This window comes from Dendrobates tinctorius, unplaced genomic scaffold (genome assembly GCF_039654945.1).
Source record: "Dendrobates tinctorius isolate UK_male_01 unplaced genomic scaffold, ASM3965494v1 ptg000322l, whole genome shotgun sequence".
NCBI lineage: Eukaryota > Metazoa > Chordata > Amphibia > Anura > Dendrobatidae > Dendrobates > Dendrobates tinctorius.
Window position 1 is genome coordinate 4,517,501 of NW_027361989.1, and position 118,008 is coordinate 4,635,508.

At 44.7% G+C, this 118,008-nt stretch overlaps 2 protein-coding genes and 1 pseudogene across 3 annotated transcripts; 2 read left to right on the forward strand and 1 right to left on the reverse strand.

The window, feature by feature from the left end:
- Window positions 1–8,962: 8,962 nt before the first annotated feature.
- LOC141074078 (gastrula zinc finger protein XlCGF66.1-like) lies at window positions 8,963–43,620 on the forward strand. The gene is made up of 5 exons (XM_073561595.1): window positions 8,963–9,096; window positions 42,729–42,878; window positions 43,008–43,187; window positions 43,270–43,393; window positions 43,478–43,620. The coding sequence occupies exons 2-5, from the start codon at window positions 42,801–42,803 to the stop codon at window positions 43,618–43,620; spliced, it is 525 nt and encodes a 174-aa protein (XP_073417696.1). The 5' UTR covers window positions 8,963–9,096; window positions 42,729–42,800.
- Window positions 43,621–44,806: 1,186 nt separating this feature from the next.
- Window positions 44,807–85,305, forward strand: LOC141074042 (uncharacterized). Of its 2 annotated transcripts, none has more exons than XM_073561561.1 (3): window positions 44,807–44,901; window positions 62,709–62,869; window positions 83,644–85,305. In XM_073561561.1, the coding sequence occupies exon 3, from the start codon at window positions 83,793–83,795 to the stop codon at window positions 85,164–85,166; it is 1,374 nt and encodes a 457-aa protein (XP_073417662.1). In that variant the 5' UTR covers window positions 44,807–44,901; window positions 62,709–62,869; window positions 83,644–83,792; the 3' UTR covers window positions 85,167–85,305. The 2 variants fall into 2 exon arrangements, with proteins under 2 accessions (XP_073417662.1, XP_073417663.1); XM_073561562.1 differs by having other exon boundaries at window positions 62,712–62,869.
- A 20,988-nt stretch (window positions 85,306–106,293) lies between these two features.
- LOC141074043 (uncharacterized) lies at window positions 106,294–108,383 on the reverse strand (annotated as a pseudogene).
- Window positions 108,384–118,008: the final 9,625 nt, after the last annotated feature.

Here is a 118,008-nt window from a genome sequence, read left to right on the forward strand (position 1 = left end):
TCACAATACCAGGATCCGGGGATCTTCTGAGGTCACGAGCTCTCTGATGCGATGTCGCTGCCTGTCTCACTGTCTTCCTCTTTGGACACTGCAGTGCGGTGGACAAGAAAGCATTAACTGGTTAACAGCAAGAAGTCTGGTGTCTATGTTCTAACAGAACTAGAAACTCTCCCCATCCCATGTCCAGCAGACATTGGAGGATCACTGGATGGATTTTACTATTCTATTACTTCCCAGTCTCTGAATAAGGCCTTATTCATACCTCCGTGTTTAACCCCTTTCTGCCATGTGACGTACTATCCCGTCCATGTGCCCTGGGACTTAATTCCCAGGGACGGGATAGTACGTCACAGCGATCAGCGGCGCCCACGTGGTGAGCGCCGCTGATCGCGGCCGGGTGTCAGCTGATTATCACAGCTGACACCCGGCACAATGTGTCAGGGGTGGTCACGGACCGCCCCCGACACGTTAAACCCCTTACACACTGCGATCAAACACGATCGCGGTGTATCGGGAGTTAAAAGGAAGCATCGGCAGGGAGGGGGCTCCCTCCGTGCTTCCCTGAGCCCCCCACAGCAGCGCAATATGCAGCGCTACTGCGGGGGGCTCCTTCCCTGCAGGTCCCCGAATCCAAGATGGCGACGGGGGGCTTTGGGGGCCTTCAGGGAGCTGGCTTCCTCAGTGCCTGCAAAGCGCAGACATGAGGAAGCCTTCTGCACTGCCTGTGACAGATTTTTTTTGGAAATAATAAAAAAAACAAACATTAAAAGTACAAAAGTTTGGTATCGCCGCGTCCATAACGACCTGCCCTATAAAACTGTCCCACTAGTTAACCCCTTTAGCGAACCCCTTAAAAAATAAAAATAAAAAACTAAGCAAAAAATAATGATTTATTATCATACCGCCAAACAAAAAGTGCAATAACGCGCGATCAAAAAGACGCATATAAATATCCATGGTACCGCTGAAAACGTCATCTTGTCCCGCAAAAAACGAGCCGCCACACAGCATCATCAGCGAAAAAATAAAGTTATAGCTCGCAGAATAAAGCGATGCAAAAATGATTATTTTTTATATAAAAGTTTTCATTGCATAAAAGCGCCAAAACATAAAAAATGACATAAATGAGGCATCGCTGTAACCGTACTGACCCGAAGAATAAAAGGGCTTTATCAATTTTACCGCAGGCGTAACGGTGTAAACACATGCCGAAAAGAAATTCATGAAACGCTGGTTTTTGTTCATTCTGCGTCACAAAAATCGGAATAAAAAGCGATCAAAAGATGTCACGTTCCCGAAAATGGTACCAATAAAAGCGTCAACTCGTCCCGCAAAAAATAAGACCTCACATGACTCGGTGGGTCAAAATACGGAAAAATTATAGCTCTCAATATGTGGTGATGCAAAAACTTTTTATAATAAAAAGCGTCTTTTAGCGTCTGACAGCCGCCAAACATAAAAACCGCCATAAATAGTAAATCAAACCCCCCGTTATCACCCCCTTAGTTAGGGAAAAATAATAAAATAAAAAAAATGTATGTATTTCCATTTTCCCATTAGGGTTAGAGCTAGGGTTAGGGTTAGGGCTGAGATTAGGGTTAGGGGTGTGTTGGGGTTAGGGTTGGAGTTATAATTGGGGGGTTTCCACTGTTTGGGCACATCAGGTGCTCTCAAAACACAACATGGCGTCTGATCTCAATTCCAGCCAATTCTGCGTTGAAAAAGTCAAACGGCGCTCCTTCCCTTCCAAGCTCTGCCATGCGCCCAAACAGTGTTTTACCCCCACATATAGGGTATCAGCCTACTCAGGACAAATTACAAAACAACTTTTGGGGTCCAATTTCTCCTGTTACCCTTAGGAAAATAAAAAATTGGGGGCAAAAATATCATTATAAACTTCTGTGAAGCACTTGGGGGTTCAAAGTGCTCACCACACATCTAGATAAGTTCCGTGGGGGGTCTAGTTTCCAAAATGGGGTCACTTGTGGGGAGTTTCAATAGTTTAGGTACATCAGGGGCTCTCCAAACGCACGACACCCGCAGACCAGTCCATCAAAGTCTGTATTCCAAAACGTCACTACTTCCCTCCTGAGCCCCGACGTGTGCCCATACAGTAGTTTACTCCCACATATAAGGTATCAGCGTACTCAGAACAAATTGGACAACAACTTTTGGGGTCCAATTTCTCCTGGTACCCTTGGGAAAATAAAAAAATGGTGACTAAATGATCAGGTTTGTGGAAAAATTACGATTTTTTTCATTTTCTCGCCCGGGCGTTATAAACTTCTGTGAAGCCCTTGGGGGTTCAAAGTGCTCACCACACATCTAGATAAGTTTCTTAGGGGGTCTAGTTTCCAAAATGGGGTCATTTGTGGGGGGGTTTCCACTGTTTAGGTACATTAGGGGCTCTCCAAATGCAACATGACCCCTGCAGAGCATTCCATCAAAGTCTGCATTCCAAAACGTCACTACTTCCCTTCCGAGCCCCGACGTGTGCCCATACAGTAGTTTTCTCCCATATATGGGGTATCAGCGCACTCAGGACAAATTGGACAACAACTTTTAGGGTCCAATTTCTCCTTGTACCCTTGGGAAAATAAAAAAAATGGGGACTAAAAGATCATGTTTGTGGAAAAAATACGATTTTTTTATTTTCACGCCCGGTCATTATAAACTTCTGTGAAGCACTGGGGGTTCAAAGTGCTCACCACACATCTAGATAAGTTCCTTAGGGGGTCTAGTTTCCAAAATGGGGTCATTTGTGGGGGGTTTCACCGTTTTGGTACATCAGGGGCTTTCCAAACGCGACATGGTGTCCGATCTCAATTTCAGCCAAAAACGTCAAATGGCGCTGCTTCCCTTCCGAGCTCTGCCATGCGCCCAAATAGTGGTTTACCCCCACATGTGGGGTATCAGCGTACTCAGGACAAATTGCACAATAACTTTTAGGGTCCTGTTACCCTTGGAAAAATAAAAATTGGGGGTGAAAAGATTATTTTTGTGGAAAAAATATGATTTTTTTATTGTACGGCTGTACGTTATAAACTTCTGTGAAGCCCTTGGGGGTTCAAAGTTCTCACCACACATCTAGATAAGTTCCTGGGGGGTCTAGTTTCCAAAATAGTGTCATTTGTGGGGGGGGTTTCCACTGTTTTGGTACATCAGGGGTTTTCCAATCGCGACATGGTGTCCGATCTCAATTCCAGCCAAAAAAGTCAAATGGCGCTGCTTACCTTCTGAGCTCTGCCATGCGCCAAAATAGTCATTTACACCCACATATGGGGTATCAGCGTACTCATGACAAATTGCACAATAACTTTTAGGGTCTTGTTACCCTTAGGAAAATAAAAATTGGGGGTGAAAAGATTATTTTTGTGGAAAAAATATGATTTTTTTATTGTTCCGCTGTACGTTATAAACTTCTGTGAAGCCCTTGTGGGTTCAAAGTTCTCACCACATATCTAGACAAGTTCCTTGGGGGGTCTAGTTTCCAAAATGGGTCACTTGTGGGGGGTTTCCACTGTTTAGGTAATTCAGGGTCTCTCCAAACGTGACATGGCATCCGATCTGAATTCCAGCCAATTTTGCATTGAAAAAGTCAAACGGCGCTCCTTCCCTTCTGAGCTCTGTCATGCGCCGAAACAGTGGTTCCCCCCACATATTAGGTATCAGCGTACTCAGGACAAACTGTACAATAACTTTTGTGTCCAATTTCTCCTGTTACCCTTGGTAAAATAAAAAAAATTGAATCTGAAGTATTTTTTTTGTGAAAAAAAGTTAAATGTTCATTTTTTTAAATATTCAAAAAATTCCTGTGATGCACCTGAAGGGTTAATAAACTACTTGAATGTGGTTTTGAGCACCTTAAGGGGTGCAGTTTTTAGAGTGGTGTCACTTTTGGGTATTTTCTATCACATAGACCCCTCAAAGTGGCTTCAAATGTGATGTGGTCCGTAAAAATAAAATGGTGTTGCAAAAATGAGAAATCGCTGGTCAACTTTTAACCCTTATAACTTCCTAAAAAAAAAAAGTTTTGGTTCCAAAATTGTGCTGATGTAAAGTAAACATGTGGGAAATGTTACTTATTAAGTTTTTTGTGTGCCGTACCTCTGTGATTTAAGGGCATAAAAATTCAAAGTTGGAAAATTGCGAAATTTTAAAAATTTTCGCCAAATTTCCGTTTTTTTCACAAATAACCGCAAGTTAATTGAATGAAATTTTACCACTAACATGAAGTACAATATGTCACGAGAAAACAATGTCAGAATCACCAGGATCCATTGAAGTGTTTCAGAGTTATTACCTCATAAAGTGACAGTGGTCAAAATTGTAAAAATTGGCCTGGTCATGAACGTGCAAACCACCCTTGGGGGTTAAGGGGTTAACTGACCCAATTTAGAAAATAGGCATAAATGGATCAAAGCTAAAGCAGAATTTGACATTTAGCTGGACAGACTAGAAAGAATAAGGGGGAACCAAAAAAAGTCTGAATTTTTAGATACGGTAATAAGGCTGGTTCATTATTGGCTCGCTTGGCAAAAGGTCGAACACCTATGATATTTATAGGTAGCTTGAATGATCACAAAGGTTCACCACAAACAGACCCAAAAATCATAAATGACATCTGGCATAAATACTATAACACATTGTATGAACAAGAACCAGTAGATGGAGAAGAGGGGAAGACATTCCTAGATAGACTATCCCTCCCAACAGTCTCAGAAGGTGAGAAAGATTCAACTCTACAATAAGAAAGGAAGAGATACTAGACACTATTAACTCCCTGAAAAATAGCGAGGCCCCCGGACCAGATGGGCTGCCAGGGGAGTTCTGCAAAACATTAGTAGAAGAGTTTTCTTCTCCACTGGTGGAAGTTTATAATCAAATCCTAAAAGAAAACGTATACCTGCCAATAGGAAATACGGCTAATATTAAAGCACACTACCATGTAAAAGTTTAGGGTCACTTAGAAATTTCCTTATTTTTGAAAGAAAAGCAGTTTTCTCTAATGAAGCTAACATTAAATGATTCAGAAATACACCCTATACATTGTTAATGTGGTAAATGACTATTCTCGCTGCAAACGTCTGGTTTGTAATGCAATATCTTCATAGGTGTATAGAGGCCCATTTCCAACAACCATCACTCCAGTGTTCTTATGGTACTTTGTGTTTGATAACTGTGTAAGAAGGCTAATGGATGGTTAGAATACCCTTGAAAACCCTTATGCAAGTATGTTAGCACAGCTGAAAACAGTTTGGCTGATTAGAGAAGATATAAACCTGACCTTCCTTTGAGCTACTTGAGAATCTGGAGCATTACATTTGTTGGTTCCATTAAACTCTCAAAATGGCCAGAAAAAAAAGAACTTTCATGTGAAACTTGACAGTCTATTCTCGTTCTTAGAAATTAATTCTATATAAGAAATTTCCAAGAAACTGAAGATTTCCTACAACGGTGTGTACTACTCCTAGAGCAAAAACAGGCTTTAACCATAGTAGAAAGAAAAGTAGGAGGCCCTACTGCACAACTGAGTAACAAGTACATTAAAGTCTGTAGTTTGAGAAATCGATGCCTCACAGGTCCTCAACTGGCAGCTTCAATAAATAGTACACGCAAAACGCCAGAGTCAACGTCTACAGTGAAGAGGCGACTCCGGGATGCTGGCCTTCAGGGCAGAGTGGCAAAGAAAAAGCCATATCTGAGACTGGCTAATAGAAAGAAAACATTAATATGGGCACAAGAACACAGACATTGGACAGAACAAGATTGGAAAAAAGTGTTATGGACAGGCAAATCCAAGTGTGAGGTGTTTGTATCACATAGAAGAACATTTGTGAGACGCAGAACAACTGAAAAGATGCTGGAAGTGTGCCTGACGCCATCTGTCAAGCATGGTGGAGGTAATGTGGTCTGGGGTTGCTTTGGTGCTGGTAAAGTGGGAGATTTGCACAAGGTAAAAGGGATTTTGAATAAGGAAGGCTATCACTCCATTTTGCAATGCCATACCCTGTGGACAGCGCTTGATTGTAGCCAATTTCATCCTACAACAGGACAATGACCCAAAGCACACCTCCAAATTATGCAAGAACTATTTAGGGAAGAAGCCGGCAGCTCGTATTCTGTCTGTAATGAAGTGGCCAGCGCAGTCACCAGATCGCAACCCCATTGAGCAGTTGTGGGAGCAGCTTGACCGTATGGTACACATGCCAAAGGTCTGCAATGCTGAAATTGCTGCAAAGGGGCATTCTTTGACGAAAGCAAAGTTTAAAGGAGAAAATTATTATTTCAAATAAAAATCTTTTTTTCGAACCTTGTCAATGTCTGGACGAGATTTTAACCCCTTACAGACCGCTGACGGGATAGTACATCAGCGGTCAGTATCCTCTGCTTTGATGTGGGCTCCGGCGGTGAGCCCACTTCAAAACCTCGACATGTCAGCTGTTATAAACAGGTGACATGTGCCGGCAATAGGCGCGGGCAGAATCAAGATCTGCCTGCGCCTATTAACTAGTTAAATCTCACTGTCAAACACTGACAGCGGGCATTAAACTAGTACTTCCGGCGTCCAGCCGGAAATGAGCGTATCACCAACCCCCGTCATGTGATCGGGGGTCAGCGACGCGTTGCCATGACAATCAGAGGTCTCATAGAGACCTCTATGGTTGTTGCCGTCAGATTGCTATGAGCACCAACCTGTGGTTGGCGCTCATAGCAATGCTGTGTTACTGCTACATATGGGTAATCTGCTCATCTCCCATATGTAGCAGAGCCGATCAAGTATGGCATGCTTCTACTCTCCCATGGAGGCTATTGAAGCATGCCAAAAATAAGTGTTTAAAAATGAAAGAAAATAAAAAACATAAAAATTAAAATCACCCCTCTTTCGCCCCAATCAAAATAAAACAAGAAAAAAAATCAAACCTATAGATATTAGGTATCACCGCATTCAGAATCGCCCGCTCTATCAATAAAAAAAGGATGAACCCGACTGCTAAACGGCGTAGTGAGAAAAAAAATCAAATGACAGAATTACGTTTTTTTTGGTCCCCGTGACATTGCATTAAAATGCAATAACGGGTGATCAAAAGAATGTATCTGCAAAAACGTGGTATCATTAAAACCATCAGCCCGGTACGCAAAAAATAAGCCCTCACCAAGCACAAGATCACGAAAAATGGAGACGTTACGGGGCTTGGAAAATTGTGCTTATTTTTTAGCAAATTTTGTATTTTTTTTCACCACTTAGATAAAAGAGAACCTAGACATGTTTGGTGTCTATGAACTCGTAATGACCCGGAGAATCATGATGGCAGGGCAGTTTTAGCATTTAGTGAACCGAGCAAAAAGGCCAAGCAAGAAACAAGTGTGGGATGGCACTTTTTTTGCAATTTCACCGCACTTGGAATTTTTTTCCCGGTTTTGAGTACAAGACATGGTAGAAGCAATGGTGTCGTTCAAAAGCACAACTCATCCCGCAAAAAATAACCCTCACACGCCCATACTGACGGAGAAATAAAAAAATTATGGCTCTGGAAATAAGGGGAGCGAAAAACGAAAAAAGCTCCGATCATTAAAGGGAATGTGTCACCCCATTTTAGCCCTATCAGCTGCGGCCACCGCCATCAGGGGCTTATCCACAGAATTCTGTAATGCATTCTGTAATGCTGTAGATAAGCCCCCGATGTAACCTGAAAGGTAAGAAAAACACGTGAGATTATACTCACCGGGGGGCGGTGGGTGTTGCAGTCCGGTCCAGGGCCTCCCATCTTCATACGATGACGTCCTCCTCCTATCCCTCGGCTCCTGCGCAGGCGTGCTTTATCTGCCCTGTAGAAGGCAGCACAGAGTACTGCGGTGCGCATGCGCGGGACCTCTGTGACCTTCCCGGCCCCTCGCACTGCAGTACTCTGCTCTGCCCTCAACAGGGCCAATAAAGTACGCCTGCACAGGAGCTGAGGGAGAAGTTAGGAGGAGGACATCATCGTATGAAGATGGGATGCGCCGGACGGGACGGACCGAACACCGGGGTGAGTATAATCTAACGTGTTTTTCTTATCTTTAGGTTACATCGGGGGCTTATCTACAGCATTACAGAATGCATTACAGAATGCTGGAGATAAGCCCCTGATGGCGGCGGCCCCAGCTTATAGCGCTAAAATGGGGTGACAGACTCCCTTTAAGGGGTTAAATTCATTTGGCAACTCAATAGATGAATAAAAGTCGGAGTTTTCATGAAAAACACAAAATTGTCTTGGTGACCCCCAAACGGAGCAGTCGTGTATTACACAAGCGACTCCCCTGAGGGTTAATAATCCTCCCTGCCCCCTAGAGGAGCCCCCCAGAGGTGGAGGGGGTAACATGGGGCCACTTGTGGGGTCTCTGCTGTTCTGGTGTCAGCGCTCTTCACACGTCACACGGCGTCCGCCGTCTATCCCAGCCACAATGGCGCCCCTTCCCTCCCGAGCCTGTGGGGTATCGGCACTCAGGAGACACAGCGCACTGTGCGGCCTCAGCGCTCCTGTCACCTGTAGGACAATGATACATTGGGGGGAAAGTCACATTTCTGTGAGGAAAACAGGAAAATTGTCATTTCTTCCTTCCACATTGCTGAAATTCCTGTCACACTGTCCGAATCCAGAGATTGTCCTGTCAGAAAGGAGAAGACAGGGAGCGAAAGGGTTAATAGGACTCACAGGAGGAACCAGCCCAGAAAGCAGAAGGTCCAGGAGTGTCTGCCACATATATGACTGCTCTGTGCACACAGGACCTGTGATGAGGTCACAGGAGGGGAGGAGTCAGGGGGTCACATGATCAGGGGCCTCACTGTCTGCCACATATATGGCTGCTCTGTGCACACAGGACCTGTGGTGACGTCATGGCCATGTGACCAGAAGGGGCGGCGCCTCCTCCTCCATAGAGCAGACGGGAGGAAGCTGTGGCCCCGCCCACACTGTCCAGCATTTCCCATAGGAGAGCAGTGTGGAGAGCGCGCAGCAGAGGAGCGGAGCTGTCAGCGAGGAAGAGCGCGACACAACACACCGAGAAGCGCGGAGGAGGGAGCGGCGACACCCCGCAGAGGACAGAAGGGAGACGGTGTGTGGAGAGAGAGTGGGGGGAGCAGAGGCTGAGCATGGGAGGGGAGCAGAGGCTGAGCATGGGGGAGGAGCAGAGGCTGAGCATGGGGGGGAGCAGAGGCTGAGCATGGGGGAGGAGCAGAGGCTGAGCATGGGAGGGGAGCAGAGGCTGAGCATGGGGGAGGAGCAGAGGCTGAGCATGGGAGGGAGCAGAGGCTGAGCATGGGAGGGGGCAGAGGCTGAGCATGGGGGGAGGAGCAGAGGCTGAGCATGGGGGGGGAGCAGAGGCTGAGCATGGGGGGGGAGCAGAGGCTGAGCATGGGGGGGGGAGCAGAGGCTGAGCATGGGGGGGGGAGCAGAGGCTGAGCATGGGGGAGGAGCAGAGGCTGAGCATGGGAGGGAGCAGAGGCTGAGCATGGGAGGGGCAGAGGCTGAGCATGGGGGGAGGAGCAGAGGCTGAGCATGGGGGGGGAGCAGAGGCTGAGCATGGGGGGGGGAGCAGAGGCTGAGCATGGGGGAGGAGCAGAGGCTGAGCATGGGGGAGGAGCAGAGGCTGAGCATGGGGGGGAGCAGAGGCTGAGCATGGGGGAGGAGCAGAGGCTGAGCATGGGGGAGGAGCAGAGGCTGAGCATGGGGGGGAGCAGAGGCTGAGCATGGGGGGGGAGCAGAGGCTGAGCATGGGGGGGGAGCAGAGGCTGAGCATGGGGGGGGAGCAGAGGCTGAGCATGGGGGGGGGAGCAGAGGCTGAGCATGGGGGGGGGAGCAGAGGCTGAGCATGGGGGGGGGAGCAGAGGCTGAGCATGGGGGGAGGAGCAGAGGCTGAGCATGGGGGGGGAGCAGAGGCTGAGCATGGGGGGGGAGCAGAGGCTGAGCATGGGGGGGGGAGCAGAGGCTGAGCATGGGGGAGGAGCAGAGGCTGAGCATGGGAGGGAGCAGAGGCTGAGCATGGGAGGGGGCAGAGGCTGAGCATGGGGGGAGGAGCAGAGGCTGAGCATAGGGGGGGAGCAGAGGCTGAGCATGGGGGGGGAGCAGAGGCTGAGCATGGGGGAGGAGCAGAGGCTGAGCATGGGGGAGGAGCAGAGGCTGAGCATGGGGGGGGAGCAGAGGCTGAGCATGGGGGGGAGCAGAGGCTGAGCATGGGGGGGGAGCAGAGGCTGAGCATGGAGGGGGGAGCAGAGGCTGAGCATGGGGGGGGGAGCAGAGGCTGAGCATGGGGGGGGAGCAGAGGCTGAGCATGGAGGGGGGCAGAGGCTGAGCATGGGGGGAGCAGAGGCTGAGCATGGGGGGGAGCAGAGGCTGAGCATGGAGGGGGGCAGAGGCTGAGCATGGGGGGGGAGCAGAGGCTGAGCATGGGGGGGAGCAGAGGCTGAGCATGGAGGGGGGCAGAGGCTGAGCATGGGGGGGGGAGCAGAGGCTGAGCATGGGGAGGAGCAGAGGCTGAGCATGGAGGGGGGCAGAGGCTGAGCATGGGGGGAGCAGAGGCTGAGCATGGGGGGGGAGCAGAGGCTGAGCATGGGGGGGAGCAGAGGCTGAGCATGGGGGGGGAGCAGAGGCTGAGCATGGGGGGGGGAGCAGAGGCTGAGCATGGGGGGGGAGCAGAGGCTGAGCATGTGGGGGGTAGCAGAGGCTGAGCATGTGGGGGGTAGCAGAGGCTGAGCATGGGGGGGGTAGCAGAGGCTGAGCATGGGGGGGGTAGCAGAGGCTGAGCATGGGGGGGTAGCAGAGGCTGAGCATGGGGGGGGGTAGCAGAGGCTGAGCATGGGGGGGGTAGCAGAGGCTGAGCATGGGGGGGTAGCAGAGGCTGAGCATGGGGGGGGTAGCAGAGGCTGAGCATGGGGGGGTAGCAGAGGCTGAGCATGGGGGGGGTAGCAGAGGCTGAGCATGGGGGGGGTAGCAGAGGCTGAGCATGGGGGGGGGGTAGCAGAGGCTGAGCATGGGGGGGGTAGCAGAGGCTGAGCATGGGGGGGGGGAGCAGAGGCTGAGCATGGGGAGGAGCAGAGGCTGAGCATGGGGAGGAGCAGAGGCTGGGCATGGGGGGAGCAGAGGCTGAGCATGGGGGGAGCAGAGGCTGGGCATGGGAGGGAGCAGAGGCTGAGCATGGGAGGGAGCAGAGGCTGAGCATGGGGGGAGCAGAGGCTGGTGCGTGGGGGGCGGAGCCGGAGCTGGAGTGTGGTGGACAGGAGATAAAACATAACCTTAGTATGTAGGGCTGTGGAGTCGGAGTCGGTGCTCATTTTGGTGGAGTCGGAGTTGGTATAAAATGGACCGATTCCGACTCCTAAAATATATAATAAATTGGGTACAGTAGTTCAATGCAGAATGTGCTGAATATTTTTTCATAGGAATTTGGGAAAGTTATGAAATGTCCTATAAATGGCTGTTCTATTCCTGATCTAAGGCTACATTCACACACAGCGTTTTTGCTGCGTTTTTTGAGGATACGTTTTTCAGTTGCAAAAGCCGATCAGCTTTTTAAAAACTGCATCACCTGAAAGGTTTTTGAGCTCATAGATAATGTTTTCAATATCAGAGCAGATTTCTAATCTGCTTTTATTTATATATCTGTCTATCCATATCATATCTGTACCAAAAAGAATGAAAGCCTGATAGCACACAGACTAACACTCCTTTTTTTTAGCACCAGTCAGGTCCACCTCATAGCTGCCCAAAAGGACGCCCAGGACAGGCATTGCTCGTCTTCAGTAACATCAACTGATAGTTGGAATAAATAGACTGCATTCACCACCACATCTTCTTAAGGTGCAGGCTTTATTTTCAAGTGTAGGGGTGTGCAGTATGAGGTTCTGCCCCCCCCAGGTTTGATCCTGGCTACGCCCATGATGTGGATGTAGCCTGAGGATCTAGGCTTTGTCTTAGCCGAGATAAGTCATAGTGTGTGTATGTGTGTGTGTGTGTGTGTGTGTATATATATATATATATATATATATATACACACACAGTACAGACCAAAGGTTTGGACACACCTCAATCAAAGCGTTTTCTTTATTTTCATGACTATGGTTTAATAAGTGAGATTTCTTGCCTTATAAATGGGGTTGGGACCATCAGTTGTGCATAAGTCTGGTGGATACACAGCTGATAGTCCTACTGAATAGACTGTTAGAATTTGTATTATGGCAAGAAAAAAGCAGCTGAGTAAAGAAAAACGAGTGGCCATCATTACTTTAAGAAATGAAGGTCAGTCAGTCCGAAAAATTGGGAAAACTTTGAAAGTGTCCCCACGTGCAGTGGCAAAAACCATCAAGTGCTACAAAGAAACTGGCTCACATGAGGACCGCCCCAGGAAAGGAACACCAAGAGTCACCTCTGCTGCGGAGGATAAGTTCATCCGAGTCACCAGCCTCAGAAATAAATCGCAGGTTAACAGCAGCTTAGATTAGAGACCAGGTCAATGCCACACAGAGTTCTAGCAGCAGACACATCTCTACAACAACTGTTAAGAGGAGACTTTGTGCAGCAGGCCTTCATGGTAAAATAGCTGCTAGGAAACCACTGCTAAGGACAGGCAACAAGCAAAAGAGACTTGTTTGGGCTAAAGAACTCAAGGAATGGACATTAGACCAGTGGAAATCTGTGCTTTGGTCTGATGAGTCCAAATTTGAGATCTTTGGTTCCAACCACCGTGTCTTTGTGCGACGCAGAAAAGGTGAACGGAAGGACTCTACATGCCTGGTTCCCACCGTGAAGCATGGATGAGGAGGTGTGATGGTGTGGGGGTGCTTTGCTGGTGACACTGTTGGGGATTTATTCAAAATTGAAGGCATACTGAACCAGCATGGCCACCACAGCATCTTGCAGTGGCATGCTATTCCATCCGGTTTGTGTTTAGCTGGACCATCATTTATTTTTCAACAGGACAATGACCTCAAACACACCTCCAGGCTGTGTAAGGGCTATTTGACCAAGAAGGAGAGTGATGGGGTGCTACGCCAGATGACCTGGCCTCCACAGTCACCAGACCTGAACCCAATCGAGATGGTTTGGGGTGAGCTGGACCGCAGAGTGAAGGCCAAAGGGCCAACAAGTGCTAAGCATCTCTGGGAACTCCTTCAAGACGGTTGGAAGACCATTTCCAGTGACTACCTCTAGAAGCTCATCAATAGAAAGCCAAGAGTGTGCAAAGCAGTAATCAAAGCAAAAGGTGGCTACTTTGAAGAACCTAGAATATAAGACACATTTTCAGTTGTTTCACACTTTTTTGTTAATTATATAATTCCACATGTGTTAATTCATAGCTTTGATGCCTTCAGAGTGAATCTACAATTTTCATAGTCATGAAAATAAAGCAAACTCTTTGAATGAGAAGGTGTGTCCAAACTTTGGTCTGTACAGCCATGGCTAAAAATTTTGAGAATGACACAAATATTAATTTTTACAAAGTCTACTGCTTCATTTTTTCTAATGGCAATTTGCATATACTCCAGAATGTTATAAAGAGTGATCAGCTTAACAGCAATTACTTGCAAAGTCAATATTTGCCTAGAAAATTAACTTTATCCCCCAAAACACATTTCAACATCATTGCAGCCCTGCCTTAAAAGGACCAGCTAACATCGTTTCAGTGATTGCTCCATTAACACAGGTGTGGGTGTTGATGAGGAAAGGGCTGGAGATCAATCTGTCATGATTAAGTAAGAATGACACCACTGGACACTTTAAAAGGAGGCTGGTGCTTGGCTTCATTGTTTCTCTTCTGTTAACCATGGTTATCTCTAAAGAAACACGTGCAGTCATCATTGCACTGCACAAAAATGGCCTAACAGGGAAGAGTATCGCAGCTAGAAAGATTGCACCTCAGTCAACAATCTATCGCATCATCAAGAACTTCAAGGAGAGAGGTTCCCTTGTTGCCAAAAAGGCTCCAGGGCGCCCAAGAAAGACCAGCAAGCGCCAGGACCGTCTCTTAAAAGTGTTTCAGCTGCGGATCGGGCTACCAGCAGTGCAGAGCTTGCTCAGGAATGGCAGCAGGCAGGTGTGAGTGCATCTGCACGCACTGTGAGGCGGAGACTCTTGGAGCAAGGCCTGGTCTCGAGGGCAGCAAAGAAGCCACTTCTCTCCAGAAAAAACATCATGGACAGACTGATATTCTGCAAGAGGTACAGGGAGTGGACTGCTGAGGACTGGGGTAAAGTCATTTTCTCTGATGAATCCCCTTTTCGATTGTTTGGGACATCTGGAAAATGGCTTATTCGGAGAAGACCAGGTGAGCGCTACCACCAGTCTTGTCTCATGCCAACTGTCAAGCATCCTGAAACCATTCATGTGTGGGGTTGCTTCTCGGCCAAGGGAATGGGCTCTCTCTCAGTCTTGCCTAAAAACACAGCCATGAATAAAGAATGGTACCAGAATGTCCTCCGAGAGCAACTTCTCCCAACCATCCAAGAGCAGTTTGGCGATCAACAATGCCTTCTTCAACATGATGGAGCACCTTGCCATAAAGCAAAGGTGATAACTAAATGGCTCAGGGAACAAAACATAGAGATTTTGGGACCATGGCCTGGAAACTCCCCTGATCTTAATCCCATTGAGAACTTGTGGTCAATCATCAAGAGACGGGTGGACAAACAAAAACCTTCAAATTCAGTCAAAATAAAAGCATTGATTTTGCAAGAATGGACTGCTATCAGTCAGGATTTGATCCAGAAGTTGATTGAGAGCATGAGAATTGCTGAGGTCCTGAAGAAGAAGGGTCAACACTGCAAATATTGACTTGCTGCATTAACTCATTCTAACTGTCAATATAACCTTTTGTTACTCATAATATGATTGCAATTATATTTCTGTATGTGATAAAAACATCTGACAAACACACATAAAAACCAGAGGGCAGCAGATCATGTGAAAATATAATATTTGTGTCATTCTCAAAACTTTTGGCCATGACTGTACTGTATACATGTAATCGATATTATACAGCGTATTACATATTTACAATTTATTACAGTTTTTTGTGTTCTAAAGTTGTATTCCTATAAATAGATATGTTCTATCTAAATATCTTGATTATTGGATCATAGAAATGATTAAATGTCTGATGTTCACATTGTACTACAATAAATTTTTCATTTAAATATAAGCAATATATGTCGGAGTCATGGAGTCGGAGCCGGTGTAAGGGAAATTGAGGAGTCGGAGTTGCAGGTTTGGCTTACCGACTCCACAGCCCTGGCTAGGTGTACGGAGCGGAGCCGTGTGTGTACGAGGTGTACGGAGCGGAAACCTGTATACACTATATACACCTGTATTCCCCCAGCTTCAGTCGCAGACTCCTGTGTACAATGTATACACATGTTTACCCCCAGCTTCGTTCGCAGACCCCTGTGTACGCTGTATACACCCGTATACCCCCAGCTTCAGTCACAGACCCCTGTGTACAATGTATACACATGTTTACCCCCAGCTTCGTTCGCAGACCCCTGTGTACGCTGTATACACCCGTATACCCCCAGCTTCGGTCACAGACCCCTCTGTGTACGCTGTATACACCCGTATACCCCCAGCTTCGGTCACAGACCCCTCTGTGTATTCTGTATACACCCGTATGCCCCCAGCTTCAGTCGCAGGCCCCTCAGTGTGCACTGTATGAACCAGTATACCCCCAGTCAGTCAGACACCTCGCTGTACGCTGTATACACCTGTAATCACACCAGCTTTGGTCACAGACCCCTGTGTGTAGGCTGTACACACTCGTATATCCCCAGCTTTGATCGCAGACTCCTGTGTAAGCTGTATACACCCGTATACCCCCCCAGCTTCGGTCGCAGCCCCCCGTGTATGCTGTTTACACCCATATACCCCCAGCTTCGGTAACAGCCCCCTGTGTACGCTGTATACCCCCAGTTTCGGTCACAGACTCCTCTGTGTACACTGTATACACCAGTACACCCCCAGCTTCGGTTACAGACACCTCTGTGTACTCTGTATACACCCGTATACCCCCAGCTTCAGTAACAACCCCCTGTGTACGCTGTATACACCTGTATACCCCCAGCTTTGGTCGCAGACCCCTCAGTGTGCACTGTATACACCCGTATACCCCCAGCTTCGGTAACAACCCCCTGTGTACACTGTATACACCTGTATACCCCCAGGTTTGGTTGCAGACCCCTCAGTGTACGCTGTATACACCCCCTATCTGTGCTGATGGGGAAACACGGACATGAGAGGAGCACCGTAGGTCAAATAGGGGACACGTGGCATCTGTGAAAAACATGATAAGTCATGTGAAGGGGCCGTACAGTCACATAATAGGAAACTGCAGAATTGCCATCTTTTTCTACATCCCACCTCGCAAACAGCAGAATAAAAGCAAGTCCTACATGTCCCCCAAACTACTCTGCTAAATTCCCTCTGGCTCCGTTGCCGATGGTTCAGGCTCCCTGATGGTTATTATTCACTTTGCAGCTATAATATAAGGTGAAGCCACAAGACCTCTGCAGCCCAGTGCTGAGACTGACGGAGACCCCCAGAGCCACCAGACACCTGCAGCCCAGTGCTGAGACTGACTGAAACCCCCAGAGCCACAAGACCACTACAGCCCAGTTCTGAGACTGACGGAGAACCCCGGAGCCACAAGACCACTGCAGCCCAGTGCTGAGACTGACGGAGACCCCTGGAGCCACAAGATGACTGCAGCCCAGTGCTGAGACTGACGGAGAACCCTGGAGCCACAAGACAACTGCAGCCCAGTGCTGAGACTGACGGAGAACCCCGGAGCCACAAGACCTCTGCAGCCCAGTGCTGAGACTGACGGAGACCCCCAGAGCCACCAGACACCTTCAGCCCAGTGCTGAGACTGACTGAAACCCCCAGAGCCACAAGACCACTGCAGCCCAGTGCTGAGACTGACTGAAACCCCCAGAGCCACAAGACCACTGCAGCCCAGTGCTGAGACTGACTGAAACCCCCAGAGCCACAAGACCACTGCAGCCCAGTGCTGAGACTGACGGAGAACCCCGGAGCCACAAGACCACTGCAGCCCAGTGCTGAGACTGACGGAGAACCCCAGAGCCACAAGACCACTGCAGCCCAGTGCTGAGACTGACAGAGACCTCCGGAGCCACAAGACCACTGCAGCCCAGTGCTGAGACTGATAGAGACCCCCAGAGCCACAAGACCACTGCAGCCCAGTGCTGAGACTGACGGAGACCCCTGGAGCCACAAGACCACTGCAGCCCAGTGCTGAGACAGGCAGAGACCTCCCGGAGCCACAAGACCCCTGCAGCTTAGTGCTGAGACTGGCAGAGAAGCCTGGAGTCAGAAGAACACTGCAGGCCAGTGCAAAGAGTGGCAGAGACCCCCAGAGCCACAAGACCCTTTGTCAGGGATTTTTTATGTTCCAATTAGAAATCGTCCAGACCTGAATAAGTAAGATGTTTCTTTATTGGACATGCCGGCACGGAGAGAGAGAATGACAGCCACACTAGGTGTGGGCCGTCCTCTGTCTAACTCAATACATATTCTTAAGAGTTTAAATAGGAAAAGAAGGCGTTGAAAACACTACATTTGCAAGAAAAATAGTACATGCAATTAGAATAAGCGTAGCTGTTAATCCTTATCTACGTTACCAGAGAAGTCATGCAAGATAAGGAAAACCAGCTAACGTTCACAAAAAGTAACACCCAAAGGTAACACCCATATGTTCACAATACGTAAGCTAAAAAGAGTTTCAAAGTCTAGGCAAAATAAATGGCTTATGCAATCATGTGTGCATATATACTGTGGATGCACGCATATATATATATACATACATACACATGCACATAAAAGAAAGAACTTTATTACAATTATTATAACATTCCCTTATCTTGTAATAAAATCATCTATCTGTACACATTGGGGACAGATTTCTTTTTGTCAGATTTCACAGAACATCTTCATATAATATAGATGGAGAGTAATATGTTCAGTATATTTATCATTAAGTCCCAACATTTTCATTCTTCCAAGGTCTCCATTCCTTGATACATAGGTTTTGTTATGGCAGAGTCAGTCTTTGAACAAGTCCTCTAATGCATAGAATAGCACAGCATCCACAAACAATCAGCAGTCCGGCCACGATGGTAAGAGATGTCAACACAGAAGTGAATAATCCGGACCATTTCCCAAACCATCCTTCAGTCCAGGAATATGTCGTCATATCCAGAGTTCTCTGCTAATTCATTAGGCAGTCAGTCCATCAAGAGCTTTGGAGATACTCCCATCAGGATCTGTATTAGGGATAAACGTGCAACAAAATCCTCCAAACATTTTATATACACCACCCTTTTCTGCTAAGAACTTGTCTAATGCCGTCCTATTCTACCAAGCCATGAGAGAAGTTGGTCCTAATTGCTCAGCTATCCCTTTAACTGCATCTCGGGTATAATTAGCAAATCTCTGCTGGTTATAGTATAAGTAGTTTATCCAATCTACATTTTTATTTATAATCACCCACCAAATTATGGATTCCCACCAGGCTGCTACCTGGATCCTAGCCTTGTACTCGTTGGTCACTCCCCTGGGAACTCCAATGTCATCTATGTAGATACTAGAATGGAAGGATCCTTGCAGAGTTTCACGCTTCTGTCTCTCCCACTATGTACCTTTGGCCATATCCCTGTTGACAACAGGTGGAACGAAATGATTAGCTGGACCACCACACAATCCCCTCGGGAACCATGTGGTAGTCTGGCTCTTATCCTTTATCACCGCATAACCACCATATATCCGCTCTCAGGGTAGTGTGGTCTGACCATATGGCTGAGTACTTGGCCCTGTGGGAGACAATGATCCATTCTCTACAAGAATCGCCTTGGAGCTCTCCGAAGTCGTGTCCATGCCCTGGAAGACTAAAACAAGTATAGTTACCAGGATTAGCAATCACCTGTGGTGGGACATCCGGTTTCTCTAGTGGAGGATATAAAAATGATAACATTTTACATTTTCCTTCCCTTTCTGAGCAGTTATAAGTTTTACCATACAACTTAAATTTTTTTTAAGGTTTTTGCAATATATTTAAGCCATTCTAACCATTCATTCTTCTCACAGCCTCTCTCTAGAGCTAGTTTATCTTCATAAGTTAGGTTAGACAATCTAACTATGAACCCTATGTACTCTGTTATGGTTCTCTCTGGCATACCTTCCTTGGGTCTATGTATGCTATTATTCTGAACTTCTATGTAGAAATGTCCTATTGGGTCTGTTCCTGACATATCAGCTCCTAAACCTTTGATCCCTCATCTTAGGGTTTTTAAAAGTTCTCAGTAGCTGATTACAATTATTCTTATTTGTGTAAGGGGACCTCCTCTTTCCTAATGGAGAATCAGGCTTTAAATCTATGTAGCCATAAGGCTTATACCTATAGTCTCGGGCTACAATTGTCCATGCTGCTTTACTCCAGTCACACATCCATTACCTCTGCTATTAGAGCTCATAACACAACCATACTTATCAGACTCTAGTTTCACAGCTTGTTCCCTGTCTCTACATCATATATACAACAGACAGAAATCCACTAACATGGTGGCCTCCTGCCCAATTTCAAAAGTAGGATTTAAAGTCTTAAATCTGAAACCATTCTACCACCCTGGACTTTCCTCTCCTGCTGGGTCTATTACCCTCCAATCTCCCATCACTATGGTCACAAAGAATATACCTGTGACTAACCCTGATGTACACATCCTAGATCTGACCGTCTTGTCCGGGTAAGGGGATGAATGGGAGACTTCACCAGTTTGAGACAAGCTTTCCCTTCTGGAAAACCTCCCTTTGTAGCTGGACTTTGACAAGCAAGTCAGATCCTACTCTGTCCCTACCTGTCTGACAAGTTTACAGTATGAGAGATGGATCCAGGAGCTGCGCTCAGCAATCTTGACCGCAGTAGTAGTCCACAGGACTTGGTAAGGACCTTCCCACTTAGGATGGTGCTGGTGTTTCTTCTTTATCACCTTCACAAGGACCCAGTCTGCAAGTTTCACAATCTCAGGTTTTGTTAGTGAGTTTCCTGGAAAAAAACTACGAGTAGAAACTTCTTTGTGAGTTAATATCTTAGCCATATATTCTGCTAATGTGCAATCACCTTCCTCATCTATCCTTTTAAAGGATTTTAGCTGAGGTGACAGAAAAGATCTCCCGTATATGACTTCAAAAGGCTGTCAGCACTACAGATGTCCGTGTGACATACATATTTAGTACAACCAATAGGAAACAGTACAACCAATCTTTCCTGCTTCCTGCATGGTCTTTGTCAACCTATTTTTCAAGATCCCACTGTGTCCTTCAACCAGTCCGGCTGAATGAGGATGACAGGCACAGCGGTTTCCCAACTCAATTGACAATGTTTTAGGTAATAATAACATTACTTAGTTTACTATATATTTTCTGGAACCCCAAATCTGGGTATGATTTCCTTTAGAAGGGCCTTCGGTACCATTAATGCATCAGGGTGGACAGCTTCAATCCACCTGCTGAAAGCATCCATAATAACAAGGCCGGACTTTTTCCCTCACACTTGTTCAATAAAATCCATACAAATGTGTTGGAATAAGTATTCAGGGTGAGGACATTGTCCTCTCTCTGGTCTCAGGTTCCCTTAGGAATTATTTTTGCACAAGTAATGCAGATTAAACAAAAAATGTAATAGTTAGTAAATCATAAATACGTAAGATATGACCTCTACCATCCCTCCTGTTGAGACATAGCTTATGCCATGGCTCAATACTGTGACATATCTTAGGAGGTCACTGGGCAGTTTATACATATAGGTCATCTTTAAAAATAACCCCTTTGGTTACCAATTTTTTTTTTCTTTTTTTAATGCCAATAGCATGTCATCCACATATAAGAGCATCTGGCTCCCTTCTGGTGACTCACATTGAGCTAGGTTAGCCGATTTTACCTGGAAAACAATAGTAGGTGGTTCACAGTACCCTTGTGGGATTCTGGTGAATGTATACCTGCTCCCCTTATATGTGAATACAAACCAAACCTGGCTCTCTGGATGTACCAGGATGCTGAAGAAGACATTACTGACATCACTGTAAAGACCTTATGTTCCGGCCTCCAGTCATTCAGCAGAGTATGGGGGTCTGGCACTGTGGGGGCTCTTGTTATCACAGCCTCGTTTACAGATGGGGGCGCCCTCCCTACTGGAAACAAGGTTGTGTTACAAGGTGAGCTGGACAGGATATAATCACCCTTATTATCAATCCCACATCTGCAGGTCCTGAGGACCACAAAGATTCTGGGTATGTGGTCAATTCTTCCTCTAATTCTAGGAAAGGATCAGCATTTCTCACTCGTTCCCCTGCCTCGCTGCAGGTGGACACTGGGTTTACAAATGGTGTCCCACTTTAGAACTTGTGAACATGCCTGCAGTCTGGTATTGTAAAATGAGCCATCACCCAAATCCTCCCATTGTTACTTTCCTTACACTCTCCAACAAAATCACCAAGGAATTCCATGGTCTACCTTCACATCTGGAGAGGGAAACATGTGGCTCGGTGCCTCTAAAAAGCAAAAACAACAATTTAATTTGTTCTGACAGTTTACAACTGACGGCACAGTTCCCTTTATAATTCCAGTATATGGTGTGCAAAGAACAATCTAGAGCATGAAAATTCTCATATTTTACATCAGGACCCCTAAAATACCTGTAGTACATGGAGCAGTGTCGTTCTTCAGGTGTGTGAACATCTACATTTGTGTACCTTTATTGCTTCCTTGATGAAGGACTCAGTAATAAAGGATGGTCCTGCAGTTATTAGATCTAGACTGTAATAGTATCTGAATTCTCCATACCCCTGGAGCACCATTGTCTCAGCCATGGATGTTACCTATAGTTGTGCAGCAGTAGGAAGTATTCCTGGGCTCAGGGCTTGCATCATATCCCTCCCACACAATTGATATAATTTGTGTAATTGCACTCTTACCTGTGCTGAGGGCCCGGTGTCTCCACAGGCGTAGACAATAGTTCTGTGTGTCTTACCATGCGCTCCTTTTACTATTATGCAGGCAGCAGACAGTCCAATAGTAGGTATCTCTTCTGGATGTTCTAAGGTTCTAGTGGCTCCTGAATCAACAAGAAAAGTGACCTCATGGCTTCCCACAAGGAGAGTTACTTCTGGAAATACAGTGTTTTAAATGTATTTCTACTTTAGCCAAATTAAATGTTTCCTCTCATTACACTTTTCCATTTCTTGTACCAAATGTTCACATTTTATGAAACTAAGTTTATCATAAAATACAACCCATCTGTCAGGGACACATTCAGGGTGTCCTAGTGGTCCTTTCTTATCTCAAAACCACAACCACATTCCACAACAATCCTCATGTTCATAGCTTATCTCCCCACCTCAGGACTGTGTGCTCTGGGTGGTGCCTTCTCCTAGTTTTTAAAGATTGAAAAGACAATGTCAGGGATATAGAATTTTTACTCTCTATTTGTTATAATATATAAGAGTTAGGCCTACATGTTACCAATAAGGACACATTGCACATTTGATCTGAAGACTGTTCTCTCTGGATACCTGATGAAAAAGGACCATATCCGGTTTCATTCCAGGGATACCTTCTTGGTACAATCTTAATAACTTTCCAGCCATCAGATGAAATGGTCAATAACAATCCTGCCTTATAATGAGGACAAGACCTTAAAATATATATATATCTATATGGGACAAAGTCCCATAAGGATGTTACATAAAATTCTTAAACACAAAAGACAAACAAGATGAGGACTATACACAATATAAACCCTGGAGCACAATGGATTTCTACCCACTTATAAGAAATCTGACAGATATCAGTGGAATTCATAAGTCAACAAGAAGATAATAAACCAATAGCAACAATACAATTACTGCTAGTAATATCCAGGATCTAAATAATCCTCACTGATTACACTATGTCCTAGGTATTTACCAGCTTGTACCTCTATATCGTGCCACCTCCATTCAAGGAAGGCCTGTAAGGGGCGAGTGTGACAACACAGTGTAACAAACATGAAAGTCCCCAAGGGCTATGGTCACTGATATGACAGATACATATACTCACAAGGACTTCTGAACAGTACAAACACGATTTTCAGTTAGGAACTGGACATACACACATACACAGAGACATAAAAGACAAGAGAGTAAAGTTCCCTCATACTCCTAGACCTGAGGTGCTGAGATAAAGTCCAATGACACGGCCTCTTTATATCCAGAGACATTCCCGTTCTTAATATCAGGTATTCAGAGCACCACCGGCGCAGACTCTCCTTTTCTTTTATGTTATTAAAAGAAAAACATATAACATAACAACATAGAATATTCTCTATGGGGATCAGGTGGCGTGTACCTAGGTGATGTATACCACTATAACAACCTATGATTTGTCTCCAGTCCACAGATGACTGTTAACCACACCTACTGGACTCCCTTATACAGTCAGGATTTTATATTCCAATCCTCATACATTCACTCAAGAGAACATTCAAGGAGTCTCATGTGTAACATAAAACATATAGTTATGGCGTTTTAGTTCTATAATTTTAAATGACAGACAAAACAGCACACTTAACAGAAAACAACATTCAACAAAGTACAGAAGACAAAACAATACCGAAAAAAATTCATCTTATACTGGGTTCTATTATAGGTTAATCCAGCGGATTCCTTAATCTGACGAGAATCTCCCTCGATTCTCCCATCTAGATCAATTTAACGTGCACACAGAGTTTTTTATTCCACAGTAGCCTCACACTGGACACTGGCTTTATACCCATTCTACAGAATATCTTACAAGAATTAACAAACCCCAATCACTATGGAGCTTCGCAACTTACAGGAGTTTTATAACCCCAATTGCATGTAAAAAACTTCCAACTTAGAGGAGCCTCTCACAAACCCCAATTGGAAAAGTCCACAATCACAGTCCCCATTCAATTCCTAGAATAACATTCATACTGGATTAACAAGGTTACCGAATATAATGAAAATTATTAAATGTTCTTACCTGTATTCAGATACAGACGATTCCCAGAGATCCTTAGACTATACGAAATCCGTCACTTCCCTTGTCCGGTATAACTGATAATGCCCCTGTTGACGCCTAATGTCAAGGTGGAGGACTTACTTAAGGAGTTCCAGACTCCCCCGTGCACGGTTTACAGTGCTCAACGGTGAGGGAAAGGTGTTGGATTTCCCGGCCAACGCACCAAATGCCAGTGGAGTTTTAGTCTTCCAATTAGAAATCGTCCAGACCTGAATAAGTAAGATCCTTTATTTGTCATGCCGGCATGGAGAAAGATTGACAACCACACCAGCTGTGGGCAGTCATCTGACTCCATACAGATTCTTAAGAGTCTAAATAGAAGAGCCGAAAAGGGGGTTCAAGACTACTACGTTTGCAAAAATAGTACTTACAATATGCTTAGCTGTTAGCTATCCTTATCTGCGTTACCAGAGAAGTAAAGGTATGACTTTTTATTTTGTACGTACGATAAGGATAGCAACCTAAGCATTACACCCATGTATTACATCAGCTGAAAAGAGTTACTAAGCATGGCATATATAGTTGTGGCCAAAAGTATTGACACCCCTGCAATTCTGTCAGATAATACTCAGTTTCTTCCTGAAAATGATTGCAAACACAAATTCTTTGGTATTATTATCTTCATTTAATTTGCCTTAAATGAAAAAACACAAAAAGAATTGTCCTAAAGCCAAATTGGATATAATTCCACACCAAACATAAAAAAGAGGGTGACAAAAGTATTGGCACTGTTCGAAAAATCATGTGATGCTTCTCTAATTTGTGTAATTAACAGCACCTGTAACTTACCTGTGGCACCTAACAGGCGTTGGCAATAACTAAATCACACTTGCAGCCAGTTGACATGGATTAAAGTTGACTCAACCTCTGTCCTGTGTCCTTGTGTGTACCACATTGAGCATGGAGAAAAGAAGGAAGACCAAAGAACTGTCTGAGGACTTGAGAAACCAAACTGTGAGGAAGCATGAGCAATCTCAAGGCTACAAGTCCATCTCCAAAGACCTGAATGTTCCTGTGTCTACCGTGCGCAGTGCCATCAAGAAGTTTAAAGCCCATGGCACTGTGGCTAACCTCCCTAGATGTGGACGGAAAAGAAAAATTGACAAGAGATTTCAACGCAAGATTGTACGGATGTTGGATAAAGAACCTCGACTAACATCCAAACAAGTTCAAGCTGCCCTGCAGTCCGAGGGTACAACAGTGTCAACCCGTACTATCCGTCAGCATCTGAATGAAAAGGGGCTGTATGGTAGGAGACCCAGGAAGACCCCACTTCTTACCCCGAGACATAAAAAGGCCAGGCTGGAGTTTGCCAAAACTTACCTGAAAAAGACTAAAACATTTTGGAAGAATGTTCTCTGGTCAGATGAGACAAAAGTAGAGTTTTTTGGGCAAAGGCATCAACATAGAGTTTACAGGAAAAAAAAGAGGCATTCAAAGAAAAAACCACGGTGCCTACAGTCAAACATGGCGGCGGTTCCCTGATGTTTTGGGGTTGCTTTATTGCCTCTGGCACTGGACTGCTTGACCGTGTGCATGACATTATGAAGTCTAAAGACTACCAACAAATTTTGCAGCATAATGTAGGGCCCAGTGTGAGAAAGCTGGGTCTCCCTCAGAGGTCATGGGTCTTCCAGCAGAACAATGACCCAAAACACACTTCAAAAAGCACTAGAAAATGGTTTGAGAGAAATCACTGGAGACTTCTAAGGTAGCCAGCAATGAGTCCAGACCTGAATCCCATAGCACACCTGTGGAGAGATCTAAAAATGGCAGTTTGGAGAAGGCACCCTTCTAATATCAGGGACCTGGAGCAGTTTGCCACAGAAGAATGGTCTAAAATTCCAGCAGAGCATTGTAAGAAACTCATTGATGGTTACCGGAAGCGTTTGGTCGCAGTTATTTTGTCTAAAGGTTGTGCAACCAAGTATTAGGCTGAGGGTGCCAATACTTTTGTCTGGCCCATTTTTGGAGTTTTGTGTGAAATGATCAATGTTTTGCTTTTTGCTTCATTCTCTTTTGTGTTTTTTCATTTAAGACAAATTAAATGAAGATAATAATACCAAAGAATTTGTGTTTGCAATCATTTTCAGGAAGAAACTGAGTATTATCTGACAGAATTGCAGGGGTGTCAATACTTTTGGCCACAACTGTACGGAGAGGAGCCAAGTGCCAAGAGCCCCGAGCAGCATTTTAAAACTCACACATGACGTTCCATCGGAAGTGATGTGCTGGAAGCTGACCGGAAATTAGATAATTTCATGAGGAAATTGTGATGGCACTAGGAATGCTTCAGATCCATCACCATGCCCTCCTCCAACAGCGCAGACAGCAGGATCACCTTGGAATCGGGGATGCCGGCCATGTAAGTGGATCATGATATGTCCTGCATCGGGAGGCTCAGGTGGGCACTACAATGGGAGCCAGGCTGCTATAGCATCTTTATAGAATTTTTCTTTATTTCTCTCTTTTTCTTTCTTTCTCTATTCTTTCTTTCTTATTCTCTGTTCTGTCTTTCCCTCATTTTCTTTCTCGCTCTCTGTTCTTTCTCTCTAATCTTTCTTTTTTCTTTCTCTCTCACTGTTCTTTCTTTCCCCTCTTTCTTTCTTTTTCTTTTCTCTTTCTTTCTCTGTTCTTTCTTTCTTTTCTTTGCTTCTTTCTTTCTCTCTGTTCTTTCTTCTTTCTCTCTGCTCTTTCTACCTCTCTTGCTCTCCTTTCTTTCTCTGTTTTCTTTTTTCTGTTTTCTCTCTTCCTTAGTGCCAGTCAGTGTGCTCATAATGCCAGCCACTGTGCCCTCAGTACCAGTCAGTGTGATCAGCAGTGCTAAATGGGTGCGGTTGGGCGTTGACATGGGTGTGACTAGTTGCGAAATGGATGTGGCCGGGGCGTCGCCTAAAATTTACAGTTTTTGTCCCTCTTTCCCTTCTTCAAAAGTTGGGAGGTATGATAGGGGCGGCTATGACCAGGGGGTCTGGTTGCCCAATGGATAGCGGTTCTGTCAGGAATTCTGTCACCGTGTGTACAAAATGGAACAGAGCTTTGGGAGGAGTACTGTACCTAAAAGCAATAAATAGGACTGAGCTTAAATACTGGGCACAGCTGTGACTACATGTTATATAGTTGTGTTACTCTCCTCTCACTTCTTGTAACCTACAAGTGTACAAAGATATTATATAGTCACCATGTGACTAGTGGGCCTGTGTAACTTCAAATGCCAGGGCTGAATTTTAGTCCCAGTCCAGCCCTGTTTAAGGATAATGGCACAATAAAAGTCAATATTACCGGCTGACAAACAAAAGTCTGTTTTCTTGACCAACCAGAAATCAACACTTAAATTTAAAGCCGACATACAGATAACATTCTATTATTCTTCGTTTGATAAAAAATAGTCGTCTGGTTAATTAAGATACAATGCTGTATGTCTTCACAATGCCAAAAGTAAAAAAAAGTTTTTAAAAATATTAAAAAAAATAAAGTTCAAATCACCCCTCTTTCAAAATAAAACAATAAAAAAATCAAACATACACATTTATTATAGCGGCGTTCAGAATCGCCCGATCTATCAATATAAAAAATAATTAACCCGATCTCTAAATATTGTAATGAGAAAAAATGTCAAAACGCCAGAATTACTACTTTTGACCACCGCAACATTTCATTAAAATGCAATAAAGGATGACAAAAAAATCGTATCTGCACCAAGATGGCATCCATTAAAAATGTCAGCTCGGCACACAAAAAATAAGCTTTCACCCAAAGTTATTTTTACTGATACAGAGGGTATGGGAAGATTTCAGACTCCTTTAAATTTTTCACTCTTTATTTCATTGCAGCCATTTGGTAAATTCAAATTCATACTATCTATTCCTGACACTGGAGTGGCTTATAAACTTACGAAGTATATAGTTTAAGGTCTGCGATCTGCCAATATGTGGCTAGTTTTCTGACTGTTTCGGATAACATGATACATGAATTTAGGGTTTTTTTTTCCTTTAGTCTCGTTTGAATATAGGTCAATATTAAATAGTCTCTTGATGAGTCGTCTTTGGTGAGGACGATGAAACCTGTAGAAATGAGAGGCTTGGAGAGTGAGCGTGTATACGTCACCTCACCCTATATACTGAACTGTGGGGTACATGTTTTTTCTATTAGTCACCTATTATCTAACCTTCAGGGGGTGAATTATGGGTATAGTTTTACACTTGGAATTAATAAGGTTTAGTTTTATCCTTTTGTCAGCAAACATGAGGAATGACAAGAGACAACCCATTTAAGAAGATTTAATTTTAGTGAAAACTATTCCAACATTAAGAACATAAAAAGGCTTCTCTCCTATGTGACATCTCTGATGTTTATTAACACTTGATTTCCAAGTATAATATTTCCCACATTAAGAAAATGAAAAAGGTTTCTCCTCTGTGTGACTGCTCTGATGACGATCAAGAAGCGCTTTCTGGTTAAAACATTTCCCACATTAACATGTAAAAGGCTTCTTCCCTGAGTGAGTTCTCTGGTGCCTAACACAATTTGATTTCTTGCTAAAACATTTCCCACATTCTGAACATGAAAAAGGCTTCTCCCCTGTGTGAGTTCTCTGGTGCTTAACGCAATCTGATTTATTGTTAAAACATTTCCCACATTCTAAACATGAAAAAGGCTTCTCCCCTGTGTGGATTCTCTGGTGCTTAACACAATCTGATTTATTGTTAAAACATATCCCACATTCTGAACAGGAAAAAGGCTTCTCCCCTGTGTGAGTTCTTTGGTGGATAACAAAATGTGATTTCTGTGCAAAACATTTCCCACATTCTGAACATGAAAAAGGCTTCTCCCCTGTGTGAGTTCTCTGGTGAGTAACAAAACGCGATTTCCATGTAAAATACTTCCCACATTCTGAACAGGAAAAAGGCTTCTCCTCTGTGTGAGTTCTCTGGTGGTTAACAAAATTTGATTTATGTGCAAAATTTTTCCCACATTCTGAACAGTAAAAAGGTTTCGCTCCTGTGTGAATTCTCTGGTGAGTAATAAAATTTGATTTCCATGTAAAACATTTCCCACATTCTGAACATGAAAATGACTTCTTTGCTTTAGGAGCAGTTTGTTTTTTAATGCCTCTTTTGTGACTTTGATTTTCCTTAGTAGTCGGTAATGAATCAGAAGATGGGACCTGTTTCATAGGATCAGATGACAGATCTTTGCTGTGAATGGATGATGATATATCTGGAGTAATGGCATTCACTTCAGTTGTATCTTGTAGGATCTTAAGATCATCAGATTTAAAAGTTGAAGATGTCAGCTGTCCCTCTGATCTCCTGGTACAGACATCTGCTAAGACCAAAAAAAAATTATTTTAATAAAATATCGTTGAGTTTTATATTTTTGAACATTTCTACTTAAACTGTCCATAAAAATGGCAAGCTATGTAAAAACTTTAATTATTTACCAAGACAATGATAGTTCACAGTCTAATAGAAAACCTTGTTGGATGAGCCAGTAGTGTGCGGTGTTCAACTGTCTGTTCATTCTGCCTCCCAAATATCGAATAAAAAGAAACCAATCAATGTTATGTAGGTGAAAATAATACCAATTCTCATCTCACAAAAACAAGTCCCCACTCAGGTCCATCACCTGTCAATGGAAAAACAGAGGTTCCCACACTATTAGTGGCTCAAAGGCTGTTGAAAAGCAACAAGGTTTCTATAAACCAATCCAGCAAAATCCGCTCTCACTTCGGAGTCTTGCAGTGTGCGCAAACAACATTTAAGATCACTGTATTTAGCAATATTATAGTGAGAAGAATCCACTTAATTTGCGGTGTCTCCTGGAGCACAATCTGGGCACTATGTGCTGGGTAATAAAATGGCAAATGTCTAATTATCACTCTCCAACATCCACTGAGTGTTAATTTCCGATAAGTGGCTGTGGAGCCAAAATGTTCACTCCTGCTAAGGATTATAACCCTCAGTGAATTAATTTATAAAATGGAATCACTTTATGGGATTTCGACTGTTCTGGTTTCCTGTCATTTAGTTATATTAGGGCTTCTGCATATGGTGTGTCCGGTTCCATGACAATTGTGTACAAGATAATTGTGTACGGACAATTGTGTACAGAAAATTGTGTACAGGCCAATTGTGTCCAAGGACAATTGTGTACAAGGACAATTGTGTACAAGGACAATTGTGTACAGGGCAATTGTGTCCAAGGACAATTGTGTACAGACAACCGAAAGTAAGCGTCAGTGTGAAAGTGGCCTGTACAAGTGGCCTGTACACAAATAATTGCCTTGTACACAATTGTCCGTACACAATTGCCTCTTGTACACGGTTCCATGACCTTGTACACAATTGCCCGTACACAATTGCCTTGTACACAATTGCCTTGTACACAATTGTCCGTACACAATTGCCTTGTACACAATTGCCCGTACACAATTGCCTTGTACACAATTGTCCGTACACAATTGCCCGTACACAATTGCCTTGTACACAATTGCCTGTACACAATTGCCTTGTACACAATTGCCTTGTACACAATCGCCTTGTACACAATTGCCTTGTACACAATCGCCTTGTACACAATTGCCTTGTACACAATTGTCATTGTACACAATTGGCCTGTACACAATTGTCTGTACACAATAGTCCGTACACAATTATCTTGTACACAATTGTCCTGTCACCTGTCCATAGATATATGGTTCACTTTGTCCATCCTTATAGATCCCAACACTAAAGTAATAAAATAAAACATTAAAAGAAAAATTAAAAAAGTGATATCACAAATCATAGGCGATGTTTACCCACAGAGCAGTATTCATAGGAATGGGGCATAACTGATGTTTTCATTGAGTCCAGATGGATGGACTGATCCAGTTGTCCATATCCATCTGGACTCAAGTTGGGCCATCTTCTTGGAAATCCCACCCCCACGGATCCCTGTCTCGACCATGTCGATACCCCTCACCCTAAGGAGGCTGCCATCGCAGCCATCGTATCTCCGAAAATGGCGTGGAATGGTCTTTAATGATGTTATATCCTCCGCGGTCGCTGCAGCCTCTATGCCCAAAACATGTTCCCGCACTCTAACCTTTAGCTGTCTAGTAGTCATACCCACGTAGATCATATTACATGGGCAGACAGCATAATATACTACATTTTTACTAGTACATGTGATATATTTTTTTATTTTAAACTCCCGGGATCCATTTTGGGTAACAAAAACTCGACTCGACAAGACTGGATCAGCCTTCAATATATGCAAGGATTTATCTAGAATCTTCCGCATACGCGGGAAGTGTGAATGATAATTGGTAACAAACCTCACTTTACCCGATTCTTTCCTGGATTTTGTACCATATAGGAGTGTGTCTCTTGACGAGTATCTGGCCCTATTAAATGCCTTTTTGATCATTCGGTTACTGAAACCTCGTTCAAGCAGCCTTTCCTTTAAATCTTCCGCCTGCCTGAAAAAGTCTCCATTGGTCGAGCACAATCTGCGTAATCGCAGGAATTGTCCGGTGGGAACCGACTGGACCATATGTCCCGGATGGGAAGATGATGCGTGGAGTAACATATTGGTAGCAGTTGGCTTACGGAAGATATCCGTTTGTATCTCACCCCTATGATCTTTCTTCAAGTCTATATCTAGGAAATCTATTGATACCGGATCATATTTATAGGTAATGTAGATATTTAAATCATTATTATTTAAGGATAGCATAAAGGACTCGAGGTCAACCCTAGACCCCTGCCAGATCAACAGTATGTCATCGATGTACCGCGTCCAAGAGAGGACGCGGCACATCGGCATCTGCTGATCTGGCAGGGAGAGGTCTCTCTCCCACAGCCCCAGGAACAGGTTAGCATAAGCAGGGGCAAAAGATGCCCCCATAGCTGTTCCCTGGAGCTGTAGGAAGAAAGACCCCTTAAAAACGAAAAAGTTATGCGTCAAAGTAAAACGCAATAACTCGATCACCAATTCTTTAATCTCCACAGGTAAATTGGACATACCAAGAAAAAATGTTGTAGCCCTAATGCCATCCTCATGCCTGATGCTGGTGTACAGGGATTCAACATCTCCTGTCACCAGCATCATGTCATCTTCCAAATGCAAGCCATCCACACGTCTCAACAGCTCACCCGTATCTTTAAGAAATGATGGCAACCCCTCCACTAGCGGTTGCAGTTTGGAGTCTATCCACCTATTTACATGCTCCAGGTAATTACCTCTACCCGATATAATGGGCCGGCCTGGGGGCGTCTGCGCGTCCTTGTGGACTTTAGGGAGTAAATAAAAAGTCGGGATAGTTGGCTCCACAACCATCAGGGCATCAGCCAACTCCTTAGTGATGCTTCCTGCTTCCCTTGCTTTATTAATAATAGTATGTAGTTGTAGGGAATAGGCGGACAAGGGGTTGAATGTGAGTTTTTTTATAGCAGATTTTATTATCTAACTGGCGAAAGGCTTCTTTTTCATATAACACCTTTGGCCAAACTACTACATTGCTCCCCTTGTCCGCCGGTTTAAAAACTACATCCCTTAAGTCTTGAAGGACACGCAGACGTCCCCGTTCTTCTTTTGTAAGGTTATCACCACGAATATATTTTGGAATTTCTAAAAATTCTTTACTTACAATTTGTACAAATAAGTCCACATTGGGACATGATGATATAAGGGGAAACCTCTTAGATTTGGGCCGTATCGAGGGTGGAACCTTACCTCCCTCTGGAACACTGTGTTCGGTGGCTAGATCCTCCAATGTCTGCAACGCTATTTGTTCTTCCTCTGTTGGAAATAAATTCGAGAGGTTGCCATCAAAAAAATGTTTTTTGTAAATCAATGAACGGGCAAACAGATGTAAATCCTTGATTGCCAAAAATGCATCAAAGGATGCAGATGGAGAAAATGAAAGGCCCTTCTCCAATAACTTCAAATCAATCACAGTAAATTTATGATCACTAAGGTTAATTACCTTGTTACCATATCTAGTAGATACGGGAGAGCGATCATGACGTCTGTATGGATGAAACGTGCGTTCTCTTTGATTAAGTCTCATCAATCCTGATCCAGTAGTCATAGATGACCCTGATCTTTCTGACATGTCACTTAGAGATGAGACTGACGTTTGAGATGGAGTATGACCTAATTGATGGCCATGTGATGGAAACTTCCTCCATAAATATACTGTATTATTTTCGTAATCTCAACGATCACGGTTAATTTTATTCAACTGTGTAGCCTGTATCTTCTTTACAACAGTTTCCAAAGTCTTATCCATATTACTATGAAAGGTTTTCAATTTTTCAACCGTACCAATAGATTTGAGTTCTTCTTCAAGATTTTGAATAGATCCATCTAATTGAGTAATAATTTTAGTATTATGCTCGCTTAAAAGTTGCATAAGGAGTCTTTCTTCCTACAGCTCCAGGGAACAGCTATGGGGGCATCTTTTGCCCCTGCTTATGCTAACCTGTTCCTGGGGCTGTGGGAGAGAGACCTCTCCCTGCCAGATCAGCAGATGCCGATGTGCCGCGTCCTCTCTTGGACGCGGTACATCGATGACATACTGTTGATCTGGCAGGGGTCTAGGGTTGACCTCGAGTCCTTTATGCTATCCTTAAATAATAATGATTTAAATATCTACATTACCTATAAATATGATCCGGTATCAATAGATTTCCTAGATATAGTCTTGAAGAAAGATCATAGGGGTGAGATACAAACGGATATCTTCCGTAAGCCAACTGCTACCAATATGTTACTCCACGCATCATCTTCCCATCCGGGACATATGGTCCAGTCGGTTCCCACCGGACAATTCCTGCGATTACGCAGGTTGTGCTCGACCAATGAAGACTTTTTCAGGCAGGCGGAAGATTTAAAGGAAAGGCTGCTTGAACGAGGTTTCAGTAACCGAATGATCAAAAAGGCATTTAATAGGGCCAGATACTCGTCAAGAGACACACTCCTATATGGTACAAAATCCAGGAAAGAATCGGGTAAAGTGAGGTTTGTTACCAATTATCATTCACACTTCCCGCGTATGCGGAAGATTCTAGATAAATCCTGGCATATATTGAAGGCTGATCCGGTCTTGTCGAGTCTCCTGCCGGATAGGGCTGCTGTCGCGGCCAGAAGATCAAGGAATTTGCGCGATAAGTTGGTGCAAAGCCACTATCTGGGTGAGCCAATGGTCACCTTCTTAGATCAAATGGCTGGTCGTTGTGGTAGTACTCCGTGTGGTCGCTGCGTCACTTGCCCAAACATTGATCGCACAGAAGTTTTTGTTACCCAAAATGGATCCCGGGAGTTTAAAATAAAAAAATATATCACATGTACTAGTAAAAATGTAGTATATTATGCTGTCTGCCCATGTAATATGATCTACGTGGGTATGACTACTAGACAGCTAAAGGTTAGAGTGCGGGAACATGTTTTGGGCATAGAGGCTGCAGCGACCGCGGAGGATATAACATCATTAAAGACCATTCCACGCCATTTTCGGAGATACCATGGCTGCGATGGCAGCCTCCTTAGGGTGAAGGGTATCGACATGGTCGAGACAGGGATCCGTGGGGGTGGGATTTCCAAGAAGTTGGCCCAACTTGAGTCCAGATGGATATGGACAATTGGATCAGTCCATCCATCTGGACTTAATGAAAACATCAGTTATGCCCCATTCCTATGAATACTGCTCTGTGGGTAAACATCGCCTATGATTTGTGATATCACTCTTTTAATTTTTCTTTTAATGTTTTATTTTATTACTTTAGTGTTGGGATCTATAAGGATGGAAAAAGTGAACCATATATCTATGGACATCATATATATTCTAGCCCCTTGTGGGTGAATAATTGTTGCCAAGAAATGAAGAAGTCAGCAAGGATCATGATGTTTATATTATATATATCCTTAGTCTAATAATGATATGCAAGGATTATTGTTGATGGTGTAATAATTGTTATATCTTATAGAAAAAATATATATGGTAGTGTCCTTATAGATGGTTGCTGATCCTGTGTATAATTGGTAGTATGTGTATATTACAATAAATGTGTTCTTTGTATGTTTTCCGTGTAGCTATGGGTCGGTGCCAGCGGCCCTGTACGCGCCTGTCCCCTTGTCACCGCTGCCCCTGTCCGCATGTGGCGTCTCTACATGGTGGGGTTGGCCCGCCCCGGCCACTCCCACTGTGTGACGCCGATGCTGACCGGTGTTGTGGTTGCCTCGGTGACAGAGCGCGTCACTTCCGGGCCGCGGACATGACTTCCGGTAACGCCGATTTCACGGCGTCCGGGTACACTATTTAAGGACGCCGGTGTACATACCGGCTAGGCCCCTTGAAAAAGGCGGGTCCGAAACGCGCGTCGGGGCGGACGCGCTACCCAGGCACCTGTGCACCTCCAGACCACCACTGCCGGTAATAATTAGTTTAGTAAGGACGTTAATCTACATATGTAGCGGCCATTGCTGGTAATGGCCATTATGGTGTGATGTGATTTTTTGTACATAGCGGCTGTTGCCGGTGATAATCACTATGGTATGTTTAGTGGCCACTTGCTGGCGGTATTGTAGATAACATTATGGGTGATTAGCCAGGATAAGTGGCTACATTTAGGTACCACACCATATAAGATCTATTATTATAAGTGATTACGTCCATTATATATAACGGTTAGCTTCTCGGCGGTGGAGGCATGATATAATAGTCATCTATAATATGAATTTTCTAAATTAGCTGTAGGATATGAGGACATAATATTGTAGTGTCCACTTTGAGATTGATGTACTATTTTTCAGCAAAACTGTCAATTTTTGATAGTCATATAATTGGAGGTGTATAGGTTACACCTTCAGGTGCTGGTTATGTGCGTCTTTTTAGATGTGTAATCACAATATACATATGTGTATGTTTACTTCCCCTTAATCCCCTAATTGGTGATATGTAATATTTTATCTATGGTTCTAAACAATAAAGTTTCTCTTTATATTAGTAAAAAAAGCCTTTTAATCATCGTTTTCTTTCGTTGGATATGCAGATCCTCTGGGGCTGGTGGTGTGTTGCAGCTTAGATGGTATAGCTCCCCACAGGTGAAGCTGTAGCCCCAGGGCAGTGTAGATGTGATGACACTTAGATGGTGTAGTGTCTGGCGCAGGGGATGTAGCAGTGCCAGGCAGGCGGACGCAGGAAGGAATGGAGGACACCAGGGAATGTAGTTCCAAAGCTTTTCTCACAGTCTGTAGTGCCTGCTTCCGTACCATGTCCTCCGGGTCAGAGACTCAATCAACCCCCCCCCCCGGGCAAGTTAGCACTCTCCTCTCTAGCACTCCGCCAACATGTACCTTCCTGAACGACTCCTCTATAGCGCCTTAAAGTGTGAAGATCTCCTAGTACCGTGTTACACTGGAGTTCTTCCTGACTGATGTTCCCAAGAACTCTACTTGTACGGCAGACAGCTGTAGCCTGCTTCGCGGACTCCCTTCTCCTGAGTCCCGGCTCTCTATACAGTCGCTGTTGTGCCCCAAGTCTTAGATGGGAGTAGTGCATTTACAGCCAGCTACTCCACCGGTGTCTGCTGCAGTACCATAAGTGTCCATACAACCTCGGGGTCCGGGCCCCAGCCTTGCGCTGAGAACCTGTAGGCAGGGTTCCTCTTCCAACCCACTTCTCTCTGTTCTCTATACTCCTTCGTTCTGTACTAATCTCTCTCTTATGGAAGCTTAGGGTTTAGTTCACGTCTTTCTCCTCCTTTCCTTTCCCGTGCCAGCTGGCTCAGGTCACTGAGGCAGCTGCAGCACTCCTTCCTCCATCCCTTCTTCCAGGGATCCTCACTCCTCTCAGAGTGACCTCCTACTCCGCCGACCTTCTGTCTGACTGACCTCGGACTGCTCTGTAATCCTACACTTTCCCACTCTTTTTATGTATCTTAACTCCACCCACCTCCCAGCACGTCCAGTGTTCCAAGCAGGGAACCACCAAAGGTGCTCTGCTACTCTCTAAGTACAAAGCCGCTTGTGGTTGTGCAGAACTACCTTGTTGTGTGGGGTGCAGGTGTTGGCGTATGGAAAGGAGTTCCCACCTTACCTGGGTGGTGGGGCACCACACATCATGAAGAGAGAGAGGAGGTGCAGTACCTCTGTGGCGACTGAGCCTCAGGGGCGCCACAACTATAAAGCCTGGGAATCATTATACAGCTGTACAGGGGACTAGTGAAGGCTTTTTAGCCCTTTCCTCAGACTGTAGCTCCTGGGAACAGGCCCTCACTCCTGTCCCTTCGCTATAAAGCCTGGGCCTCATTATACAGCTGTACAGGGGACTAGTGAAGGCTTTTTAGCCCTTTCCTCAGACTGTAGCTCCTGGGAACAGGCCCTCACTCCTGTCCCTTCACTATAAAGCCTGGGCCTCATTATACAGCTGTACAGGGGACTAGTGAAGGCTTTTTAGCCCTTTCCTCAGACTGTAGCTTCTGGGAACAGGCTCTCACTCCTATACCTTCATTATAAAGCCTGGGCCACATTATACAGCTGTACAGGCGTCTAGTGAAGGCTTTTTAGCCCTTTCCTCAGACTGTAGCTGCTGGGCACAGGCCCTCACTCCTGTCCCTTCACTATAAAGCTTGGGCCTCATTATACAGCTGTACAGGGGTCTAGAGAAGGCTTTTTAGCCCTTTCCTCAGACTGTAGGTCCTGGGATCAGGCCCTCACTCCTGTCCCTTCACTATAAAGGCTGGGCCTCATTATACAGCTGTACAGGGGTCTAGAGAAGGCTTTTTAGCCTTTTCCTCAGACTGTAGCTACTGGGCACAGGCCCTCACTCCTGTCCCTTCACTATAAAGCCTGGGCCTCATTATACAGCTGTACAGGGGTCTAGTGAAGACTTTTTAGCCCTTTCCTCAGATTGTAGCTCCTGGGATCAGGCCCTCACTCCTGTCCCTTCACTATAAAGCCTGGGCCTCATTATACAGCTTTACAGGGGACTAGTGAAGGCTTTTTAGCCCTTTCCTCAGACTGTAGCTCCTGGGCACAGGCCCTCACTCCTGTCCCTTCACTATAAAGCCTGGGCCTCATTATACAGCTTTACAGGGGACTAGTGAAGGCTTTTTAGCCCTTTACTCAGACTGTAGCTGCTGGGCACAGGCCCTCACTCCTGTCCCTTCACTATAAAGCTTGGGCCTCATTATACAGCTGTACAGGCGTCTAGAGAAGGCTTTTTAGCCCTTTCCTCAGACTGTAGGTCCTGGGATCAGGCCCTCACTCCTGTCTCTTCACTATAAAGCCTGGGCCTCATTATACTACTGTACAGGGGTCTAGTGAAGACTTTTTAGCCTTTTCCTCAGACTGTAGCTACTGGGCACAGGCCCTCACTCCTGTCCCTTCACTATAAAGCCTGGGCCTCATTATACAGCTGTACAGGGGTCTAGTGGAGACTTTTAGCCCTTTCCTCAGATTGTAGCTCCTGGGATCAGGCCCTCACTCCTGTCCCTTCACTATAAAGCCTGGGCCTCATTATACAGCTTTACAGGGGACTAGTGAAGGCTTTTTAGCCCTTTCCTCAGACTGTAGCTCCTGGGCACAGGCCCTCACTCCTGTCCCTTCACTATAAAGCCTGGGCCTCATTATACAGCTGTACAGGGGTCTAGTGAAGGCTCTTTAGCCCTTTCCTCAGACTGTAGCTCCTGGGCACAGGCCCTCACTCCTGTCCCTTCACTATAAAGCCTGGGCCTCATTATACAGCTGTACAGGGGTCTAGTGAAGGCTCTTTAGCCCTTTCCTCAGACTGTAGCTCCTGGGAGCAGGCCCTCACTCCTGTCCCTTCACTATAAAGCCTGGGCCTCATTATACAGCTGTACAGGGGTCTAGTGAAGGCTTTTTAGCCCTTTCCTCAGACTGTAGCTCCTGGTCACCATGTGATCTCACCATAACCCTAACATGCTAATTAAGGTGTGAAATCTTGGTCAAAATTATCTCAGTACACAAATCTCCAAGGGTGCCCAAAGTTTTGCATGCCCTTTCTCCTTTTTGCAATTATGAAATTGTAATAAATGTGTGTCTCTCTCTTTTATATATATATATATATATATATATATATATATATATGTATATATATTTTTTTTTTTTTTTATTATTATTATTTTAGCCTAACATACAAAGGCCATGTGTCATCTTAGAGGTTCGGCCTTTTAGAGATCATTTCATCTTCATCTTACTACTGCTCACAATAACAGTCATTTTGACCAGGGGTGCCCACACTTTTACATGCCGCTGTCAATGCTTCATCCCGCTGGTGCTCAATATTTAATAGGGTCTTACTATTAAACTTAATGAAAAGTTTGGTGAATTTCTTTGAGCTGTTATTACTAGAGATGAGTGAATATCGTCGGAGAAGTTGTTATTGGCTAATATCGCTTACAGAATAGCTGCATCGGGACCCTGGAGCGCTCCCGATAATCAGCTGCATGTGTCGCCCTCCATGCAGGTGCTGTGACTATCACACAGCGCGACACACGCAGCTGATTATCGGGAGCGCTCCAGCACACTGAGTCCTGCACACACTGAGGTCCCTGATCATGTGACCCCTGACTCCTCCCCTCCTGTGACCTCATCACAGGTCCTGTGCACAGAGCGGTCATATATGAGGTGGACAGTCCTGGATCTTCTGCTTTCTGGGCCGGTTCCTCCTGTGAGTCCTATTAACCCTTTCGCTCCCTCTATTCTTCTTTCTGACAGGACAATATCTGAATTCGGACAGTGTGACAGGAATATAAGCAATGTGGAAGGAAAAAATGACAATTTTACTTTTTTCCTCACAAAAATGTGTCTTTAGCCCCAAAATTGGCAGCATAACAAATCCTTATTTCCCCACTGTAGTTTGTAGACTCCATATACAGATCCCTTAAGGGCGAAAAGAGCTGAATTCCCCACTTAAGTTATTGCATTTTGGAAATTGCCCCCACTGGGAATTTATCTCCAGGTAAAGGCACAATTGTGTCTCCATGGGGGTTGTGCTCACAGCCCAACATCGTGTGTCCCTACAAAGAAATGCCACCCCACACCATTACTGACCACTGCCAAACCGGTCATGCTGAAGGATGTTGCAGGCAGCAGATCGCTCGCCACGGCGTCTCCAGACTCTGTCACGTCTGTCACATGTGCTCAGTGTGAACCTGCTTCCATCTGTGAAGAGCACAGGGCGCCAGTGGCGAATTTGCCAATCCTGGTGTTCTGTGACAAATGCCAAGCGTCCTGTACGGTGTTGGACTGTGAGCACAACCCCCATCTGTGGACGTCGGGCCCTCAGACCATCCTCATGGAGTCAGTTTGTAACTGTTTGTGCACATACATGCACATTTGTGGCCTGCTGAAGATCATTTTGCAGGTCTCTGGCAGTGCTCCTCCTGTTCCTCCTTGCATAAAGGTGGAGGTAGCGGTCCTTGCTGCTGGGTTGTTGCCCTCATACGGCCCCCTCCACATCTCCTGGTGTACCGGCCTGTCGCCTGGTAGCACCTCCAGCCTCTGGACACTACGCTGACTGACACAGCAAACTTGCTTGCCACAGCTCGCATTGATGTGCCATCCTGGATGAGCTGCACTACCTGAGCCACTTGTGTGGGTTGTAGAGTCCGTCTCATGTTACCACAAGTGTGAAAGCACAGCCAACATTCAAAAGTGACCAAAACATCAGCCAGATGCATTGGTACTGAGATGTGGTCTGTGGTCCCCACCTGCTGAACCACTCCTTTATTGAGGGTGTCTTGATAATTGCCAATAATTTCCATCTGTCCTCTATTCCATTTGCACAACAGCATGTGAAATTGATTGTCAATCAGTGTTGCTTCCTAAGTGGACAGTTTGATTTCACAGAAGTTTGATTTACTTGGAGTTATATTCTGTTGTTTAAGTGTTCCCTTTATTTTTTTGAACAGTGTATATAGATAGATAGATTTTTTTTTCTTTACATTGGAGGGTCCAATTCCAGCTATTGCTGTGGGATCTGTGATTTCTATCTACTCCACTGTGTACAGGATAATAGAGTATAATAAAGTAGTTATGGACGTGACGTAACTAACATTGTGCAGTGACTCTGCTTTCCATATAGTGATGGATATTTCTTGTTGCTGAAACTGTGATATTTTTCCCACTTTAAGCCTTTTTTAAACCCCTCTGATCAGTGCGATCACACAACATACAAGCCTCTGATGGCTCCGGTGATGCCCTGTACTACTGTAGTGCCGTGTATCATCACTGCCTGTCAGTGTAATACTAACGGCCCCACACACATGAGACCAGAAGTTGCTGAGCGGACATTTGTCAGACGGCGATCTCTCCCGACTCCCCCATACACACAAATATTCCAGCTTTCCTGTGGTCTGTATGAGAGAGTCGCCTCCAGACTCCTCTAGAGGAGGATTATCTACAGGAAGAACAAACGGATTATCCTCTGAAATTCAGGATGCCTTCTCTGCCCTGACATCATCTGTCGGGAGGCCCCCAAATACATTATATGGTCGGCCAAACCCCCCGAAATCAGTGCTTTCATGGAACTTTAGTCTAATGTGTATGGGGGCGTTATAAGGTAACTTATTGGATGCTGCCTCTGGCCCGGCCTAATAGACCTTCATACATTGCAGCCCAGACACCATTATTAGGCATGTAAGTATCGGAGTCACTAGGCTGCCCCATACTATCGAGTACTTGGAGGCGGGGGGCATTCAGCCGAACTCTGTCACACCTTCTTAGATGTCATGTTTGCTTTTCACAGCAGCAAGTGGTTAAGCTGTCAGGGTTTTTGTTGAAGCCTCATCTGTGCCGTCCCTGCGGTGTACATCTATGTTCTGGGGCACAAAAGAGTTAATTTGTAAAAAAAAAATGTTTCACTTGTTAAAATATAATAAAATGTGTCTTCTGCTTTTTTATGTTTTTCTTTTTATTTTTACAAGAATTGTTGGAGCCAATTTTCTTGAGAAACATTTTAATATCGGCTTTTTCTGGAGTTTTTCCTGTAATATAGGAAAGCCTAAGGCCAGAAATAATCCCCATAAATCACTGTACATGGAGACTTTGGGATCAGATCATTTCTGTCCGTTGTGTTTGTGGAAACAAAAAATCTTTTATAAAAGCCTCAAACTTCTGTGTGTGACTCAGAGCTGAGATCTAACGTGAGAGAAGATTCCAGTGCGGGGAAGACGGGAAACCTTCATATAGACGGCCGGTGGGGATGGAGGCAGTGACCGACTCTGGCCACATCTGTCTCTAGAGCCGCAGTAGAAGATGAAGATGTCGTCCTCATCATGAAGGAGTTATTTCTCATGTCGCGTGTAATGAATATCTCCTGCAGTATTGCTAATGCCGATTCCAGTGTCGGTAATGAGACGAGAATTAGCGTTATGGAAGATGAGTCTATGAGGAACGTGTTCAGCTGCCGACTCCGAGGAGGAAACTGCTTGTTGTCTGTGGCCTAAATATATAGGTTTTATTAGTAGATGTCAGGGAAGAAAACTAAACCCTGTAAGATAATAAATCTCCTCATATGTTTCCCTTATAATCTCCAGTAATTGTATTATTACACAGGATTCTTATGATGTTACATCGGATCATCTTCTTCTCATTCAGGTTTCTACAATATCGGATCCTCTCAGAGAAGATCTTCTACAAAAGAGAATTTTCCTGATTTACCCACCAAGGATGGATATGGAAAGAGACAAGATGGCGGAGAGGATGTTACACCTCACCCTAGAGATCCTCTTCCGTCTCACTGGAGTGGTGAGAGATTCTGATGACGTCACATTACATCATTCTTATCTATGGGAATAACAGATGGACAGAACTGGAGAGGTGAGGACTCTGGGAATGTCTGTAGTGAGATTTATTACTGTGTCTCTCCATAACCAGGATTACACAGTGGTGAAGAAGACCTCTAGTGATCGCTGTCAGGACCCTGTGTCTGAGGGATGGGGAAGACCCCTGAGCCCAATCACGGGGCCTCCACCTCACCCCCTTATCCATGAGGACATCAATGACCAGAAGATCCTGGAACTCATCTACAAGATGATTGAGCTGCTGACTGGAGAGGTGACACTGCTGGGAATGCTGGGACATTATACAGTAACACTATGAAGGGATCGGGGGATGACGGTATCATTGTATGTGTCAGGTTCCTATAAGGTGTCAGGATGTCGCTGTCTATTTCTCCATGGAGGAGTGGGAGTATTTAGAAGGACACAGAGATCTGTACAAGGACGTCATAATGGAGGTTCCCCAGCCCCTCACATCACCAGGTAATAGACAGGACTAAATACACACGGCCTATAATTATCTGTATGTAGAGAATGAATTCAGTCCCCTGTATGTGTTTCCTCCAGATTTATCCAGTAAGAGGACAACACCAGAGAGATGTCCCCGTCCTCTTCTTCCACAGGACTGTAACCAAGAAGATCCCAGTGCTCCTCAGGATCATCAGGTAGATGGAGAGAAGGTGTCAGGAGATCTCCCCTATGATGTGTAGACGGCTGTGAAGGTCTTGTGCTCAGTGTTGTTTTATCCACCAGTATTATATGTTTTATACTTGTGGGTCACCCTGCCAGGGCAGTGGGGTACTCGGTACCGGGCTGGTCTCTCAAAGGGGAATGTCACAGCAGCGGTGACCCGGTCCGTGTCCCTGGGCGCCCATGTAGAAGGGGTTAAGTGATGGAATAAAGTTTATGAGTGAATGATTCGTGATGCCACCTGTGGTGTTCGGCAATGAAGATGTTAAGCCGACGCTGCAGACAGTTCCTCTGGGACAGATGGTGTGGTGCAGCAATGATGTTGTGGCCCTCCACAGGTAGGGCAGTAATCCCAGGGCAGTGAGGATAGGTATTGAGGAAGAGGATGCAGTGTCTGGCACAGGGATGAAGCAGTGCTGACGGAGTTGCAGGAAGAAGGGAAGGACACAACAGGGTGCAGTTTCTTTACCTTTACTTTGCTTGGCAAATGCAGTCCAGGGTCCAGATTACAGATGGCACAGGAGCTGGCTAGCCTGGGAGCAACTTAGGAATCTCTCTATGCAGATGGGTTGTGTAGTCTCCTTCCTAGCACTTATTTTTAGGTACTTGCAGCACTGTGTTACACCGAAGTTCCACTTGCTTATTCTCTTTAGAACTCCCTCGTATGGCAGACAGCTGTAGCCTTCCTCTTCTGGCTTACATGTCGCTGTTGTGCCTCCGAGTCTTATGTGGGAATAGAGCATTTACAGCTTCCTATTCCTCCGGTTTCTGTTGCAGGACCATCAGTGTCTGTACAGCCTTGGAGACCGGGCTTCAGACCATGCGCTATAGCTGGGAATGAGCCTGAACTCTCTGCTCAATCCCCCAGCTCTTCTCCTCCATGTCCACACACGTTGCCCTCCTCACAAGAACTCCCTAATTTTCCTTCCTGGCCCCCAGAGAGTAGCTCCTCCCCCAGTTTTGGTTCAGAGCTCCCTCTGCTGGCCTGGAATGGAAACTGTGTTGTGTGTTGTGGTTAACTGCTAGAGAGATCCTTTATTGCTTCCAAGCATGACATCACACTCCCTAGGAGGAAGGCAATGCCACTGTGGCGACCATACTCCTGGGGGCGCCACATTTGTGTAATGAGAACGGTGGAGATGGCAGGATTAGAGCTGATCATAGATGGGACTTCTCCATCTGTCGGTGACTTTTACAATATTTGTTTCAGGGTGAAGATCTGACCCATATTAATACTACAGAGACATATGTGAGGGGTGATGAGTGGTGTAAAGAGAAGATTCCCACATATGACTACCCAGGTGAGTAGTAACCATTGAATGCAGAGAAGTCACAGATTCCTCTCAGTCACCGGCTGTGGCTGCTTTATCGGTGATGTAGTCCGGCCATATTACCATGATCACCATTTTGCCTCTAGACCACAACATTCTTCTCCACCCAAAACTGTTCAAATGACTTTGGGCATTGAAAGCCCTTTTCTATAGAACTTACAACCAATTACATTGTTTCTGATCCTAAGGAATTCAGATTACTGCACAATCTCTCCTGAAATGGGGAGCAATATTATTTTCTCTAATCTTCTGGTCAGGATTCATAGTAGCTCCAATGGTCCACCATAAATGAATGCAACTCTGGTTTACTGTTGTTTAATCTGTATTTGTAGTTTTCAGTTAATGAGATTCTCGTGCTCTGGGGCGGGGCTGTGGGCGGGGCTTTATGTGGTGCTCTGATTACATATTCATCTGTATTGGCTTATGACAGGTCCCTGATCCCTCACTGACCTGCCCCCCATTATTACATAATGCATATAATAGCGTTGATGTTATTGTTGATAATGCCTATAATATTGTGGGGGAAATCTACTGTTTGGGCACATGGCAGGGCTCGGAAGGGAAGGCAAAATGTGCTGGAATAATTAGCGGTGGCCATGTCACTTTTGGAGAGCCCCTCATGTGCCTAAACAGTGGAAACCCCCAACAAGTGACCCCATTTTGGAAACTAGACCCCCTTAGGGAACTTATCCAGATGTGTATTGAGCACCTTGAACCCACAGGTGCTTCACAGAAGTTTATAACGTAGAACCGTGGAAATAAAAAAAAGCAACACAGTGCGTTTTTGTGTGCTCGGCGCAGAGCCAAAAGGGCACAATCGCCAGCAAAATCATATCTGCACATGGACAGCGTACCCAACGCTAAATGTAGGGTACGCTAGTTGCATGCAGCATCATGCGCCCATAGGAGGAGCTGACCGGAGGAGGCGCGGCCAGGGGAGGAGCTTAGCGGCAGCCCTGCTCTGCGCCTCAGAACGCTAGTCTGAAAGTAGCCTAAGACGCACCCCAAATTTTCAAAAGGAAAATAGGGGAAAAAATGTGCCAAATGGGGGTCCGACTTACAGTCCGAATTCAGCTTACCTGGGGAATCAGTACAGGTGCAAGAGTGGTCACAGCGCTCTGTGCTGGGGCGGTGGCGCTCTTTGCTGCGTAGGGGGCACCTCTGCCATTTTGTCAAAGCTGGAGGCTCCTGAAGCTCCATTGCTGCTGTGCGGTGGCCTCCGGGAAAATAGCAGCTGTATGCGGTGGCCTCTGGAAAAATAGCAGCTGGGGGCGGTGCATGCTCAGTTTCAGATCTCGGCAACAAGATCTCGGGACAAGATCTGAATCTGAGCATGCGCCGCCTACAGTGGCCATTTTTCCGGAGACCATTGCATTACAGCAATGGAACTGCGGGGGTCTCCAGGCTTTGACAAGATGCCGGCAGAGCCCTCCATGCAGCATTTGCAAGTATATTCCTACTATAAGACGCACCCACATTTGCCCCAAAAAATTTTTGGGAAAAAGTGCGTCTTATTGTCTGAAAAATATGGTATATTTTTACCACTAAAATGTTGTTTTAACCCCAGATTTTACATTGGAAAATAGGTAGATAGGTAAATGGTCACTACACCCATAGATGAATTCACAGAAGGTGTAATTTCCAATTCCCAGAGGGGTGTCATTTCCAAAATGGGGTCACTTCAGGGGGATTCTGCTGTTGTGGGACTTTGGAGAGCCACTAAGTGCCAGAACAACAGAATCCCCCCCTGAAGTGACCCCTTTTTGGAAATGACACCCCTCTGGGAATTCATCTATGGATATAGTGACCATTTTCCCTACATGGATGATTTCCAGAAACTCATAGTAGAAGTTTCACAGCAAAAATGTCATTGTAGTGCCCAATATATTGTGCCCAGCTTGTGTCTCTGGAGACCTCCCCCCACCTACCCCCGGAAATTGTTAAGTCAGCTCTACTCAAATGTGTCTGTCACTAAATAAACCAAATGCTTGAATGTCAAAACAGTTCAAAAACGTGGTTCTGTGTGGAAGATTGTAAAGCAGTCATGGAGGCATAAGGCTGGCAATGATGGGCATTGTGGGTAATAATAGTGGGTGTTACAGAACCCCCCAGCACACCGAATAGGAGATGTATGCCCTTAAAGCAGCAACCAACTGGCTGTGACCCCCGGGGCAGAGGTAAACAAGACATCCCACTTCTGACCTCCCCCCACCTTTGTAAATCCCACGGCTATTGTAATGTACGTCTGGCGTCTTAATTGGAGCCTGTTATCTACTGGCACGACACACATTGGTTGTCCTGCCCTCTGTATGTATATATATTCTGAGACCGATGAGTAAAATGTTGTCACACTGGAAATACATGGAGTAGCAGTGATCTTTTATATGTTCCCATGTTACAAAGCCTTTTGAACCAGCGTCCTTCATTCAGAAGTGAGGAAAACCAGAGTGAACCTCCTGAGAAACGGGGTGATAATGTAAGAGGTATTACAGCACAGAAGACCCCGTTACACAGGTTGCAGCAGTGGGATGTGACAACCCGTCTATAGGAGTAAAGGACTGAATGGAAAACAACTACCAGAAGTTAAAGAGGAATACATTAAAAGACCTGGTGGAAGCTTGAGGATTAATCGCCAGCAACAAAACAAAAGCGGATTTGATAGCAGCCATCATGAAACACGACAGTGCAGCACCCCCCAATGTGAATGTGGAAGAGACTGAATTCCAGAGGGAGGTAAAGAGCAGACTGGCGTTCTATGGCCCAAACCCTGCAGTAGAGATCGTACGAGAGGTGATGGCTGTTGTGCGTATTGGTCTGAAGGAAAAGATGGCCGAGCGGACCAGGATAGAGCTTGCCAAAATGGAGATGGCAGAGCGGACCAAAGTAGAGCCAGCCAAGATAGAGCTAGCCAAGATGGAGATGGCAGAGCGGAGAGAGGAGAGTCAGCGAGCAGGAGAGCTCTAACCTCTGCCCAGGTACCGTCAGCAGTAAGCCACAAAAAAATCCAGTATAATGCCTTCCGACAGTTGGGGGAGGCAGAGGAAGACATTGATGCCTTTCTGCAGGACTTTGAGCAGCAGTGTGCCCCCATAGCCAGACACATTTCTTGGGCCACCCCAGCTGAGTTTAAAAGGGAGGTACTAGAGGATTCCTCATTACAGGGGTATCGTGGGAAGGCACAGGAAGGGGAACAGTTTGTATGGCATCAGGGACTCCTCTACCGGGTTACAGAGCAGCGCCACACAAGGACGAGCCTCACTATAAAACGACAGCTAGTAGTTCCCAAGAAGTATAGGCAGGAGCTACTGCGAATCTCTCATGACATACCCTTGGCCGGGCGCCTCGGCGTCAGTCGCACCAGGCATCGTCTGACACAAAACTTCTTTTGGCCGGGGGTAACCTATGATGTTCGTCAGTACTGCCAGACCTGTGACAGTTGCCAGCGCATTGGCAAGAGGGGAGATCACTGCAAGGCCAAACTACACTCCCTCCCCATTGTGGAGGAGCCATTTAGCTGAGTAGCGGTCGATCTGATAGGGCCGTTAGCCAAACCCAGTTCATCAGGGAAAAAGTATATATTGACAGTGGTAGGTTATGCCACATGGTATCCAGAGGCGGTTGCATTACCTAACATACTGGCAGAGACAGTGGCAGCTGCCATGCTCCAGGTTTTCTCACAGGTTGGATTTCCCCGGGAAGTTATCTACGACCAGGGTACCCAGTTACAGCAGAGGTGACCAACCAACTGTGGAAGCTGTGCGGCGTAAAGTCCATTAGAAGCGCCCCGTACCACCCGCAAACCAATGGGTTGTGTGAACGTTTTAACGGAACATTAAAACAACTCATTGGGACTTTTACCAGGACCTACAGAAACTGGGAGAAATTCTTGCCACACCTCCTGTTTGCCTATCGGGAGGTGCCCCAAGAATCCACAGGGTTCTCCCCGTTCGAACTGTTATACAGGAGGTGGGTAAGGGGACCCCTAGACTTAGTGCGAGAACACTGGGAAGGGGAGGGAACCATAGAAGGGATACCTATTGTGCCCTATGTGTTGGAATTCTGGGACCGCCTACAGGAGCTGACTCTGGCTGTACGTGGGAACATGCAGGCGGCCCAACGGCGCCAGCGCGTATGGTACGATTGGAGGGCCAGAGAATGCATCTTTGAGATAGGACAGAAGGTCCTGGTATTAGAACCATCTAGGCAGAACAAGTTCAAAGCTGCATGGCAGGGGCCCTACCAGGTAGTGGGGAAAATAGCCGACACCACCTACAATGTCGCCGATTGAGACGACCCCAGGGTTATCCGCATGTTCCACGTGAATATGTTGAAGCCCTACCGGGAGCGCCCTGAAGAGGTAGTGGCCATCTGTGCACCCGAGGCAGAGGATTTAGCAGGACTCCCCCTTGCCTGATGTCTTAGGGGAGAGGACTCGGTCTAAAACATGGGACCAAGTATACATGGGAGAAAACCTAGGGTCCCGGGAGAGACAGCAGGTGGAGACGTTGTTGAGGCAGCGACAGAAGATGTTTTCAGAGAGACTGGGGTACACCCGCCTGGCACAACACAAGGTTGAGACCCAGGATCAGACCCCACTGAGACAACCCCCCTTACGCGTCCCTGAGTCTGTACGAGAAGGGATGCAACGAGATACAAGAGATGTTGCATTTAGGGGTCATTGAAGAGTCAGTCCCTGGGCATCCGCCATAGTGTTAGTGCCCAAGAAGGATGGGACTACCCGGTTTTGTGTAGACTATCGCAAGCTAAATGAGAAAACGGTGACTGATGCGTATCCCATGCCGTGTGTGGATGAGTTGTTAGACCGGCTGGCGGGGCAAAGTGTTTGACCACCATCGATCTATGCAAAGGCTATTGGCAGATCCCCCTAAGTCCTGACGCTATTCCCAAGTCTGCATTTGTCACCCCGTTCGGCTTATTCTAGTTTCGAGTTATGCCATTCGGGATGAAGAATGCCACGCAACCTTCCAGAGGCTGGCTGACCGGCTTCTGGATGGTCTCCAGGACTATGCTTGTGCCTACCTGGATGACATCGCCATCTACAGAGTGACATGGGATGAGCATCTAAATCTCCTAGAGACAGTATTGGACAGGATCCACAAGGCTGGTATCACGTGGGTAAAGCAGAGGTTCAGTATTTAGGACATTGGGTGGGAAGTGGGAAACAGCGACCAGAACCAGCCAAGATTGAGGCCATAGCCAAATGGCCCACCCCACGCACTAAAACCTATGTCATGATGTTTCTAGGGACCGCCGGGTATTATAGGAAATTTGTCCCCAATTGCAGCAGCGTAGCCAAGCCCCTCACTGATCTGACCCATAAGAACCTCCCCCGCCAGGTAACCTGGACCCCCGAGTGTGAGGAAGCCTTCCGCCAGCTAAAGGACGCCCTCACAAATACCCCGGTATTGGCCACACCCGATCCAACTAAACGTTTCCTTGTTCACACAGACGCTTCTATGTTTGGATTGGGGGCAGTGCTGAGCCAAGTCAGGCCGGACGGTCAAGACCACCCGGTAGCTTACCTGAGTCGGAGACTGTTGCCCCGCGAAGTAAGCTATGCGGCCATCGAGAAGGAGTGCCTAACAGTAGTATGGGCACTCAAGAAGTTACAACCATATTTGTATGGACGACAGTTTTCCCTCCTAACGGACCCCTAGTGTGGCTTAATCGGGTCTCTGGAGACAACGCCAGATTTTTGCGGTGGAGTTTAGCCCTACAATCTCTAGACTTCACCATCCACTACAGACCCGGCAAACAAAATGGTAATGCCGATGGACTAAGTCGACAAACGGAACTTGTACCAACCCCATAGACTTTGGTCATCCCCAAGCCGATCCGTTAAGGATCAGACAGTGTATGCCGATCGCGTCGCTGAAAAGGGGGAGCCGCGTTACAGAACTCCCCAGCACACCGAATAGGAGATGCCATTTTTATGGACAGTTTAAGTAGAAATGTTCAAAAGCATAAAACTCAAGGATATTTTATTAAAAAAAAATTGTTTTTTTTATCTTAGCAGATGACTGTACCAGGAGATCAGAGGGACAGCTGACATCTTCAATTTTTAAATCTGATGATCTTGAGATCCTACAAGATACAACTGAAGTGATTGCTGTTACTCCAGATATATCATCATCCATTCACAGCAAAGATCTGTCATCTGATCCTATGAAACAGGTCCCATCTTCTGAATCATTACTGACTACTAAGGAAAATCGAAGTCACAAAAGAGGCATTGAAAAACAAACTGCTCCTAAAACAAAGAAGCGTTTTTCCTGTTCAGAATGTGGGAAATGTTTTGCACACAAATCACTGCTTGTTACTCACCATAGAACTCACACAGGGGAGAAGCCTTTTTCTTGTTCAGAATGTGGGAAATACTTTAAATGGAAATCACAATTGGTTAATCACCATAGAACTCACACAGGGGAGAAGCCTTTTTCCTGTTCAGAATGTGGGAAATGTTTTATCAATAAATCAGAATTGGTTAGGCACCAAAGAACTCACACAGGGGAGAAGCCTTTTTCCTGTTCAGAATGTGGGAAATGTTTTAGCCAGAAAGCGATTCTTGTTAGACATCAGAGCAGTCACACGGGGGAGAAGCCTTTTTCCTGTTCAGAATGTGGGAAATGTTTTATCAATAAATCAGAATTGGTTAGGCACCAAAGAACTCACACAGGGGAGAAGCCTTTTTCCTGTTCAGAATGTGGGAAATGTTTTATCAATAAATCAGAATTGGTTTGGCACCAAAAAACTCACACAGGGGAGAAGCCTTTTTCCTGTTCAGAATGTGGGAAATGTTTTAACAAGAAAGAGAATCTTATTAGTCACAAGAGAACTCACACAGGGGAAAAGCCTTTTTCCTGTTCAGAATGTGGGAAATGTTTTAACCGAAAATCACAATTGGTTAATCACCATGGAACTCACACAGGGGAGAAGCCTTTTTCCTGTTCAGAATGTGGGAAATGTTTTAACCAAAAATCACAATTGGTTAATCATCATAGAACTCACACGGGGGAGAAGCCTTTTTCCTGTTCAGAATGTGGGAAATGTTTTAACCGAAAATCACAATTGGTTAATCACCATGGAACTCACACAGGGGAGAAGCCTTTTTCATGTTCAGAATGTGGGAAATGTTTTAACCAAAAATCACAATTGGTTAATCATCATAGAACTCACACGGGGGAGAAGCCTTTTTCCTGTACAGAATGTGGGAAATGTTTTAACAAGAAAGAGCATCTTATTTGTCACCAGAGAACTCACACAGGGGAGAAGCCTTTTTCCTGTTCAGAATGTGGAAAATGTTTTAACAATAAATCAGATTGTGTTAAGCACCAGAGAATCCACACAGGGGAGAAGCCTTTTTCCTGTTCAGAATGTGGGAAATGGTTTAACAATAAATCAGATTGTGTTAAGCACCAGAGAATCCACACAGGAGAGAAGCCTTTTTCCTGTTCAGAATGTGGGAAATGTTTTAACCAGAAATCACAATTGGTTAATCACCATGGAGCTCACACAGGGGAAAGCCTTTTTCCTGTTCAGAATGTGGGAAATGTTTTAACCAAAAATCACAATTGGTTAATCATCATAGAACTCACACGGGGGAGAAGCCTTTTTCCTGTACAGAATGTGGGAAATGTTTTAACAAGAAAGAGCATCTTATTTGTCACCAGAGAACTCACACAGGGGAGAAGCCTTTTTCCTGTTCAGAATGTGGGAAATGTTTTAACAATAAATCAGATTGTGTTAAGCACCAGAGAATCCACACAGGAGAGAAGCCTTTTTCCTGTTCAGAATGTGGGAAATGTTTTAACCAGAAATCACAATTGGTTAACCATCATAGAACTCACACGGGGGAGAAGCCTTTTTCCTGTTCAGAATGTGGGAAATGTTTTAACAAGAAAGAGCATCTTATTAGTCACCATAGAACTCACACAGGAGAGAAGCCTTTTTCCTGTTCAGAATGTGGGAAATGTTTTAACCGGAAATCACAATTGGTTAATCACCAGAGAATTCACACAGGGGAGAAGCCTTTTTCCTGTTGAGAATGTGGGAAATATTTTGTCAACAAATCAGAATTAGTTAGGCACCAAAGAACTCGCATGGGGGAGAAACCTTTTCCATATTCAGAATGTGGGAAATATTTTAACCGGAAAGCGCTTCTTGTTAGACATCAGAGCAGTCATACAGAGGAGAAGCCTTTTTCCTTTTCTTAATGTGGGAAATATTTTACTTGGAAATCAACTGTTAATAAACATCAGAGGTGTCACTTAGGGGAGAAGCCTTTTTTATGTTCTTAGTGTTGGAATAGTTTTAGCGAAAATTGAATCTTCTTAAATGGGTTGTCTCTTGTTTGGTTGTCTAGTTTGGTATTGTAACTGCTGTTACTGTATATATTTGCGTATAAGCCGAGATTTTCAGCCCATTTTTTGGGGCTGAAAGTCCCCCTCTCGGCTTATACATGAGTCATATACGCCAGGGGGTCAGCGGAGAAGGGGGAGCGGGTGGTGTCAGATCATACTGACCCCCCTGGCGTGTCTCTGCAGCCCCCCCTGCTTGTCCCACGCTCTCAGGCGCCTTCCATCAGCGGTCACGTGGTACCGCTCATTAAAGTCATGAATATGCACATATTCATGACTTTAATGAGCGGTACCACGTGACCGCTGAAGGCAGTCATGGGAGAACGGGGCTGCAGAGACCGCGCCACAAGGGAGTAAGTATATGCTACATTCACCTGTCCCCGTTCCAACGCTGCTTGACGCTGTCAGCCGAGTCCTCTGTCAGTGACGTTCAGGCAGCAGAGGGCGTGATGTCATAGCTATTGCGCTCCCTCTGCTGCCTCAACGCCACTGACAGAGTACTCGGCAGACAGCAGCGAGCAGCATTGGAACGGGGACAGGTGAACATCTCAGGTGCCGGGTCCTGAGCCAGCGGTGACACCGGCACATGTTCCCCATAGTTTGCCAGTGTCCCTGCGTGCTCAGCACACCAGCACCTGGCCCCCAGCGACGAGAGGTGAGTATGTCTTTTTTTTATTTGCAGCAGCGGCAGCATATGGGGCCTATTCTATGGAGCATCTTATGGGGCAGCATATGGGGACATAATCTATGGAGCATCTTATGGGGCAGCATATGGGGCATATTCTATGGAGCATCTTATGGGGCGTATTCTATGGAGCATCTTATTGGGCAGCATATGGGGCATAATCTATAAAGCATCTTATGGGGCATAATCTATGGAGCAGCATATTGGGCCACAACCTTTATGTAGCATCTTATGGGGCCATAACCTTTATAGAGCAGCATATGGGGCATAATCTATGGGGCATTTTATGGGGCCATAACTTTTATGGAGCAGCATATGGGGCATATTATTCTATGGAGCATCTTATGGGGCCTTTATTAACCTTTTTGCAGCATTATATGGGGCGTATTTTGTATGGAGCATCATGAACTGGATGGAGCATTATATGGGGCTCCTGATTCAATATGGATATTCAAAAACATTTAGCCTACTAATGTCTCAATTAATTTTACTTTTATTGGTATCTATTTTTATTTTTGAAATTTACCAGTAGCTACTGCATTTTCCACCCTAGGCTTATACGTGAGTCAATAAGTTTTCCCACTTTTTTGTGGCAAAACTAGGGGGTCAGCTTACACTTGGGTCGGCTTATACACAAGTATATACGGTAAATAGAATTGCAGACAAATTGTCCTAGACTAAACTCAGTTTTCAGACGGTCCAATATGTACCACTCAGGGAAAACTTGTCCATCTATCATCATCTTAGTGGTGCGCATGCGTGGTTCGGATCCTAGCTGGAGAGGTAGAAGGCGTTCCTTAGTGCTCTTAGGTGAGGTCCGCGTCATCTTAATTGATGACGCGGCATCACGGATCACGTGATCGCCGGATACCTCCCCTGTTTGAGAGCAGGGACGGTAAACTGACGCATGCGCCGTAATGATCTGAAATGATGATTGGGCGTTTAGCCCTGGGTGATATCGAAGAATTTGGACATGCGCTGTAGCCCACATCATTCCTCCAATCATGATAGAGATCTTGACTATTTAAACTAGCACACCCCCATCATGACCGCGCCTCCCGAAGAAGCGGTAGCGAAACACGCGTCGGGGCAGAGGAATGCCCGGGGGATTCCACACACCATTAGGTATGCTTATTTTAGGACACTGTGCTTAAGGCTGGTGCTCGATTGGGGAGGATAGTATGCTGTTACATTAGTACTAATTGTGGCATGTCGGTTTGGCAGCCTTATACATGTGTTTATAAGATCAGCGTCTAATCCTCTTTTTAGTGCACTAAGTGGCGGTCAAGAGGGCTTAACTGGTAGCTTTCTGAGTATTGCACTGAAGTCCATAGTAATTATAGCCGCTTTAGCCTTAGGCTGTTACAAATCTATATGATTGCTTGCATTGCACCATATTGGTCTAGGAGCATATGTTAATATCATTAATATTGAATTATGGTGGTTTTTGTGGATAAACCTATTGCTTCTGTTAGTTCCTCATTTTAGATGTACCTTCCCTTTTTCATTAATGTATTAATATATATTTTTAATATGTTGTTTAATAAATAATAAAACAATTCTTATACCATATTTTGGAGTCAAAAATAATTTTTTGGAGTATCCAATTGTGTGAATAATTTCAAAATTAAGTGTTGAGTTGATTTCTGGTTGGTCAAGAAAGCAGACTTTCTTTGTGTAAGCCGGTAATATTGACTTTTATTGTGCGCTTATCCTTGATCACTAGTGATCTTTGCTGATATGCTAATTATGCATTGTGTTATGGAGCTAGTTTGTTGACTTCTAAAGCAGAGGGAAAAACTATGCAAATAGTTTAAATAATCAAGTAATGCTATAATAATCTCATCTCCATTCTTACCCTTTATGTAAATACTGAATGAGGGACACTTGTTAAGTCTAAAAATAGGTTACATGCCTCTGTATAAAGAGACTGAGAGAGAAACAGCCAGAGAGATTCTGCCAAGACATCTATACATCTCAAAAGGACCAGAGACAGGACAGCAGCCATTTTACATCATGGCTCCATTACGAGGGACACGGATTTATCATTCTATAGGAAACAACCTAGGGATTTTCAGCCTTGGTTGGAAGAATACAGATCTGCTCCATTGATCATCGCTAAACCATAGATAAGTTTGGAGAAGCCAGGTTGTCATCCTCGGATCAACTGGCCTTTTACCTTGTATGGACTGTCATCTTCCTACGCTTGTCATTACCTCCTCTCTGTGCGTGCCACAGGTGGGGTAGCGATCCTGGGAGCGAATCAGCGGAAGGATAAGACTCTGTAATGTGCACTCTGTTGGGTATTTTGCTGGGACTGTTCTATGTGTTATCTGCCTGTTTTGTGGTTCAATAAAGCATTGCCACACTGTTTTACCCTCACCGTGTGTTGTCTGAGTAGCGTTCAGTGGGATGATCCCTGATCCATGTGGTTTCGGCCAGAGGACTGGGGCGCCCGCTGACCACCCCATGTCTCCACAGGCATGCTTCTATAGTCTCAATTGGAGGCTAGAAGCTGCTATAACCCGATCAGCGCTGCTACATACATGCAATGATCAGATCACCTGTATGTAGCAGAGTTGCTCACTTGCTATGAGCGCTGACCACTTATGGCCCATCATGAGCGAGAAAAGCGGCAGGGCCCACATCAAAGGAAGTAGACCGACATCAGCGTACATTTACACCCGATGTCAGAAAGGGGTTAAAGGGGATTGTTTTTACAGAGACAGAAGAGGTAATTAATCATGTATACATACAGATAATTACAGAAATACACAACTTATAATGTTAAATAGTATAGAGTTAAGACAAGAAAATATAATTTGTGTAAATCGTGTAGATATAAAAATTCAGGCAAATGTCAAATGTTCAAAACCACAGCAAAAAGGCAGAGATGCTGACCTGCCCAGACCTCCAAACAAATGCACTATCAGGGTGAGTGAGCCCATATAGTTAGGATGGGGGCAACACAGGTGCAAGAATACCGATGAGACAACCGCTCACAAACTACCAATGTATGGAGGGACGGATGCTTGGTATATTAATGCACAATGAAGACTTGTATGTGGCGCTGTTCACACAATGGTAATGCACAGCAACCTTACATTTATCATTGTTAAACCGCATCTGCCACCTTTCGGCCCAAATTTCCAACCTATCCAGATCCATCTGTAGCAGAATACTATCTTCTCTTGTATTGACTGCTTTACATAGTTTTGTATCATCTGCAAATATCGATATTTTACTGTGTATACCTTCTACCAGATTGTTAATAAATATGTTGATTAGAATAGGTCCCAACACCGACCCCTGCGGTACCCCACTGGTCACAGCGACCCAGTTAGAGAATATACCATTTATAACCACCCTCTGCTTTCTATCACTAAGCCAGTTACACATTTACACACATTCTCCCCCAGACCCAGCATTCTCATTTTGTGTACCAACCTCTTGTGTGGCACGGTATCAAACGCTTTGGAAAATCAAGATATACCACGTCCAGCCTATAGCTTACTTCATAAAAACTGATTAGATTGGTTTGACAGGAGCGATTCCTCATAAACCCATGCTGATGTGGAGTTAAACAGTTATTCTCATTGAGATAATCCAGAATAACATCCCTCAGAAACCCCTCAAATATTTTACCAACAGTGGAGGTTAGACTTACTGGCCTATAATTTCCTGGTTCACGTTTAGAGCCCTTATGTTGATTGCGCATGTGAAAGTTCATACATGTAGTAGCCAAATTATTGCACTTTTTACCTCGGCTCAATGTTTTTTGCAAAGTTGGCAGATTACGTGAGTTGGCTCATAATTTGCAGTGCCCTTGCCACCTCTGTGAACTGCAGACCCGCAGACGCTGCTGGTCAGAGGCACAGTTGTGGCTGAGGATGCATCGCTCGTCGTGGCTGCCTCACTACGTGTCTGCAACATACAGCGCAACCTAACCACCTCTTCTTCCTCCTCAGATGACCTACTCACCCGTGTCACTATGTGTCTGTGACATACAGCGCAACCTAACCTCTTTTTCCTCCTCAGATGACCTACTCACCTGTGTATCTCTTTGTTCACACCAACTGGGATCTAACACCTTATCATCATCATCATCATCCTCTGTGTTATCACATTCCTCGCCAGTGGAGTCACCCTCCTCCTCTTCTTGCCCTGACAGCACAGTACAGTCCACATGAACCTCAGATATGAGTCTCATCAGGACCATGCCCCCCTGGGGTTAACATCTGCTGATGAGGGTCAGGATGCTGTTCGGACCCTATTTTGCCCTGCCCCGGATCCAGCTAAAAAAATTTTGGGCATCGGTGCAGATTTCCTTCCTCTTGACTCTGCGAAGCTTTTGAGTACACTTCTGATGAAAACTGCATAGAATGTGTGAACAGCTCTTCATACTCACCCATCTGTGGTTCCGTACAGGCAGTTGAACAGTTGGATAGTTGGGATGCGGGGGGAAGCAAGGGGAAATTTGGTGCCACATCTGTGCACTGTACTGGGTGTGATTTAGGAGGAAGAGGAGGAGAGGCCAATTGAATCTACACTTGCCATCCACTCGAGTACATGCTCTTTCTGGGTATCATCGTTAAGGCATACTGCTGGACGTCTGCCAAAGAAAGGTAGTGGTGTAGCCTGTCCAGTAACATGTTATCAGTTGTCTTTGAATAGGATGTGATGTTGCTTCACTAGTGCTTTCACAAACATTACCAGCTACCCGACGTACACCGTGAACACCAAGTCTAATTCCCCTTCCATCACGGTTTCCCTTTTTCGCAGTCATGTTGCTCAGATAGTGTAGGAGCACAGTATTAGCAACAAAAAATTAGATTTTAAACTCTGCACCACCTCTGCAAATAGCTAAACACCGTAATCCAGGCCAGGTAGCCCCTGCCACCTCTGTGAACTGCTGACCCGCGGCTGCTGGTCAGGGGTACAGTTGTGGCTGAGGATGCATCGCTCGTCGTGGCTGCCTCACTTCGTGTCTGTGACGTACAGCGCAACCTGACCTCCTCTTCTTTACGGCATGCATTGCACTTCTGTCACAGTCCTCACAGGTAACATGAGACTGTGATCATCCTGGAGCCGATCATTGGCTGAACCTTTGCCATTCTGGCTATTCTTCCTTCCATTTGAATGGTCGTCTTCCGTTTTCTTCCATGTCTCTCTGGTTTGGCTTTCCATGGTAAAGCATTGGAGATCATTTTAGCTGAACAGCCGATCATTGTCTGCACTTCTTTATAAGTTTTACCATCTCCAATCAACTTTTTAATCAAAGTACTCTGTTCTTTTGAACAATGTCTCGAACGACCCATATTTCTCAGGCTTTCAAGGAGAAATGCATGTACAACATGTCCTGGCCTCACCCTTAGATAAGGGCCACCGGATTCCCACCTGCCTCTTCACAGAATGATTGCCCTCACTGATTGATCTCCACACAGCTATTATTGTGATCATCATTCTAATACACAGACTCAAAAACCCGCAGATCATGAATTCGGAGTCTGGTGGTTTTCTTAGAATAACAATTTTAAGTGTGCCGTGAAAACGCATTTATTCAGACTGGCCTACCGCCTCAACACATTAACCTAATCTATCCCTGTGTGGCACAGCCAAAAGTTTTACCATAACCAGGTTTCCCGCATCATGTTCCCACATGCTTTATGCATACATTATCCCTCTGCATCCGTACTGTTACCCACTTAACATTATGGCTGGTCCATACAATCAGGGCAACTGTTGCCACCCACCTTTCGTGTTTCCCTTTTTCCTCATAGACTGTAAGCTTGCGAGCAGGGCCCTCACTCCTCTTGGTATTTGTTATAATCTATGTGATTATTGTTATGCTGTAATGTCTATTGTCTGTACAAATCCCCTCTGAAATGTAAAGTGCTGCGGAATGTCGGCGCTATAGAAATAAAATTTATTATTATTATTACTGCACCAACTGGTAAATTGTGTGACACGTAATTTAATTTATACCAAAAACAGGGATTAATCGGGTTAGTCATACTGGACTGCTGTTATACTGAACCCTACTGTAGCTAGTGTAACACAAGAGATGGTCGCCAGCGTCTGAGCAAACTGAACAGTGGCAAATCCTCTGGCCCAGATGGCATTCACCCATGGATATTGAGGGAATTGAGCTCAGTATTTGACAGACCTACTGTATCTCATCTTCTTAGACTCACTTGTACTTGCATTTTCACTTTTTACATTATCCTTATTTTTTTCATTCATTTTTTTCACATTTTATTTTTTTCTCCTCATTATTTCTCCCTTTGTCCTGACACCCTTTCACACAGTGTCGGTATTCGTTCATCTACATATTAATTGCAAATATTTCCACAAGTCCTTACCATAATGTATGTGCACATTAATAACTTTTATTCACCGACTCTGGCACTCAGCACTTTGTACAATTTTATTTACATATAATCCTATTGATTGGCGCCTGGTAACAGCTTTCATTCTGTTCCCTCCCCATTCCTTCAAGTCTGTTTTTTTCTTATGATGCGATTCCATGCCTTTTATGCCAGAACAATGTCCTTATACATGGCTGTTTCCAGCTGAATTCTTAAAAATTATGTGATGAACAGCCCACCGCTGCCACCAATATGTGATGAACAGCAAGCAGGAGGCACGCCGTTGCCACCAAATTGTGACGAACGGCGCGGCCGGTGCCACCAAAACGTCACGATCCCACCACTGGCACCAGCAGGTCAGCGGACGGAGGGACGTGACACACTGCCGACACATGGCTATCACAGGCACAGTGGGGGCTTATCTTAGTTATCCCACCACCGGCACCACGTGACAAAAATGCAGCAAGCTAATCTTGCTCTAACAATTTACCGCAGGGGGGTATTTTGGATGCCCCACCACTGCTAACAACCTTCCAAGAACTGTGGGGATTTATGTATATCCCACTTTCTCAGTTACACTTCGGAACTCGCAGCTCTCCAGCGTCCTCCTTACCCTCAGGTCAGTCAGGGAACTGCACCTAGGATAATTAGTCGCTGGACGGGCTGCTTGTGCACGGGCCACTGGACTACTGCAGTAAGGGAATTATCAATGCTGTGGCTGCAGCCCCTCATTCAGCATGTAAGACCCGTCTGTACTGCCAGCTAGCCTAGCCAGCCGTGCACACCACACTGCCACCAGCCACGCTTTACTTAATCAAAGAGTTAATTAAGAGGGTCCGCGGCAAACCCCAAATTAGTAGCGAATATCTAAAAAAGGCGCATAGTTCGTTTCTTAGAGCATGGAGGCAAACTAATAGAATTTTATCATTTATTCCCGAAAGGGCAGTAATTATACAGATAAAAGTTGCTATAAAGTTGAGACATTAAATATGTACAATACAAATATAAAACAAAGGGATTAAATGGCAGAAAGTAACACTCACATGTGTTCAGTCGATATCAGGCAGACCATGTGGGGGGAGAAGGAGGAGCCACACGTCTCCACTCATCTGGGGGTTCTTGTCAGCACGGACTCTGTAGCTCCAACTGACTGGAATTTGCTAGGGAATACCTATAGACTAGGGTCTGTGACCTCATGAAATGGGCGGTCTGGAGAGGTCCAACCTCCCTCTCTCCAAGTTATGATTTGGCTGCAAAACTTAGAATAACTATAAACGAGAAAAACCCGTACCAACACACATAGGGCATCACTGTTTGTGATTTACCAAATAGAATCCGAAGACACCAAGCATGCCATACTTAAGACACTCCGTTTGGGAGCAATCCATATCTCAGGTTCTGGAGAGGTTATAACTGTCAAAATTAGGAATTAGTAAGCTGGCCTTGTGCCCTTCGCAGAAATGTGGGTTTTATATCTGCTGCGTATGGTTTCCGCAATATGAATTGTTTTAATACTTCCCATAGCTGCATTCAAGCCCCTGGTTTTAAACAAAGGAACATCTTTTCCACTTAGCTGCTGCAGGGAGGGGGGATGGAGGGACTTTGAGAGGAAATGGACAGTATCATGTTTAAGATGCAAGCGGAGAGCACACACACAGCCAGCTGCTAAGAAGTGAGAAACCAAAAAGGAGGGGGGCTGCAGCTGTGTGACAAAGGGATTTTCTAGAATGTTCCAGAAACATAGACATTTTACATTACAAATTATATGATTAAATTTATCACCATTAGTCATTTAGGACAACAATGGATCATTCAGAGATCCACAATGAACTTCTCGAGTGAGTTTTTCTGCAGAATGTGCACAACGTTTTTTGTTTTACATTGACTATAATGGTACTGTACAACGCAGGAGAATCGGCTGCGGATCTGCAGGGCCAAATCTGCTGCGGATCCGCAGTAGAATCCACGTGTTCACAGACCCTTACAATAAGATGCTTCAGATTGAAGATAGAGGAGGGAGGGGTTTGGGTGTGTTTTGGAGTGGGTGTGCTAGGTGCTGGCTTAGAGGCCAGTGCAATGCATCATGGAACTTGTAGTATTAGAGCACAGTAAGTCGGGAGAAAGAAAGTTGTCGATTTACCCCATGAGAGCCAGCACTGAAAATGTGCTGCGAGAGGATGATAATAGATAATATTGCTAAAATAAACACAGTGGGTTTTTAGTGGCACATAATAGCAAGATATATGAAAAACAAAGTTACAGTAGTGGGCAACTTCTTTAAGTAGAAATGTTCAAAAATATAAAACTCAATGATATTTTATTAAAGAAAATTGTTTTTTATCTTAGCAGATAACTGTACCAGGAGATTGGAGGGACAGCTGACATCTTCAATTTGTAAATCTGATGATCTTGAGATCTCACAGGATACAACTGAAGTGAATGCCATTAGTCCAGATATCTCATCATCCATTCACAGCAAAGATCTGTCATCTGATCCTATGAAACAGGTCCCACCTTCTGATTCATTACTGACTACTAAGGAAAATCAAAGTCACAAAAGAGGCATTAAAAAACAAACTGCTCCTAAAGGAAAGAAGCGTTTTTCCTGTTCAGAATGTGGGAAATGTTTTGCACACAAATCACTGCTTGTTACTCACCATAGAACTCACACAGGGGAGAAGCCTTTTTCTTGTTCAGAATGTGGGAAATGTTTTAGCAATAAATCAAATTGCATTAAGCACCAGAGAACTCACACAGGGGAGAAGCCTTTTTCCTGTTCAGAATGTGGGAAATGTTTTGCACGTAAATCACATTTTGTTACTCATCATAGAACTCACACAGGGGAGAAGCCTTTTTCCTGTTCAGAATGTGGGAAATGTTTTGCACGTAAATCACAATTTGTTAATCACCATAGAACTCACACAGGGGAGAAGCCTTTTTCCTGTTCAGAATGTGGGAAATGTTTTAACCAGAAAGGGGATCTTGTTAAGCACCAAAGAACTCACACAGGGGAGAAGCCTTTTTCATGTTCAGAATGTGGGAAATATTTTAGCCTGAAAGTCAATCTTGTTAAGCACCAAAGAACTCACACAGGAGAGAAGCCTTTTTGATGTTCAGAATGTGTGAAACGTTTTACTCAGAATTCAAGTCTTGTTACACATGAGAGAATTCACACAGCAGTGAAGCCATATTCATGTTCAGAATGTAGGAAATGTTTTAAATGGCTCTTGAACGCCATCAAAGAACGCACACAGGGCAGAAGCCTTTTTTCCTGTTCAGAATGTGGGAAATGTTTTAACCGGAAAGTGATTCTTGTTAGACATCAGAGACCTCACACAGAGGAGAAGCCATTTTCATTTTTTTAATGTGGGAAATATTTTACTTGGAAATCAACTGTTAATAAACATCAGAGACGTCACATAGGGGAGAAGCCTTTTTTATGTTCATAATAACATAGTAACATAGTTTTGAAGGCTGAAGGAAGACCTTATGTCCATCTAGTTCAGCCTATTTTTAGTGCAGCTGTTCTGCATTGTTGATCCTGGGGAAGGCAAAAAACCCACAGAGTAGAAGCCAATTTTCTCCATAGGGAAAAAAATTCCTTCCCCTAAGCTGGGTCAACTATCTACCTATAATATTCTCTTATTCGTAACCTTCTATACTGTTATTCACAAGAAAAGCGTCCATTCCTTTCTTAAATTCATTCAGTGAGTTGGCCATCACTACTTCCTCAGGAAGAGAATTCCAGAGCCTCACTGCTCTTACCGTGAAGAACCCTCTTCTATGCTGGTGCAGAAATTGTCTTTCCTCCAAACGAAGAGAATGCCCCCTTGTTCTTGTCACAGTCCTTGGTACAAACAGTTCATTGGAGAGATCTCTGTATTGCCCTCTGATATACTTGTACATATATATTGAGTCTCCCCTAAGTCTTCTCTTTTCTAGAGTAAATAGACCTAATTTTGATAACCTTTCTGGGTATTGTAGTGAACCAACTCCTTTTTTCATTTTAGTAGCCCGCCTTTGAACCCTTTCAAGTTCAGTATTGTCTTTCTTGAGCATCGGCGTCCAAAATTGCACACAATACTCCAAGTGTGGTCTGACGAGTGATTTGTACAGAGGGAGAATTATGTTTTTATCTTGTGTCCCCAGACCTCTTCTAATGCATCCCATGACCCTATTTGCTTTGGTGGCAGCTGCCTGACACTGGACACTCCAATTTAGCTTCTTATTGACTAAGATGCCTAAGTCTTTTTCCATGTCTGATATCCCCAGCAGTTTCCCATTTAGTAAGTAATTGTAGCATCTGTTTCTCCTTCCCATGTGCATAACCTTACACTTATCTGTGTTAAACCTCATTTGCCATTTTTCAGCCCAATTCTCCAATTTACTCAAATCTGTCTGTAGTTGCAACTACCTTACATAGTTTTGTATCATCTGCAAATACTGATATATTACTGTGTAAGCCATCCACTAGATCATTAATAAATATATTTAATAGTAGGGGGCCCAATACAGAACCCTGTGGTCCCCCACTAGTAACCCTTGCCCAGTCTGAGTATGCCCCATTAATAACTACTCTGTTTTCTATCACTAAGCCAGCTACCTACCCATCTACACACATTCTCCCCTAGCCCAAGCTTTCTCATCTTACTTACCAATCTTTTATGTGGGACAGTGTCAAATGCTTTAGAGAAGTCGAGATAAATGACATCCAATGATTCTCCTGGGTCCATTTCAGAGCTTACATCCTCATAGAAGCTGATCAGGTTAGTTTGACAGGAGCGATCCTTCATAAATCCATGTTGATATGGAGTTAAACATTTATTAACATTGAGATATTCCATAATGGTATCCCTTAGAAAACCTTCAAAAATTTTACCCACAACAGATGCTAAGCTTACCGGCCTATAGTTTCCAGGTTCCCTTTTAGACCCCTTTTTGAATATTGGTACCACATTTGCTTGCCGCCAATCAAAAGGAACAGACCCTGTTTCTATAGAGTCTTGAATGTTGGATCAGTTTTAACCAAACTTGAATCTTCTTAAATGGATTGTCTTTTGTCATTCCTCATGTTTGCTGCCAAAAGGATAAAACTAAACTGTATTAACCCTCAACTGGTGAGGTGGGGTTTGACACACCCCAGGGAATTTTTGTTCGGCTGACATTCATTGAAAAATGCGGGTATGAGGATATGTCTCACTAGCTACCATCCATTTCCTTGTCAACAGGATGTCGTCAAGGCCTCTCTCTTTTGGCCACACAACAGAGCTAGCTGTCGTTAAGTGTTGTCTTGGCCTTGCTGAACCCCACATCACCACTCATGCAATTCTTTTTACACATTTTCAAAGTTTGAAAACTTTATTTTTACACAAATTTATAACTGAGTTTCTGATTGTTCGTGATACTTGGTGTCGAAAATTTGTTATACTCATGTGTAGTGTTGAGCGATACCACCCGATACTGAAAAATATCGTATCGGAATGGATCGGCCGATCTAAAAAAAGTATCGGGTATCGCCGATTCCGATCCCGGAAGTCCCATTCAAGTCAATGGAACAGAAATATCGGAATAAAATAAACCCTTTCTTTCCCTGTTGGTTAATTCTACATGAAGAAAAACAACATAATAATGTAGAATGTATTGTGGGAGGTGTAGGAGACATTAAAGCCATAGAGGTTTAGCCCAATCAAATGGAATAGCAGGAATTTTTTTTTTTTTTAAAGACGTTCGTAGTTAAAAAGATATTGACTATGTTAAAGTCTTTAATTTTTTGTCAGATATGTATGTTTCACTACTTCCATGCTCTTCACCTTCTTTTTTACTTCTCCCACACTTTCTCCTTCATCATCTTCAGCAGCAGCAGTATCTTCTTCTTCTATTCTTCATATTCTACTTCATCTTCTTCTTTTATTCTTCTTCATATTCTACTTCTTCATCTTCTTCCTATTCTTCTTCATCATATTCTTATTTGTGTCAGGCATTCCTGTAGTTATCTATAAAAGTTTGAAGATTACACCTTCCGTTCAGCCTGTCACAAAAGATTTACAACAGGATTTGTCCGCGTTCAGTTTGGCCTGCAGCAGCAGGCCTTTTCCAGGGGCACCACGAGGAGGAACGGACTCACCACCATACACTGCTTAGTCTTCTTCTGCTTATAAATTTGACAATCTCATTTTCTCAGATTTTTAGTCTTATGCTTAATGTTCTTCTGCTTTTGGTTTTTATGCTTCTTGGTCTTCTGTCTCTTGTTGTTCTGCATCTTGGTGGTTGTCTTCCTGTTCTTTGTCCTCTTGGTCATCTTCAGGGTCATCTTTTAGGTATTCTTCTGTGTGGTCTTCAGGGTCGTCGTCTTCAGGGTCATTGTCAGGGAGATCCAGAGTGAGAATCAAAAACCATTTCCACAAGCTTGAACTTTGAAAAGTAGCAGAAGTTACAAGAAGGCTGAGGAACTGGCGAGAACCAGCTGATGGTACTGGAACCCGGAGTGGCAGCAGAATGAACAAGAGCCAATGGCACAACCGTGGACCAGCTGACGGTGCTGGAACACGGTTACTAAGCAGGAGGTACCTGTGCTCCAAAGCACTACCAAGGACCAGCAGACGTTGGTGGAACTCGGATACCGACAAGGAGGCACCTAGGCCAAAGGCACTGCCGAGAACCAGCTGATGGTGCAGGAACCCGGATGGGTAGCAGAAGCTGCAAGAGCAAATGAAACTAGCGAGGACCAGCTGACGGTGCTGGAACCCGGAGGGGCAGCAGAAGGAACAAGAGCCAATGGGACAACCGTGGAACAGCTGACGGTGCTGGAACACTGTTACTAAACAGGAGGTACCTGTGCTCCAAAGCACTACCAAGGACCAGCAGACGTTGGTGGAACTCGGATACCGACAAGGAGGCACCTAGGCCAAAGGCTCTGCCGGGAACCAACTGACGTTGCTGGAACCCGGATGGGTAGCAGAAGGTACCCATGATTAACAAAGTGTCGCGTCCGCGAGCAGGCCGCAGTTACCGAAACCCACAGTCCTGCAGGGGGTGCTTTTCCTATTGGCACTATGGAACCAGCCTTTGTTACCAGAACCCGCAGTCCACATAGGAAGCACTGAAACTGCAGGCACCATAGACTCGGCTAACCCGACCGCAACACGACAGGACAACGTATCAGTGGCAAAGTGACGTTGACACTACCCGGAAACAGCAGGCGTGCTGTAACCAGGCTGGGCAGGAGGCAGTACCCTTGCCAAAGACACTGCCGAGAACCAGCTGATGGTGCTGGAACCCGGAGGGGCAGCAGAATGAACAAGAGCCAATGGCACAACCGTGGACCAGCTGACGGTGCTGGAACACGGTTACTAAGCAGGAGGTACCTGTTCTCCAAAGCACTACCAAGGACCAGCAGACGTTGGTGGAACTCGGATACCGACAAGGAGGCACCTAGGCCAAAGGCACTGCCGAGAACCAGGTGACGGTGCTGGAACCCGGATGGGTAGCAGAAGCTACAATACTCAATGGAGCGACCGAGAACCAGCTGACGGTGCTGGAACCCAGAGTGGCAGCAGAAGGAACAAGAGCCAATGGGACAACCGTGGAACAGCTGACGGTGCTGGAACATGGTTACTAAGCAGGAGGTACCTGTGCTAAAAAGCACTACCAAGGACCAGCAGACGTTGCTTGGACTCGGATACCGACAAGGAGGCACCTCAGCCAAAGGCACTGCCGAGAACCAGCTGATCTTGCTGGAACCCGGATGGGTAGCAGAAGATACCCATGAAAAACAAAGTTGCAATGCCGCGATCCGGCCGCAGTTACCGAAAACCACAGTCCTACAGGGGGTGCTTGTCCTATTGGCACTATGAAACCAGCCTTTTTTTACCAGAACCCGCAGCCCATATAGGAAGCACTGAAACTGCAGGCACCATAGACTCGGCTAACCCGACCGCAACACGACAGGACAACGTATCAGTGGCAAAGTGACGTTGACACTACCCAGAAACAGCAGGCGTGCTGTAACCAGGCTGGGCAGGAGGGAGTACCCATGCCAAAGATACTGCCGAGAACCAGCTGACGGTGCTGGAACCCGGAGGGGCAGCAAAAGGAACAAGAGCCAATGGCACAACCGTGGACCAGCTGACGGTGCTGGAACACGGTTTCTAAGCAGGCGTTACCTGTGCTAAAAAGCACTACCAAGGACCAGCAGACGTTGCTGGTACTCGGATACCAAGAAGGAGGCACCTAGGGAAACGCTCTGCCGAGAAACAGCTGACGGTGCTGGAACCCGGCTGGGCAGGAGGGAGTACCCGTGGCAAACACACTTCTGAGCAGCAACATGCGATGTTGAAGCCCAGCAGTCAATCATGCAGCAGGCTGAGGCCAACTTGGAGTTTTATGTTGGTTGTACACAACTACTGATTGTAACCGTGCTCCACTTTGGCCTCTGGCTCTACTGTCTCTAGTATTTCCCCTGGCCTCCAACCACGCCAGTTGCTGCTCTGCAGTGTTGTCTGCATAATCCACACTTGTTCCTGAGTTACTGGGGCTCAGTCACGTCAGTTGATCCCCTGATGTGTGTCCGGCAAGGTGTCCTGCTCTGTCCACATTCCCACAACTATTAATGGGAATGGGGACAGAGCAGGAGACATTGCCGGACACACATCAGGGGATCAACTGACGTGACTGAGTCCCAATAACACAGGAACAAGTGTGGATTGTGCAGATGGCACATCAGAGCAGCGACTGGCGGGGTTGGAGGCCAGGGGAAATACTAGAGACAGTACAGCCATAGGCCAAAGTGGACCACGGTTAAAAGTCAGTAGTAGTGTGGTGTTGGAGGCAGCAGTAGACTTTGCCATCCGCACAGCAGGGGAACAGCTGGCGTTACTGAACCCCACAGACACAGGAGCGAGTGTTTCTATCTGTGCGGACGGCACTTCCAAGCGACAACTGTGTTGAAGCCCAGGATCAATGCTCCGAGCAGGCTGAGACCTACTTGGAACAAGTGGAAAATAACATGTAGTGTGATGTTGGAGGCAGCAGGAGACTTTGCCATCCGCACAGCAGGGGAACAGCTGGCATTACTGAACTCCACTAACACAGGAGCTAGTGTGTGTTTCTCTGTGAAGACGGCACTTCTGAACACCAACTGGCATTGTTGGAGACCAGGATGAGGCATGGAGCAGGCTGAGGCCTGCTAGGGTTGGCATGTGGAGGCAGCAGGAGACTTTGCCATCTACACAGCAGGGTAACAGCTGGCATTACTGAACCCCACTAACACAGGAGCTAATGTGTGTTTCTCTGTGAAGACGGCACTTCTGAACACCAACTGGCGTTGTTGGAGCCCAGGATGAGGCATGGAGTTGGCTGAGGCCAACTTGCAGCACGTTTTATAGAGGTTGTAGACTACTACTGATTGTAACCATGCTCCACTTAGGCCTCTGGCTCCACTGTCTCTAGTATTTCCCCTGGCCTCCAACCCCGCCAGTGACAGCTCTGAAGTGGCATCAGCACAATCCACACTTGTTCCTGTGTTACTTGGCCTCAGTCCCGTCAGTTGATCCCCTGATGTGTGTTCGGCAAGGTCTCCTGCTCTATCCTCATTCACACTACTAGTAATGGGAATGTGGACAGAGCAGGACACACATCAGGGGATCAACTGACGTGACTGAGGCCAAGTAACACAGGAACAAGTGTGGATTGTGCAGACGCCACTTCAGAGCTGTCACTGGCGGGGTTGGAGGCCAGGGGAAATACTAGAGACAGTGGAGCCAGAGGCCTAAGTGGAGCAGGGTTAAAAAAATCAGTAGTTAGTTTGAATGTGGATGGAGCAGGAGACTTTGCCGTCCACACAGCAGGGGAACAGCTGGCGTTACTGAAACCCACAGACAGGAACGAGTGTTTCAATCTGTGCGGACGACACTTCCAGGCTACAACTGGCTGTGTTGTAGCCCAGGATCAATGCTCCGAGCAGGCTGAGGCCTACTTGGAGCGAGGAGAAAAAGCGTTGTAGTGTGAGTTTGGAGGCAGCAGGAGACTTTGCCATCCACACAGCAGGGGAACAGCTGGCGTTACTGAACCCCACTAACACAGGAGCGAGTGTTTCAATCTGTGCGGAAGGTACTTCCAGGCTACCACTGGCTGTGTTGTAGCCCAGGATCAATGCTCCGAGGAGGCTGAGACCTACTTGGAGCGAGGAGAAAAAGCGTTGTAGTGTGAGTTTGGAGGCAGCAGGAGACTTTGCCATCCACACAGCAGGGGAACAGCTGGCGTTACTGAACCCCACTAACACAGGAGCGAGTGTTTCAATCTGTGCGGACGGCACTTCCAGGCTACAACTGGCTGTGTTGTAGCCCAGGATCAATGCTCAGAGCAGGCTGAGGCCTACTTGGAGCGAGGAGAAAAAGCGTTGTAGTGTGAGTTTGGAGGCAGCAGGAGACTTTGCCATCATCACAGCAGGGGAACAGCTGGCGTTACTGAACCCCACTAACACAGGAGCGAGTGTTTAAATCTGTGCGCACGGCACTTCCAGGCTACAACTGGCTGTGTTGTAGCCCAGGATCAATGCTCCGAGCAGGCTGAGGCCTACTTGGAGCGAGGAGAAAAAGCGTTGTAGTGTGAGTTTGGAGGCAGCAGGAGACTTTGCCATCCACACAGCAGGGGAACAGCTGGCGTTACTGAACCCCACTAACACAGGAGCGAGTGTTTCAATCTGTGCGGACGGCACTTCCAGGCTACAACTGGCTGTGTTGTAGCCCAGGATCAATGCTCCGAGCAGGCTGAGGCCTACTTGGAGCGAGGAGAAAAAGCGTTGTGTGAGTTTGGAGGCAGCAGGAGACTTTGCCATCCACACAGCAGGGGAACAGCTGGCGTTACTGAACCCCACTAACACAGGAGCGAGTGTTTATATCTGTGCGGACGGCACTTCCAGGCTACAACTGGCTGTGTTGTAGCCCAGGATGAAGCATGCAGCAGGCGGAGGACAACTTGCAGCTGGTTTTATAGAGGTTGTAGACTACTACTGATTGTCACCGTGCTCCACTATGGCCTCCGGCTCCACTGTCTCTAGTATTTCCCCTGGCCAACAACCCCGCCAGTTACAGCTCTGAAGTGGCGTCTGCACAATCCACACTTGTTCCTGTGTAACTGTGGCTCAGTCCCGTCTGTTGATCCCCTGATGTGTGTCTGGCAAGCTCTCCTGCTCAGTCCTCATTCACACTACTAGTAATGGGAATGTGGACAGAGCAGGAGACCTTGCCGGACACACATCAGGGGATCAACTGACGGGACTGAGCCACAGTAACTCAGGAACAAGTGTGGATTGTGCAGATGCCACTTCAGAGCTGTAACTGGCGGGGTTGTTGGCCAGGGGAAATACTAGTGACAGTGGAGCCAGAGGCCTAAGTTGAGCACAGTTACAGATCTGTAGTAGTTTGCATGTGGATGGAGCAGGAGACATTGCCGTCTACACAGCAGGGGAACAGCTGGCATTACTGAACCCGACTAACACAGGAGCTAGTGTGTGTTTCTCTGCGAAGGCGGCACTTCTGAACACCAACTGGCGTTGTTGGAGCCCAGGATGAGGCATGGAGCAGGCTGAGGCCTGATGGTGTTGGCATGTGGAGGCAGCAGGAGACTTTGCCGTCTACACAGCAGGGGAACAGCTGGCATTACTGAACCCCACAGACACAGTAGCGAGTGTTTTTCTCTGCGAAGACGGCACTTCTCAACACCAACTGACGTTGTTGGAGCCCAGGCTAAGGCCAATTGCAGCACGTTTTATAGAGGTAGTAGACTACTACTGATTGTAACCGTGCTCCACTATGGCCTCCAGCTTCACTGTCTCTAGTATTTCCCCTGGCCTCTAACCCCGCCAGTGACAGCTCTGAAGTGGCGTCAGCACAATCCACACTTGTTCCTGTGTTACTTGGGCTCATTCCCGTCAGTTGATCCCCTGATGTGTGTCCGGCAAGGACTCCTGCTCTGTCCTCATTCACACTACTAGTAATGGGAATGTGGACAGAGCAGGAGACCTTGCCGGTCACACATCAGGGAATCAACTGACGTGACTGAGGCCAAGTAACACTGGAACAAGTGTGGATTATGCAGACGCCACTTAAGAGCTGTCACTGGCGGGGTTGGAGGCCAGGGGAAATACTAGAGACAGTGGAGCCAGAGGCCTAAGTGGAGCAGGGTTAAAAATCAGTAGTAGTTTGAATGTGGATGGAGCAGGAGACTTTGCCATCCACACAGCAGGGGAGCAGCTGGCGTTACTGAACCCCACTAACACAGGAGCTAGTGTTTTTCTCTGTGCAGACGACACATCTGAGCGACAACTGGCTGTGTTGAAGCCCAGGGATTATAGTTCAGGTGGTAGAAACATGAACACAACAGGAGACCTGGATACAGTTGCCAACCAATTATTTAGTCGGGAAGAGGACTGGCAAATTCTGGAGAGATCCAGGCCTTGTTCATTTTCAGAAAAGTAAGCCGGTCGACGTTATCGGAAGAAAGTCGCGTGCGACGGTCTGTTAGTACACCACCTACGGCACTAAAGACGCGTTCCGATAATACACTGGCAGCAGGGCAAGCCAGCACCTCCAATGCATACTGGCTAAGCTCTGGCCATGTATCCAGCTTAGAGACCCAAAACTTGAAGGGGGAAGAGCCATCTGGGAGTACAGTCACAGGGCGAGACATGTAGTCTGTCACCATCTGACAGAAACGTTGCCTCCTGCTGACTGGAGCCATCAGTGATGGTGTAGACAATTGTGGCGGACACACAAAACTTTGGCACATTTGGGCCATACTGGTCTTGCCTTGTGCTGAGGCGCTGCCTCTGCTCCCTCTTTGTGCCGAGTTTCCTCCACTGGCTCGACGCACAGAGGTGCTTTGTAAAGCACTAGCACCACTGCTGTCGGGTGGAATGGAAAACATGATGGACTGCACCAGTGTGTCTTGGTACTCCCGCAGTTTACGCTCCCGGTTCAATGTTGGTATGAGGGTTTGCAAGTTGTCCCGGTAGCGAGGATCTAGGAGGGTGTACACCCAATAATCAGCCGTGTAGAGAATGTGGGCGATGCGTTTCTCAGGCACTGCAGCATGAAGTCAACCATGTGCTGCAGACTCCCAACTGCCAAAGAACCGCTGTCCCCTGCTTGAGGCGTGATCTCTGACTGCTCTGCATCACCCCACCCTCGCTGTACATACTGACTAGAGCTTTGTGTACCTCCCTCCTGTGGAGAGATGTCTTCCTCCTCCATCGACTCCTCCTCATCCTCCTCACAAAGTGTCCCCTGCCTAGGCCTTTGTGAGGAAGCACGTAGCGCAGACTGTCCAGAAGCAGATGGCATTTGGGACTCCTCATCCTCCACCTCTTCCAAAACCTCATCCCTTAGTGCTTGCAGTGTTTTTTGAAGCAGGCAGATAAGGGGGACAGTCATGCTGACTAGTGCATCATCTGCACTCGCCATCCAAGTGGAATCAACGAAGGCACGCAAAACGAGGCAGATGTCCTTCATAGAGGCCCACTCAGTGGTGCTGAAGTGTGACTGGCGCACATTGCGACTTGTTTGTGCCTGATGCAGCTGGTACTCCATGACTGCTGCCTGCTGCACACACAACCGCTCCAACATATGTAACGTTGAATTCCACCTGGTGGGTAGGTCACATATGATGCGATGTTCCGGAAGGCGTAATCGGCGCTGCAGAGCAGCAAGGCACGATCTTGCCGTGCTGGAACGACGCAAGTGAGCGCACTCTATGTGGACCTTGTGCAGCAGTGCATCAAGATCCGGATAGTCCCTCAGAAAGCTCTGCACGACCAAGTTGAGCACATGTGCCAGACATGGGATGTGAGTGAGGTTGCCTAGGCCAAGAGCTGCCACCAGATTTCAGCCATTGTCACACACTACCAAGCCCGGCTGGAGATTCGCTGGCACAAACCACACGTCGCTCTCCTGCTTGATGGCATTCCAGAGCTCCTGCACTGTGTGGCTTCGATTCCCCAAAGAAATTAATTTGAGTACGGCCTGTTGACGTTTGGCCATGGCTGTGCTCATATCGGTCGTAACAGGCTCCTGCTGCGCTGTTTCAGAGGAACTTGAGTAGGAGGAGGAGTCAATATGTACAGACTGGATTCCTGCAATCCGTGGAGTTGGCAGAACATGTAGAGTGCCACTCTCCAGATCTGTACCCGGCTCCACAACATTGACCCAATGGGCAGTGAGGGAAAGGTATCGTCCCTGTCCATGGTTACTGGTCCACGAATCAGTGGTCAGGTGGACCTTGCTACTGACGGCGTTTAGTAGCGCATGTTTTATGTTTGCCTCCACATGTTTCTGCAGGGCAGGGACGGCTCGCCTGCTGAAATAAAAGCGGATGGGCACGGTGTATTGTGGGACTGCCAATGCCATGAAGTCCCAGAAGGTGTCAGTCTCCACCAGCCTGAATGACAGCATTTCAAGGGCCAGTAGTTTGGCAATGCCAGCATTCAGAGCCTGTGCTCGGGGATGGTTTGCCGAGTATGGTCGCCTTTTCTCCCATGCCTGTGCTACCGATGGCTGCCGAGTGGCCTGGGAGTGTGAGGATGACTTGGAACGTGGTGCTGTGGGTGGAATGTCACAGGGTCTCCGGACAACAGTGCCAGAGGTTCTTCCTTGGCGATCCTGTGAGGAAGCCGAACCAGCTGTGTGTGAGCTGGAGGAAGAGGCCCCAACACGAGCTGAAGAGGTGGTAGGTGGTGCTGTACGTTGGCCTACGTCTTCAGTGTGTCTGTGTAACTCCACCTCGTGCTTGGTCCGCACTTGTTTCTACATATTAGTGGTATTGAGGTTGCTGACATTTTTTCCTCTTTTGACTCTCTGATGACACAGCTTGCGTTTGACAAAGCAAATGTCATCTGCAACTGTGTCAAAAAAGGACCACGCACTGCAAGTCTTGGGAGCGCCCGTTTTGCCTTTTGAAAGTGGAATGCTCCTAACGGGTGCCGAAGTGGAGGCTACAGGCAACCAAGTCTTCCCCCTCCCTCTCCCTCCGGTTTTGGCCGTTCGGGGAATCTCTTCCTCAGAGCTGCTCCCACCACCTTCCTGTTCCTCACGCCATTATGGGTCAAGGACCTCATCATCTACACTCCCCTCTTCAAACATCTGCTTCTCCTGGGTTGTCTCGCCAGCACCGTATGCACCAGAAAGTGGTAACTGAGTCTCGTCATCATCTGATGCGTACTGAGGTGTGCTGAACATAGGCACTGGCCCACCCGCCTCTTCAGATTCAGAGGGACAAAGAAGTTGCGCATCACTGCATACTCCCTCTTCTTCACATTCTGGAATGCTGCTTGGCTGGCCCCCTCTTTCCAAACCAACAGATTCCGAGAACAGAAGTAGCGACTGTGATGGCTCCTGTCCAGGGCTCTCTGACTGCCTGGGCACTTTGGCAGGTGGTGAAGAGACAGATGGTTGCTCTTCGGTGCTCTGGCCCTGTGAGGATGTGGAAGTAATTGAAGTCGATGCGTTAGCTGCCATCCATCCGACAACGGCTTCAATTTGTTCCTCCCGCAGCAGTGGGGTACGGTGAGGTCCTACAAAGTTGCGCATAAAGGACTGTTGCCTGCTAAAACTGGGGGATGCTGACTCACTGGTGCCAACAGCAGGCACAGAATCCCCACGTCCTCTCCCTGCAGAATCCCCACGTCCTATCCCTGTAGAATCCCCAAGTCCTCTCCCTGATGAAACTCCACGACCACGTGCCTTACTCTCTGCCGTCTTCATCTTGCTAGACTGAGAAAGATAGGCAGAAAAGTACAAAGGGGGGCCTTAGTGTGTTTGTTCCAGAACAGCTGGTTACAGGTATAAGAAAAACTAATTTTATGAAGTGTGTGTGTTGACTACACTTTAATGGGAGCTAATGTGGCCTACACAACTTTCAAATGTAGTGTTTGGTGAACTTTGTTGTTTTTTTTTTGGGGGGGAAAAACTAAAAGGATGTGACCAATGATTTGAAAGTCAGAGTATCACCAACTTTCTGGAGCTATTACAATGCAGGCAGGTAACCTACAATGCAAAAGATGAGGCTCCAGAAAAATTGGGTAATACTGATCTGGCTGCAGCTGAAGGGCACAAGCCAGAAAAAAGGATCCTCTATCTACTCCTATATAGTGTTTGCAACCAACCAATGTAGATGGATATGGATGGATGCACACTAATAGGAGAAGAAAAAATGAGCTGCAATTAAAGAAAAATATGTGTGAGGCAGTGAGCGGCCTACAACCAGACGTAGCTGCAGGACACACTACTCAGCGTGAGCTGCACTCACACACAGTCAGAGACCTCTCAGACAGCCGTGAAGAGTGCAGCTAAGTGGGCACTAGCACTGAAAGGCTGCAGAAAGGCTCCGCTGTCTACTACTATTGTTTGCAACCAACGTATATGGATACGGATGGAAGCACACTAGATAGAATTTTTTAAATAAGCAGCTCAAAAAGAAAAATATGTATGAGGCAGCAGTGAGGCACGCTGGGCGGCCTACAACCAGACGTGGCTGAAGGACCCACTCCACAGCGTGAGCTGCACTCACACAGCCCTTGCAGATAGCTGTGAACACTGCTGCTAGGCAAAAGAAAGCTACAGTGGTGGTTTATGTAGCCTGGGTAAAGCACAATATTGTTTTGAGAATCGCTATTTCTAACTGTCCCTCACAGTCTTCAACAGCAGCCTGTCCCTAACTGAATTCACAGCAGAGTGACCAGAAATGGCGGCGGCGGTGGCTTTTATAGTGCATCATGACATCATTTCAGCAGCCAATCACAGCCATGCCAATAGTTAACATGCCTACATGCCTAACAGGATGTGCCCACACTTCTGAGGATTCCCATTGGCTGAATCAAAGTGAGCGGGCTGATAGCATTATGGGAACTTCCGATTCCGGTATCCGATATGAAAAAAGTATCGGAAGTCAGTATCGGAATTCCGATACAGCTAATATCAGCCGATACCCGATACTTGCGGTATCGGAAAGTTCAACACTACTCATGTGTAATCAATCGCCAAAATGAAAACGATTAAAACAAACGTGATCCTTGCATTTTCTGTAAAAATAAGAGATTTCTAAACACTGGGGTATAGGAAACCCCACATCACCAGTTGCGTGACAAAAACCCCACCTCACCAGTTGAGGGTTAATTCCAAATATAAAACTATACCCATAATTCACCCCCTGAAGGTTAGTCAGTAGGTGACTAATAGAAAAAACATGTACCCCAAAGCAGGGCTGTGGAGTCGGTAAGCCAAACCTGCGACTCCGACTCCTCAATTTCCCTTACAGCGACTCCAACTCCGACTCCACGACTCCGACTCCCACATATATTGCTTATATTTAAGTGAAAAATGTATTCTAGTACAATGTGAACATCAGACATTAAATCATTTTTATGATACAATAATCAAGATATTTAGATAGAACATAATATTTATTGGAATACAACTTTAGAACACAAAAAATTGTAATAAATTGTAAACATGTAATACACTATGTCATATCGATTACATATATATATATATATAACACTATGTAGTAAACTATAAGTGGAAAAAACAGTTTTCAACAAAAACATACTAAATAACATTTGTGCAGTCTATGAATTTGTTCTAAGAAAAAGAATTGCCTCCATCAGATCCTCCTTCATAGATGACCTCAAATCTGACCTAATAATTTTAAGGCTAGAGAACAACCTCTCTACAGTAACTTGGGTTGGAGGCAAAGCCGTAACCACATGGGCAACATCTCTAACAATTTCCGGGTGTAAAGGAATTGCCTCATGCACAGTCAGTTTTGATGAACGGTTGAATTTTTCTTTTTCTTTGAGAGCAAGTGAAACATTTTGCTGAAATATGGTCAATCTGCTGCTATAGGAGACAGAGTGAAATCTTTTTCCTTGCGGCAACGCTTTGCCTGCTCCATGTCATACAAATACTTGTCAAAGTCAAACTCCTCATCTGATGAGGATGAAGATATGGCAGCAGTAGCACTGTCAGGACCCGAGTCCTCTTGCGCCTGGCAGTCCTCCTGTAGGCCACTCTTCCTAACTGCTACCTCAGTCAGAGCTTCTTTTCCTTTAGTAAGCTGTTGATCATCAAGCAATATACGATGACTTGGGTCCACATAAACAGCTGCCAGAAAAATTGTATTTTCCAATAGCTGTGTCTCTCTCCATTTCATTGAAGCAGAAATGCCATCTGCGATTAAACAGCAAAATAGCAATTTCTTCCGCTCCCTCATGAAAATGCCAGGAGTTAAATCCTCAGCTTGTAATTTTTTAGTCACAGTAAATGGGTGATTAAGCAATTCCTTCAATTCAGCCACCTGTGTCCATTGACCTTCATTTAGGGTTACCTGAGGGTTCACCATATCTATAAGAAACGGTTTTAGTTGATCAACAATTGCCATTTTCCAGCACGTCTCTTCAAGATGGAATCAATTTTAGGGGTTCTGGCGGCAATAACCAATTTCCTCACTTTTCCAATCAGATTTCCAGCATGTCCCTCTTGCAGACTGTCTCTTATTGCCAGCTGCAGCGTGTGCACAACACAGCGCATGTGATGAATAGGAAAGTGTTTTGAAGCAGCTTCAACAAGATCATCTATTTCTACAGTATAATTTTGCTGTTCTTCTGTAGTAATATCTGTTTGTTCCTCAGTTACATGAACAGCACTGTGGCCTTCCATCTCAAACATACTGAATCCTAAATGTTCCTCTAGCTGCTGTTCATTACTCTCATTCATCAGTGTAATTGTACTTATGTTTGAAGCATTGTCCGTTACAATAGCAAGAACCTGTTCTTTTTTGAGTTCGTAATCTTGCAGAACTTTTTCCACTAAGGCCTGGAGAAACTGGCTGCTGTGATGAGCTCTAGTATCTTTTACTGCCAGCGTGTTGGTAACAATTTTTGTTGTCACAAACCTATCGAATATTGATGGCAAAATAGTTCACTCTGTGACGTGTGCAGGCGTCCAGTGTAAGGAACATGAAGCGTCTTTTGAGAGTCTTTTTAAGATCTTCCTTTTGGTTAAGGGCTTCTTCAATCACTAATTTTCTAATACTTTCTCTTTCCAGAGAAACACCAAGTTTGTGGCCATTTCTCCATTAAGAGCTGTAAAAGCTGGTCATGCAAATAATGATAATGGTACACCGTCCTTCACAACAAGCTGGATGAGCTGTCTTTTAGACATATCTGCTGTCATTGTTACAGTAACTTTGTCACTTACAAAATATCTTGTTAATGATGTTTGAGATGCTCTTTCCTCCTCCTTTGCCTGGCAGGAAGTGTCAGTCTGTGTGCTACCCGGCTTTCATTCTTTTTGGTACCGATAAGATATGGATAGACAGATATGGATAAATGGATATATAGATAGAGCAGATTTCTAATCTGCTTTTGATATTGAAAACATTATCTATGAGCTCAAAAAGCTTTCAGGTGATGCGTTTTTTTTAAAAATCTGATCTGCTTTTGCAGCTGAAAAACGTATTCTCAAAAAACGCAGCAAAAACAGTGTGTGTGAATGTAGCCTTAGATCAGGAATAGAACAGCCATTTGTAGGGCATTTCATAACTTTCCCAAATTCCTATGAAAAAATATTCAGCACATTCTGCATTGAACTACTGTACCCAATTTATTATATATTTTAGGAGTCGGAGTCGGTCCATTTTATACCGACTCCAACTCCGACTCCACCAAAATGAGCTCCGACTCCACAGCCCTGCCCCAAAGTTCAGTACTGTACCATTCCACCTCCATTGATGATCAGATCGTTAGGGCCACAAGGATCCCTAGAAGTCAAGTACTTCAATACAGAAAAAAAGAGGAAAATCATCGTGTACCACTGGTAGTGACCTACAACCCACAACTTGAAATACTCAGAAAAATGGCTAAGAAACTTCACCATATCCTACACAATGATGACCAGTTAAAAACACTATTCAAAGACCTCCCCTTGCTATGTTACAGACAACCTCCCAATCTAAGAAACATCATTATCCGAAGTTCAATGCCCTCAGATTCACCAAGAGGAACATATCCTTGCAATGGGAGAAGATGCAAAACCTGCATTCACATAGATACCAAAGACAAAATCCGAATTCCCAACACAGCAGGTCTATAAGATCCCAGGGACATTCACATGTTCCTCTTCCAATGTGGTGTATTTAATTCTATGCAATATATGTCCTGTGGGTGGCCTCTATGTTGGAGAAACAGGACAGAGACTGAGAGCAAGGATGAGGTCTCATCGTCATACAATTACAGACAAAAAAAACATTTACCTGTGGCCAAACATTTCTGTGGTCCAGGACACAACATAAACAATATGAAAGTTGTCATTTTAAAAAGCAATTTTAAATCACACACACATCGGAGAGTGTGGGAGCATAAATTCATTACTATCTTTGATACACAGGACTCAATTTGTCAGAAGGTTTTATAGCCTATTACCATATCTGAGCTACTTGCTCCAAACAGCCCTTTGATCTCACAGAATTTTCACACCTCTGATGTAATCGTACCTAATTAAGGATTCTCCCTTCAAGCTCAGTATTTGTTTATTGAGATTGTATTCTCTATTTAAATGTCCATGTATCACACCAGCATGTGCTTTAAACTGTATATAAAAAAGGTTTCTTCAAATATTTTGTTATATCAGCCTGATGAAGGGACATAAGCAGTCCCGAAAGCTTGCTTTGTAACATCATTTACTATTTGTTAGTCATTCAAAGGTATCATACCCACAAGATTCCTATTTTGTTTCTCTCACTGAGAGCACTTTATATATTTTTTCTACTGGCTAACATGGTACCAAACCACTTTTTTCGCTTTTCAAAATAATGCACATATTTTATTAAAATTTCATACAAGACATTATTATGCCCTGTATCATCCTTGGTAGCTGAGCCTGATTGGATATCCAGGTAATACTGTTCACATGCCCATACACTATATTAGCATAATAGCAATCACTTATAGATGTGGGGTGGTCTTTGTCTATTAATTATTGTTGTCCATGTTGTTTGGCTCTATCCATAGCACTGAGATATTTTCTCATCTTGTGATATATACAGCATAGCTCTCATGGTTGCTTTTCCAAGGGGGTGGTGTGTCCTTTAAATCAACAGCTGCATATTTTGCACATTTCTTATCCATCATTCCCTCATGTTCTTTCCCCTGTGTCTTTTTTTTAGCATAATAATGTTTTGTATGAAATTTTAAACAATAAAATATGTGCATTATTTTGAAAAAACTCTTTGGACTAGTACACTTTTTTTCGTTTTTTCTTGCAGCCACCCCACAGAGTATAATGCAGCCCCCCTCATAGAGTATGATGCAATCACCGCTGATAGAATATAAATATAATACTGTCCCCCAAAGAATATAATGTAGCCCCGAATAGAATATAATACAGCCCACCTCCCCATAGAATATAATGTAGCCCCATCAACGAGTATGATGCAATCCTCCCTCATAAAATCTAATACAGCCCCCCATAGAATATAATACAGCCCACCTCCCCATAGAATATAATGTAGCCCCATCAACGAGTATGATGCAATCCTCCCTCATAAAATCTAATACAGCCCCCATAGAATATAATGTAGCCCCCCATAGAATATAATACAGCCCTCCTCCCCATAGTATATAATGCAGCCCCCCATAGTATAAAATATACCGCCCATAGTATATAACACAGCCTCCCTCATAGAATATAATATACCCCACAATAGTATATAACCCAGCCCACATATATAACCCAGCCCACATAGTGTATACCACAGCCCTCATAGTATATAGCACAGTCCTCAAAGTACATAGCACTGCCCGCATAGTATATAGCACCGCCTGCATAGTATATAGCACAGCCCTCATAGTATATAGCACAGCCCGCATAGTTTATATAGCACAGCCCACATCTCCCCCGCAAGAATGGCCTCACAGTCAAGTATTCACTGTTATAGTAAAAAAAAACCCACTATCCTCACCTCTCCTCGTGCCTGCGCTGCTCCTGGCTCCTGTCTCAGCAGCTGCCTCTGCACTGCCTGCACCCGCAGTGTCAGAGGCAGGGAATGATGGGAGAGGGAGCATCAGCTGCCGCGCTCTCCCCCATCATTGCTTTGAACTGTACTGGCAGACGCCGGTATATTTCAATGTGGCGGTGGGTCAGCGCTGGTGGGCCCCCCTGCCTCACGGGCCTCAAAGCGGCTATGTGATGTGCCGCTAGCTGGGGACCCCTGGGGGAACGGGGGCCCTAGGCAGCGGCCTGGTCTGCCTGACCCTAATGCCGGCCCTGGTTATAAGATACGTGGGGTTCCCGATCAGTTCGAAACCACCGACCATAGACAAATGTCGGCGCAGCACAAAGCCCTGCTAGCGCTGACGTTTATCTACCGCTGGCAGTCATGAAGCGGTTAAGTTAAGGGTACCATAATTTCTGTCCAGGCCTATTTCATGAGATTAATTTTTTTTTCATTCTGTGGAAGCATGGCTGAAAAGCAATGTCTGACTTTCATTTGTTCATTTTCATAGATTTTTGATTTATTATTAGTTTTGTCAGATTCAAGTTATTTCTGTGACCATTGTGGGTTTTTCTGTCATTAAACGAGGGGTACCAACAATTTTGACCACGTGTGTAGGAGGAGTGAATAATTTGACTCCTCAGTCTCTTTCCAGAAATTAACACGCAGTGGATGTTGGAGAGTGAATTACACATTTGCCATTTTATTACCCAGCACATAGTGCCCAGATTGTGCTCCAGGAGACACACACCACAAATTAAGTGGATTCTTCTCACTATAATATTGCTAAATACAGGGATCCTAAATGTTGTTTGCGCACACTGCAAGACTCCGAAGTGAGAGCGGATTTTGCTGGATTGGTTTATAGAAACCTTGTTGCTTTTCAACAGCCTTTGAGCCACTAATAGTTCGGGAACCTCTGTTTTTCCATTGACAGATGATGGACCTGAGTGGGGACTTGTTTTTGTGAGATGAGAATTAGTATTATTTTCACCTACATAACATTGATTGGTTTCTTTTTATTCGATATTTGGGAGGCAGAATGAACAAACAGTTGAACACCACACACTACTGGCTCATCCAGCAAGGTTTTCTATTAGACTGTGAACTGTTATTGTCTTGGTAAATAATTAAAGTTTTTTACATAGCTTGCCATTTTTATGAACAGTTTAAGTAGAAATGTTCAAAAATATAAAACTCAAGGATATTTTATTAAAAAATAATTTTTTCATCTTTGCAGATGACTGTACCAGGACATCAGAGGGACAGCTGACATCTTCAACTTCTCAATCTGATGATCTTGAGATCCTACAAGATACAACTGAAGTGATTGCTGTTACTCCAGATATAGCATCATCCATTCACAGCAAAGATCTGTCATCTGATCCTATGAAACAGGTCCCATCTTCTGATTCATTACCGACTACTAAGGAAAATGAAAGTCACAAAAGAGGCATTAAAAAACAAACTGCTCCTAAAGGAAAGAAGTCATTTTCCTGTTCAGAATGTGGGAATTGTTATGCACATAAATCACTGCTTGTTAATCACCATAGAAATCACACAGGGGAGAAGCCTTTTTCATGGTCAGAATGTGGGAAATTTTTTAACCATAAAAAAGATTTGGTTAATCACCATAGAACTCACACTAGGGAGAAGCTTTTTTCCTGTTTAGAATGTGGGAAATGTTTTACCCGGAAAGCGCAACTGATTAGTCACCAGAGAACTCACACAGGGGAGAAGCCTTTTTCATGTTTAGAATGTGGGAAATGTTTTAACGATAAATCAGATGGTGTTAAGCACCAGAGAACTCACACAGGGGAGAAACTTTTTTCATGTTCAGAATGTGGGAAATGTTTTAACAATAAATCACATTTTCTTATCCACCAAAGAACTCACACAGGGGAGAAGCCTTTTTCATGTTTAGAATGTGGGAAATGTTTTAACAATAAATTACATTTTCTTATCTGCCAAAGAACTCACACAGGGGAGAAGCCTTTCTCATGTTTAGAGTGTGGGAAATGTTTTACTCGGAAAGCGCATCTGATTAGTCACCAGAGAACTCACACAGGGGAGAAGCCTTTTTCATGTTTAGAATGTGGGAAATGTTTTAACGATAAATCAGATTGTGTTAAGCACCAGAGAACTCACACAGGGGAGAAACTTTTTTCATGTTCAGAATGTGGGAAATGTTTTAACAATAAATCACATTTTCTTATCCACCAAAGAACTCACACAGGGGAGAAGCCTTTCTCATGTTTAGAGTGTGGGAAATGTTTTACTCGGAAAGCGCATCTGATTAGTCACCAGAGAACTCACACAGGGGAGAAGCCTTTTTCATGTTTAGAATGTGGGAAATGTTTTAACGATAAATCAGATTGTGTTAAGCACCAGAGAACTCACACAGGGGAGAAACTTTTTTCATGTTCAGAATGTGGGAAATGTTTTAACAATAAATCACATTTTCTTATCCACCAAAGAACTCACACAGGGGAGAAGCCTTTTTCATGTTTAGAATGTGGAAAATGTTTTACCCAGAAAGCGCAACTGATTAGTCACCAGAGAACTCACACAGGGGAGAAGCCTTTTTCATGTTTAGAATGTGGGAAATGTTTTAACCATAAATCAAATTTTCTTATCCACCAAAGAACTCACACAGGGGAGAAGCCTTTTTCATGTTTAGAATGTGGGAAATGTTTTAACGATAAATCAGATTGTGTTAAGCACCAGAGAATTCACACAGGAGAGAAACTTTTTTCCTTTTAATGTGGGAAATATTGTAACCAGAAAGTTCTTCTTGATCGCCATCAGATGAAAAGCTTTTTCATTTTCTTAATGTGGGAAATATTTTACTTGCAAATCAACTGTTAATAAACACCAGAGACGGGGAGAAGCCTTTTATGTTCATAGTGTTGGAATAATTTTAACCAAAATTGAATCTTCTTAAATGGGTTGTCTCGTGTCAATCCTCATGTTTGCTGACAAAAGGATAAAACTAAACTTTATTAATTCCAAATGTAAAACTATACCTATAATTCCCCCCCTGAAGTTTAGTCAATAGGTGACTAATAGAAAATAACATGTACCCCACAGTTCAGTATATAGGGTGAGGTGATGTATACACACTCACTCTCCAAGCCTCTCATTTCTATGGGTTTCATCGTCCTCACCAAAGGCGACTCATCAGCAGACTCTTTAATATTGATATATATTCAAGCGATACTAGACAAAAAAAGCTAAAATCATGTATCATTTTATCCAAAACAGTCAGAAAACTAGCCCCATATTGGCAGATCCCAGACTTCAAACTATATACATCGTAACAAGAAACGAGGAATGGATTCGGCACACCAACCATGTAAAAATAAAAGAAAACCTTTATTGCAGCATGTGAAACTGGTTTAAAAACATTGGAAACACATAACACGTTACAAGAGCCCTTATTCATAGGATATAAAAAAGAAACTGACATAAGCATTATATATAACAGAAAACCAATCAAAATCATGTGAATAATGGCATTAATTATGCACCAGTTGTGAACCAATGAACCTGGGAATGGAAAGACACAATACAATAGTCAATGGACCCAACACTGTTCCTGTGTTAACGTGAAAAACAAAAACTGATGATATAAAAATTATTAACATGATAATTGTACAGCCATGAAAAGAAAACATAAAATAATATGGCAGGAAAATTAATAAAAATAAAACAAATCGTTTCTCAAATTCATGCCTCTGGGGTGTTTAGTGCCAAGCTTTAAGATCCAATAGGCTTCACGTATAGTCAGAAGTTTGTGTTTATTGCCTCCTCTGGTCGGATTATAAACCTTCGCAAACGCATAAAAGGTACAATTAGAACCATCTCCTCTGTGAACATTAACAAAGCGCTTGGCAGCCCCCGAAAAAGCCACATTCTTATTGGGAAGATTGGTCAAGTGCTCGGCAATACGTTTGTTTTTATTTTCCGCGTATGTAATTTATCCCACACAATGTACAGCAAATACAATAAATTACGGATTGGGGGTCACAATTGATAAATGAGGTGATGTCGTACGATTTGCCGTCTGATGATTAAAAAAACTTTTTTCTATCGCATGCGTGCAAACATTGCACCTACTACCGGCACATTTATAGAAACCAGAAATGGACGACCAAGATTTAGGAGTAGACATTGGCTTTAATAGTCTAGGGGAAAGAGCATTAGCTAAACTGCAACCCCGTCTGGCCACGGACCGCAGCCTGTACTGATAATATGCCGCAATTTGTCGTCCTGATATTGGTAAATTTTTCTTAATTATAGATATTATTCGATTATAATGGGGCTGTAAGGTGCGGAAAAGGTGATAATAGAGTCGGAATTAAAATGAATAACGGATGATGTTTTAGTCGGTTCTAATGCGCTGGGTTTATTGGAAGCGTTATTAAATGCACGCTTGATGTTCAGGTTACTATAACCCCTGTGAAGTAGACGTTTACTGATAATTTCACTCTCCTTATAGAACAAACACTGATCACAGCATATACGCTTCACTCCGTTACACTCACCGTAAGGGATCACCTTAGTTGTATGATGGGGATGAGAAGATGAAGAAAGTAACAGAGAATTACCAGAATTCTCCTTCCTATGGATAGTGGTGTGAATACAATGGAGGGTGGGATCGCCCATAAGAAAAATGTCCAAGAGGCGGATTTGGGTATTTATATTACTGACAGTAAAAGAAAGATTCAAAATATTAGAATTCAGATACTTATGAAAGGAAGACAAATCAGATGGGAACCTCGCCAAATGAGCAGTAAATCATCCACATACCTACCAGAAAAAGCAAGATTTATACAAAAAGGATTGGAATCAGAAAATAAATATAATTCCTCCCACCAAGCCATATAGAGAAAAGCTAATGTTGGGGAGAATTTTGAGCCCATTGGGGCACCAAGGACCTGCAACAAAAAAAATAATAATTGTTAAACAGGAAAAAATTATGTTTTAACAAATATGTAATAGAATCAATGATAAATGACTTAAGACGATCAGAATCATTGCTGTAACAATCTAAATGGTGAATAATCGCACGTACAGCCAAATTGTGGGGAACAGAAGAATATAGGATAACAACGTCACATGTAAAAAATTGAAAATCCTCTTGCCAATGAAAATGCTCAAAAACCTGCAAGACCGACAAGGTATCCTGGAAATCCCCGGGATTCTGGACACAAGAACTCAAATTCTCATGTAAAGATCCAATTCTAGAAATGATAGGACATAAAGGTGGTGGAAATATATTTTTGAGTCTTGGGTAGACCATGAAAACCAGGAATAATGGCATGATCTGGTAATAGCCATTTGCTGACTTTAGAATTTATGATGCCGCCACGTGTGGCTTTTCCACAGCACAACCCCCTTTGTCAGATTGACGTATCACAATGTTGGAGTTGCACTGTAATTCCTCGACAGCATTAGATTAATAGACAAATTATTAACATGATTTATGTCAATTTTGGCATCCAGTGCTTTCAGTTCTTTTTCAACCAATGATCGGAAAACATCAAGAGAAGGAACCCTTGATTGTAAAAGGTAATAAGTCGAATTCTAAGAAACAAAAATGTCATTGTCTTGAACAGAACATGGATTGCATTTTGGATGCTGAAGAGATGATAATGTACAAATGGCTTTCTGTTCCTCAAGTGAAAATAATGCGGTAGTCATAGGTGATGAAGCGGGTTCAAATATTGGCAAATTACATTGCTGACCCTCAGAGAAAAAGTGTCTTTTGACGGTTAACAACCTCGTAAGTTTATTAACATCTTTGATGGTCTGGAATGAGTTGAACTTTTTGCTCGGTAGAGAATTCAGTCCTTTTGATAAAACTTCCATTTGTGCTTGAGATAAAACCACAGGGGTCAGAATCAGGACATTAGAAAAATTATCAATGGCTTTTACTAAGTTGTTTTCCTGTGCCTTGTAGGATAGCGTCTCCATGGACGGTTTTCTCTGTCTCCGTCCTTCTCTCCTACACACATTGCGTTTTTTGTTGCAACAGTGGAAAAACTATGAGGGTCACGTGTATCCACAGTCCTCCTATGTGAGGAATGACCAGTGTCATAATCCGAGCTATGATATTCAGATGAAGAAAAATAGACGGTTTTATTGCGTTTATAACCAGGCTTGGAAGCGTTCACATCATTTCTCAAGATGGATTTTTTAGAGGAACCATGAAAAGAAGATTTATTCCAATTATATACTTGATTGTTTTTATAGTCCTTAGTGTCTTTAGTCTTGAATATATTTTGTCTTCCAATGATTTTATATTATCAGTGATTTTTTTCATGGAAATGTCAAATCAGGTAGTGAGTTAAATTTATTTACCGTATATACTCGCTTATAAGCTGAGATTTTCAGCTCATTTTTTCTAGGCTGAAAGTGCCCCTCTCAGCTTATTCTCGAGTCATTGTCTCAGGGGGTAGGCGGGGGAGGGGGAGCACAGGAGTCGGCGGCTGTCAGATCATACTCACCCCCTCCTGGCGCGGTCTCTGCACTTCCCTGCTTCTCAGATGGTTTCCGGTGCCGCAGATCTTCCTGTGTTCAGCCGTCACGTGGTACCGCAGGTGAATATCACAGGTGTCGGGGCCCTGAGCAAGTGGCGACACTAGCACCTGGCCCCCATAGCATGCCAGTATCCGCACCTGCTCATGACACCGTCATCTGGCCCCCAGCAGTGAGAGGTGAGTATGTCATTTTTTTTAATCACAGCAGCATATGGTGCATATATATCTATGGAGCATCTTATGGGGCCATCAACATTTATGCAACATTATATGGGGCATATATATCTATAGAGCATCTTATGGGGCCATCAACCTTTATGGAGCAGCATATGGGGCATATTATTCTATGGAGCATCTTATGGGCCATCAACCTTTATGGGGCAGCATATTATTCTATGGAGCATCTATTGGGGCCATCAACCTTTATGGAGCAGCATATGGGGCATATTATTCTATGGAGCATCTTATGGGGCCATCAGCCTTTATGGAGCAGCTCTCCTCAACCACGACTATAAACTCTTGGTGAGGATCCTGGCGAACTGACTGCAGATGCTGCTACATGGCCTATGTGAGACTAAGACAGGATTTACTCAGGGATGCAGCAGCGTGGCAAATATTCGCATTTCAAACCTTTCAAACCTTTGCGGGCATTAAGGTTCCCGTGTCAATTTACTAATGGCTCACTAAAATACTTGGGAATACAGGTGACAAAACACCCAGCTAAATTATAGAAAACTAATATTAATACATATCTTAAAAACGTAGAATCTACCTTAGTGAAATGGAAAGATTTTAACTTGTCATATCTAGGCAGAGCCAACTTAATTTAGATGACGGAATTCCCACGTCTCCTCTACCTCTTCCATACTATCCCAATTAACTATCTGTATCGCTCATTCATCTGGGAGGGAAAAATGCCCTGTATAGCCTTCAAAATACTCCAATTATTGCGGCGAAACGGGGGGATAAATTTCCCTGACATTTGACACTATACCTTAGCATCCCTGTACCGGGTGGTGGTGGACTGGCTGAGAGGAATGTCTTATTATGTCCAATATGACCTGCAGCGGTCTTACCCCGGCACTGGCTCTCCCTACCCTTCTACATCTCCCTTATACGGAATTGCTGACTGAAGTATAAGGGAGGGACAGGACTGTAGTCGTGACCTGTATTCCGGTGACAGCTGTGTCCAGTCCTTCCCCTACATGAAACAATACTATTCTCGGCATACCTGCATCTCCAGATTCAGTTTCACCCGGGCACTTCCCAGGCCATAGCAGTCTCTCTTCTAATGCGACCCCCATCAATGGAGACACAGTCCGAGACAACTTTAACACTTTCTCTACTTAGAATTTTGCACGTTACATTCACAGTTGGTACATCATAACATTTTCTTGCTTCCTGATCTTTCCCTTGCTTGTTGTCACTTCTGTGCAGTAAACGCCCGGCCCGTACTTCACTGCTTCCCAGTTCCTTCCAGGCCTGACCTCACTATAATGACATTTCTTTCAGCCTGTTTCACCCCAGACATGAATTCATCAATCACTACGTTTGGTGACCCCTAGTAAAGCATCCGGCCTGTCTGTACTGATCTTGTCGAAGCTCCAACTCCTTTCATCTCCATAGTCCAGCCAACTTCTGCCCTAAAAGCATTGGCACAGGCGGTAAAATGCCTCATCTTCCTTTTCCGATTCTGACCCACTGCTTAGGCATGCAGTGGCCGTGGGTAACGTGGACAATAACGACTTATTTTTATGTGACTGCCGAGCTGTCTGGCCCTATAGCCCATGTGGACACTTGGGCACCCTGGCCCCATCTGACTAAACCACTCTTCATCACTAACCTTAACTCTCAGCAGCCCCTCCTACAAATAACCCTCTAAGAACCTCCTATCAGGCCCCACTAGTATACCCCCTCTAGTGGTCCGCAACATAATTACAACTACCTGGTCTATAGGGGAAGCTATATAGTAAGAGTGTCCTTCTCTAATATCCCAAGAAGGATACACTACCTATCCCTGACTGTACATATACAAAGAACACATAATATGTAAGCATTATAATACAGGAATACAAGTCAATATATACAGTTTTCTATACAATGGTAACACATTCAAGTGGCAATACCATAAGCAATGAGCAGTAATACATAGCTATACATGTAGCAGTACCACAGGCAATTATCATAAAACACGTCTGTAAACATTTAGAACTGGAAGACAATCAGAGGGAAGGGGAGCATGAAAGACATCATATCTTACCCCCTTACACTCATGAGAGCTAACCAGCCACTAATTACAAATTCATCCATGCAGCTCTGGATTATGCACAATTCCAATTTCCAGTAACAAAATGGCAGACTGAAGACCCCAGCATGTCCTGTGACACTATTCTGAAAGCTCTAGACCCAGCCTACAAATTCCTCCATCCAGCCCGTTTCCTAGAAATGAGATTGAAAATCTGTCACGGCTCTTACCTGACTCCACAAAAGGTCATAGAATGGGGTTGTACACAACTTCTAAATGTTTTACATGCCATTCCCCAGAAGCCAACCTGTTTCATTGCTTGTGGGCATGCCCGGTCATTAGACTATTTTGGGAAAGAATACGGCAATACACCGCCACACATCTGACAAACTTTGTTCCTGGTGAACCCTTATGGGCCATATTTGGATACCTAAAACCAGATAATTACACCTGTTCTCCAGGGGCCCATAAACTACTGCATTTGGTGGCGGCTGCCAGGACTAGGGCCATTTTACAGACATGGATCCACGACCATGCCCCTCCTTTCAATATCTTTCTAGAGAAGCTGTCGTTCTTGCTTCAAATGGACTGGGTTGAGGTCTCTTTACATAAAGAGGGAAGGGTGCAGGCCTTTTTTGAAACTTGGGAAAGCTTCATCTCTCTGCTCCCAAAACGCATCCACAGCAATATTAAGACCTGTTCTCAGCCGACAGTCTGGTACCAGGAGCAGCTACTACTGTGGGAGACACCTGTCCACTGATGTCTCTGGGAGAACCGCTGCGAAGAGACACTTCGGGGTGTTTGGGGTGTACTTTGGTGACAGTGGGTCCTGAACTTAAGATTGGACACACGTGCTGGATGTCTGATGGGTAAACATTATGCTTGTGTTTGACATGCCCCCCGCTTCCTTCTCCCTTTTTTCCCTTCCCCGGATTTTCATGTTTGTCTTGATCTATTGTTCTGTGTACCAATGCGATCTCTAATGAGGAGGTTTTGTTACATATGCCTCAAACATTATCTGCATGGATATATGTAGGAACATTTTTTTTGCATTCAATAAAAACAAAGATTAAAAAAAAGACACAGCTGGACCCCAATGAAGGAGTAGAACCATCTCAAGGAGGATCACAGGGAAATGGACAGCATGAGACTTACATATGAGTGTCTGAGCAAAGGGTCTGAATACTTATGACCATGTGATATTTCAGTTTTTCTTTTTTAATAAATTAGCAAAAATTTCTACATTTCAGTCAAGATGAGGTGCAGCGTGTACATTAATGAGAAAAAAATGAGCTTTTCTGAATTTACCAAATGGCTGCAATGAAACAAAGAGTGAAAAATGTAAAGGGGTCTAAATACTTTCCGTACCACTATATATGTAGGGTGTATTTAGGTCATTGAGTGTAAGCCGGCAGTGAGTGGGGCCGCCATATCGCAATGTTAGGGTGCCAACCTCGGCGGCAAGGCGGGCTGAGTGATAGGCCATAATATGGCTAGATAACTTCTCCTCTCTGTACCTCTGATATGATAAGCCCCCCTTTATAAAGTATTAGAATCGCTGTAAATAGGAGGGTCTCGTTTTTAGCTATTTTTTCATCTTCCCACTCTTCCATTATCATGGCTCTAATGTGTTTGTTAGCTGGAAAGACTCTGTTTCTCTGGGTTCACAGCCCCTAAACATTTCATCCTGTATTGAGTGAGCCATTTGTGCTTCCACAGTTTTCATTGTACTCGTTCTGTATCGTCGGATGAAAAATAATCTTTATTCCTTTCCTCTGGGAGAACCTGAGGCATTTCCTCTCCACCCTCCAGATATTGGTACCGATCATAAGAACCTTCATCTTTCTCTGATGATACTTCCGTTTCCCACCTGGCTCTCTTATGACGGCACATGACCTGTACTGTCTGAGGGGGAACTGGACTGGAAACTGTGCTTAGCGCGTCTTCCCTAATTATAGACCTCATGTCAGCCATGAATGAGGTCTGCTCCTTCTTTAGGATCTTTGTAATACATTCAGCACACAGACGTTTCTTATGTGTCACAAGTAACTTAGCCAAGACACCTAACTATTTTGGCACAAAGGGTAATAAAAGGGATTTTTTCCTTGTAACTGTATAGCTTGCCCCAATATGGAGAGGAGATTGACATTTAGCTTGAGTAAATAAACCAATATATTTGGTTGAAGATCATTAGATCTAGTGATCTTCAACCAAATATATTAGTCTACCTGACCTAATACTGTAAGTGTTCTTTAATCTGTAACTGATGTAAGAACGAAACGTTTTGTTTACTACGATTGTGGACATTAAATTATTGTTTGATCACTTAAATTGGGTGCTCAGCCCATGAACTGGGGTGAACCCTGACATCACCGCACGAACACTACCAACGCCGGCCAAAAATTGCTGAGCAGTGGAGTGAATAAGCCGGAAGTTATTGAGCGGCCCCGGAAGTAGATATGGTTGGGATACAGGGAGATGGGACGACGCGTCGCTGGACCAGTAAGTATAATTATAATGTTTATTATTAATTTTATTCTTTGTTTTACAGCCCTCCCCATCCCATATCTATAAAGTCCAAGCTCGGGGTTCGGACACAAGTTCACGTCATCTCCGGCCCCGAGATCAAACTTTACAAAAAAACTCAGGAGAACCCACCGATATCGGTCATCGGGGGATATGCCCATCACTAATGGACACAATTAGAAACTAAATGGATCCGGCAATTAAATCCCTGACATCCCTATGGTGTAAATGAAGTTCTCAGCTTCTCCCCTTTCCTATAGGGGGGTTTGGTAGAATTCGTTCTCTACACTCTTTATTACATAAAACAGTTTTCTCTGATCTCAATGTGTCTTATTTGTTTTTATTTCCCCATAATACAACGGTCACAAGATCACCGATCTGCACTTTACTCTCCGATGGTGATGATCCTCTAGACATCCGGACAGTCAGGAGCATTGGTTCCCATCTGTGTCTCCCCACTATTCTAACAATGGACGCTCTCTCCGCGATCATTTCCTCCTCTATACGGTTATTACGGGGAATGACGCTGTGATGACTTCTCTTCTGGGAGAGACACAGATCACATGTGACTAATATTGCAGTGTGAAGAGAAACTTATATTTTCCGGTATTTTTCTGACCTTACATTGTGGGTTATGAGGTGTTTGGGGCTTGTTTTTTGTTCCACCCCTTTTTTCCTTTGTTTTTATCTTTCCAGTTGGTAATTGGGATTCTAATATAAGCCCATATACAGGGCCAGCTCCAGGTTTTTGAGGGCCCCGGGCGAAAGAGTCTCAGTGGGCCCCCCTTTTAACACATACCATGATTCATGCCGTGTGGCATCCGTGGTGCTGGCCAAAAAACGGACTTGTCTCCATGTGGATCACACAGACACACGCTCTGTAGCAAAACACGTTCATGCGAAGGAGGCTATTGATTAGGCCGGTTTCACACTAGCGTTTATGAGCGCAGTGACGGCCTGCGCACGGCTGCCGCTAAGCCCTGCCCCCTGCCGTGCCTCCACCGGTAGCTCCGCCTACCGGCGCATGACGCTGCATGCGCCCTGCGTCCCCTATCTTTATCACTGGGGGCGCAGGCCGTGCGCAATATGCATTTGGCGGCGCATGCGCCTTTTTGACGGTGCGCCGGCGCAACCAAACTGCAGCAGGTTGCGTTTGGCGCAGGTTGGCGCACCGTCAAAAGGACGCATGCGCCGCCAAACGCATATTGTGCACGGCCTGCGCCCCCAGTGATAAAGATAGGGGACGCAGGGCGCATGCAGAGTCATGCGCCGGTAGGCGAAGCTACCGGCGGAGGCGCGGCAGGGGGCGGGGCTTAGCGGTGGCCATGCGCAGGCCGTCGCTGCGCTCATAAACGCTAGTGTGAAACTAGCCTTAGTAGTGTACGTATAAAGGAAAGATGAGAAAGAAAGGAAGAACAGAGAGAGAGAAAGAAAGAACAGAGAGAGAGAAAGAATGAACAGAGAGAAAGAGAAAGAAAGAACAGAGAGAAAGAAAGAGGGGAAAGAAAGAACAGCGAAAGAGAGTACGAACACGGAGAAAGAAAGGAAGAACAGAGAGAGAGAAAAAAAGGAAGAGAGAGAAATAAAGAAAGATTAGAGAGAGAAAGAGTGGACAGAAAAAAAGAACAGAGAGAGAAAAAAAGAAAGAGGGGAAAGAAAGAACAGAGAGGTAGAGAGAAAGAAAGAGAAAGAAAGAACAGAGAGAAAAAAAGAGAAATAAAGAAAGAGGGGAAAGAAAGAACAGAGAGAAAGAAAGAGAAAGAAAGACCAGAGAGAGCGAAAGAAAAGAGAGAGGACGGAGAGGAAAGAAAGAACAGAGAAAGAGAAAGAAAGAGGGGAAAGAAAGACTAGAGAGAAAGAAAGAAAAAGAACAGAGGGAAAGAAAGCATGGCCAGAAAAAAAGAACAGAAAGAAAGAACAAAGAGGGGAAAGTGTAAGAGAATGGTCAGTTATAATATACTGAGCAGCCATGAGCGACTAGGCAGCCATTTTAGGAAAGTTAGGAAAGAAAATATTCAACTTTGATAATAGAAATAATACGATGTACTCTGTAAAAGCAGATGGAGGATGTAAAATGAGATCATGCCCATTAACAAATTTAGTTGATGTGCCTACAGGTAAATTGGATCAGCCTTAGGGCAATGAGAAACTAAAACCAACGAATATATGGTGAATATGTGAATTCATGATAGTGTTAGTAGGAAACAGACTTCTGAAATTGTCAAATGTATTAATTTATGGGTTTAGTCTAAGAACAGTAATAAGATTAATGACAGTAGTTAGAGATAATATTGGATTTATGTGGTTTTTAATGTGGTCTGGTGAAAAGTTAATTACTGATGTAATGTTGTGCCACTTCTTCCTTAGTCCAAAAAGATATGATGTAACCATATACGCCCTTTTGCTATAATATGTATACAGCTTTCTTTGTTTGCATAATGTATAAAAGGCACCTGCAATCTAGCTCGGGGCCTTATCATCGCCAGACTTCCTAGCGAATCTCTGCCCATCTGAATTCCTGTTTTTGCCCGCATATTTCAACTTCTTTGCCTTTCTGTTCTGTGTTGCCGTGTATCTCTGAATAAACTTCGACCTCAGCTTTAGAGGATTGTCTGCAGTTTGGTCCGGCTCTTCCAACTCTCCATTAGGACTTTCTCTAACAAGTGGCGATTGCCAGCCAGGAGGAGCAGCTCCGGAGAGCGGCCTCCAGAGGAACCTTTGGAAAAAGTTGCAGATGAGAGTTTCAGGTTGGAAGAGTGAAGAAAAAAACAAAAAAACGCGTGTGGCCACACGTGAAACCGATCAAAGGAAGTCAGCCTGAAGGAGAACCTCTCGTGATTGCTCTGAGAACGCCTGCCTGATTTTTTATAAGAAAAACACGGACAAAGAAAAAGACTATAAAAAGATGAGTAACTAAGAAGAAGCTATCTACAAGGACGTGAGAATTTTTTTTTGTGTCCGGTAGCAAGAAGCTTTAAAAGGGCGTGGGGAGACACCTGGCAAGCTAACGAGTGAGGCTGAAATCATGGCTGCACCTCTTTGGATATCTGGTCAAAAAGCTGCAGCGAGGTCTTCCATCTGAGAGGTGTGAGTATCTAACTTTGCTTAAATTGCATTTGCTGATACTAGAACAGAGTAAAACATCCTTGTAGACCACTGTAAATGTGGAGTGGTTACGGAAGCAGGCAGAGAAATATGCTGGCACACCCCAGCTGGAGGAAACCACGTGGCTAAATTGTATGTGATGGTTTACCACAGAGAACAGGGAACTAGATTGAAAGAATTCGCTAGGGAAAAGTAACAGCCGGGTATCGGCTTTGTGTAAGACAGTCATAACCTTTGATCAGGCTCTTGATAAACAGTCTACACCACAGTATGTATATGAGGTCACCCGGGCAGGGGCAGCGTATGGGGAGAGCTTAGAACAGTTGAATGAGACATTGAGACAAGCAGGAGAGACACAAAGGGAGGGGGTTGAGTTGGAGCCTTTGAAAGCACTCATAGCACAGATGGAGTCTGCAGTGGAGAAGTGCGGGGCTGGTCCAGAAACAATCTCGGAATGGAAATCAATGATACAAGACTGGATAATGGAACACACAGATACACTGGATAGATTGTTCCGACATCTTCAACACATGCAGGCACAGTTAAGTAAAGAATTGATCGAAGAGGAAGGGGATGATTCATCACAGGTAGATTTTAAATTTAACGCCGACACTGCCTCTACCCCGAGAAAGAGTCCTGGTCAGATGTCCCTGGTCCATCTTAAATTTATTAAAAATTTGCCTAATTGGGAGGAAAGTATGGGAGTGTTTTGTAATGTCCTTGGCTTTGAATCATGGCTTGATAAATTCCAAATTAAATCTAGGGAGGATGCTTCCCGTTATTTCATGTCTTTTGTGCACCCTGAGTTCATGTCTCATCTTCGAGCCCAGCAGGCGAAGGGTGTTCCGTGTGATCTGACAGAGCCGCAGGGAAGAATGAAGTTTGTGATTTCACAGAAGTTAGGGGGGAGAAAGCCCTCTCCGGCATTGTTAGATTCTTTTAAAATTAAAAATGGAGTGATCTCAGGATGGAGGCAGATAAATGGGTTGCAGCCTGGTGCGTGGTGTTTAATAAGACCTTAGACACTATGGACCAGGGTGATAAATTTGCAATGATGGAACAATTTGTAAAAAAGGTTCCCTTAGAAGTTTTTAAATCAGGAGTTTTGCAAAATGCTGAATCCATTGAAGACGTGGTTGAGGCTTTATTAACTAATGTTAGGACAATGCAATCCGAGGTGAAGGGTGATGAGTCTAATGTTTTTGCATACCATTCACCTCTGGGTGTATCTGCTGATTTGAGGAGGCCAGGAGTTCCAGGGGGTACGGCCAGGTACCGAGAATGGGCAGGTCCCGTTCGGCCGAGCCCCCACGGGATCCCATGAGAGGTCCTCCCTTGTGTTATTTTTGCGGACAGTTGGGACACTTTAAACGTTTTTGCCCCAACTTTGTGCCAGGGCCTATATCCCAAGAGCTCCGGGAGTTCTCTAGACCACCTTTCAAAGTTAGACCTCTGTATCCAGCAGTGAATGACCCTAGGCAGTATCAGCAGTACAACGGTCTTCAAATGGTTAACCCAGTCTCACAGGAGCCTTCTGCTCCTGCTCCTTCCCCAACGGCTTTCACTCATCCGCGCCCGGAGGTCCATGCTATTCAGGGAGGGGTCACTCCTCCTCGTCCCTACACTCCCCTGATCAAGGAGCTACGAGAACATGAGGACCGGACCCTGACTAAGGATCTCTTTGGGGCGGAGGTGGCAGCTGTTGGACGGAAGCCGTGTCCAGATGGGGATAATGGATTTTTCGGGCTTACCACGGCAGGTAACACTGATTGATGGAGTGCTCTCCCTGTTCCCCTTACCCTCCTTGCCCCCCTTTCCCTGGGCAGGGACGGTAGACCTTATGTCAGAAGGAGAATAGAGGGGTTGCCGTGGGAAGACATCCTCATCGATACAGGAGCCTCAGTTTCAACAACAAGACACAAATTGCAGTCACCCCCTGGACTGCCTGAGAATACTACCACGTTGGTAGGATTTGAGGGCTCCTGTATTCAAGCAGTAAAAAGTCGTCCAGTGAACCTGAGATTTCAGGACACAGGGGGATCGAAGCAAAAGGGTCTTCGATGCGCTTTTTGGGTAAACCCACAGTTACGATCCACTATTTTGGGAACTGATGTTTTGGGAGCAATGGGAATTGTTGTTGATTTATGTAACAAAGTCTTGTGGCGGAACAAAGAAGCCACTATCTGTTCTGTAATTGTACTTGTGGAGGAGTATGAGGAGAGTCACAAATTACCCATTGCTAGCTTCGGATTAGGTGCTAATGAAAATGTTGAAAAGGCTGACAATGATTCTTTGAAAAATGTATTGAAGCAAAGGTTCCCTGAATTGTGGATCTCAAAACTGATTGTGGGTTAATGCAAACTCAGGTTAAAAGTGATGGTGAAAAACTGCCACCTTTCCAGCGTCAGTACCGTATTCCTGAGGACGCCATCCCTTACATAAGGGTTGCAGTCAGTGAGTTGGAAAAGCAAGGTGTTGTTGTGAAAGGTAATTCCCCATGTAAAAGTCCTATACTACCTGTAAAAATGGAAGATGGCAGTTTTCGAATGGTGGTAGACCTGAGACTTGTAAATAAGTACACTCCTTCAGCAGCTCACCTTGTTGCATCTGTCCGTGAAGTTATGTCACAGCTGCGGAGTGATTGTAAAGTGTTTTCTTGTTTGGACATTGCAAATGGCTTTTTCTCAGTACCCCTAACACCTGAATCTGCCCTCCACTTCGCATTCACTTTCGAGAATGTGCAATACTTGTTCACGCAGTTGCTCATGGGATTTCACAGTTCTGTGGATTTCCATCAGGCATTGGCTCAAGTGTTAGAACCCCTTGGTTACGGAGACAAAGTCTTACAGTATGTGGATGATCTATTGATTCAAACTGTCGATGAATGTGAACACAGAAACCCTTAGAAATGTTTGTCAGACTTTACAAGATGCAGGACTCAAAATGAGTCTAGATAAAGTACAATTGATGAAATCAGAGGTTAAATTTCTGGGTGTGTCTGTCTCAGCAGAAGGAAAGAAACCCATGCATGATAGGGTTAAAGCTATTCAGGCTGTTCCCCTACCAACTAATGTCATTGAGCTCAGAAAATTTTTGGGTCTTATCAACTTTTCCAGAGAATTTATTGAAGATTTTGCTTATCTGGCTAAACCACTGTATGATTTATTGAAAGATGTTAATGATGATTTTGCACCTGTCAATGTGGAGGGAGCCGCCTTACAGGCTTTTGAGGGATTGAAGTGCGCCCTTACGGCAGCTGCCGCATTGGTTAACCCTGACCCTTCCCAGCCTTTTTACATTCAGACTCATACCGGTGATGTCTCTATTTCTTCTGTGCTTCTACAAAAATGGCCCAAAGAAAGCCCAGAAGTGTCTAGTCAGTTGTATGCCCTAGGTTACTACTCTAGGTTGCTTACACCTGTGGAAGAAGGATTCACTCTGTGCATGAAGCACCTACTGGGCGTGCACTGGACTATGAATCAAGTGAGACATATAGTGGGATTTGCTCCTTTAATTTTACAAACCCTGCATGTCACTTTAAAAACTTTGCTGAAAGGAAAAGCTTCAGGTATTAATTCACAGAGAATGGCTCAATGGATCATTGATTTTGAGACTATAGACTTACAATAGAAATAATACGATGTACTCTGTGAAAGCAGATGGAGGATGTAAAATGAGATCATGCCCATTAACAAATTTAGTAGATGTGCCTACAGGTAAATTGGATCAGCCTTAGGGCAATGAGAAACTAAAACCAACAAATATATGGAAAATATGTGTATTCATGATAGTGTTAGTAGGAAACAGACTTCTGCAATTGTCAAATGTAAGAATTTATGGGTTTAGTCTAACAGCAGTAATAAGATTAATGACAGTAGTTAGAGATAATATTGGATTTATGTGGTTTTTAATATGGTCTGGTGAAAAGTTAATTACTGATGTAATGTTGTGCCACTTCTTCCTTAGTCCAAAAAGATATGATGTAACCATATACGCCCTTTTGCTATAATATGTATACAGCTTTCTTTGCATAATGTATAAAAGGCACCTGCAATCTAGCTCGGGGCCTTATCATCACCAGACTTCCTAGCGAATCTCTGCCTGTCTGAATTCCTGTTTTTGCCCACATATTTTAACTTCTCTGACTTTCTGTTCTGTTTTGCCGTGTATCTCTGAATAAACTTCGACCTCAGCTTTAGAGGATTGTCTGCAGTTTGGTCCGGCTCTTCCAACTCTCCATTAGGACTTTCTCTAACAGAAAGAAAGAACAAAGAGGGAGAAAGAAAGAACATAGAGAGGGAAAGAAAGATGGCAAAGAAAGAAAGAACAGAGAGAGAGAAAAAGAAAGAACAGAGAGAGAAATAGGAAAGAAAGAACGGAGAAAGAGAGAAAGAAAGAAAGAACGAAAGAAAGAAAGAGAACAGAAAGAAAGAACAGAGAGCGAAAGAAAGAACAGAGAAAGAAACAGAGAGAAATAAAGCTTCTATAGAGATACCATAGCAGCCCGGCTGCCATTGTAGTGCCCACCTGAGCCTCCCGATGCAGGACAGATCATGATCCGCTCACATGGCCGACATCCCCGAGTCCAAGGCGATCCCGCTGTTCACGCTGTCAGAGGACACGATGATGGATCTGAAGCATTCCCTGAAGTGCCTCCATGGATCCGTCACAATCTCCTCCCAAAATTACCTAATTTCCGGTCAGTTTCCAGCACGACACTTCCGGTAGAAAGTCACATGCGAGTTTTAAAGTGCTTCTCGGGGCTCCGCCGTGTACTCCTGTGTCCGTGGGAAAAGTAAACTCCCGGCTGTGGCAGTCTCTCTCAAAATCGGGACTGTCCGGCTGGACCTGGGACGGTTGAGAGGTTTGAATGCTTCCCACCATACACCTCGCACGGCTCCGCTCAGTACACTTCCGGCTCCGCTCCCCACACCTTTTACACACGCGGCTCCGCTCCCCACACATACTGCTCTGCTCCGTACACCTCATACACATGCTGCTCCGCTCACCTCGTACACACGCGGCTCCGCTCCATACACCTCATACACATGCGGCTCCTCTCCGTACACACGCTGCTCCACTCCCCACACCTCGTACACACGTGGCTCCGCTCCCCACATCTCGTACACATGCGGCTCTGCCCTGTACACCTCAGACACACGCGGCTCCGCTCCGTACACCTCGTACACACGCGGCTCTGCTCCCCACGCCTCGTACACACGCGGCTCTGCTCCCCACGCCTCGTACACACACGGCTCTGCTCCGTACATCTCGTAAACACGCGGCTCTGCTCTCCACGCCTCGGACACACAGGGCTCCGCTCCGTACACCTCGGACACACGCGGCTCCGCTCCGTACACCTCGGACACACGCGGCTCTGCTCCCCACACCTCGTACACATATGGCTCCGCTCCGTACACCTCGTACACACGGCTCCGCTCCATATACCTCGTAAACACACGGCTCCGCTCCGTACACCTCGTACACACACGGCTCCGCTCTGTACACCTCGTACACACGCAGCTCTGATCTCCACACCTCGTACACACGCAGCTCTGATCTCCACACCTCGTACACACACGGCTCCGCTCCGTACACCTCGTACACACACGGCTCCGCTCCGTACACCTCGTACACACACGGCTCCGCTCCGTACACCTCGTACACACACGGCTCCGCTCCGTACACCTCGTGCACACATGGCTCCGCTCTGTACACCTTGTACACACACGGCTCCGCTCCATACACCTCGTACACACATGGCTCCTCTCTGTACACCTTGTACACACGCGGCTCTGATCTCCACACCTCGTACACACATGGCTCCACTCTGTACACCTTGTACACACACAGCTCTGATCTCCACACCTCGTACACATGTGGCTTGGCTCTGTACACCTCGTACACATGCTGCTCTGCTCCCCACACGTCCGCTCCCCAGACCTCGTATACACACACAGCTCTGCTACATCCCCCCTGTAAACCCCTCCTGACCCCACACATAAACTTCCTCTCATCCAGCACCATGACAACCAGCACAGCAGAGTCCTGCACACTGAGGACCCTGATCATGTGACCCCTGACTCCTCCCCTCCTGTGACCTCATTGCAGGTCCTGTGCGTGCCAAGAAGCCCAGCAGGAGTGTTGTCATTGCTGGGATTTATCAGGGCTGCGGTGGCCGGTGGGGTCTCTGGCAGGGTGAGGATGGGGTCAGTACAGTCATGGCCAAAAGTTTAGAGAATGACACAAATATTATATTTTCACATGATCTACTGCCCTGAAATATAATTGCAATCATATTATGAGTAACAAAAGGTTATATTGACAGAATGAGTTAATGCAGCAAGTCAATATTTGCAGTGTTGACCCTTCTTCTTCAGGACCTCAGCAATTCTCCCTGGCATGCTCTCAATCAACTTCTGGATCAAATCCTGACTGATAGCAGTCCATTCTTGCAAAATCAATGCTTTTATTTTGTCTGAATTTGAAGGTTTTTGTTTGTCCCCCCGTCTCTTGATGATTGACCACAAGTTCTCAATGGGATTAAGATCTGGGGAATTTCCAGGCCATGGTCCCAAAATCTCTATGTTTTGTTCCCTGAGCCATTTAGTTATCACCTTTGCTTTATGGCAAGGTGCTCCATCATGTTGAAAAAGGCATTGTTGATCGCCAAACTGCTCTTGGACGGTTGGGAGAAGTTGCTCTCGGAGGACATTCTGGTACCATTCTTTATTCATGGCTGTGTTTTTAGGCACGACTGAGAGAGCGCCCTTTCCCTTAGCTGAGAAGCAACCCCACACATGAATGGTTTCAGGATGCTTGACAGTTGGCATGAGACAAGACTGGTGGTAGCGCTCACCTGGTCTTCTCCGAATAAGCCGCTTTCCAGATGTCCCAAACAATCGAAAAGGGGATTCATCAGAGAAAATAACTTTACCCAAGTCCTCAGCAGTCCACTCCCTGTACCTCTTGCAGAATATCAGTCTCTCCATGATGTTTTTTCTGGAGAGAAGTGGCTTCTTTGCTGCCCTCCTTGAGACCAGGCCTTGCTCCAAGAGTCTCCGCCTCACAGTGCCTGCTGCCATTCCTGAGCAAGCTCTGCACTGCTGGTAGCCCGATCCCGCAGCTGAAACACTTTTAAGAGACGGTCCTGGCGCTTGCTGGTCTTTCTTGGGCGCCTTGGAGCCTTTTTGGCAACAAGGGAACCTCTCTCCTTGAAGTTCTTGATGATGCGATAGATTGTTGACTGAGGTGCAATCTTTCTAGCTGCAATACTCTTCCCTGTTAGGCCATTTTTGTGCAGTGCAATGATGACTGCACGTGTTTCTTTAGAGATAACGATGGTTAACAGAAGAGAAACAACGATGCCAAGCACCAGCCTCCTTTTAAAGTGTCCAGTGGTGTCATTCTTACTTAATCATGACAGATTGATCTCCAGCCCTGTACTCATCAACACCCACACCTGTGTTAATGGAGCAATCACTGAAACGATGTTAGCTGGTCCTTTTAAGGCAGGGCTGCAAAGGATGTTGAAATGTGTTTTGGGGGATAAAGTTAATTTTCTAGGCAAATATTGACTTTGCAAGTAATTGCTGTTAAGCTGATCACTCTTTATAACATTCTGGAGTATATGCAAATTGCCATTAGAAAAAATGAAGCAGTAGACTTTGTAAAAATTAATATTTGTGTCATTCTCTAAACTTTTGGCCATGACTGTACATGGGGGGGCGTGGCGGCGGACGCGGGTATCGATTCCCAGACAGCGTAAATGGGCCCCCACGTCTTGCCAGGGCCCCGGCATTTGCCCAGCACCGGGTGCTGACGCCGGCCCTGCCCATATATCCCGGGAAGTGTCAGGTTCTGGGATCTCATTATATTATTAATAACAATTTCATTCCCGATTATTCCCGTCATTTATTGCTCGTTACATTCTCTCTATAAAATAACAGTTTCCTCTTTGTTACACCTCCTAATACTGATCATTTATATCTCTATATTGTAGAGGAAACATTTCTAGGAGTGTATACACTTCACCACAAACACTTCCCATAGATTTTATTATCCATCACTGTTATTAAGCTGCTTTTCTCTTTATATCTTTACCATATCACTTTTTATTCTCTTTTCTTACCCGTTGCACAGTTGCACTCTCACTGGTCACTTGGTGGGGTCACATTTGGCTCTTTTCACCTGCATTGTTTTGTTTCCGGACCCCCCTCATTATCACTTCACCTGATTGATCGCTACCAGATGGCTCTATGCAGCATTATTCATCTTGGTTTTACAAACAGGTTTTCATCCTGATCCTCCTGCTTCACTGGGGAAGATATGACCGGGGAACAGGCCCAATTCCTTTAGGAACACCCCCACTTTACCCCAGAGTTACTCCCCTTGCCTGGATTAGTGCAGGATCTTGGTGTGTTGGAAACACTTAGGCCGGGGTCACACTGGCGAGGAATATGGCCAAGTGAGAGGCGCTAAAAGCACGCATTAGACACGGACAAATGATTCTCTATGGGGTCACTCGCACCAGCCGTATATTTCTCATCCGTATTCTAGGCTCCGTGCCAATCGCATGCTGCGATTGTCAGCGTACTAGTAGTACGTCCGTAGTACGCCAATGCAAGTCTATGGGTGCGCAAAAAATACGGATTACACACGGACCACACATGTGACTTGCGAGAAATACGCACCCGGTGTCTTTTAGCAAAGCCGGCAGTTCAGTGCGCTATACAGTAAACTCACACTGACAGGTTTAATAATGAAACGAAAGAATAGATATAGACACATAGAATACATTATATATATATCTATATATGCACTCTATGTGTCTATATCTATTCTTTGGTTTCTGTTAGAAACCCTGTCATAGGGCTCCATTATATGTCCATTTTGCAAGGCGGCGAGAAAATCTCACCATACGGATGCCATACGGATTACATACGGATGCTTACATGCGCAAAATACGCGACCACACCTTGATTACGGATGACATATGGAGCACTGTTTAGGGGCCATTCATCCGTATTACGCATGTAAAATACTGACCGTATTTTGCGTTGGTTAGTGTGACCCCGGCCTTATCCATACCCTCTCTGAGGAAGCTGACGGGGTGAAACGCCCGTAATAGGGAATAGTGGTGAATCTGCCATCTTTCTCTGTACACTCCCGGCATGTCGTCTGTAGGATCTGTAATCTCCATCTCTTGTTAGGATGGTTCCTCCTTTACACTATATGGGCTGTGCTGTATTCCTGGGATATCCCATATAGCACTGGCTGCACTTTATATCTCCTATCTGTACTCCAGGGATGTAATGCGCTGTCAGCTCTTTATTCTCTCACTATTTATACCCTTTGCTCTGTGTCCTCTCATTATATAAGCTATTCATCTATAAGTGCTGTCGGGATCCTTCAGATACTTCTTTCACCCGAAGGACCGATGTTCTTGGGTGTAGGACACCATATGTCTCTGATTAAATCAGCTCCGTCGAGAAGAATTACACAGACACAAGCTGTATGATACAACTCGGGATGCCTGCCAAGACGCCTCTGGCTTATCAGTTAGGCTTCCATCTTTTATAGCAAAGAATTTTAGTATTTACAGACATGCGCAGTATAAAAATGATTTCACAGCTTGTTTCAATCACAGAGAAAGCCATGTAGGCTGAGAGACAGGAATTTATCTGTTATCTGGTTTCGGTTCTCAAGGGAACAGAAAAGATAAGTTTCAACAAGAAAATGCAACATAGACAGAACTCAATTTAACTCCTTCAGTTCCTATCATTCCCCCCTTTGACATCTTTATTCTTCACAATCTGGAACACTGGATCCTGTAATGACAGCTGATAGTGTCCTATTCACCAGGTACTATCCCAGGCCGACGGGTTGCCCGAGGGAGACAGGTATCTTCTTTTACCCTCTCCATCCCCCAGTTACTAAGGCCACGTCTGTCATCACAAGAGTACGCTCCTTCATGCCAGAAATGAGATGTCAACCTAAAACTTAAAGAAAACAATTATCAACTTTGGTATATGTTCTGTCATTAACTTATCTTTCTCATCTGTTTCTGTATTTTTTCTTACATACAGAAAAACACCAAAAAACAAGTTTCAAAAATACATATAATACAAGGAGACAAACAACAATACGTAATAGAATAGGCTATCCAACCTCCTATACCCTTAAACCAATTGACTGGATTCAGAAAGGAGAAAGTATCTGACCACCAACTATCTTTATTGCGATCATTGTCTTTATCATACTGATCTCTAAGTTTTTGAACATCCTCTAATTTTAGCTTTAACTTTATAGTGTTGTTGGGATCTATATAATGACAGCAAGCGGGTCCGACGACCTGACACATGCCACCCTGTGCTGCCGTTAAATAATCCAGTACTATGGTATGTTGGTTAGTAACTATAATAAGTTGATTCTGGACAGCAACAGTGGTGTTAAGTATATCCAATATATCCCAGATTTGATCATCTAAATAATCTGTAGCCCTGACCAATTTATCCCACATTTGCGTGATCATAGGATAGATAAAAATAGAACTAACAATTTTATTAGCCACACTCATCTGCACTATATGTGGTCTCCCAGAAGGACGAGGTGTATTGTCAGCAGCTCTTTTGTATAATGTATGTTTGGGTATAGCCTGCATATCCAATTGTCGGTTTGGAATGATAAAGGTAGCCGGAGTCAAACGTCCCAGAGTACAAGTACCTCTTACCCCTACTGGTAACCATTTATATGCATTGTCTCCACATACCCAGAACATATCACTAGGTAAATCCCATAGGGCTGAATGTTGTAATACCAGTCTATGGACTAAATCTATGAACGCAGATACATTCTGAAGCATACACCAAGTTGTCCTAAAGGGCTACAATACCCTACATCGGGATTTCCACAGGTGGGAGTTCCTTTCTCATATCCAGATGACTCGTTGCAAGGTATATTACCTGAAATATTAAAACAAGTGTCATTATTGCCCTGGGGAAATAAATTGGAATACTCCCAGGACGTATTATGCAACCTTCTTTCTAGCAGTATTGGTTTGAAGGCGTCAGTAGAGTGGGAAGTTACACTAAAACTAACATGTAGGCCGTACGTTGGAACTTGCCCCAAGTTGATTAATCGAGTCCTATTCCTAGGTACCCAAGCCCCCCCCTTATATGCCAAATATTGAAGGTGAGTGCTACTTCCTGAAAGGTTACCTTGCCACCAGGGATATCCTACCCATCCCACAACAGGTATACCGATAGTCATATTCCATAACTTCACATTATTTGTGGAATTATTAGCGAGTGTGTCAGAACAGTCAGTCCAAGCGAATAACTCTTCGGGTGGGACAGGGATAACAAGAAAGGGAATACTCGTGGCTGATACTGGTGAGTACGTGCAGATCCAGCAATCTGCTGGAGGCTGAGTATCATTCAACCAATCTCTCAGTAATTTCTCATGATGTTGTATAAACCTATTATTCAATGGCATCGGAGAATTTAAACTGTCCCATGCAGCTACTGTCATTATAGGAAATGCAAAAAACCAAAGCATTATGCTCTTTTATATATTCTTATTGACTCCTGTGGCTAGTTTGCAATGTGATGTGTGGATCCAGGTTGATCGTCCTTCTAACTTGACAGAGGTAGGCGTTGTCAAGAGTACTTGATAAGGACCTTGGTATCGGGGTCCAAGCGTCTTTCTGGAGTGTTTCTTGACATATACATAATCACCAGGTTGTAGGCAGTGTGTTCCTTCCACACTATCCGGATCTGGAATGGAAGAAAAAACTAGAGAATGCATTTGAGTTAAATGCTTTTGTAACTGGATTACGTAACTAGTCAAACCATCCACATTAAGTGTTAAAACCTGTGGGTAGTACAACCCTGTGTTTGGTGGTCTTCCAAACAATATCTCGAAGGGTGACAGTTTAGTTTTCCCTGTGGGTGTGTACCTTACTGAGAATAATGCTAATGCTAGACATTCTGGCCATGGTCTATGGGTCTGTTCCATGGTTTTCTGTATTTTCAATTTTAGTGTCCCGTTCATTCTCTCTACCTTCCCTGAACTCTGTGGGTGGTAGGGTGTATGAAATGCTTGTTCTACACCTATCATTTGCATTACATTTTGCATTACCTCAGCAGTAAAATGTGTGCCTCTGTCTGATTCAATTGTTTCAGGTACACCGAATCGTGGTACTAGTTCCATCACTAGTTTCTTTGCAGTGGTTCGAGCTGTAGCCGTTTTCACCGGGTAGGCTTCTGGCCATCCAGAGAACATGTCAACACACACCAGAACATATTCATATGGTCCACTTCTGGGGAGTTGAATGTAGTCAATCTGCAGTCTCTGGAAAGGATATAACGGCCTAGGACTGTGTTTCCGTGGAGTCTTCACTACTTGTCCGGGATTGTGTGCTAGGCATATGGGACAGGTGGTACAGTGTAGCTGCGCCATCTTCCCAAACCCAGGAGCAATCCAAACGTTCGTGACTAGGCGTGTCATTCCATTGGCGGACATGTGAGTTGGAAGATGAACTGCTTCTGCCATCCTCGGATATAAAACCCTAGGCAAACAGTACTTCTGATCTTTCTTCCACATTCCGTCCGTTTTTTCGGCACCCATCTTTTCCCAAGTTTCCTTGTCTGTCTGGGCGGAGTCTTCTTGGAACTTTTGTAGGTCTGTAAACAATCCCAATGCATCCTGTTGCACTATGTTTACCTTTTCTGGAGTTCCCAAAGCAGCTTGCTTTGCCGCCTGGTCTGCTTTCTCGTTGCCTTTCGCTTCCATGTTGTCTTTTCTGGTGTGTGCTGGCACCCTCATAATGGCCACCTCCTGTGTCTGGGCCACATTCTCGAGGATTTCTCTGATCAGTGTGGCATGTTTTATGGGTGTTCCTGCTGCTGTCATGAAACCCCTTGTGCGCCACAAAACCCCAAAATCATGTGCTATCCCAAAGGCATAACTTGAGTCAGTGTAGATATTTGCTGTTTTTCCTTTGGAAAGTTTTAATGCTTCATTCAGAGCTGTTAGCTCAGCTTCCTGAGCGGACATATGGGGTGGAAGTGCCTTTGCTACAATAATCTCATGTGGTGACACCACAGCATATCCTGTGTGGAATTTTCCAGTGTCATCGGCATATCTGCTGCCATCCACAAAAAGTACAAAATCTGGATTTAGCAGTGGTGTGTCTGTGACATTGGGCAAGCCAACAACTTCTTGCTGCATCAGTTCTATGCAGTCATGTTCATGTTCAACTTCGTGTGGGGGTTCAAAAGAAAGTGACAATTGTTCCTCATTTACCTCATCTATCCCCCCTTCAGAATCCGCAATTGGCAACAGTGTAGCCAGATTCGGATTCTGAGTTTTGGTGAACGTAACATTAGGTGGCATAAGCAAGGCACATTGTAGTCTGAGTTGTCTGGCCATAGAAATGTTTAGCAGAAACCTGATTCAGGATACTGTATATATCATGTGTGGTACAGACAGTTAGTGGGTTGTCCAATACAATATCAGAAACCTTGTCAAGTAGTAATGCAATTGCAGAAACTGCTCTGACACAGGATGGTGTTCCTTGTGCTACAGAGTCTAGCTTAGCAGAATAGTATGCAAGGGGTCTATTCTTTTTGTCATGTTTCTGTGTCAGAATGCCAGTAGCATGCCCTCTGATTTCAGCAGCCATAAGTTGGAAGGGCATATCATAATTGGGTATACCTAATGCTGGGGCTGATATTATGGCCTTCTTTAGATACTGAAATGAGGTTTGTGCGGTATCAGTCAGTTGAAAGGGTGTTGTGTTGATACAATCATACAGTGGCTGCATGTGTTCACTAGCATGTATGACCCATTGGCGACAGGAAGAAACTAAGCCCAAAAATGCTCTCAACTGCTTATGAGTTTTTGGTTCTTTCATCTGTTGGACAATTGTGATTCTGTCATTGGTTAAGTGTCGGGTACCATGAGACAGACAATGTCCTAAAAATACAACTTTTGGTTGACAGAACTGTAATTTCTCTCTGTTGACCTTACACCCATTGTCTGATAAAAATATCAATAATGATAGAGTATGGGTTTTACAGCTAGGCTCATCAGGTGCACAAAGCAATAGGTCATCCACGTATTGTAGGAGCGCAATGTCAGGTGGGTGTGGCCAGCCGGCCAACACAGACTGTAATGCTTGTGTATATAATGTGGGTGAATGCTGCATGCCTTGTGGCAGTCTGGTCCAGGCATATTGTTTGCCTTTAAACGTAAAAGCAAATAAGTGCCAACAGTTTTTGTGAAGAGGTACTGAGAAGAATGCGTTTGACAAATCAATTACTGAAAAACATTTTGATTGGCTAGGGATTTTCGCCAATAACGTGTGTGGGTTAGGTACTACAGGTGTCAAAGGAACAAGGATTTTATTTATTTCTCTCAGATCATGAACCATGCGATATTTTGGAGCGTCACCCGGTCCTCCTTTCTTTTTGACAGGAAACAATGGCGTATTAGCTTGTGATTTGATCGGTACCAATGCTCCGTTGTTTACAAGATCAGTGACTTGTGCTTCAATGGCAGCCTCTTGTTGGGCACTAATGGGATACTGCTGCAGCTGAGGCAACCTTGTGTCCACGGGTACCTCCACCACAACTGGGGATACGGGAAGTAAACCAATATCTGCATTCCCTTTTGCCCACAGGGTGTCGGGCAATTTATCTAAGGCTGGGTCCCACGGATGTGGTGTAGTGTCACAAGTGTCATCAGGACTTTGTGACTCAAGGGCTTGAATTATCATGCAAGCCTCAAGAGTGTCCTCATCCCCATCTGGGATAGTAAGATGCACTGTACCGTCTTCTGCAAATTTGATATCTGCCTGTAGTTTCTTTAGTACATCTACTCCTAATAGGCAAATTGGTGCTCTTTTGACAAATAAAAACTTATTCAGGAACATTTTAGGTCCTATTTTAACTGGCAGAGGTTTGCTAAAAGGGATTAAGCTAGATTGCCCACTAAATCCTGAAACAAAGGTTGAGTATTCTGAAAGGAGATCTGGAGTTATTACCTTGTCATTGACCACCGAAGAGGTTGCTCCGGTATCTACTAGAAAGGGTACCTTTTTCCCGTTGACTTTGATTTTAACTACTGGTTCCCTAGAGTCAAGTTGCATTCTAATTGCACCTAGTCAGTCAGTGGATTCCTCCCTTCTAGGCTGAGATTCTCTATCCGCTTTTCTCTTACGGCAACCTCTCTGGAAATGACCTGGCTTCTTACAATAGTGACATGTAAAAGTTCTCCTCCTAACCTCACTGATTGGATTTCCTTGATTGTCAAATTGGGTCACCGCTACCCTTGTTTTTGCTGGTGGTGCATTCTTCCTTTCCTGCACATCTAATTCGATTCCCATAGCTTTTTGTCTTAATCCATGGGCATCAGGTACTGACCTCCAATCAGGGGTGCTTATTTTCAGGGGATCTCGTATTTCTTTGAGTAACCCTTCCATGAAGGCTTTTGCCAATAGTCTTGATACTCCCTCATTATTTGTATCAAGACCCTCATCTTGGAAAGCCGTTTCCAATATCCGGAAGAAATCGATTACTGATTGTCCCGGTTTCTGCGGTATGGCTGTCATGTTACCTCTCTGTCTGTTTTGTCTGCATAAAATTGTCAAGGGCAGTTAAAAAGGGCTCTCTTGAAGCCTGAGTTCGAGGATTACCCTCTTGGTCATTATCAGCAGGTCTATTTGGTCCAATAGTCTGTGAAAACTCCCCTTGGGTAGTTATAGGTAATTTTAATCTACATAGGTCTTCCCCATCCAACCAGGTCCCTCTGTGTACGGTCAGTACTTGTCTTATGTATCGGGCAAACCCCATAGGAAAGGTAGTTGGATCTGGAGCATTGGACAATAATGCCATACATTCTGGGGCAGACCATGGAGTATAAAGATTAGTTTGAATCTGTCTGGTGTGGGTAACACCCTGTTCATCTACTTCCCTAAAAGGGCGTGTTTGAGTCCTAACAGGGGCTAACCTGCTAGGGTGGTGATAACGGGGTGCTCCACAGGCTAGGCAAGTATCTCTCCAGTCTGGATTTTGTTGACCACAATTACTACAAATCCATCCTGGATTGCCATTATCAGGTGATGGTGATTGTACATCAGGGCACAGTCCGGTGGACGGTGGTATAACCGGCACTGTAGGTGGGGCTGTTATACGGGTTGGGGCAGGATAGGGTGGTGGTTCCTGTTTCTCAGGCACAGGGCTAAATTCTTTGGGGCGTATCCATCTTTTTGTTTTCTCATTATACACCCAGTTTTCTCGCTTAGCGACCTGTGATACTTTAATGCATGCCTCTACCTGTTCACCCCACCCGTTGTCTGCAATTCTTCCTGATTTTGTGTCTTTTATCTCCTTCCATTTTTCTTCGTCTAAAGCTTCTTTACCTTTTAGCTTAAAAACTCTTAGTACCACCTTTAAGTCTTTTGCTGCACTACTTCCACATCTATCTTTTATTATTTCACATAGCAATTTTCCTTCTTCCGCTGTTCTCCCCTGACTGTTTCCCATTTTCTTATCCTGTATCACTTATCCCTTCTGTTAGTCCCCCGCCTTAGGTGGTGTATTGGGTAAGCTCAAGACTCAGCTCTACTATACCTCGTTACCTTCTTCCTAAGGTGCTGACTGGAGTTTCTGTTCCTCTTTGTACTACGCGTTTCGTGTACTTGTACGCTATATATGCTGCAAACAGAAGCACTCCCACAACACACAGGGATGTGAACAGGATATCCATTCACTGGGTTTCTTCAGTCATATCTTGTCACAGGCTTATTTTGTGATCCTGTGCTCATTCAATCATACTCTTATCTGTCACAAGGTTTATTCGTAAAGGGTGTTGATTTAAGCTTAGGCGGTGACCTCCCCGAAAGGACGCTGTCACATGACCCAGTTAGGCAATATCACCACTCTTTGAACGGATACCTACTGTGCAGCTTATTTTCTACTTTCCACAATCCTTCAAATCAAAGTAGTCACTCAACAACCTCCTCGATTCCTAATGCGGAACCGTCTATTGTGAAAAACTTGTCCGTCTGGGCTTTGTAGTATGAACTGTTCACCTAGTCTTAGGTTCCGTAATGTCTGACCTCTCAACGTGTTACTCAATGGGATATATGTATTTAATGCTAACAATATCCACCACTGTTCTCCCTTTTTGACATAATGAAACTTTCTTATGTTTGTGTCTGGGATTGTCCCTGCAAATGTCCAATCACCATACCCGTTATGATTTGCATCAGTTCTTCTCCTAAAAATAGCAGTACACAGGCAGAATCTGCAATAACCTCTCATCCGAGCAAAAGTTACATATGTATGTCACACCCGATTTCCTCAGAGTTCTTATACAGACCCGATTTTACGGCCCCCTCCTCTACTAGATTCCCCTTGATACGGACCTTAGTTAAAATGATATATTATGAAGAGCAGAGAAGAGAAAAATGATCTCTTACCTGGCCAGATGTTTAGGTCTGCTGTTCACAATATCATCAATAACCGGTGTGGTCCGGAGGTCGGGTAATCTTGGAGAGGTGCCTATATCAGGTCCCTGTTCGGGCGCCAGGAAACTGTCGGGATCCTTCTGATACTTCTTTCACCCGAAGGACCGATGTTCTTGGGTGTAGGACACCATATGTCTCTGATTAAATCAGCTCCGTCGAGAAGAATTACACAGACACAAGCTGTATGATACAACTCGGGATGCCTGCCAAGACGCCTCTGGCTTATCAGTTAGGCTTCCATCTTTTATAGCAAAGAATTTTAGTATTTACAGACATGCGCAGTATAAAAATGATTTCACAGCTTGTTTCAATCACAGAGAAAGCCATGGAGGCTGAGAGAGGAATTTATCTGTTATCTGGTTTCGGTTCTCAAGGGAACAGAAAAGATAAGTTTCAACAAGAAAATGCAACATAGACAGAACTCAATTTAACTCAATAATAATAATAATAATAATAAATTTTATTTTTATAGCGCCGACATATTCCGCAGCACTTTACATTTCAGAGGGGATTTGTACAGACAATAGACATTACAGCATAACAATAATCACATACAGTAGATTATAGCAAATACCAAGAGGAAAGAGGGCCCTGCTCGCAAGCTTACAGTCTATGAGGAAAGAGGTAGACACGAAAGGTGGGTGGTAACAGTTGCCCTGATTGTATGGACCAGCCATAATGTTAGGTGTGTGACAGTACGGACACAGAGGGCTAATGGATGCATAAAGCATGTGGGAGAATGATGCGGGGAACCTGGTTATGGTAAAACTTTTGGCTCTGCCACACAGGGATAGGTTAGGTTAATGTGTTGAGGCGATAGGCCAGTCTGAATAAATGCGTTTTCAGGACACGCTTAAAATTGTGGGGATTGGGGACTAATCGTATTGACCTGGGAAGTGCACAGGATCTATTCCCCTTATACACTGATATCCAGTGACAGATCTACAATCCGGTTCCATATATCTATGTATGGATTTATCTTATACTCAATAAATACGGTGCACTTATCTCATCTCTACCTTGATAGTGACACTCTCTTAGGAGACATGTTACTCTATGATGGCACTTTCGCACATGGCCACTAGATGGCGCTACAACATTTGACATTTACCTGAATTTTTATATCTACACATGGTTTACACAAATTATATTTTCTTGTGGTAACTCTATAATATTTACCATTAGAAGCTGTGTATTTCTGTAATTATTTGTATGTATACATGATTAATTACCACTTCTGTCTCTGTAAAAACAATCCCCTTTAACCCTTTCCGACATTGGGTGTAAATGTACATTGATGTCGGACTCCCTCCCTTTGATGTGGGCTCCAGCACTGAGCCCATGTTTTTTTTCCGGCACATGATGGACCGGAAATTCCACCCATCGGTGACCCTGTCATGTGATCGCGGGTCACCTTTGGGTTGGCATGACAGCTAGAGGTCTCCAAAAGACCTCTATGGTTTTGCCATTGCTGGATCCTATGAGCGCTGACAATATGGTTGGCGCTCATAGCAAGTGAGCTACACACAGGAGATCTGGTCATTGCCTCTATGTAGCAGAGCCGATAGGGTTATGGCAGCTTCTAATCTCCCATGGACACTATTGAAGCATGCCTGTAGAGACATGGGGAAGTAGTGGGTGCTCCGGTCCGCTAGCCGAAACCACATGGACCAAAGATCGTCCTGCCAAACTCCCGCTGTCATTTTAACGTGGTCAAAATGCTACTCAGACAACACAGGGTGAGGGTAAAACAGTGTGGGCAATGCTTTATTGTACCACAAAACAGGCAGATAACACATAGAACAGTCCCAGCAAAATACCCAAGATGGGGCACATTACAGAGTCTCACCCTCCACTGACCCGCTGGGATAATAGCAGCTGTGACTACAGATCTTCCAGGGTCACTACCCCACCTGTGGCACACAGAGAGGAGGTAACGACAAGCGTAGGAAGATGACAATCCATACAAGGCCAGTTGATCCGAGTATCACAACCTGGCTTCATCTTCCAGGGTCGGTTACTCCACCTGTGGCCCACACACAGAGAGGAGGTGACAACAAGTGTAGGAAGATGGCAGTCCATTGAGTCCATACAAGGTACAAGGCCAATTGATCTGAGGATCACAACCCGTCTCCAAACATATCCATGGTTTATCAATGGTCAATAGAGCAGACCTGTATTCTTCTAACCCAGGCTGAAAACCCCTAGGTTGTTTCCTATAGAATGATAGATCTGTGTCCCTCATAATGTAGCCATGATGTAAAATGTCTGCTGTCCTGTCTCTGGTCCTTTTAGGATGTATGGATGTCTTGGCAGAATCTCTCTGGCTGTTTCTCTCTGTCTCTTTACTCTTTATACAGAGGTATGTAACCTATTTTTAGACTTAACAAGTGTCCCTCATTCAGTATTTACATAAAGGGTAAGAATGGAGATGAGATTATTATAGCATTACTTGATTATTTTAACTATTTGCATAGTTTTTCCCTCTCTGCTTTAGAAGCCAACAAACTGGCTCCATAACACAATGCATAATTAGCATATCAGGAATCATCACTAGTGATCAAGGATGAGCGCACAATAAAAGTCAATATCACCGGCTTACACAAACAAAAGTCTGTTTTCTTGACCAACCAGAAATCAACACTTAAATTTGAAAGCCAACATACAGATAACATTCTATTATTCTTTGTTTGCTAAAAATAGTCGTCTGGTTAATTAACATACAATGCTGTATGTCTTACAATGACAAAAAAGAAAAAAGTGTTTTTAAAAATATATAAAAAAAATATATAAAAGTTCAAATCACCCCCCTTTCACCCCATTCAAAATAAAAAGAAAAGAAAACATATACATATTTGGTATCGACGTGTTCAGAATCACTTGATCTATCACTATAAAAAAGAATTAACCCGATCGCTAAACGGCGTAACAAGAAAAAAATCAAAACGCCAGAATTACGTTTTTCTGGTTGCCACAATATTGCATTAAATAACGGGTGTTCAAAAAAAATTGTATCTCCACCAAAATGTCATTAAAAACGTCAGCTCGGCACGTAAAAAATAATCCCTCACCCAACCCAAGATCACGAAAAATGGAGATGTGACGGGTATTGGAAAATGGCGCAATTCTTTTATACTTTACCTAATAAAGAGTTCTTTTTACCGATAAATGTTTGTTTTGGGTCGATTATTTTCTGTTGGTATTTGGTTTAACCTATAAATCTCCCATATAATATTCTCACCTTGAATTTATTCTATAAAACTCCCATATAATATTCTCACCTTGAATTTATCCTATAAAACTCCCATATAATATTCTCACCTTGAATTTATCCTGTAAAACTCCCATATAATATTCTCACCTTGAATTTATCCTATAAAACTCCCATATAATATTCTCACCTTGAATTTATCCTGTAAAACTCCCATATAATATTCTCACCTTGAATTTATCCTATAAATCTCCCATATAATATTCTCACCTTGAATTTATCCTATAAAACTCCCATATAATATTCTCACCTTGAATTTATCCTATAAAGCTCCCATATAATATTCTCACCTTGAATTTATCCTATAAAACTCCCATATAATATTCTCACCTTGAATTTATCCTATAAAACTCCCATATAATATTCTCACCTTGAAT

Coding starts and splice junctions, on each gene's coding strand:
- LOC141074078 (XM_073561595.1), top strand. CDS start 42,801: ATGGATATGGAAAGAGACAAGATGGCGGAGAGGATGTTACACCTCACC. Junction 43,188..43,269: donor TTGAGCTGCTGACTGGAGAG/GTGACACTGCTG, acceptor TGTATGTGTCAG/GTTCCTATAAGGTGTCAGGA. Junction 43,394..43,477: donor CCAGCCCCTCACATCACCAG/GTAATAGACAGG, acceptor TGTTTCCTCCAG/ATTTATCCAGTAAGAGGACA.
- LOC141074042 (XM_073561561.1), top strand. CDS start 83,793: ATGAAACAGGTCCCATCTTCTGATTCATTACCGACTACTAAGGAAAAT.